Source organism: Aegilops tauschii, chromosome 1, assembly GCF_002575655.3.
Source record: "Aegilops tauschii subsp. strangulata cultivar AL8/78 chromosome 1, Aet v6.0, whole genome shotgun sequence".
Taxonomy (NCBI): Eukaryota; Viridiplantae; Streptophyta; class Magnoliopsida; order Poales; family Poaceae; genus Aegilops; species Aegilops tauschii.
This window is the reverse complement of record NC_053035.3, coordinates 258902160-259046338: the sequence shown is the minus strand read 5'-3', so window position 1 is coordinate 259046338 and position 144179 is coordinate 258902160.

Below are 144179 nucleotides of genomic sequence, written 5' to 3'. Positions count from 1 at the left end.
ATGTCCCACATGTCGGCGACAGGAAGTACAGAATTCATGAAAGGGAGCATTGACGGAGGAGTATACTACTACATAATTCATGAAAGGGAGCGACTTAGTTTTGGAAAAATCTGTTTTTACGGAGTACGTACCCACTAGGGTTTATAGGGCTCATCTAAAAAAATTCGTTTTTCCGTTTGATAAGTCTCAATTCTACTATACTAGTAGTAGTACCATTACATGTTGGATTTCGAGGTGCGTTAGATCACCCGACGCAAGCAGTGTCAAGAGGAAACTAACCAATGCATGTACAAGTTCATGGAAATTTAGTGGTCATTCATGCATTCGTTCTAATTAATGCCTTGGTAAACACAACTTCTTGAGAAAAACGAGTGTACTAATTACTTGTGCAAACTAAGAAATTAATTCGACCACTCACCGTCTACCTTGGTTGGAGAGATTTTGATATTGAGCCATAAACTGGAAAGGAGGGAGTAGTAACTTTTGTCTCGATTACTATTTGTGGCCTTGTATAGATGTAAAATGTATTTTTTTATAGTGGCCTTGTATAAGTAAATGGAGGGAGTACTAACCAAAGTACGTAGTAGGGACGAGGAGTAAACGGAGGGAGTAGTAAAATTTTCTCCTCGTGCTGCGAGCCACCGCGCGCGTGGGCGAGGGAGCAAGCTTCACCTCATCCTGCGAGCCACCGCGCCCGTGGGCGGGGGAGACGGGGTACTAAGCAAGCTTCTCCTCGTTCTGCGAGTTGACGGGACACATCAAAAGTACTCCAGTGTATAGAGCCTTGCCTCTAAGGTAGGCCCCACATGGTTTGCCTCTTTTTTTAATTTAACATAACGCGTCAAGTCGCAATTTGTTTGTTCACCCGTGGTAGACGATCCTCCCTCCACCAAGTGGACAACCAGTACACGTGCCAAATTACCAAGTGGGCTGCCTTTTTCGTACAGAAATGAGCTCCACCGTGTACCCGCGCGGGTGTGGTTGGGAAAGAGACGGGAGTACGTGCGCCGTGCGTGCACCTCTTCTCTTCGTGCACATCCCCCACCTACGTGGGTGTGTGTGAGAGAGATACAAACCTAGACATAATGCGTCGTCCATGCCCATGCCTCCGCCCAGTCCGACCACCAGTCACCACCACGGCCCACTCCTCCTCGCCTTATCTCTCATCTTTCTCCCTCCATTTTTATATACAAGGGGCCACTATCAAAATTACAATTTGCAGATATACAAGGCCACTAACACTAATCGATGCAATATTAATGGTGTTTGCCTCGTGGTACTAGCATAGGAGGACATTAATTATCCCTTGCATGCATGCGGGAGTTTGTAAAAAAATGCATCTTGATGTTCCGTGCAATGCACGGGCATCTTGCTAGTCCATGAAAACAACACATGGCAAAATTCCACGGCGAACGAGGGATTTGAATCTGTTGGGAGGGGTTGTTTGGATCTTGCCCGGGGTAGCCAAAATACAGGCGACTACTTCGCCATGGCTGGCACCGGCTCGAGTTCATCCTAACATTGCCCTCTTCTGTGGAGCCCATGCGGGGTCGACGAAGGTCCTCGCAACAAAAGGATCCGGCAAGACACCTGCTGTGTACGCCGGCGTCGCCTCCGCGGTGGCCTTCATGGGACCCAAGCGGCGGCGGCCTCCCGTGTTCTACTTCTCCTCGATGATGGCGGCGGACGCGGAGGTGCTGGCCACCGACTCGCCGCTCTCCGCGCACCCGGCTTCTGTCGCTGCTTGCATGGCGCGGCCGCCGGCATGGGAGTCTTGGCCACAGAAATGGGAGACGCGGTACGAGGCGGCGGCATGGACGGCAGCAACGATGCCCGTGCGCCGCTCCTTGTCGAGCTGGCCTGGAGCGGCGAGTTGCTGAACCGCGCGCCGGCTTGGGGCGACAACTGGCTCCGTCGGGCGAGGGGAGGGAGGTGGATCAGCGAGCTGCATAGCTCGTATCCGGCGGGCTACCCTGCCGGCTTGGATGCGGAATAAGTACTCTTCGTAAGCCATTGTAAGAGTGGAAAAAATGGTGGAGGAGATAGGGGAGCGGCGGAGGTGTGCGATTCTTGGCCGGCGTTTGGCCTCGTTTAAATAGGAGATTAAATAGACGGCGGACGGGAGGTGCTCGGCCGGCGTTGCGTTTAACGCCGGCCCGGTCATGAACGGACGTGTGTCCAGAGTGGGTTTCTCGGCTTCCACACGGGCGGGTTTCATGGAGGCATTTGAATGCGGCACGGAGGCGTGTTCAGCCGGGCGTGCCGCGAGTGGCGCCCTCGACTCTGACCTAGGACACCGCGCCGTTCTTCCACTGACGTGTGGGCTCTTTGGGTGCATGGCCTGCATGTCAGTGACCCAACGCAGGCAGCGCACAGCAGAGGAACCTTTGGTGGGCCAGGGCGGTCAGAAGCGGGCATTTCATAAACCGATGATTGTTCATTGAGTGAGACGTCATCTTTTTCATGTAGATAAGCCTACTATGTTGATAGCCCGTTCGATACGTTGTGATTCATAAAGACCGCCGCAAACATCAATGTTCTGCTTATCACAGATAAGATTGATTAGTACCCGTAACAATCCATGTCCTTATCAAAGGGTGCATGCACGTACAGGTTGAACGTGTGTCTTGCGTCGTGTGCTGTGTGCATGCAGGCGTGCGAGTGTTGCGTGCGTGCAAGGGTACGTTTCAGTGTTGCATGCATGGGTGCGTACGTGCGTGTGTTCGTGAGTGCATGTGTACGTGTCAGTGTCGCACGCCAGCATGCGTGCGTGTGTAAGTGTCAGTGTTGCACACCTACATGCGTGCGTGTCTTGCGTGCGTGCATGTGTACTTGCGGGGTGAGGCTACACGTCAGTCGACTGACTTTTTCATCTCTGGTCATTAGATTTTCCAGCCGTTGGATACGAAATCAAGGGCCTCCAGTTTATCATCAAACTCCACCCCCGGAGCCGCCAGCCACCACCGGCCGGACCGCCAGCCCCCGCCACCCACGGCCGGCCCGCCCTCCCCGAAACCACTCCCCACCGCCGGCCCTCCGCCGCACCGGCCATACCTCTAGCCCCCTCCCCCCCCCCCCCGCCGAGCTTTTTCTCCGGGGATCCCCACCCCACCACCCAATGAACGCCCCCCAACCGCCGGTGACTGCCAACCAGAGGTCTCACGACTTTGAATACCCACCGACCACTAATTTATTACCATTTCTGTCCTCCATATACGCGCTGACGGGTGGGCCCTATGGTAATGTGCGCTGCTGAGTGTGGACCGTTTGACTGGTCAATTGATCGTGTTATCAACAAATTACGGAGCTGTATGGTGAGCCAGCGACCGTACGATCACCCTAAAATGTACTCCTATTTTATTAACACAGTACAGACTCAAACTACCATTTCTTTCTTTCATATACGGGCTGACAGGTGGGCCCCACGGTTACGCACCCCGATGGTGCAACACTAGTTGCGCCGCGTGGAACGTTTGACTGGTCAATTGATTGTGTCATCAACAAAATACGGAGTTGTACGGGTGAGCCAGTGACCGTATAATCATGATATGTATTTGTTTAACACGGTACAGACGCAAGGGCTCATATATACGCGCAAGCACTCACCGCTATAAGCGCACACACGCGAACCCGACCCCTATGAGCACCTTGGAGAGAGTGGGCCAGCATATATGATCTTAAGATTTTATGAAGTCACCATAGGTGCCTCGTAGTCGAGTGGAACGTCTCCTCCCACTGAACGTACGTCGTCGGAAAATACTGAAATTAACACAAGATAAATGCGAGCACCGGGACTTTAACCTTGGTGGGCTCGAGAAACCACTGTCCTCTAACCATCCAACATCATGTTGGTTAGCACGACAAAATGTATGCGGTGACCGTGATGAGCTTATTCTGAAGTCCAGTGACCATATCGTGCTTTCGCTTCAAATACAATGACCGTAAGTGTCGTCAACAAAATACGGAGCACGCATCAAATGCAAAGTCCGTCAGTGTCATCAACAAAATATGGAGACGTATCGTGAGCTAGATACCGTTGTACTATTGTATATGCTTATTCTCTTAGTGGCCGATTGCGTGTGCGGTGTGGTGGGCACATCATTTCTAGTTGTGGTGGGTCAACATGAAGACTCATGGGTCGGTTCCATCCTGCACCACATATAGGTTGGACCGAGATGTGTTATACGAAGACCCATGTGGAGGACTCGGTGTACAACACGAAGCTACCGGAGTCGCGGAGGACTCTATCCCCACTGGTGATAAGCCGACTATATATGATTTGTAACCCTAGGTCCTTAGTATGTTATACAAGCTTGGGGGCTAGTTCGTCGATAGTATCCACACACACACAATGCCTGGTATTCACGTGTACTTTGTACACACCCCTATCACTAATATACAGTACCAGGAGTAGGCTCTTTCTTCAACTGCAATTGAATTCTAGCATGTGCATGTGTTTATTTCATATTATCGATCCATAGAGTGAGAGCGGTTTGAAATACAGGCAATGGATGCTTTTGCAATTCATATATAAACATTAATTAGTGCACTCCATGTTGTTAGTGTGAAGAACTTTATACATTTGTCACTTGCATGGATACATTCCAAATTGCTAGCTACGAAATAGAATACATGTCGAATTCAACATAAAGGGGGTTTCGAAGATTCGAATTCATAGGAAGTGCATTCATCTATTTGAACCCGAGATAATGGCATTTGTAAATCAGATGTAAAAGGGGGCATCAATATTTGTTGTGAGTTTGAACATGCTATATATATTCATACGCATATCTATCCTTTTTTTTGCAACCAAGGAGATTATATCTGGAACCATGCATGAACTGAGGTAAGTTGCATATTTTTTAATATATACTTGTGTACAATGTATATTCAAATGTACCCCCTCCATTCCAAAATAATCGTAGCTTTAGGATTTTCAAGAGTAAAGATTTGTGAAGTTTGACAAATCCTGAAAGTTCAATTCAAGAGAACCAAAAACGTTAATGCTTCTGCTCCCAAATATTGAACGAAGCGCCAAATAGGCCTTTGGTCAAACGAAACCGCGCGAGACTAATGTTTTGGTGGTAGGAAATTACTATCCTGACTCTGGCCCGTGTAGCCTATCGGCCCAATGTCCAAAGGTCTAAACCGGGGTAGGTTTGTAACTTCACCAAGACGCCAGAGAAGCATTCATACGCCGTGGGCGCCTACCCATGCGCTCGGCCGAAATCTATCCCACCCACATTTGGGACACCTGACATGACTGTCCTACCCCCAACCCGCAATATGTCCGAAATTTTAGATGGGGGGAAAGTTTGTAACTTTCCCCAAATTTCAAACAAGCGCGTCTCAAACCGAAACATTGTTCCCCCTTAGTTCCCCACCTCCCTCCGTTTCCCCATTCATACTCCGTGGGCGCGAAAACGCCCTCTCCACCAGCCGCGAAACCCCAGTCTCCTCCGTCCTCCACCCCATAGCGGCCAATCCTCCGCCGCCCTCCTCCATCACGCCGGAGCCGGTACCCCGACGTCGTCGTCCAACGCAACCGCAACCGCAACGCCCTCAAGGACTTAGCAGCTGAAGCCGAGGCAAAGCTGCCTCTACGACGCCGACGCCGACGTGCGCCATACCAGAACCACTCCGACCACGCCGTCCTGCGCCTCACTGCTGCGGCTCCACTGTCGCAACCGTCCACCCCACCGGAGCTGTTCCCGCTATGCCGTCGTTCACCGCCTCGGATCTGCTTCCCCGCCGCCAACAAACGGCCGCCGCACCACACTCAACAACTTGGTCATGGGTTCGTCCAAGGCTGCACCGTCCTCCACAACTTCTAGTTTCCGGCGAACAACAAGAAGATCGTCGAAAAAACAGAAGGAGGACACATCACTGCCAGCAGAAAGAGGTACTCCTCTTCCCATATTCGTGCAAATCTTGCGTCTCCACTCACACCGTATTCATCCCACAAAAGAAACTAGTTGAGCGCTTCTTACTGCATCTTCTTCGTTATACTAAATGCACAAGGTTTCCTCCCTTTTACTATTTCACCTTTGCTAGAGGTCATTAGCCCGCCTGGATTTCAATTCAGGGTCAGTCGAACCGCAATTAAAAGAAGCAGCACCCGCTTAGGCACGCGGAGCACCTAGTCTGCCGGCTCCCCGGGGAAGCGGGGTGTGGGGCGCAGGAGCTGCTTGCGCCTGATCTGGAGGTCGGCGGGGCTTGAATGGATGGCCGGGGGGGCGGTGCCAAGCACGGCGGTGCGGTGAGGTCGAGGGGAGGGCGCAGGCAGGGGAGGAATACTGGGCCGGTGGTCGCTGGCGTTTCGAGGAAGATCGTCAACACTGACTAGCTGGAGGTAGATGAAGGCGATCTGCCCATTCTTTGTACATCGGACGGTGCAGAAAAAATGGACTGACCTATTTGCTTTCAGTCGATTGTTATTTTCATAGAATCCTGTAGTAATTTAGTGTGCCATGCATGTTGTAGAGCTATCATATGTCTCCCGTCATTTATTTCTCACCGACCTGCTATCTGCTACCTTTACACTGTACTAATTGTGCACACACTTCACTCATACTCACACTATTGTTTTTTTATGCATGGGTATTTCAGACTCTGACGCAGTGTTGATGAATGCAGAAAAGAAAAGATAGAAGTCGCTCCAGTGTAATTCGAAGATAAGCACTAAGCGTTCCAGCGCTCTAACGGGTGCAGTGTCAGCAGTTGGAGACAGTAAACGTAGCTCTGCAGTTGATGATCTCAATTGCCACACACAACCATCCCAGGTGCTTGCTTTAACTTCGCGCTGTCAAATGTGGTTGCATGTTGCATATGGTGTCTAGCTTGTATTGCTTCCAATTTGGTTAAATTGCATCTGCTTACTTTACACATTATACCTTTGATAATGACATGCCTTCCTGTTTTCGATACATACTACATATGTCTATTAACCATGTTCGTACATCAAACTAATGCTCTTTTGTATCCCTCGTCAATCACTTATGATGAGACAGTCACCCAGGTGGGTTACTGTGAGACCCCATACTCGTTTAAAGAGTGCAGTGTCATCCTCCCCACATGATTCTCAAGAAACAGCAAGGCTAAATGAAGATAGTCAACGTAGCTCCCTAGTTGATCACCGCAATTCCCCCACACCACCATCGCAGGTGCTTGCTCTTACTTGGCAGTGTGATATGTGGTTGCATGTTGCATATGGTGTCGTAACTTGTAATGCTTCTAATTACGGTAAATTGCATCTGCTTAGTTAACACATTATACCTGTGAATATGACATGCCTTCCTGTTTTCGGTACATACTACGTCTTTCTATTAACCATGTTCTTACATCAAACTACTTTTCTTGTGTATCCCTCATCAATGCTCCTAATTTGTTAAATTGCATCTCCTTAGCTTACACATTATACATGTGAATATGACACGCCTTCCTGTTTTGGTACATACTACATCTGCCTATCACACCATGTTCTTACATCAAACTACTGTTCTTGTGTATACTGCGTCTATCGCTTATGATGAGACAGTCACGCGCGTTGGTTAATATGAGACGCAATACTCTTATAAAGAATGCAATTTCATCCTCTCCACATGCTTCTCAAGAAACAGCAAGCCTAAATGAAGATATTGAACGTAGCTCTGTACCTGAAGACCACACTTCCCCTACACCACCATCACAGGTGCTTGCTCTAACTTCGCAGTGTGATATGTGGTTGCATGTTGCATACAGTGTCTAGCTTGTAATGCTTCTAATTAGGGTAAATTGCATCTGCTTAGTTTACACACTATACCTGTGAATATGACATGCCTTCCTATTTTTGGTACACACTACATCTATGTGTTAACCTTGTTCTTACATGAAACTACCTCTCTTCTGTATCCTGCATCAATCACTTATGATGAGTCACCTTTATTCGTTGCATATTGCATATTATTTCTAGCATGTTGCCATGTATTGCTTCTAATTTGGTCAAATACATTTGTTAGGGCACCCTTTTAATTTGGCAGAGTGATATTGGTTTCATCTTTCATATGGTTTATAGCTTGCATCGATTCTAACAAGTTCAAGCACCTTGTGCTTAGTTTAAGATTTATACATCATACATGTCAATATGTCACGCCGTCCTGTTTTTCATACATATTCCATCCTCCTATCATGCGGCTGCCTTACATGAAAGTAGTGTTTGTCAGTATCATGCATCAATGAGTTCTGAAGAGCAAATTTTATTCCTTTTTCTTGTGGGTTTGACTTGACAAGGCAAAATCAAGAAAGAGGAAGGAAAAGAGTAAGGAAGGCGATGATGGTGGTCCTCTGCAACAACGTAAACGGATAATCTGTACCGATTCTCCTTGTACTGATAGTGCATTACAAGGTCCAAGTCTCCGCTCCCCTACTCCACCATCCAAGGTGCTTGCTCTAACTTGGCAGTGTGATATCTGGTTGCATGTTGCATATGGTGTCTAGCTCGTATTGCTCCTAATTAGTGTAAACTGCATCTACTTGGCTTACACATGATACATGTGAATATGACACGCTTTCCTGTTTTTGGTACATACTATATCTGTCTATCACACCATGTTCTTACATGAAACTACTCTTCTTGTGTATCCTGCATCAGTCACTTATGATGGGACACCTTTAAGTTGGTAGTGTGATATTGGTTTGCGTCTTGAATATGATTTCTAGCATGTATTGCTTCTAGTTTGATGAACGCCACCTATGACGAGACAGTTTTAACTTGGCAGAGTGATATTGATTGCACCTTCCATATGGTGTCTTGCAGTGTTTCTAATCCCTTTTTCTTATCGGTTTGACTTCACAATGCAAAATCATTACAGCTGAAGGAAATTAGTCCGGCAGTGGATGATGGTGGTCCTTCGGAGCAACTCAAACAGGGGGTCTCTACAGATTCTACTCTGCCATCCTCCCAACAAGATTTGCAAGACAACACAAGGCTGGACAGTCAACGTAGCTGTGTAGATGATGACTCCCCTACTCCACCATCACAGGTGCTTGCTCTAACTTGACACTATTATATGTGGTTGCATGTTGCATATGATGTCTAGCTTGTATTGCTTCTAACTTGAATTGCATCTGCTTACTTTACACATAATGCCTGTGAATATGACACGTGTTCCTGTTTCTAGAACATACATGTACATGATGAGCACATCTCCCCTACTCCACCATCACCGGTGCTTGCTCTTACTTGGAACTATTATACGTGGTTGTGTTTTCCGTATGATGTCTAGTTTGTATTGCTTCTGATTATGTTGAATTGCATCTGCGTAGCTTACAACTTATACCTGCAACGATTACTTACCCATAAGACACGCTATCGTACGTGTGAATATGAAACGCTGTCTTTTTTTGTATATATTCCATCCTCCTATCCTGCGCTTGCCTTACATCAAAGTAGTGTTCGTCTGTATCATGCATCAACCAGTTATGCAGAGCTAATTTTATTCATCTTCTTGTGGTTTTGACTTCATAAGGCAATATCAGAAAATAGGAAGGAAAAGAGTAAGTTAAGGGATGTTGGTGGTCCTCCGCACCGACGCAAACAGAGACTCTCTAGATTTGCCACTGCTACTGCTAATGAAGTTGAAGTACCAAGTCTACATGATGAGTTCATCTCCCGTACTCCACCATCGCATGTGCTTGCTCTAAGTTGATAGTGTGATAATTGGTTTCATGTTGCATATGTTGTCTAGCCTGTATTTCTTCTATTTTGATTAAATTGCACCTGCTGAGTTTATACGTTATACATGTGCATATGACATGGCTTTCTGTGTCTAGAATACATTGCATCTATCTATAATACCATGTTCTTACATCAAAGTACTGCTGTTGTGTATCCCGAATCAGTCACTCATGATTGGACGCTTTTAACATGGCAGTTTGATAGTGGTTGCATCTTGCATTGATTTCTACGTTGTACTGCTTCTAATTTTTCGAATTGCCACTTATGACAAGACACTTTTAACTTGGCAGAGTAATATTGGTTGCATCTTTCATATGGTGTCTAGCTTGCATTACTTCTATTTTCTTGAAAATCCTTCTGCTTAGTTTGCACATCGTAGCTGTGAATATGTCATGCCGTCCTGTTTTTCTTACATATTCCATTCTCATACGGTTGTGTTAGATCAAAGTATTGCTTGTCTGTATCATGCATCAATGAGTCCTGAAGAGTGATTTTATTCTTTTGTGTTGTGGGTACAGCTTGACATGGCGTAGTCAAAAAAGAGCAAGGAAAATAATATAGTAGGGAGTGCTGTTACTCGTCCGGTGAAACGGAAAAGGTTCTGCCGTCGAGATTCTGCTGGTACTTATAGTGCAGTAGAAGGTCCAAGTCCACCGGCTAAATCTACAAACACAGTATCACCTCCTCCACCAGCTGCAGCATCCGCTTCAACTGTACCAGCATCTCAACCAGTTACTCGTTCGTTTGCTCCGAAACTGGCCAGTTCCCAAGCTGCCTTCACACCTAACACTACTTCCGAAGCACTGCTGACACAACAGGACTTGGCAAGATCATATGAACCTCATGAGCATCAACACCAAGACAGTACCTGACCGAGTCAAGTTGCAGTTGCATGCTCCTTTATATGTACTCTCACAGTTTGATGTACACTAACACTTTCCATATTCGTTGTTGAACTAGCACCACGGCGCAAGCGGAAATAGACATCAGGGATAATGCTTAACAGATTAACAAAATCTAAAGGAGGAACAATGGAGATCCATTTTGAGGCAGGTTTAAAAAGGCCACGTGATGCTACAGACTCAGTCAAGTTAGTATCAGAGGCAGCCGTTACCGTTAGGTGTCATGCACGTATCCTCCCAACGTGGATCCAGTACAGGAATGAGAAAGATAATACCCAGTTTAACACCTTCCTTGACCATTTATCCGTAAGTAATGTTATTCATCGCAATTAGTAATATTGTCTTGCTCTGTCCCATACTTTCTAGCTTCCTCCTAATAAGACTCACATTCTTTTTTCAACAGATGAGGTTCAAGTTGGATCCGAAAGATGATGCAACTAGACAAGCATGCACTCATGTTTTTCAGTCTGCTCTGCGACAGTATCGGTACCACCTTAGAAAATCTCACTTTGAAGGCAAGGCTAACAATGAAATCGCCCAAACATCTCCAGTGGAATATATTACAGATGAAGACTGGACAGCCCTCGTTAAACACTAGTCTGATCCAAAGTATCAGGTAGGCTATATGTATTTGATCAGACCACATATTGAACTTGTATTTATGTATGTGCCTTACAAGTGTATCTTCTTCTAGGCTAACTGTTTGAAGAACAAAACCAACCGTTCTAAAGTGAAATTCCAACAGACCACAGGATCTCGTAACTATATTGCACACTGCGAGGCTCTTGTAAATAGCTGCTACTTCCTTCTTCTTTTTGTGCCATATTATCATATCTATATTGACTTGTTCCAAATACAGAGGAAATCCCGTGCGGACCAAAAAGAACCTGAACCGAATGCAGTGCAAATCTTCAAGGATTGCCACACCAGCAAGATGAAGGGCATGAGCACACCAGTTCAAGCCGCTGTTGTAAGTCCTTGGTACTGTGATGTGTTCATTTAACTACTTGGTTTGCAGCCAATGTCAGTTACTCTGTTCACTTTTATTCACTGTTGTCTTAACGTATCATTTCACCTTACATGGTTTAAAAGAGATGAAGGATATTCTTTTGGTCTTGATCTGTAATCTAGTTGTTATGTTCACGTGCGCACACAATGATAAAATAGCCTGTTTGTTTTATATCTGTTTGCCCATGATATGAATGATGTCATACTATGTTCATCCTACTTTAAACCATGTCTCTTTATCCTTAGATGTCAACGAATGTGAGGAAATAGACAATACAGTAGGCATGCTACATGGACATATGTTCCGAAAGTGATTTTATTATGTAGTTGGCACTACAATACATGCTAATGTATTACAGTAGTTCACCAAAATAAGTTATGTATAAACGTTTAACCTACTTTGTTTGTTTTTGTCTCATTAGTAACTTATCTGGTACACTAATCTACAAGTTCAAACTTTCAGGAAGCTATGGAACAAATGATTGAACAGCCACAACCACCTGAAGGTGATGAGGCTACTACAGGCACAATGTCACCTCTTGCTGCAGTGCGTCAGTATCTCTCCACTAACAGTGGAAAAAGCACCTTCCTGCGTAATTCTGGGTTGGTTGTCAAGGTAACCTCGTCCAAATCGCCTACTGAACAAAATCTTCCTGCAAGATAGAGTGATATATCTGTGCTCCAGACACAAGTCCAATCCCTAATGGACGTTGTTTCGGAAACAAGAATAGTGGTTGAGAAATGTCGTCAAGATATGAATGGTTTTGAAACCAGACTATCAGACATTCGCTTCGTTGTTCAAGAGCAATGGCGGAAAAAGGTGGAGATCGTGCTGCTCCATCAGATTCTACAGCCTGAAACATTACCACTCAGGTCAAATGATCCGTGCTTCTATACATCTGATGGTGCTTTTATCTGGAAGGACTGTAAACTTTATGCCAACAGGCCTTTTGTTGTATGGTTGGAATTTATTTTGTTGTGATACAACATTTATGATGCTGCCTCAGGCTGCAGTAATTACGACGCTATTTTTGTATAGTGTAGGTTTATCTTAGTAATGTAATCGGCCGAAAGCTTCTTAGGAGCCCAACAAGCCAACATTCGTCGGGCCCATTCCAATTGGGCTAAAAACGATTACGGGCCAAAATTGGCATGTAGCCCACTAAAAATATCTGGGCCTAAATCAGCATAAGCTTTCATATTTTTCTGGTAGGCCTGTGCCCATAGTGGGCCTTTAACAGGCCTAAACATAATCTGGGCCCTCAGTAAAAATAGGCCGTTTACAGGTGTAAATATCTCGAGCCCATAAAATACATGGGCCTTTAATAGACCGAAAGTGAGATTGGGCCCTGATTGTGCCAAATAACCCACTGGACTTTAACATGACGAAATTCGGATGGGCCGTAAATGCGCCGACCTAATACACGGGCCTTTAACAGGCCGGAACTTTGGTCGGGCTAGATTATCGTCATTTCTATATGGGCCATTAATGGGCCCGATATGACGTTGGGCCACATATGGCCCATGGTTTACGTCCGGCTTTAACAGGCCGAAAATGACAACAGGCCGAAAGTGGCCCAAAGCTATAGTGGGCCTCTAACAGGCCAAATGTCAGACATGGCCGAATATGACCCAAATCCTTCACGGTCGTTTATGGGCCGAAAGTTGTGATGGCCTGTAAATGGGCCCAAATGAAGCCGGACCTTTAACAGGCCGGAAATACACCGGGCCGTAATTCGGCCCAATTACTTAGCGGACTGTTAACGGGCCAGAAGTGACCATGGGCCACGTTGATGACAAGTTTAGGACAGGCCGTTGACGGGCCGATTTGACAAAGAATGTTGGGCCTTTAGCTGGGTCGGCCCATTATGGTCGGCAGAATCTTGTGGGCCTTTAGCTGGCCCGGCCCATTATGGTCCGCAAAATCTTGTGGGCCTTTAGCTGGGCCGGCCCATTATGGTCTGCAAAATCATGTGGGCCTTTAGCTGGGCCGGCCCATTATGGTCCGCTAAATTTTGTGGGCCTTTAGCTGGGCCGGCCCATTATGGTCCGCTAAATCTTATTGGCCTTCGGTTGGGCCAGCCCATTTAATCTTTGTGGGCCACTTTTGGGCCGGTCCACGTGTCAACATATCATAGGCCCATCTCGGCCGTTGGATCCGTCAGCCAATGAGAATTTTACACGTGGAAAATCGGCATTGGTCGTGGCTGTTAACGGGTTATCGGATCCAAAATCCGACCCGATAGCTTAACGGCGTTCCGTTACGGTGGATGCCACGTGTCGGTCACCCTTGACGAAAGCACTTCTGTGACGCGCGATTTATCGTCATGGAAGTGGACACTTCTGTCGGAGTAAATGGCCACGGGTAGCCTAACCGACTGCCCCTGGTTCTTCTGAAAAAAATTATCAGGCCTTCGGGCCTCCAAGCACTCCAAGCATTGGGCCGCCTTCCCTGGCCGGCTACCTCTGAAGCCGACTCCCGGAAGGCGACCCCGCCTCAACAACCTCTCCCCGGGACGACTACGGGGTAGCCGACTCCAAGAAGCCGGCCAAGAAGAACACCGACTCCAAGAAGCAGGCCGAGACCACAACCACCAAAGCTACACCCACATAACGGTGACAAGACGGGGTGTGGCCACAGTGCGGCCCGCTACCCCCGAAGCCCGAGGCGGGCATGGCTACAGGAGGCCGTACGGGACGGCCGTCTCCCGTGCGGCTCGGCACTGTAGCCATGCTAGCCTCAACGTCATCCACGACAGACTCCCGTACGGCCCACGGGCGGCGGGCCGCATCAGCCAGAGGGAGGCGTGAAGGCGGCCCGGCTTTTCCCAGTCGGCCAAGGGCGTAGCCGGCCCCCAGAAGCCGGCTACTCCCTTCCTCGAAGCAGGAGCCCCATTAAGGAGACAAGACGAGGTAAGGCTATAGTGAGAGCCCCCGAGGCGGCCCACTGTAGCCACGCTTACCTCGACAAAGCCCTCGTCATCAGAGGCGAGGCTACAGTAAGTAGCCGCCGACAAGACCGAAAGCGGTGGGGCCGGCCTGTCGACCAAGAAGCCGGCAGCCGGCGGGACCCACCAGTCGGCGGGACCCAACAGCCGGCGGAGAAGCCGGCGAGCGTAGACACTGACGGCTGGGACCAGCGCCCAGTCGGATTACCATTGTACCCCCGGGGGGTAGGCCTATATAAACCCCCCGGGGCACCCATGCAAAGGGTTGGCTTCTAATCATAGACACACACCATAGATAGAGAGAAGTTAGAGCGAGCCTTGTTCTTCTTCTCCCTTGAACCCCAAAACAGCTCTAGGAGCGATTGTAGCTACCTTTCCTGATCTAGTGATCATGCGGAGACCCCGCAGAGTAGGACTAGGGGTGTTATCTCCTCGGAGAGCCCCGAACCTGGGTAAGATCCGCCGGCGTGCATGTCTTCACCTCATCCCGTTTCCAGGCACCGGCGACGTCTTATTGGCACCCACAATGATAAGCCATCCGTTGGCATATGTCGCACCAACCACCCGACATTTGGCGCCCCCCGTGGGGCCTGGTGCACCGTCGTCCGGAGACCTGTTCTGGACGGGAACCCTCTTCCTCCCCCGCGAGCGCAGCCAGCCTGCTGTGCCCGATGGCGTTTGCCTCGACGCGCTGCAAGGCGTCGACGACGCCTGCGCAGCGAGCTGCCTCGCCGATCTGCTCGGAGGGACTCGCATCTCCGACGAGCCTGCGTCCGACACAGGCACGGACTTCCCCGAGAGCCGCCTCGTCAGCCTCCTCGACCAACTTCACGTCTGCAGCGAGCCTGCTGCGGATGTGGAGTCGGTCGGCTCCACCGACCCGATGCTTGTCGACTCCGACACAGCGTCGCTTGACGCCTACCCCTCCGACGTGGTGGTCTTCGACGACCCCCTCCCTCGAGCTGACAGCGGCAGCAGCGCTGTCACCGAAGTGCTGGTCATCAGCCACGTCGCCAACTCGGGCGAGAACGCCCACGACGCCCTGCAAGCGGCGATGCACGACCTCTCCGTCCCCATCCCGGCCGATGCCGACGCCGAGACCCTGGAGGCACGCCGCCTCGCCCTCATCGCGGAGGGCCAGAAGATAGCCTCCATGAGACGCCTCACTGAGGCCCACCAGCGCGAAGTCGACCGCGCCGCCTTCGGTACGCCGCCGCCTAGCGGCCCGAGCCGAGCCGGCTTCGTCCAGAAGCGCGGCGCGGCCGTCGCCAGCATGCTGGGGGCAGATCGCCCCGTCTACGCCACCCCGCTCGAGAATTTGCGAGCCGCCCAGGCGGCCGCAGAAGAGCTCAATAGGCTGGGAGCCGACGAGCTCCCCTACATGACAAGACGGATCCAGCAGCTGATCGACGTGGTTGCAGAACGGCACGAAGCCGGTGCCCGTGCTGATAGTCATCCCCCGCGCCGGGAGCACGCCGCGACGTCCCGCTCGCCGACTGCGAGCGGCGCACGCCAGAAGAAAGACAAGGAGCCGGCTGCTAGCCGCAGCCGGACTCGCATCACCATCGAGCGCGACGCGGAGGGCCGCCCTCGAGCAGTAGAGCACCAAGGGAATCTGCCTCCTCCACCGCCTCGAAGAGAAAGACGCCTCACTCCGCCGCCTATCACACACCCGACTCTTGGCGACCGACTCGGCCGCCGAGAAGGAGTCGGCGAGAACGACGCCCGCCACAGGATCGACCGCCTTGCTCGATCCTTGGCGTTAGAAGAAGAAGACGATGTCGGCCCGCCATGCTTTGGCCCCCGCATCCGCGACGAGCCCTTCCCCAAAGGGTTCTCGCTCCCCAGAGACACGCCCAAGTACAACGGCTCGGTGAAGCCGGAAGATTGGATCATCGACTACTCCACGGCTGTCAGCATAGCCAACGGCAATCGGCGCGTCGCCGTGAAGTACATCCCCCTCATGCTGCAGGGCACGGTGCGCACATGGCTCAACAGCCTCAAGCCCTACAGCATCAACAGTTGGCTGGACTTCACCGAAGTTTTCGTCCGCAACTTCACCAGCACCTACAAGCGGCCTCCCAAGCCGCGCCAGCTCTCCCTCTGCGTCCAAGGGCCTAACGAGTCGACCCGCGACTACCTCACGCGATGGGCCGAGCTCCGCAACTCCTGCGAGGGAGTGCATGAGGTCCAGGACATCGAGTACTTCACCGCCGGGTGCCGAGAGGGCACCCTCCTCAAGCACCGACTCCTCTGCGACGAGCCGGCTACCCTCGACGAGTTGCTGGTCATCGCGGACAAGTACGCCACCGCCGACTCCTCAATGAAAACCGAACTCCGAGTAGACGCCTCGGGGAAGGTGATTGCTCCGGCTCCCAAGACGCCGGCTGGCGACCCCAACCGGCGCCCCTACCAGAACGACCACAAGCGCAAGGGCCCCATGCCGACTTCCTCCAGTCGGCAGGTGGCCACAGTTGAAGACGAGCAGCCCGAAGAATGGCCCGCTCCCAAGAAGAAGGGTGGAAGGCCGGCTTGGCAGCCGTCTTTCTCCTACGAACAAGCTCTCGATGCCCCCTCCAAATTCCACAGCGGCGCGAAGCCGTCCAACCACACAACTCGGAAATGCCACTGGCTCACCCGCATCACCAAGGGCGAGGGGATGCTGCCGCCTCCGCCTCCCGGCCCGTCGCCTCCAGCCCCCCAGCAGCCGGCGGCTCGGCCGGCAGTCGGCGCCATCCAAGACGAATTCCCCGAAGAGCATGCCGCCTACGTCGTCTTCACCAGTCAAGCCGACGACAAGCGCAGCAGACGCCGACAGCACCAAGAAGTGAATGCAGTCGCCACCAGCGCCCCCGAGTTCATGCACTGGTCAGAAAAGCCGATCAGCTGGAGCCAGGCCGACCACCTAGAGGTGATGCCTTCGCCTGGCTCCTATGCAATGGTCTTGGACGTCACCCTCGCGACGGAGAGGCGAGCTGCCAGATTTTCCCGCGTCCTAATAGACGGCGGAAGCAGTATCAACATACTGTACCGCGATACCATGGAGAAGCTGAACATCAAAGCGAAGCAGCTCATGCCGAGCCGCACCGTCTTCCATGGTATCGTCCCCGGCCTGTCTTGCTCCCCAATCGGCAAGATCAAAATGGATGTTCTCTTCGGAGACAAAGATCATTTTCGCCGAGAAGCAATATGGTTTGAGGTAGTGGATTTGGAGAGCCCCTATCATGCACTGCTTGGCCGACCTGCTTTGGCCAAGTTCATGGATGTGCCCCACTACGCCTACCTGAAGATGAAGATGCCGAGCTCGAAGGGGATCATCACGGTAGCCGGCAACTACAAGAAGTCCATCGAGTGCGCCATGGCCAGTAGCCGGCTGGCCGAGTCCCTCGTGGTGGCAGAAGAGAAGAAGATGTTGGAACGGGTTGTGGCCATGGCCGGCAAGCAGCCGGCCTTGTCCCCCAACCCCAAGGATTGTGATGCGCAGGGCTCCTTCCAGCCTGCCAAAGAGATGAAGAAGATACCTCTGGACCCGGAGAACCCGGAGAGGTTCGCTGTCATTGGAGTGAACTTGGACAGTAAATAGGAAGGCGAGCTCGTCGACTTCCTCCGTGAGAATCGAGACATCTTTGCATGGTCCCCAAAGGACATGCCGGGTGTCCCGAAGGATTTCGCCGAGCACAAATTACATGTCCGAGCTGATGCGAAGCCGGTCAAGCAACCCCTCCGCCGACTGTCAGAAGAGAAGCGAAGAATTGTGGGAGAAGAGATAGCCCGGCTCCTTGCCGCTGGCTTTATCATGGAAGTGTTCTTTCCAGAGTGGCTTGCCAACCCAGTTCTGGTTCTGAAGAAGAATAACAAGTGGCGTATGTGTATAGACTACACTAGTTTGAACAAGGCTTGCCCAAAGGATCCGTTTGCTTTGCCGCGGATTGACCAAGTAATAGACTCCACAGCCGGATGCGAGCTGTTAAGTTTTTTGGATGCATACTCAGGGTATCATCAGATCAAGTTGGACCCGGCTGACCGCCTGAAGACTGCCTTCATCACACCCTTTGGAGCTTTCTGCTACCTGACAATGACATTCGGCTTGAGAAATGCCGGTGCCACTTTTCAGCGTTGCATGCAGAAATGCCTCTTGAAACAACTCGGCAGAAATGCCCACGTCTATGTAGACGACATTGTGGTGAAGACAGAGAAGCGCGGTACCTTGCTGGAAGACCTGAAAGAAACATTCGCCAACTTGCGCCGATTCCAAATCAAGCTCAATCCTGAGAAGTGCGTGTTCGGAGTGCCAGCCGGCCAGCTGCTGGGCTTCCTGGTCTCCGAGCGCGGCATCGAATGCAACCCCGTCAAGATCAAGGCCATCGAGAGGATGGAGATTCCCACCAAGCTGCGAGATGTGCAGAAGTTCACTGGCTGCTTAGCCTCCCTGAATCGTTTTATCAGCCGACTAGGAGAAAAGGCTCTCCCCTTGTACCGACTCATGAAGAAGTCCACTCACTTCGAGTGGAACGACCAAGCCGACCAAGCCTTCCATGAGTTGAAGAAAATGCTGACCACTCCGCCTGTCCTGGCTGCGCCGACTGAGAAGGAGCCCATGCTCCTCTACTTCGCCGCGACTAGCCGAGTCGTCAGCACTGTTGTTGTGGTCCAGCGCCCGGAGGAAGGCCGAGCCCAGCTAGTCCAGAGGCCGGTGTACTATCTCAGCAAAGTGCTGTCCAGCTCAAAGCAAAACTACTCGCACTACCAGAAGATGTGCTATGGGGTGTACTTCGCTGCCAAGAAACTGAAGCCCTACTTCCAAGAGCACCCCATCACGGTCGTATGCACTGCCCCGCTTGCCGAGATCATAGGCAGCCGGGATGCATCCGGCCGGGTGGCTAAATGGGCCATTGCGCTGGCACCCTACACAATCTTCTATCAACCCCGCACCGCCATCAAGTCGCAAGCATTGGCCGACTTCCTCGTCGACTGGGCCGAGACCCAGTACCTACCGCCGGCTCCCGACTCTACCCATTGGCGGATGCACTTTGATGGGTCCAAGATGCGCACCGGCTTGGGAGCCGGCATCGTCCTCACCTCTCCCAAAGGCGACAAGCTCAAGTACACGCTGCAGATCCACTTCGCCGCCTCCAACAACGTGGCCGAGTACGAGGCGCTCGTACACGGGCTCCGGCTAGCCAAAGAACTCGGCATACGCCGGATCCTGTGCTACGGCGACTCAGACTTAGTGGTCCAGCAATCGTTTGGCGACTGGGACGCCAAGGACGCGAACATGGCGAGCTATCGATTTCTGGTCCAGCAGATCAGCGGATACTTCGAAGGGTGCGAGTTCCTTCACGTGCCAAGGGCCGACAACGACCAAGCAGATGCCCTAGCACGGATCGGCTCCACCCGACAAGTCATACCGACTGGCGTCCCCTCCAGCGCCTCCTCAAGCCGTCCATCAAGCCGTCTCCAGAGTCGGATTCCATCTTCATACCGCCTGCGCCAGATACAGCCGGATCCGACTGGAGAAATCCCGCAGGTGGCACGGGGACTTCGACAACTGGCCCGGGGACTGCCGTAGTTGCACCCGGCCTGGGGACTTCAGAACCCAGCTCGGGAACTGCAGCAGTCGGCCCGGGGACTGCAACGACACAGGAAGTGGTGGCCGACTCCAATTCAATGCCACCCAACCCACCCACCCGAGTCATGGTGGCCACATTAACAGAAGAAGAAGTCACAGCTCCCTCATGGGCCCAGCCCATCCTCAAGTTCCTAGTCAGCAGAGAGCTGCCGGCTGATGAGATCTCAGCAAGACTATTGCAACGACGAGCCGCAACATATACAATAATCAACAGAGAGCTTGTGAAGCGCAGCGTCACTGGAGTCTTCCAGCGTTGTGTCGAGCCAGAAAAAGGAGTGGCAATTCTCAAAGACATCCACCAAGGCGAATGCGGCCACCACGCAGCCTCAAGATCTCTTGTGGCCAAGGCTTTCCGCCATGGTTTCTTCTGGCCGACTGCCTTGGAGGACGCTAAAGCAATAGTCAAGAGCTGCAGAGGATGCCAAGTTTTTAGTTCCAAGCAACATCTGCCGGCTTCTGCACTCAAGACCATTCCCCTCACTCGGCCTTTTGCCGTCTGGGGACTGGACATGGTGGGCCCTTTCAAGACAGCCCGCGGCGGCTTGACACATCTACTAGTCGCCATGGACAAGTTCACAAAGTGGATCGAAGCAAAACCGATCAAGAAGCTGAACGGGCCGACTGCCGTGACGTTCATCACCGACATCACTACTCGGTACGGCGTGCCGCACAGCATCATCACCGACAACGGCACGAACTTCGCCAAAGGAGCACTGGCACGTTTCTGCGCGACGCAGGGCATCCGACTAGACTTAGCGTCCGTTGCCCACCCGCAGTCAAATGGCCAGGTCGAGCGAGCAAATGGACTCATCCTCTCCGGCATCAAGCCCCGACTGGTTGTACCACTGGAACGATCGGCCGGCTGCTGGCTCGATGAGCTGCCGGCTGTCCTTTGGAGTCTGCGCACTACACCCAACAAGTCAACCGGCTTCACTCCGTTCTTCCTTGTGTACGGTGCCGAGGCCGTCATCCCAACAGACATCGAGTTCGACTCGCCTCGGATCACCATGTACACGGAGGAGGAGGCCAAGGAAGCACGAGAAGACGGCGTCGACCTACTGGAAGAAGGCCGGCTGTTAGCACTCAGCCGGTCCGCCATCTACCAGCAAGGGCTGCATCGCTACTACAACCGCAAGGTCAAGCCAAGATCCTTCCAAGAGGGCGACCTTGTGCTCCGGCTGATCCAGCGAACAGCCGGCCAGCACAAGCTCTCGGCCCCTTGGGAAGGCCCCTTCGTCGTCAGCAAGGCACTCGGCAACGACTCCTACTACTTGATCGACGCGCAAAAACCAAGAGCACGCAAGAGAGACGACTCCGGCAAGGAGTCGGAGCGGCCATGGAACACAAACCTCCTAAGACGATTTTACAGCTGAAAAGCAGTATGTATCACGCTACCCTTTTGTATTAAGTACAAACCAACAGGCCCCCCGAACAGCACTCGGGGACTGCCTTTTATTTATCTATGACTGACGAGTGTCATATCCATGAATGTATTATTACATTTTGAATTCTTGTCCGGCACCGAGTTCGACTAGTCGGCCCGGGGACTGGCCGCCTTGAGCTATATCGAAAGTTTTTCCTAAAGTCAGAAAAGTAGTGCGCCGGCTCCCGAGTCCTCTCTTGTTGAAAGTCGCAGCTCAAAGAACTGACTGTCCGACTAGCAAGAGGCAAGACAGAAAGGACGCCCACACGAAAAATGGCTAAGGAACAACGAACCTATATAGCAAAGAGACGGCCTCCAAACATGCCTGCCGGCTACCAGAACAGCCGGCTGGCCGGCTTCCTGAAAAACTTAGCTTTAGTCCAGCAGAGCTAGAGTACTCCCCCCCCCCAATCGGCCAGGCACTCCCCCGGCTACAGATTGCAGAGCAACTGTTGGACTGGGGAGGCGGCAACCAAGGGAGGGCGGCAAAGGAAACAGCCGAATGATAAAAAGCAAAAGTACAAGGAAAGGCCAAATGCATAAGTTATATATACACATAAAGCCCCCAACAGGCTGGCAACAGACATAAGTTTGAATACACCCAATGGGTGGAATTGTGCAGACTTAACCAAACATTGTTCCAAAAGTAACAAGACAGGAAAACAAAAGACGACAAACTAAGGCGCTGCGTGGAGGCCAAGCTGGTCGGTGAAGGCGGCCTCGCCGGCTGAAGGAGTGGCCGCTTAGCGGGTCTCGGCCTGATCACCACCTACGGCAGGCGACGCACTCGCACGCGACGTAGTGCTGGAGGTGCGGTCAGGCTGAGGCTGGCCGGCTGCTCCACCAGCCGGCTCGGCGTCTTCACCCTCCTCGTCCTCTTCCTCACCCTCGTTGCTGGAGTCGATCTCCTCCGCCGAGTCTTCGCCGTCCGCCGGGTTCAGACCGAACCACTCCTCCGGCTGGGCAACACCGTTGTCGTCCACCTCGGGGGCGAAGACGTTGGTGTCGGTGTAGTCGGCGATTGCCGAAGCCCGCCGGATGATGGCCGGCCGCGCCGGCTCCAGCTCCGTGTCGGCTTGCTGCCGCCAGGTAGCCAGCTGGTCCAGGCTCAGGCCGGGATACCAGGCCTTGACGAACTCCAGCGCCCGCCTGGCACCGGAGCGAGCCGCCGAGGCCTTCCAAGCTTCGAAGCAGCCGACTGCCACCTCCAGCCAGTCGGCAGTCCGACTGGGGGTGCGAGGAACCACTTGGCCGGGCCAGAGGGCGGCCAAAACCTGCGCCCCGGCTCGCTGAAGCCGGCGGAGCAGTTGGTGAGCTGGCTGGATATGGGCCTGGATCGCCAGAAGCTGTTCCTCCAGCGAGCGGCCGGCGGTTGGCGAGATTTCAAAGCCAGCCTGCCTTCGCGCTTGGCGACGGGCCTCGATGGTCTGGTTGGCGGCAGTAGAATAGCCAGGGAAATATTCTGCGCAAGAAAGAAGAAGAAAAGGAGAAAAGAGCACCAAATCAGAAAAAGAGCCAAGGTGGCAGATTGCAAGAAAGGACGAAGAGGTAGGCAGCTTACCGTCAACCAGATCTTCGATCTGGCCATAGCCAGAGACCAGAGTCTGCCTGGCCTCAGCCCAGCCAGCCGCCTCCGTCTCGAACTCGGCCTGGAGAGTGGCTTTGTGGTCCTGCGCAGCCTTCAGTGCTGCCTTGTGGCCTTCCTCCTGGTCGGCCAGCTTCTTGACCAGGCGGTCGCGCTCCTGCACCAAGGCGGCGAGCTCGGCATCCTTGGCACGAAGGGCAGTCTGAGACTCTCCCAGCTGTGCCCTCAGACTGGCGTTGGCCGCTGCAGGGACGGTAGAAAAAGAAAGATCAGTAAGAAGAAGTCGTCAAGGAAGATCCGACCCGACTGCTCAGCAGTCGGCCCGAATCTCGGGGACTACACCCAGTGGGTGCGCTGACGCGCCCCCACATGAGATAAAGAACAAACCACGTACCTCGGCTCTCAGTAAGGTTGGCGGTCTTCTGAGTCAGCTCCCGAGCCTGGGAGTTGAAGGAGGCCGCTCGAAGGTTGTGGTAGTCCTGCAAGATGGACAGAAGACCGAAGTAAGAACAAAGATAGCAAGGGCAAATCCACCAAGAAGTTCCAAGCCGCCTGCTCAGCAGCCGACTCGGAACTCGGGGACTACACCCAGTGGGTGCGCTGACGCGCCCCCACGAAAGAAATCAAGATCAAGAAGAAATCAAGATCAAGAGGAAATCAAGATCTAGAAGAAATCAAGATCAAGAAGAAGCAAGATGGGAATACTAACCCGGATGGCCGCCCGCGTCGCGAGGAACTCGTCGGTGAACTGCCTCAGCGCCGCAGCTTGGCCCTGGAGCCGGGTCCGGACGTCCTGTGCAGCCACGTTCACCACGGCTGTCCCTCCGCCTGGCGTCCACCCCGAGGTAGCGCTAGCCGCCTCCGCATCCCGGGCCGACGAGCTGGAGCCCACGGCCGGCTGCGGCTCCGACGTGGCCTTCTATGGCTCCGACGTGGCCTTCCCCGCGCGCCGGCTCGACGGAATCCGGACCGCCATCTCAGCCCTCGTGGCCGGCTCGCCCCCCGCCGACTGTGCAGGCGGCGGATCAGGCCGGCCGCCTTGAGTCGCCCCAGTTGGCGGGGTCGGCACCGGCGCCCTCTCCAGGATGATGACGTCGTCGCTTCCCCCCAGCCCTGGCTGGTCGCCGCTGGCTCCCTCTGGCGAGGGCTCCATGTCCCCAGGCGCCATGACGCGCAGCGGGGTGACCATCAAAACCTCCCCCGCCGCCGCCGTGGCCGCAGCCTCTGCTTGGGCCCTAGCTGCGGCATCGGCGAGCGCCTTCGCCGCCTCCTCCTCCCGTGCCGCCTGGGCGGCGGCCGCCCTCCGTGACTCCGCCTCCCGCGCCTCTCGCTCCGCCCGCGCCTCCCGCGCATTCCTTTCTGTCGCCTCCTGAAGGTCGGCACGGGGGTCCACGCGGCGGGTGGTGCTCCCAGAGCCCTCGGCAACTCGACAACGGAGCCGGCAGCCGCCCGCTCAAGCGACAACGGAGCTCTGTGTTGGGGAACGTAGTAATTTCAAAAAAATTCCTACGCACACACAAGATCATGGTGATGCATAGCGACGAGAGGGGAGAGTGTTGTCCACGTACCCTCGTAGACCGACAGCGGAAGCGTTATCACAACGCGGTTGATGTAGTCGAACGTCTTCACGATCCGACCGATCAAGTACCGAACGCACGGCACCTCCGAAGTTCTACACACGTTCAGCTCGATGACGTCCCTCGAACTCCGATCCAGCCGAGTGTTGAGGGAGAGTTTCGTCAGCACGACGGCGTGGTGACGATGATGATGTTCCACCGACGCAGGGCTTCGCCTAAGCTTCGCGACGGTATTATCGAGGTGTAATTTGGTGGAGGGGGGCACCGCACACGGCTAAAATATCGTATATCAAGTGTGTTCTTAGGTGCCCCCCTGCCCCCGTATATAAAGGAGCAAGGGGGAGGCCGGCTGCCTATGGGGCGCGCCAAGGAGAGGGGGGGAGTCCTCCTCCTAGTAGGAGTAGGACTCCCCTTTCCTAGTCCTACTAGGAAAAGAAGGGGGGAAGGAAAGAGAGGGAGAGGGAGAGGGAAAGGGGGCTGCGCCCCCTTCTCCTAGTCCAACTAGGACTCCTCTGGGAGGGGGCGCACCACCTCCTGGCTGCTGCCCTCTCTCTCCCCTCAAGGCCCACTAAGGCCCAATACTTCCCCGGGGGGTTCCGGTAACCCTCCGGCACTCCGGTTTAATCCGAAACTTCTCCGGAACACTTCCGGTGTCCGAATATAGTCGTCCAATATATCAATCTTTATGTCTCGACCATTTCGAGACTCCTCGTCATGTCCGTGATCACATCCGGGACTCCGAACAACCTTCGGTACATCAAATCATATAAACTCATAATAAAACTGTCATCGTAACTTTAAGCGTGCGGACCCTTTGGGTTCGAGAACTATGTAGACATGACCGAGACATCTCTCCGGTCAATAACCAATAGCGGGACCTGGATGCCCATATTGGCTCCTACATATTCTACGAAGATCTTTATCGGTCAGACCGCATAACAACATACGTTGTTCCCTTTGTCATCGGTATGTTACTTGCCCGAGATTCGATCGTCGGTATCTCGATACCTAGTTCAATCTCGTTACCGGCAAGTCTCTTTACTCGTTCCGTAATACATCATCCCGTAACTAACTCATTAGTCACAATGCTTGCAAGGCTTATAGTGATGTGCATTACCGAGTGGGCCCAGAGATACCTCTCCGACAATCGGAGTGACAAATCCTAATCTCGAAATACGCCAACCCAACAAGTACCTTTGGAGACACCTGTAGAGCACCTTTATAATCACCCAGTTACGTTGTGACGTTTGGTAGCACACAAAGTGTTCCTCCGGTAAACGGGAGTTGCATAATCTCATAGTCATAGGAACATGTATAAGTCATGAAGAAAGCAATAGCAACATACTAAACGATCGGGTGCTAAGCTAACGTAATGGGTCATGTCAATCACGTCATTCTCCTAATGAGGTGATCCCTTTAATCAAATGACAACTCATGTCTATGGCTAGGAAACATAACCATCTTTGATTAACGAGCTAGTCAAGTAGAGGCATACTAGTGACACTCTGTTTGTCTATGTATTCACACATGTATTATTTTTCCGGTTAATACAATTCTAGCATGAATAATAAACATTTATCATGATATAAGGAAATATATAATACTTTATTATTGCCTCTAGGGCATATTTCCTTCAGTCTCCCACTTGCACTAGAGTCAATAATCTAGTTCACATCGCCATGTGATTTAACATCAATAATTCACATCACCATGTGATTAACACCCATAGTTCACATCTCTATGTGACCAACACTCAAAGGGTTTACTAGAGTCACTAATCTAGTTCACATCGCTATGTGATTAACACCCAAAGAGTACTAAGGTGTGATCATGTTTTGATTGTGAGATAATTTTAGTCAACGGGTCTGTCACATCCAGATCCGTAAGTATTTTGCAAATTTCTATGTCTACAATGCTCTGCACGGAGCTACTCTAGCTAATTGCTCCCACTTTCAATATGTATCTAGACCGAGACTCAGAGTCATCTAGATTTAGTGTCAAAACTTGCATCGACGTAACCCTTTACGATGAACCTTTTGTCACTTCCATAATCGAGAAACATATCCTTATTCCACTAAGGATAATTTTGACTGCTGTCCAGTGATCTACTCCTAGATCACTATTGTACTCCCTTGCCAAAATCAGTGTAGGGTATACAATAGATCTGGTACACAGCATGGCATACTTTATAGAACCTATGGCCAAGGCATAGGGAATGACTTTCATTCTCTTTCTATCTTCTGCCGTGGTCGGGCTTTGAGTCTTACTCAATTTCACACCTTGTAACACAGGCAAGAACTCTTTCTTTGACTGTTCTATTTTGAACTACTTCAAAATCTTGTTAAGGTATGTACTCATTGAAAAAACTTATCAAGCGTTTTTTATCTATCTCTATAGATCTTGATGCCCAATATGTAAGCAGCTTCACCGAGGTCTATCTTTGAAAAACTTCTTTCAAACACTCCTTTATGCTTTGCAGAATAATTCTACATTATTTCTGATCAACAATATGTCCTTCACATATACTTATCAGAAATGCTGTAGTGCTCCCACTCACTTTCTTGTAAATACAGGCTTCACCGCAAGTCTGTATAACACTATATTCTTTGATAAACTTATCAAAGTATATATTCCAACTCCGAGATGCTTGCACCAGTCCATAGATGGATCGGTGGAGCTTGCATATTTTGTTAGCACCTTTAGGATTGACAAAACCTCCTGGTTGCATCATATACAACTCTTCTTTAATAAATCCATTAAGGAATGCAGTTTTGTTTATCCCTTTGCCATATTTCATAAAATGCGGCAATTGCTAACATGATTCGAACAGACTTAAGCATAGATACGAGTGAGAAACTCTCATCGTAGTCAACATCTTGAACTTGTCGAAAACCTTTTGCGACAATTCTAGCTTTGTAGATAGTTACACTACTATCAGCGTCCGTCTTCCTCTTGAAGATCCATTTAATCTCAATGGCTCGCCGATCATTGGGCAAGTCAATCAAAGTCCATACTTTGTTCTCATATATGGATCTTATCTCAGATTTCATGGCCTCAAGCCATTTTGCGGAATCTGGGCTCACCATCGCTTCTTCATAGTTCGTAGGTTCGCCATGGTCTAGTAACATGACCTCCAGAAGAGGATTACTGTACCACTCTGGTGCGGATCTTACTCTGCTTTACCTACGAGGTTTGGTAGTAACTTGATCTGAAGTTACATGATCATCATCATTAACTTCCTCACTAATTGGTGTAGGAGTCACAGGAACAGATTTCTGTGATGAACTACTTTCCAATAAGGGAGCAGGTACAGTTACCTCATCAAGTTCTACTTTCCTCCCACTCACATCTTTCGAGAGAAACTCCTTCTCTAGAAAGGATCCATACTAAGCAACGAATGTCTTGCCTTCGGATCTGTGATAGAAGGTGTACCCAACTGTCTCCTTTGGGTATCCTATGAAGATACATTTCTCCGATTTGGGTTTGAGCTTATCAGGATGAAACTTTTTCACATAAGCATCACAACCCCAAACTTTAAGAAACGACAACTTTGGTTTCTTGCCAAACCACAGTTCATAAGGCGTCGTCTCAACGGATTTTGATGGTGCCCTATTTAACGTGAATGTAGCTGTCTCTAATGCATAACCCCAAAACGATAGTGGTAAATTGGTAAGAGACATCATAGATTGCACTATATCCAATAAAGTACGGTTATGACGTTCGGACACACCATTATGCTGTGGTGTTCCAGGTGGCGTGAGTATTGAAACTATTTCACTTTGTTTTGACTGAAGGCCAAACTCGTAACTCAAATATTTTACCTCTGCGATCATATCGTAGAAACTTTTATTTTCTTGTTACGATGATTCTCCACTTCACTCTGAAATTCTTTGAACTTTTCAAATGTTTCAGACTTGTGTTTCATCAAGCAGATATACCTATATCTGCTCAAATCATCTGTGAAGATCAGAAAATAATGATACCTGCTGCAAGCCTCAATATTCATCGGACCACATACATCTGTATGTATGATTTCCAACAAATCTGTTGCTCTCTCCATAGTTCCGGAGAACGGCGTTTTAGTCATCTTGCCCATGAGGCACGGTTCGCAAGCATCAAGTGATTCATAATCAAGTGATTCCAAGATCCCATCAGTATGGAGTTTCTTCATGCGCTTTACACCAATATGACCTAAACGGCAGTGCCACAAATAAGTTGCACTATCATTATTAACTTTGCATCTTTTGGCTTCAATATTATGAATATGTGTATCACTGAGATCCAACAAACCATTTTCGTTGGTGTGTATGACCATAAAAGGTTTTTATTCATGTAAACAGAACAACAATTGTTCTCTAACTTAAATGAATAACCGTATTGCAATAAACATGATCAAATCATATTCATGCTCAACGCAAACACCAAATAACACTTATTTAGTTTCAACACTAATCCCGAAAGTATAGGGAGTGTGCGATGATGATCATATCAATCTTGGAACTACTTCCAACACACATCGTCACCTCGCCTTTTACTAGTCTCTGTTTATTCTGCAACTCCGTTTTCGAGTTACTACTCTTTAGCAACTGAACCAGTATCAACTACTGAGGGGTTGCTATAAACACTAGTAAGTACACATCAATAACATGTATATCCAATATACCTATGTTCACTTTGCCATCCTTCTTATCCACCAAATACTTGGGGCAGTTCCGCCTCCAGTGACCAGTTCCTTTGCAGTAGAAGCACTTAGTCTCAGGCTTAGGACCAGACTTAGGCTTCTTCACTTGAGCAGCAACTTGCTTGCCGTTCTACTTGAAGTTCCCCTTCTATCCCTTTGCCCTTTTCTTGAAACTAGTGGTCTTGTTAACCATCAACACTTGATGTTTTTCTTGATTTCTACCTTCGTCGATTTCAGCATCACGAAGAGCTTGGGAATTACTTTCGTCATCCCTTGCATACTATAGTTCATCACGAAGTTCTACTAACTTGGTGATGGTGACTAGAGAATTCTGTCAATCACTATTTTATCTGGAAGATTAACTCCCACTTGATTCAAGCGATTGTAGTACCCAGACAATCTGAGCACATGCTCACTAGTTGAGCGATTCTCCTCCATCTTTTAGCTATAGAACTTGTTGGAGACTTCATATCTCTCAACTCGGGTATTTGCTTGAAATATTAACTTCAACTCCTGGAACATCTCATATGGTCCATGACGTTCAAAACGTCTTTGAAGTCCCGATTCTAAGCCGTTAAGCATGGTGCACTAAACTATCAAGTAGTCATCATATTGAGCTAGCCAAACGTTCATAACGTCTGCATCTGCTCCTGCAATAGGTCTGTCACCTAGCGGTGCATCAAGGACATAATTTTTTCTGTGCAGCAATGAGGATAATCCTCAGATCACGGATCCAATCCGCATCTTTGCTACTAACATCTTTCAACATAATTTTTCTCTAGGAACATATCAGAAATAAACAGGGAAGCAACAACGCGAGCTATTGATCTACAACATAATTTGCAAAATACTATCAGGACTAAGTTCATGATAAATTTAAGTTCAATTAATCATATTACTTAAGAACTCCCACTTAGATAGACATCTCACTAATCATCTAAGTGATTACGTGATCCAAAGCAACTAAACCATGTCCGATTAACACGTGAGATGGAGTAGTTTCAATGGTGAACATCGCTATGTTGATCATATCTACTATATGATTCACGCTCGACCTTTCGGTCTCTGTGTTCCGAGGCCATATCTGTACATATGCTAGGCTCATCAAGTTTAACCTGAGTATTCCGCGTGTGCAACTGTTTTGCACCCGTTGTATTTGAACGTAGAGCCTATCACACCCGATTAACACGTGGTGTCTCAGCACGAAGAACTTTCGCAACAGTGCATACTCAGGGAGAACACTTTTGTCTTGAAATTTTAGTGAGAGATCATCTTATAATGCTACCGTCAAACAAAGCAAGATAAGATGCATAAAGGATTAACATCACATGCAATCAATATAAGTGATATGATATGGCCATCATCATCTTGTGCTTGTGATCTCCATCTCCGAAGCACCATCATGATCACCATCGTCACCGGCTCGACACCTTGATCTCCATCGTAGTATCGTTGTCGTCTCGCCAACTTATTGCTTTTACGACTATCGCTACCGTTTAGTGATAAAGTAAAACTATTACATGGCGATAGCATCTCATACAATAAAGCGACAACCATATGGCTCCTGCCAGTTGCCGATAACTCGGTTACAAAACATGATCATCTCATACAACACATTATATCACATCATGTCTTGACCATATCACATCACAACATGGCCTGCAAAAACAAGTTAGACGACCTCTACTTTGTTGTTGCATGTTTTACGTGGCTGCTACGGGCTTAGCAAGAACCGTTCTTACCTACGCATCAAAACCACAACGATAGTTTGTCAAGTTGGTGCTGTTTTAACCTTCGCAAGGACCGGGCGTAGCCACACTCGGTTCAACTAAAGTGAGAGAGACAGACACCCGCCAGTCACCTTTAAGCAACGAGTGCTCCGAACGGTGAAACCAGTCTCGCGTAAGCGTACGCGTAATGTCGGTCCGGGCCGCTTCATCTCACAATACCGCTGAACCAAAGTATGACATGCTGGTAAGAAGTATGACTTATATCGCCCACAACTCACTTGTGTTCTACTCGTGCAAAGCATCAACGCATAAAACCAGGCTCGGATGCCACTGTTGGGGAACGTAGTAATTTCAAAAAAATTCCTACGCACACGCAAGATCATGGTGATGCATAGCGACGAGAGGGGAGAGTGTTGTCCACGTACCCTCGTAGACCGACAGCGGAAGCGTTATCACAACGCGGTTGATGTAGTCGAACGTCTTCACGATCCGACCGATCAAGTACCGAACGCACGGCACCTCCGAAGTTCTACACACGTTCAGCTCGATGACGTCCCTCGAACTCCGATCCAGCCGAGTGTTGAGGGAGAGTTTCGTCAGCACGACGGCGTGGTGACGATGATGATGTTCCACCGACGCAGGGCTTCGCCTAAGCTTCGCGACGGTATTATCGAGGTGTAATTTGGTGGAGGGGGCACCGCACACGGCTAAAATATCGTATATCAAGTGTGTTCTTAGGTGCCCCCCTGCCCCCGTATATAAAGGAGCAAGGGGGAGGCCGGCTGCCTATGGGGCGCGCCAAGGAGAGGGGGGGAGTCCTCCTCCTAGTAGGAGTAGGACTCCCCTTTCCTAGTCCTACTAGGAAAAGAAGGGGGGAAGGAAAGAGAGGGAGAGGGAGAGGGAAAGGGGGCTGCGCCCCCTTCTCCTAGTCCAACTAGGACTCCTCTGGGAGGGGGCGCACCACCTCCTGGCTGCTGCCCTCTCTCTCCCCTCAAGGCCCACTAAGGCCCAATACTTCCCCGGGGGGTTCCGGTAACCCTCCGGCACTCCGGTTTAATCCGAAACTTCTCCGGAACACTTCCGATGTCCGAATATAGTCGTCCAATATATCAATCTTTATGTCTCGACCATTTCGAGACTCCTCGTCATGTCCGTGATCACATCCGGGACTCCGAACAACCTTCGGTACGTCAAATCATATAAACTCATAATAAAACTATCATCGTAACTTTAAGCGTGCGGACCCTTTGGGTTCGAGAACTATGTAGACATGACCGAGACATCTCTCCGGTCAATAACCAATAGCGGGACCTGGATGCCCATATTGGCTCCTACATATTCTACGAAGATCTTTATCGGTCAGACCGCATAACAACATACGTTGTTCCCTTTGTCATCGGTATGTTACTTGCCCGAGATTCGATCGTCGGTATCTCGATACCTAGTTCAATCTCGTTACTGGCAAGTCTCTTTACTCGTTCCGTAATACATCATCCCGTAACTAACTCATTAGTCACAATTCTTGCAAGGCTTATAGTGATGTGCATTACCGAGTGGGCCCAGAGATACCTCTCCGACAATCGGAGTGACAAATCCTAATCTTGAAATACGCCAACCCAACAAGTACCTTTGGAGACACCTGTAGAGCACCTTTATAATCACCCAGTTACATTGTGACGTTTGGTAGCACACAAAGTGTTCCTCCGGTAAACGGGAGTTGCATAATCTCATAGTCATAGGAACATGTATAAGTCATGAAGAAAGCAATAGCAACATACTAAACGATCGGGTGCTAAGCTAACGTAATGGGTCATGTCAATCACGTCATTCTCCTAATGAGGTGATCCCGTTAATCAAATGACAACTCATGTCTATGGCTAGGAAACATAACCATCTTTGATTAACGAGCTAGTCAAGTAGAGGCATACTAGTGACACTCTGTTTGTCTATGTATTCACACATGTATTATTTTTCTGGTTAATACAATTCTAGCATGAATAATAAACATTTATCATGATATAAGGAAATATATAATACTTTATTATTGCCTCTAGGGCATATTTCCTTCACTCTGATCATTTGGAGAAAAAAGACAAGGGTTCAGGAACCACTAGAGAAAAGAAAGAAAAAAGAGTATACGAAAGAAAGTGAACTTACGCCGACACGGTCTGCGGTTGCTTCACTGTCTTGCGGAAGCGAGCCGCCTTTGCGGCCGCCTCCTCCCGCCTGGTGGCAGCCGCCCCACCTCTGGGCTTCTTCGTCCGACTGCCAAACAGACCCTGGGCGGCGCGACGCTTCTGCCTCCGCTCCGAGCAGGCGGTGCAGCAGAGGAGCCCGCGCCACGCCCCGAAGCCGGCTGGCGGCGCGGGACGACCTCGGCTTCGTCGTCGTCCGGCTAGTCATCGAAGGCGACTCCGAGCCCGGAGCCGCCTGCTTCGCCGCCGGCTTGGCCGCCACCCGGTTCGACGTCGTCGTCCATACCGGCCGCCGCCAGGTCGGGGTCCTCCAGATCGTGTTCGGTCCGGTCGGGGATGAATCGACGCTCCGTGTCTGACTCGCCGGCCGGCCGAAGAAGAGGACTCTGTCAAAGAACAAGCCGACTAAGTTAGAGTCGGCCCAGAGGAACTCGGCAGCGAAGAGAGAGAGAGAAAGAGACGAGGAGAACATACCGTAGGCGGTGGGTTGGCTCGGCTATACGGTTCCTTGCCGAACTGCCACTCTTCGGTGAGTTTGCAGTTCGCAAGGTAGTTCACCATATAGGCGACCTCCTCACGCGGCATCTCCTTGGTACACATTCGGCTCGGATCGAGCTGGCTGCTCATCTGACAGATCAGATGAGGCCGGCTCTGGAGCGGAAGAACCCGGCGCGTGACGAACGCGGCCAGAAGGTCGGGCCCCGTCAAGCCCTCTGCCTGGGTCAGCTCCCGCACTCGGGCGACGGCGGCGGACCCGGCCGGCGTCAGAGTCACGACCCGGAAGGACCACTGGGGCCGCCTGCCCTCCGGTGGGCCGGCTACGTAAGCCGACATGTTGATGTAGTCGCCCCGCGAGGCGATGTTCCGCACATAGAAGTATGATTTTTGCCACTTCTTCACCGATTGGATCAGCGTGATGACGGGGAAGGGGTTGTCGGCAACCGATCTCCGCGACGCAATGAAGGCGCCGGTCTGAGCCGGCACGCCCCGCATGCGCGTGCCCAGCTTCGACTGGAAGAACTCCCCCCAGAGCTCGAGCGTGGGGAGGATGCCGAGGTAGCCCTCGCACAGGGTGACGAAGGCGGACAGCAGCACCACCGCGTTTGGGGTGAGATGGTGCGGCTGGAGCTGGTAGAAGTCGAGCCAAGAGCGGAAGAAGGCGCTCACCGGCAGGCCGAAGCCGCGCAAGAAGTGCGAGCGGAAGACCACCCGCTCGCCCTCCCGCGGCTCCGGCGTAATTTCCTTCGCCGGCGCGAGGCGGACCTCCATCTTGTCCGCGCTGGGCAGCCGCCGCGTGTTGCGGAGGAACTAGACGTGGTCGTCGTGGACGTTGGAGCCGTCCCAATCCCCGCCATACTGCTCCGTGGCGGGAGGCATGGCAGAAACAAGCGCGGCGGCGGAGGAATGCGTGGTGGAAGAGCGCGGCGGTGAGGCGCTGTCGCAAGAACGGGAGAGCGAAGAAGACGGTGGAGGTAGGAGGAGCGTGCGAGGGCCTGCCGCCCTCCACCTCCCCCTACTTATAGCTTCGCGAGGCAGGACCGGGGAAGCCGAACGTGGGGGGAGTCGTGGGATTAACTACGCCCACTCCCCCCACGTCTCGCGATTATTGCGCATAAATGCGAGTCGAAACTGCCGCACGGGACGTGCGGGCGGTTTCGGGATACAGAGAATCCGCGCCTGGGCCCGGGCGCGGACGTGGCGGGCCCCCGCCCTGCGGCGACGTCCCGTCGCCCGCGTGGGCTGGCAGGCTTTCTGGCCAAGGGAGGCCACGTGGTTCGCAGACGGCAAGTGGCTGGCCCACGGCCCGGAGCATACGCTAGCAAGCTCCCGCCCTCCGACTCCGGAGTTTTCGACCAAGGCGGAACGCCTAACTAAAGCCGGCTCCCAGCTGCCGACTTGTCAAGATAGGAAGCTGATCGAGCTTCTCAACCCCTACTCCACCTCGAAGCCCAATCAGCTTCGGGGACTACTGTCGGAGTAAATGGCCACGGGTAGCCTAACCGACTGCCCCTGGTTCTTCTGAAAAAAATTATCAGGCCTTCGGGCCTCCAAGCACTCCAAGCATTGGGCCGCCTTCCCTGGCCGGCTACCTCTGAAGCTGACTCCCGGAAGGCGACCCCGCCTCAACAACCTCTCCCCGGGACGACTACGGGGTAGCCGACTCCAAGAAGCCGGCCAAGAAGAACGCCGACTCCAAGAAGTCGGCCGAGACCACAACCACCAAAGCTACACCCACATAACGGTGACAAGACGGGGTGTGGCCACAGTGCGGCCCGCTACCCCCGAAGCCCGAGGCGGGCATGGCTACAGGAGGCCGTACGGGACGGCCGTCTCCCATGCGGCTCGGCACTGTAGCCATGCTAGCCTCAACGTCATCCACGACAGAATCCCGTACGGCCCACGGGCGGCGGGCCCCATCAGCCAGAGGGAGGCGTGAAGGCGGCCCGGCCTTTCCCAGTCGGCCAAGGGCGTAGCCGGCCCCCAGAAGCCGGCTACTCCCTTCCTCGAAGCAGGAGCCCCATTAAGGAGACAAGACGAGGTAAGGCTACAGTGAGAGCCCCCGAGGCGGCCCATTGTAGCCACGCTTACCTCGACAAAGCCGTCGTCATCAGAGGCGAGGCTACAGTAAGCAGCCGCCGACAAGACCCTAAGCGGTGGGGCCGGCCTGTCGACCAAGAAGCCGGCAGCCGGCGGGACCCAACAGCCGGCGGAGAAGCCGGCGAGCGTAGACACTGACGGCTGGGACCAGCGCCCAGTCGGATTACCATTGTACCCCGGGGGGGTAGGCCTATATAAACCCCCCGGGGCACCCATGCAAAGGGTTGGCTTCTAAGCATAGACACACACCATAGATAGAGAGAAGTTAGAGCGAGCCTTGTTCTTCTTCTCCCTTGAACCCCAAAACAGCTCTAGGAGCGATTGTAGCTACCTTTCCTGATCTAGTGATCATGCGGAGACCCCGCAGAGCAGGACTAGGGGTGTTATCTCCTCGGAGAGCCCCGAACCTGGGTAAGATCCGCCGGCGTGCATGTCTTCGCCTCATCCCGTTTCCAGGCACCGGCGACGTCTTATTGGCACCCACAATGATAAGCCATCCGTTGGCATATGTCGCACCAACCACCCGACAACTTCCGTGATGATAATTTTGGCAATGTCATGGAACACTTCTACGACAGCACAGGTATGACTATCTTGATTCTGTCATAAATTTGTCATGGATGTACATGCATGACAGAAAACGCGACCTACTGTGACAAACACGTATCATCACAGAAGTGTAATTTTTTTGTAGTGATGGTACCTGAAAACTCTCTTTCAAGGGATCTTTGCTTCTGTAAACCGACTGGGTGTTTCGATTTGTCACTGAGCGAATTCGTACTTTGAGCTGAATTTGATGTTGATGTCGATTGAATTTCTGGACTAGTGGGGGCACGCTGAGTGCACCCACTGGGTGTAGTCCCCGAGACTATGATGGACTGCGGGCAGTCGATCGTAGTCTTGGATTTTGTATTTCTTCACTCGGTCTGGTCGGGCCATGTTGAGTGGAATTTTGAACCAGTGGGGGCATGCTGAGTGCACCCACTAGGTGTAGTCCCCGAGACCGTGGTCGACTGCTAGCAGTCGACTAGGGTCTGAAGACCCTATTTGTTGATGTCTCTTTCTCTTTCTTTTTTGGACTCGCGCTGGAAAAGACCTTGTCGAGTGTAAACTGAACCAGTGGGGGCACGCTAAGTGCACCCACTGGGTGTAGTCCCCGAGACTACTGTTGGATGTTTGATTCGGCAGTAGTCTTAGAATTTGTTGGCTTTATCCCTTTACCTCTCCGAAATAACCAATCTTTTCCCCAGTCGACTGACCTGTTCTTTGGTTGCAGAAATCTTGTGATCTTGGAGCTCGCTTTGCTGACCTGGAGAAACAGCAGATTCAACTCAACCTTGACCTGGAGTTGGCCAAGACAGAACTGCAGAAAGCCAAGGATGACGCCACTGGTAAGAAAGACTCGTCGACTGGTTTGTCCTTGGTCTGGATTTCATTCTGCTTTTTCTGAATCAAGCTTTATTTCTTTTCAGAGAAACTGAACCAGGCTCTGGCGAAAAAGGATCCAGATCTGGTCTCCGCGCAGAAAAAGGCTGATGAGAAAACCGCTCTGACTGAACAGAAGCTGGCTTCAGTCGGCAAATTGGAGGAAGAAAATGCCAAGCTAAAATCTGCTCTGGACGAAGCCAATAAGGAAGTAACTCGCTTGAAGAAGGACAAGGTTAATCTGAACGAGAAGATGGAAGGCATTGCCCGCAGGAGGAACGATCTGGAGAGTTATCTGTGGAGCCTTGCTAAGAAGTTGTTCGTCAAGCTTGAAGGTATGTTCTTTGTTCCGACTGGTTTGTCCTCGTCGACTCGGCATACAACTATTGACTTACCCTCGGATTGTGCATGCAGAGTTTTGCCGGGACTTTGAGGAGGAGACCGGGCGAATTGAACCAAGCTTGGACCCCATCAACTCTCCTATAGCCGATGAATCTGCCATGAATGTGCTCCGACTGGAATCTCGCATCGACGGCGTCGTTGACTATCTCGCTCGACTGAAGGTCGCAACGTCGCGGATCGACACAGCACCCTGGCCAAGGGCAACGCTCCAGAATGACCTCGAGTCTCTGATGACTCGACTTAACGAGATCCCCGGTCGAGTGCAGGAGTGGAAGAAGTCTTCTGCCCGGTGCGGTGCTGATGTGGCCCTGTCCTTGGTTCGCGTCCATTGCAAGGAAGCTCGAGAAGAAAAGCTGGCAGCAATCAAGGTTGCCAATACCAAGAGGCATGACTTCCAATCTGTCGGATTTCGGGTTCCAGCAAACCCTTGAGGTTCGAACACTGGGGTGCGCGCGGAGATCTCTCCCCTACCGATCTACGTCCGATCCTCTCGTGTGAACTAAGATGGAAACTATGAACAACACAAGGGACACGAGATTTATACTGGTTCGGGCCACCGTTGTGGTATAATACCCTACTCCAGTGTGTGGTGTGGTGGATTGCCTTGGGGGCTGATGTTGAATAGTACAAAGGAAGAATAGCCTCGCGAGAGGTGTTCTTGAGCTGGTGCGATGAGTTCTACTTTGTCCCCAGATGCCTCTACTCTGTGGAGGCTAGCTCTATTTATAGAGGCCCTGGGCCTCTCCCCGAAATAATTGAGCGGGAAGGGCGCCAACAATTGGCCATTTTGAAGGGGAACATCTAGTACAAGTTATCCTGACCAAAGGTGGTCTTCGGCTGCCAAAAGCTCTGGTGGTGACGCCGTCTTGGGCTCCACGGTGACCTCTGTCCGGCTGGTCTTGGTCTCGTTGCACTGGAATGGTAACCTTTGCCTGATGCCTTGGCCTGTGCTTGCCCCCTTTGCACCAAAGGGGAAGCAAGGACTCTGCACAGGACGGCACCCGCCTGGCGCCCGCCTGGTCTTGATCTTCATGGCTTGCATCACTGGATCCTCACGAGGTACCCTTGCATTGATCTCTCCGCCTCCTCGCGAGCCTGCCTAATGAGGCCGCTCCTGAGGAAGATCTCTGTCATCCGCCCCACGAGGCTGGGCTCCTCGCGAGGGTCTTGAGCTTGTGTTGATGAAGATGGGCCGCGCTGGGCCCCCACTTGAGCCACGCCGCAGGCTGCAGGCAGGCAAGTCTAGGGACCCCCGTTCCCAGAACGCCGACAGTAGCCCCCGGGCCGAAGGCGCGCGCGGGCTTGGCTTAGCGAAGAAGCGAAGGGGCAAGCGCGAAGCGCCGTGGGCCCTAACAGCCTGCGGCCTTGGGCGCCGCGTGGCGGTTGATTGGACGTGGGCGTCTGTGCTTCCCACGACACCTCGGCAACTGCACGACTTGACTAGTCCCTGCATGCAGAGATATGGATCATGATTACCTGCGATCGTGGTGCTCGGCGGTTGGTCTTCTCCGGCTATAAGTACGGGGCTGCGTGAGCTCCGCCAGTTCACCCCTTTCTGCTTCTTCCTCCTTCTTCCTTGTCCTTGCTTTCTCTTGCGCCGATGGCACCGATTCGCCGGTTTTCTGCAGAGGAGAAGGGGAAGGCCCCTCGAGAGGGTCCCGGCCCCCTCCCACCGAAGAAGCGGCCAGTCCCCAGCCGCCGGGACGAAGGCGCCTAGCAGAAGGTGTCGAGGCCGTGGTATGAGCGGCCGCCGCCTGGGTTTCCGCTGCCCTTGTATGCCCGCGTCGTGGGCCCTAGGGAGGAGGACGCCGAGCAGCCCCAACAGCGTCGCTGTCGACGTCGGCGAGTCACGGTGGTGCGCGTCGTCCCTCCTGGAGTCCACGCGGAGCGCTCCTCTCGCGAGATTGTGCTCCACGCCGCCATGCCTCCAATGTCGTGGATCCGCCTTCCTCCCTCTTTCGCCTTCGAGATGCAGGGCAGGTCTCTGGAGCTCTGGCTGCAGCACGCCGACTGCAGCACCCCTGCGACTAGAGCGGAGGTCGCGATCACCGCTCCGGGCAAGGTCTTCATGACCCGGGGCTGGGGTGAGATCGCCCGGGTCTGCCGATCGGTGGGTGCCCTCGTGATTCATCTTTAATACGACGGCACCTCCCTAATGTTCTTCAAGGTCTTCGATGCTGAAGGATGCCGGCTGGAGTGCTGCCCTGAGGGAAGCGGCGGGGACGACGAACTGGCGAGGGCCCGGCCCGCCGGTTGGTCTTCCAGCAGCTCCTCAGGCAGCAGCGGAGGGATTGAAGGCTTCAGCGGCTCCCTTGAACTCCTCGCGACCCCGGAGACAAGCGACGACAGCTACGAGCCTCCGAGCTCGCGACGTGCCTGGAGTGGGGCAGCTGCATCGGGCCGCCGACGCCGCTGATCTGGATGGGGTTGGCGCCGGCGTCGGGCGGCCCACTTTTGATGATGGCGTCGCGTGCGGAGGTGCTGGCAATTAACGTTCCTTAGGGTTAGCTCCTTTTGTTCCCTGCGAGGAATTAGAGTAACACCCCGCAGGGTATGTAAGGTGTCTGCCGTGCCTTTTGTAAATATTATATCCTTAATATGAATTGGCGTGAGGTGTCCGTCCTGTCCCGGCTGAGCTCCCCCTTTCTATCCTCACGAGGACTCGGCGCTCTACGCTGACAGGCCCCAGTCCCCAGGCAAGCTTCAGTCGTCGCTGGTATGCCAGGTCGCGATGCCGTGGTCAAGGCCAGGAGGTGAGCGGCCCAAGGTCCGGTGAGAGCCCCCGAGTCGCGATGCTTGGGAGGTCCCCTTTAGCGCTCAAGCAATCCTCGCTGGGCGAGAAAGGAAGGTAGCGTCACCGTGACAGAATTACACAGGGCGGAGATTTAGCGTTGCGTTGGTCTAGCTCTTGTGAGGGCGTGACTTATCTTGTGCGCCTGACGCAGTCCCTCGGAGAAGCGCTAGGCCCGAGAGTCGGTGAACGAGGCACTGCGATGCTGGGCCCTCACGAGCTTCTTTCCCACTCTCCCGCACTTCCTTTAGCATTCTACGTCCTCAGGTCCCGGCCCTCGAGCGAGCTCAGCCGCCACTGGTATGACAGGTCGCGATGCCGTGGGTCAAGGCCAGGGGGTGAGGGCTGGAGAGCCAGTAGGAGCCCATGAGTCGCGATGCTCAGGCGCCCCCCTTTTAACGTGCAAGCGGTCCGTGCCGGAGAGAGGGAGAGAGAGCTCGCAACGCCCCAACGTTGCTCCTGGAGTAGGTCCTGCACACCAATAATGAGGAGAAGCAAGGCTTGTCGTTACGGCTGCCAGCCAACCCTTGGCCACTCTGAGGAAGTCATCGGGGCACTTGAGGGCCTGGTGAGGTGGCGCCTTGCGGGGCTGCCGCGGCCAGAGCTCGACCACTCAGATTTATCGACGTTGCAGGGACGGACCCGTGCGCAAGCGCCGTGCCAGAGCGAGTGGCTCCATAGGTGGGTGTCAATCGAGCAGGCGATTAGGTCGGATATGTTAGGCATAAAGGAGGAAATCCAGCTCAAAATGAACGCAGGTGAAAGCAACCGCCGCCGGGTCGGGCCCAAGTGGCGTGGGGGTGATGCAGCCCGGAGGGTGCCCCCAACAAGGTAAGTAAAGAACATTAACAAAATGGATACATGCCGCGGGGACGGACCCACGCGGCCTGGGAATGGTGCAGCCCTGCGGGCACTCCCAGCTGAAAGTAGAACTCTGAAAGATGTCACCTGACGCCGTTGAAGAAGAAGTGATGATGAGGAAGTGAGCGATGCGCGGTGAAGACGTCGGCCCTCACGAGCCCCCAGGCCTTGGGGCCCCGGGAGGCTCCGTAGGCTCAGGCGGGTCCTCGAGAGCCATCTCCATCTCTGCCAGGACCGCGTGGTGCCTGACCTCCTGAGCCTCCAGAATGCTCCTCAGCAAGCGCCGGTGAGTGGCGGCTGCGTTTGGCAGGCCGAAGGGCATGCGAACGTAGCTGTGAGGTGGCCCCTCACAACGCCCCACGCGCGAAGGCCAGAGGCGCTCTTGAGACGCGGTTCGGTTGAGTCCTGGGACGTCGATGCAGACGCGCAGCCCACCATCCTCGCCTGGATGTGGGGCTGCGGCAGGCAAGCGGCGGCTGCCGCGCATGACTCTTGACTCTTGTAGCTCTTGAGTGTTTCTTGCGATGAACTCCTGAGGGTTTGGTCTTCCTTGCCTTGTACCTTCCTGAGGGAAAAGCACCTGAAAGCGCCCCTCCAAGTGGCGCCCGAGCGCCTCCCTCGCGACCTCTGCAAGGTCGGTGGCTCTCCAAGGAGAAGCCCCCGAGTCTTGCCCGAGGAGGGCACTGGGCATGCTTTCCTATGCGTGAGAGGGTGGCGCTCCCTGATCGAGCGCGGAGCTCGACGCAACACCTCCGGAGGCGCCAGCCCCCTTGTGGCTTGAGCCTGGCGAGGTCTTCTTGTTCTTGAGGGTCGCTTCGAGAGGTGTCCCGCCCCTGTGATCTGGGTCTTCGACTGCTGCAGCTTGGAACGCACGCTCCAGTGAACACACCGCGTCTCTTTCTTCACAAGGAACGGTGATGACTCCACCACTTCCAGGCATCTTGAGGACATTGTAACCATGATGAGTTACTGCCATGAACTTGGCTAAGGCCGGGTACCCGAGGATGGCATTGTACGGTAGGCGAATGTGAGCGACGTCGAAGTCAATGAGCTCGGTGCGGTAGTTGTCGCGCTGTCCGAAGGTGACTGGAAGGCGCACCTGCCCAATCGGAATAGTAGAACCATCGGTGACTCCTGAGAAAGGCTTGGTTGGCTGAAGCTGATCGTATGGCACTTGGAGGTTGTCGAACGTCTCGACGGACAGGACGTTGAGTCCAGCACCGCCATCGATGAGGGTCCTGGTGACCTGCACGTTGCTGATGACTGGGGAGCAGAGCATCGGGAGGACCCCAGCCGTTGCCGCGCACTTGAGCTGATCCGCTGAGACGAACGTGATAGCGCACGCAAACCACCTGAGAGGGCGCGTGGCCTCAGGCTTGGGAAGAACTGCGTTCACCTCGCGAGCAAACTGCTTGAAGATGCGCTGTGAGGCTGGAGCCTGAGCGCCACCCAAGATGCAGGAAATTGTGCGCGGCTCCTGGAAGCCCCCAATCCCATCGTCTTGATGTTGGTCTTCATTCCTCCTTGGCGGTAGCGGCAGAGGCGGGAGGCCTGCATTGCCGTGCGGGCGGTCTTCGCGAGGCTGGTCCCTCCAGCCCCCCTCGCGAGGCTGGTCCTGCTAGCGGTCCTCGCGAGGGTGGTCACGCCATCCCTGGCACGGGCCACGGTCTTCCCATCGTCCTCCACCTCTTCCTCCTCCTCGGCCATAACCCCTGTCATTGCGCTCGGGGCGTCGGCCGATCCGCCCGTCTCGCACGGCTCTGAGCTCTTGACATTCGTTGGTGTTGTGGGTGTGGAGCTCGTGGTACACGCAGTAGCGTTTGCCCTTGGATGACTCAGGTTGATCCCTGCCTCGCTTGGTGTCCGGCTCCGCTGCTAGCACAGCAGCCCCCTTGTGCTTCACGTCTTTGGCCTTGAGCTTCTTCTCTTCTGGGTCGGCTGCCGGGAGCTCGAGAAGGGAGAGGCGCCCTTCCTTGGCCCTGGCGCACTTGGTCGCCAAGTTGAACAGCTCTAGGGATGTGCACAGGTCTTCGTGGATGGCTAGCTCCTCCTTCATCTTGATGTCACGCACGCCGTCGGAGAAAGCTGAGATAATGGCTTCCTCAGTTACCTTGGGGATCTTGAGGCGAGCATAGTTGAAGCGCTGGATGTACTTCTGCAGGGTTTTCCCTGGCTGCTGCTTGATGCGGCGCAGGTCGCTCACGCCCGCGGGCCGGTCGCGAGTGCCCTGGAAGTTGGCGATGAAGCGGGTGCGCATCTCGCTCCAGGAGGAGATCGTGCCGGGGGCCAGGTTCAGGAGCCAGGTGCGGGCACCGTCCTCGAGCGCCATGGGGAACCAATTCACCATGACCTTTTCGTCCCCGTTGGCGGCTACGATGCCTAGCTCGTAGAGCTGCAGGAACTCCGCGGGGTCCGCCGTGCCATCGTAGCGAGGAGGGAGGTCAGGCTTGAACTTGCCCGACCATGTGACGCCGTGCAGCTCGGCGGTGAAGGCGAGGCAGCCCGCTGTGGCCACCGGCGCCCTCGGCTGGTGCCGATCTTGCTCTTGCAGGTCATCCCGCGCCGCTGCTAGGAGCAGCGCGGGGTCTTGGCGTGGAGGCGCTGGGACGCGATCTTGGCGCACCGGCGCTGGGAGCACGCGAGCACCTTCTCGGGGACGTGGGATCTCTTGGCAGCTCCTTTCTTGCTGCGCAGGCGCTGGACGGGGAGGGTCCCGTCCTGGGGCGGCACGCCTTGCAGCCAAGGCGCCTTCTAGGGGAGGAGGTGGCGGTGGCACCTCCTGATCATTGCCTCCTGCGCGGAACAGAGGGCGTGGTAGCGAGGGGGACCGCAAGGGGGAGCCCCCTGCGGCGCTGACGAGCTCGGTGATGCGGGCGAGCCAGTCCTCGTAGAGGTCGTCGACGGGGCGGTAACGGAGAAGCTCCTTTGCCAAGAGCAGTGAGGCGCGCGCATCCATGGGGGTGCGACGGGCGTGGGACGATGAGCCAGCTGGGGTCAGTGACGGGGTGGCAGTGCGGCCATCCCACCGCACCGAAGGATGCTGGGACGAGGCCTGCTGCTCGTTCCCCGCCGGGCCGGTGGCGGCGTTGGCGGCGGGCGACGGGGAACGACGAGGGGGGCCGCCGATGGGCGCCGTCTGGGCGACGCGGGTGGCGAGAGCATCCCGGCGCTCGGCGCAAGCCCGACGAGCGTCAGCCATGGACACGACGGAAGATCACACGCGAACAGCGGAAGAAGGGATTCTGGCGCACCCCTACCTGGCGCGCCAAATGTCGGATTTCGGGTTCCGACAGACCCTTGAGGTTCGAACACTGGGTGCACGCGGAGATCTCTCCCCTACCAATCTACGTCCGATCCTCTCGTGCGAACTAAGATGGAAACTATGAACAACACAAGGGACACGAGATTTATACTGGTTCGGGCCACCGTTGTGGTGTAATACCCTACTCCAGTGTGTGGTGTGGTGGATTGCCTCGGGGGCTGATGTTGAACAGTACAAAGGAAGAACAGCCTCGCGAGAGGTGTTCTTGAGCTGGTGCGATGAGTTCTACTTTGTCCCCAGATGCCTCTACTCTGTGGTGGCTAGCTCTATTTATAGAGGCCCTGGGCCTCTCCCTGAAATAATTGAGCGGGAAGGGCGCCAACAATTGGCCATTTTGAAGGGGAACATCTAGTACAAGTTATCCTGACCAAAGGTGGTCTTCGGCTGCCAAAAGCTCTGGTGGTGACGCCGTCTTGGGCTCCACGGTGACCTCCGTCCGGCCGTCCGACTGGTCTTGGTCTCGTTGCACTGGAATGGTAACCTTTGCATGATGCCTTGGCCTGTGCTTGCCCCCTTTGCACCAAAGGGGAAACAAGGACTCTGCACAGGCCGGCGCCCGCCTGGTCTTGATCGTCATGGCTTGCGTCACTGGATCCTCGCGAGGTACCCTTGCATTGATCTCTCCGCCTCCTCGCGAGCCTGCCTGATGAGGCTGCTCCTGAGGAAGTGCTCTGTCGTCCACCCCGCGAGGCTTGGCTCCTCGCGAGGGTCTTGAGATTGTGTTGATGAAGATGGGCCGCGCTGGGCCCCCACTTGAGCCACGCCACAGGCCGCAGGCAGGCAAGTCTGGGGACCCCCCTTCCCAGAACGCCGACACAATCCTTTATGGAGACTTTCATTGCTGCCACCACTCGGATTGTCGATGGCATTGACCTGGACGAATTCGTCGAGCCAGCCAGCCCTCATCCTGCGGAGTGAACAAACTTTTATGCTCCACCTTAAATTTCCCTCGGAATGCCGAGTGATTTTTGTAATCGTTAAACTCCTTCGGGCCGAACATCCGAGTGCTGGACTTGATTTATTTCAGGATATGCTTGCGACTGCTTTTGGAATTTGTTCTTCGTTTGGAATGACCTTTCTGTTTGAGATGCAACCCTGAGGTGAAGACTTCAATCGACCTGCGCCTCGTCGTCCTTGCGGACGGGGATGGAGCGCACATTGTATTTGTGGTGTAGCTCCGAAGGAGAAGATTGCAGTCGACCTGCACCTCGTCGTCCTTGCGGATAGGGATGGAGCGCACATTGTATTTGTGGCGTAGCTACGAAGGAGAAGGTTGCAGTCGACCTGCACCTCATCGTCCTTGCGGATAGGGATGGAGCGCACATTGTATTTGTGGCGTAGCTCCGAAGGAGAACGTTGTAGTCGACCTGCACCTCGTCGTCCTGGTGGATAGGGATGGAGCGCACATTGTATTTGTGGCATAGCTCCGAAGGAGAAGGTTGCGGTCGACCTGCACCTCGTCATCCTTGCGGATAGGGATGTGTTTCAAACTTAGGCGAGTACTAGACTGCAGCTAAGCCCCCGAGTGGGAGGATTGCTCACCACTCGGTAGGATTTTTTAAACTTAGGCGAGTACTGGACTGCAGCTAAGCCCCCGAGTGGGAGGTTTGCTCACCACTTGGTAGGATTTTTCAAACTTAGGCGAGTACTGGACTGCAGCTAAGCCCCCGAGTGGGTGGTTTGCTCACCACTCGGTAGGATTTTTCAAATTTAGGCGAGTACTGGACTGCAGCTAAGCCCCCGAGTGGGAGGCTTGCTCACCACTCGGTAGGATTTTTCAAACTTAGGCGAGTACTGGACTGCAGCTAAGCCCCTGAGTGGGAGGTTTGCTCACCACTCGGTAGGATTTTTTATACTTAGGCGAGTACTCGACTGCAGCTAAGCCCCCGAGTGGGAGGTTTGCTCACCACTCGATAGGATTTTTTAAACTTAGGCGAGTACTGGACTGCAGCTAAGCCCCCGAGTGGGAGGCTTGCTCACCACTCGGTAGGATTTTTCAAACTTAGGGGAGTACTGGACTGCAGCTAAGCCCCCGAGTGGGAGTTTGCTCACCACTCGGTAGGATTTTTTAAACTTAGGCGAGTACTGGACTGCAGCTAAGCCCCCGACTGGGAGGTTTGCTCACCTCTCGGTAGGATTTTTTAAACTTAGGCGAGTACTGGACTGCAGCTAAGCCCCCGAGTGGGAGGTTTGCTCACCACTCGGTAGGATTTTTCAAACTTAGGCGAGTACTGGACTGCAGCTAAGCCCCCGAGTGGGAGGCTTTCTCACCAATCGGTAGGATTTTTCAAACTTAGGCGAGTACTGGACTGTAGCTAATCCCCCGAGTGGGAGGTTTTCTCACCACTCGGTAGGATTTTTTAAACTTAGGCGAGTACTGGACTGCAGCTAAGCCCCCGAGTGGGAGGTTTGCTCACCACTCGGTAGGATTTTTTAAACTTAGGCGAGTACTGGACTGCAGCTAAGCCCCCGAGTGGGAGGCTTGCTCACCACTCGGTAGGATTTTTCAAACTTAGGCGAGTACTGGACTGCAGCTAAGCCCCCGAGTGGGAGGTTTGCTCACCACTCGGTAGGACTTTTCAAACATAGGCGAAATGGATTCGTGGCTAAGCTCCCGAGTGGGACGCTTGCTCACCACTCGGTATTATTTTTCAAACTTAGGCGAAACAGATTCGCAGCAAAGTCACCCACTGGGGGATTTCAGACACAAACAAAAGCAACAACAATTGTTTAAGAAGACTGTAAAGCTCTCGTCTTTGATAAACATACTACAAAGGTATTTCTTATTACATTTCATCCGAATGAGTACTTAAGTATAAAAGGGGCGGAAGCTCCGCATTCCAAGCCCGTGGCTCGTCTTTCTTATGCTTGACATTGTAAAGATGATATGCTCCGTTGTGGAGAACTCTGGTGATGATGAAGGGACCTTCCCAAGCAGGGGCGAGCTTGTGTGGTTTCTGCTGATCCACTCGAAGAACCAACTCTCCCTGTTGAAAGGCTCGACCCCTCACGTTTCTAGCGTGGAATCGACGCAAGTCTTGCTGATAAATGGTCGACCGTATTAAGGCCATCTCCCTTTCCTCCTCTAGGAGATCGACTGCGTCCTGCCGGGCCTGTTCTGCTTCACCTTCAGAGAAAAGCTCGACTCGGGGTGCATTGTGAAGCAAGTCACTCGGTAGAACAGCTTCGGCTCCATAAACCAAGAAGAATGGAGTTCGGCCATTCGACCGCTTGGGAGTTGTCATCAATCCCCAAAGAACTGATGGAAGTTCGTCAACCCAGGCGCCTGCTGCGTGCTTGAGATCTCGCATCAGTCAGGGTTTCAGTCCTTTGAGAATCAGGCCATTTGCTCTTTCTGCTTGTCCGTTCGACTGGGGATGGGCGACTGAAGCATAGTCGACTCGTGTGCCTTGGGAGGCGCAGAAGGTTCTGAACTCATCAGAATCGAAGTTCGATCCATTGTTAGTGATGATGCTGTGCAGAACCCCATATCTAAACGTTAACTCTCTGATGAAGCTGACAGCAGTACTGGCTTCAAGATTCTTAATGGGTTTGGCTTCAATCCATTTGGTAAACTTGTCGACTGCTACAAGAACATGAGTGAAGCCGCTCCTACCAGTTCTCAGTGCTCCAACCATGTCCAATCCCCAAACGGCAAATGGCCAGACGAGTGTAATGGTCTTCAGGGCTGACGCAGGCTTGTGAGACATATTGGAGTAAAACTGGCAACCTTCACATTTGTCGACTATATCTTTCGCCATTTCATTCGCTCGTGGCCAATAAAACCCAACTCGGTATGCTTTAGCCACAATGGTCCGAGAGGACGCATGGTGACCACAGGTCCCCGAGTGGATATGGTTGAGGACCACTCGACCTTCTTCAGGTGTTATGCATTTCTGGCAGACTCCGGTTACACTTTCCCTAAACAGTTGTCCTCATATCACAGTAAAGGCTTTGGATCGACGGACGATCTGTCGAGCCTCTTCTTCATCCTTTGGAAGTTCCTTCCTAAGGATATATGCAATGTATGGCACTGTCCAGTTGGGAGTGATGACCAAAACCTCCATGATCAGGTCGACCACGGGTGGGACTTCGACTTCAGTCGGATATGTGGCACTCTTAGGCTGCAGGGTCTCTTCTGTGAAAGGATCTTCTTGGACTGACGGCGCGTGAATGTGTTCCAAAAACACATTGCTGGGAATGGCTTCTCTCTTGGAACCTATCTTTGCCAAATCATCGGCTGCTTGATTTTTCAGTCGGGGTATATGATGGAGCTCCAACCCCACAAACTTCTTTTCCAATTTCCTCACCACATTGCAGTAACTAGTCATGGCTGGGCTTCTGACGTCCCACTCCTTCATCACTTGATTGACTACCAAATCTGACTCGCCATAGACCATGAGGCGACGGACGCCGAGTGAGATGGCGATACGTAACCTATACAAGAGTGCTTCATATTCTGCTTCGTTATTGGAGGAATCAAAGTGAATCTGGAGGACATATCTGAGCTTGTCTCCTCGGGGGGGATACCAGTACCACCCCAACACCGGAACCATTCAGCATCTTGGAACCATCAAAGAACATGGTCCAGTGTTCCAAGTGAATTTGAGTCGGCAGTTGCTGTTCGATCCACTCGGCGAGGAAATCTGCTATTGCCTGGGACTTGATAGCTTTCTTTGCCTCAAACTTGATATCCAAGGGAAGCAGTTCAATCGCCCATTTTGCCACTCGACCATTTGCATCTCTGTTGTTCAGAATCTCTGACAATGGAGCGTCGCTGAAGACTGTAATGGAGTGATCAGAGAAGTAATGTGCAACCTTCTTTGTGGTCATATAAATCCCATAAACATGCTTCTGATAATGTGGATATCTTTGCTTTGATGGGGTCAAAACTTCAGAAACGTAATATACTGGGCGCTGAACTTTATAGGCTTTTCCTTCTTCTTCCCGCTCGACCGTAAGTACTGTGCTGACGACTTGTCCAGTGGCTGCAATGTAAAGTAGTAAAGGCTCTTTGCTGATTGGGGCAGCGAGCACCGGCTGGGTGGAAAGTAGGGCTTTTAGCTCTGCAAATGCTGCATCAGCTTCAGGGTCCACTCGAACTTATCTGACTTCTTCATCAATCGGTAGAGAGGCAGTGCCTTTTCGCCGAGTCGAGAAATGAATCGACTTAGGGCGGCCAAACAACCAGTAAGCTTCTGGACATCATGCACACGCACAGGGCGTTTCATCCGGAGTATGGCACCCACTTTCTCTGGGTTAGCGTCGATCCCTCGTTCGGAAACGAGAAAACCGAGTAATTTTCCGCCCGGAACTCCGAATGTGCACTTTGATGGATTAAGTTTGATATCATACCTTCTGAGGTTTGCAAAGGTTTCAGCAAGGTCAGCCAATAGGTCGGAACCTTTACGTGACTTGACCACAATGTCATCCATGTACGCTTCCACATTCCAACTGATTTGAGTGAGTAAACACTTCTGAATCATCCGCATGAATGTGGCTCCAGCGTTCTTCAAACCGAATGGCATAGTGACATAACAGAGACACCCAAATGGGGTGATGAAAGCTGTTTTTATCTCGTCGGGTCCATACAGACGGATCTGATGATACCCCGAATAAGCGTCCAAAAAGGATAAACGCTCACACCCCGTAGTCGAGTCGACTATTTGGTCGATGCGAGGTAGAGGAAAGTGATCTTTTGGGCAGGCCCGATTGATATGCTTGAAGTCGATGCACATGCGAAGTGAGTCGTCCTTCTTAGGGACCATGACAATATTAGCTAGCCACTCGGAGTGGTAAATCTCTCGGATAAACTCAGCTGCTAGAAGCCGAGCCACTTCTTCATCGATTTCCTTTCTCTTCTGCACGGCGGACCGTCGAAGATGTTCTTTGACTGCTTTCACTTTTGGGTCGACTCGCAGACGATGCTCAGCCATCCCCCTGGGAACACCCGACATGTCAGAAGGTTTCCATGCAAAGATGTCCCAGTTCTCACGGAGGAACTGGATGAGCGCTTCTTCCTATTTGGAGTCGAGTGTTGTTGAAATGTGAGTCGGAGCAGCATTCGGATCCGTCGGGTGAATATGAATCGGCTTTGTTTCACCAGACAATTGAAATGTGAATCTGTGGCAGGCTTCTTAGCTCGCAACAAATCACTCGGATCTGCATTCTTTTGATACTCCTGCAATTCTACTACCGCCATCTGTGCATCGGCGATCTTCGAGCCCTTTTGGAAGCACTCTTCTGCTTTCTTTCGATTGCCAGTGATAGTAATCACACCTTTAGGACCAGGCATCTTCAATTTGAGGTACACGTAACATGGTCGAGCCATAAAACATGCGTAAGCTGGCCTGCCTAGAATAGCATGATAAGCACTCTGGAAATCCACAACTTCAAATGTCAACTTTTCTTTGCGGTAATTCTTGGAATCACCGAAAACCACATCAAGGGCGATCTGGCTGAGTGAGTCAGCCTTCTTGACAGGAATAACTCCATGGAAACTCATATTGCTTTCGCTGAGTCTAGACATCGGAATGCCCATCCCTTTCAATGTCTGTGCATACAGAATATTCAGGCCACTGCCACCATCCATCAGAACCTTAGTTACCGAGTGCCTTCGACGACTAGGTCGACCACCAACGCTTGCCTCCCAGGGGTGGCTATGTGTGTCGGGTGATCAGACTGGTCGAATGTAATGGCAGTCTGAGACCATTTCAAATAACTGGGCATCGTCGGAGCGACCATGTTTACTTCTCTATTGATGACTTTTAGTCAACTTTTGGTCTCAACATCAGCAAAAATCATCAGAGTGGAATTGACGTGAGGGTAACCATCATCACTTTCTTTTTTGTCCTCAACTTTGTCCGACTCTTTTTCCTTCTCTTTGGGCTATTTCTCTCGAAACTGCTGGATCAGGAGCCGACACTGTCGAGTGGTATGCTTCGGGTAAATGAGATTACCCTCTTCATCTTTCTTTGTGTGAATGTGGCATGGCAGATCCAACACATCATTTCCGTCTTGATCTTTTACTTTCTTAGGGTTCCATGGCCCCTTGGGCTTCCCCTTGAACTTTCCTTGAGTCACGGCTAAGGCTTCTCCAGGAGCAGCTGGCTCGGCTTTGCGCTTCTGCTTCCGACTGGAGTTCCCTCCTCCGGTTTCGTGGGTGACTGTTTTGTGCTTGCCACTCCGGAGCCAATCCTCCTCTTCACCATTGGCATACTTGGTGGCAATCTCCATCATCCGACTCAGAGACATATCTCCGGTCCGACCGAACTTCAGATTCAACTCTCGATATTTGACACCTTCTTTGAAGGGACAAACTGCTTGGTGATCAGACACATTCTCCACCGTGTGGTGCAACGTGATCCATCTCTGGATATAATCCCTCAAAGTTTCATTTGGCTTCTACACACAAGATTGCAGCTCTGTTAACCCTGCTGGCCATTTGCATGTCCCTTCGAATGTTCTGACAAACACTCGGGCAAGTTCTTCCCAACTATAAATACTGCCAGGTGCTAACTGATTCAACCATGCTCTGGCTGAGCCTTCCAACATCAGAGGAAGGTGCTTCATGGCCACCTCATCATTGCCTCCACCAATCTGCACAGCTACTCGGTAGTCTTCAAGCCAAGTGTCAGGCTTGGACTCACCAGTGAACTTACTGACTCCAGTCGCCAACCTGAAGTTGGGAGGAATCACTGCGGCCCTGATGGCTCTGCTGAAGCACTCTAGTCCTGAAACATGCACTCTGCTGTTGGTCGGAAAATCTCTATCATGGCCTTCTCTGTGAGCTCTGTTTCTGTCGACCAGACCTTGAACGAGAATAGATCTCGCATCAAAGCCCGGCTCCCGGGGGTCGACTGGAATCCTTCGCCCACCACTATGAGGGCGTTTGTCATCATGTTGCCGAGGCACGTATGACCCACTCCTTGGGGGAGGCATGGGCACTCGACGACGATCATCGTGATCGAGTCGGCGATCATACTGCTCACGGTTTCTGTACTGATCTCGCCGGTCTCCACGTCCCTCACGCCTCGGGGGCGATCTTGGGCTATGTGCTGACTGGACTATATCTGCAACAACGGATCTACTATGGATCCTATTCCGCGATTGTGAAACAGCTGTATTCCGTTCTCCCGCTGCCCGGAGTAAAGCCCTGATTTGCATCAAACCTCTGTCGGCCTCTGACTAGGAAGGCTGAATCGACTCCGCTATTCGGGCTACAGCTGTGAGATTCTGAATCGGAGTTTGGTATACCTGAGTTGGAGGCGGAAAAACTTGTCGCCGACTGGATTCAGGAAACCGTTGCCAAGCGCTCATCGAGTGCGTGTTGGAGATTCTCCAGTCGAGTGCGCTCGGCGAAGTTTGCCAGGCGCGCTTCCTCCAAGGCCTGAGCCTCGGGGGTTTCTCCAACGATAGGAGTGTGTAAAGCATCCATATTGCGGCGGCGGAGCTCTTCCCTCTGTTGCGATGAAAGAGGCTTGGGGCGGTATTCATCGTGAACACGCGACGGATCGCCACCACCATCACCGCCGTCACCGCTGGGGAAGCCAGGATGACTGCGCGGTCCATTGACCATCAAGACTTCTGCCGCGGGGTCACTGCTGTCGCATTCGGACGCAGTCTCTGCGGAGCCAGTCGAACAGGCCGTAGAGAGTTTCGTCGGGCTCGATTGCCGTGACTTGGGGGGTGGCCGATTGGCGAGCCACCGCGTGCCTCACCCACCGCTGAAGCCTCGATCGACTGGAACGCTTGCGCCGGCGGGCAACAGGGAGGGAGGACGCCATAGGAGCCGACCGGTACTGAGTCGACGGCTGCCGCAGGAGGACGCCGTGGATGCACGCGCGAAAGTGCATTGCCCCGCGGACGGGGAGCGCCTCGACGTCGAGTGGAGCTTCTTGGAGCCAAGCGGAGTCATCGGCGACGAACACGAGCGCGCCGAGACGGATCTCGCGGCCCTCGGCTAAACCTCCGCCGGAAACCATGTTGATGGAGACCAAAAAAATCGCAACTTCCCCAACAAGTCGCTAAGACACCTGCCCCACGGTGGGCGCCAACTGTCGTGGTTCTAAGTCTGACAGTAGAATGGGGGGTAGGGATGTAGAGGCAAGATCCTAGCTATGGAGGAGTTATACACGCGAGTTTTACGAGTTCAGGCCCTTCTCGGAGGAAGTATCAGCCCTACGTCTCGGAGCCCAGAGGCGGTCGACTGATTTTATGCGTGTGAGTTACAGGGGGTGCGAACCCTTGTCACTGAGGAGGGGGTGACTTATATAGAGTTCACCAGACCCCTCCGGCCCTCAGTTACGTAGGGTTTAAAATACATTAAGATAGGGCGTTACTGGTAATGCCGGGAATAAAGTGACATAATGACCATTAAAGCTACGTAATGACTGACCATTGCAATGCGGAGTGGCTTTAGATTTCCTGGCGGTCGAGTGATAGTCTTCGTGGTCGAGTGATAGTTTGTCGAGTGAACACTTCATAGTCGATTGAAAGATGATTTTCCTTCGAATGCTTCTGTTGATAGAGTGATGTCCTTGGGGAGGGTACCTAGGTCAGGCCTGTGACCCTACCCTAGGTACATGTCCTCGTCAGGCGGGGCCGCCTGCTTCCGCCTCCCACGGCTGGCTGCGCCACAGCGCACGCATCGCCGCCCCACCGTCTCCTAAATCATTAACGCCGACGCCCGAGGCCTCGCCGTCGTCCTCCGCGCGCTTTGGTGCGCTCGCCGCGGCGCCGACCTCTCGCGTTGTCAACATGGTCAACAAACAACAGGAATCGGCAGAAGTACGTGGAGAGGATGACAGTATGGGCCCACCATGTTAGCGTATGGAAAAATAAAATGCTTCCTCCTAGTGTTTTCCTGACATCTGGGACCCACGACATTGTGAACGTATATACTCAATAGACAAGAGAACAGCAAAAGATCGGCTGACATCTGGGACGTAGCTGCTCGAGCAGTATTTTTTCTTTGTTATTATTGAGACACAGCAGGGTATGAACTGGGCTGTGGCCCATCTAGCCCAGGCTTATATTTTATGTTCACCATGTGACCAGCCCAGCTATTTTTTCTTTGTGAAAATGAGCCCAGTTTATTTTTTCTAAAGAATACCCAATCCAGGCCTACTTATTTTTCTATGCCCTGATGGGCTGCAACTCTTTCAAGACACCTGCATATCTGGAAAGTAATATGAAATGGGTGGTAAATATAAAAACAGATGACAAATTGGCAATTACTTTATAATTTCTGAATTTTTTCACATTTTCAGATTCCTATTTTACTCGGCATTAACCTAATTTAAATATATCTTCAAAGTACTTTAAATCTGGCTCGACATTTCGGTATTAAAAATAGTTTGGAACCCACAGAAATATGCGAAATTGGCCCTGGCCAACCAAAAAAACAGACTGCAATAAATTGCATAAGAAGTCGCAATGAGCTATATATAAATTATTAAAAAAAGAGGGAATGGTCTGACTTATGGGCCTATTAAGTTGACGCGTATGCAAGATTTTTTTAGTTATTATATACGTCAACAAACGATTCTAGCAGACGTAACCGTTGGATGTCAATCCAATGGCCGTCGTGTTTCTTCAATCTCTGATCTTCTTGCTCCAGCCGCCAAATCCAGCGCCGGCGGGACCGCCTGCTCCCACCTCCCGTGCAGGCCTCACCGCCCCCTACTACTCCCATCGCTGGCCAGGGCATCCCTCTACTCACCCACACCCCCTGTTATTCTGCGGCGACGGCAGCCTCACACCGCAGCCGAACCAGTGAACGCTCATACTCCTCTCCGCGTGGGCATCCACTGCCGCGTCTTGCACGGCTCCGCGTCGTCCCCTTCCTAGGCCTCACCGTCGTCCACCGCCCTGGTGCTCTCGGCGCGGCGTGATCAATGTGGTCAAGAAATGACTTCCATCGGAAGAGTACTGTCGTGGAGAGGCTGATAGCTGGGTACACGGCAGCCGCAAGGAAGTGCCTCCTTATTACGCGGAAAATAATTATTCCTCCACCTGACAGCAGGGACCCACCGGACGGGCCACCGTATTTGGCAAAAAAATGTTTCCCCCTGACTGCTGGGACCCACCGGACGGGCCACCGTATTTTGCGAAAAAAAGTTCCCCCGCTGTCAGCTCGGACCCACCGGAAGTGCCTCCTTATTACGCACAAAAAAATGAATACTCCCCCTGCTAGTTGGGACCCACCTTGGTGGGAGGCTGACTTGTGGGCCTACTAAGTTGACGGGGACGGAGTGCTCTGTCAACTTAGTCAATATGAACAATTCTAGCTCCAGTGACCGTACAATGTCTATCCAACTGCCGTAGTGCTTCTTCAACCTCTGGTCTTCTTGCTCCAGCCACCCAAAGCAGCGCCGGTCGTGCCGCGTGCTCCTGCCTCCCGTGGCCGGCTGTGATGCCGCGGAGGCCTCACCGCCCCCTACTACTCCCACCGCTGGCCAGGCCATCCCTCTACTCACCCACACACCCTGTTATTCTACGGCGACGGCAGCCTCGCCGAACCAGTGAACCCTCGTACTCCTCTCCGCGTGGGCATCCACTGCCGCGTCTTCCCTGGCTCCGCGTCGTCCCCTTCCTAGGCCTCGCCGTCGTCCACCGCCTTGGTGCTCTCGGCTCGGCGTGGTCAATGTGGTCAACGACCGACTTCCATTGGAAGAGTACTGTACGTGGAGAGGCTGACAGCTAGGTCCAAGGCAGCCGCAAGGAAGTGCCTCCTTATTACGCGAAAAATAGTTATTCCTGCACCTGACAACGGGGACCCACCGGACAGGCCACCGTATTTCGCAAAAAAACGTTTCCCCCCTGACTGCTGGGACCTACCAGCTACATCTTCGCACGCAAGGAACTGCGCCCGGGCAAAAAAAACGATTCACCCCCCTGACTGCTAGGACCCACCAGCTACATCTTCGCACGCAAGGAAGTTCCTGATAGTCGGGACCCACCTGGTCGAAGCGTACGTAGCGTTGTCATTCTGGTCACGAACGTGTACGTACATACTGGTCGATGTAGAGGCGCGCACGTGTCATAGTAGAGGCGTGCACGTAGCATGTACACGCACGTACAGCGGCCAGGGTGCAAGAAAGTAAATACGGTCACGTACGTACATACGGGCGGGGTCTCGAACGCCTACTCGTGCGTACGTACGACCAGGGCTCTTGTACATGGCTGGGTCGGAATGGAGAAACTACGTCGTCGTCGTGTTCATGGGGAGGCAACGGAATGCGTCGTGTTCATCGGGAGGCAACGGAACGCGTGGGAGCTAACCGGCTTGGACGGAACAGCCGATGGAAACGAGGCCTGGCGTACCGCAGAACGCAGGAAACAGCCTTGTGTTCGACTGGCCACGTTCGAAACGGGATCCTGTTCATCGGGAGGGGTCTGGCGTACTGCAAATTGGAGGAAATGAACCTCCTATGGTCGAAACGGGGGTCCTGTTGATCGGTAGGGGTGTGGCGTACCGCAAAACGGAGGAAATGGACTTGTGTTGGAGCGCTACGGTCGAAACGGGGGTCCTGTTCCTCGGGAGGGGTGTGGCGTACCGCAAAACGGGACTCCACGGGATACTTTTCATCACCACCGTTGACCCCCTCCAGCCTCCACGGGCTAGTGTTCATCCACCGTCGACCTCCTCCAGCCTCCACCTGCGACTGTTCATCCACAGGCCCCTGTTCATGCAGCCTCCACCGCGCGCTACTCCACCGACTACTGTTCAACCAACCCTCTCCACGGGCTCCTGCTCAACCACCCTTCCACGGGCTACTGTTCATCCAGCCCTCCACGGGGTGGTCTGTGACACCCCAAAATTTTGACCTTGTTTTTTTTATTTATTAAAATTCTTCCAAGAAATAAAACTTTTCCATTTGTCAAGATTTACCCTTTTGTTTATTTTGGATTTTTACCCCTAGTGGAAAAACCTTCGAAGAGTATTTTTGGACTTATATGCCCTCTTTATAAAACAATTCTTCATTAGGGGATTTATTTGCATAATTATTTCTCAGAGCTTTATTCTTTTAAAAATGATCTTTCAGAAAATTTAGAGCCTGTTTTGCACTGCAACCATCTGGCAAATGCCTTTAAATATTCCACCAAAATTTGGGGATGTCATGTGATGTTTCCACATCACTTTTATGCAAAAATATCTGTTGGCCATTGGAGATTTTTAGCTCTACACCAACTTTTCGAATCTGGTCCAGTGGGCACTTTTGCACTACAACCCATTTAAATATTTCTTTAAAAATTCTTCCAAGTGTTTGGAGATGTCAATGGATGCATACAATTCATCTTCATGCAAAAACCCAGTGATGTTCTTTGAAAAATTTGAGTGAATCACCCTCTTGTTCATTCTGGCCCAATTTGGTGATTTGTACAGCAACTCTATTTTTTTTGCTCCAATGCCCATGACCTTTTTTCTGCTTTTAACCGTTCCTTCAAAACCCTTAAGTCCAGGAGAGTGGGCTCATTGGAGGTTTTTAAGTGCATGCTATAAACCCTTTTTCTTTCTGTCCAAAACTGTGGTTTTGCAAAACTTGCACTAACAAGTTTCTGATTTTGCCCACATGATCTTGCCTTCATCATCCACACCTAAAGAGACCCTGATCTGGAGATTTTGGCCACTCCAAGAGTTGCCTAGATGCTTTTAGCATTCTGTCGAACACCTGGGGTGCACAGTCAATTTTGGACATGTTTTCTAGTTTGCACTGTGATCTTGCTCCAATGACCTAGCAACCATGTCCACTGAACTCCCAGCTATCTTTACCCCTGTCCTGTTCATTGCCAGCTCCACCCTCGCGCTCTACACCGCCCTGACATTTCGTCGAGCAGGTTCCGTGCGTGCGCTGGGCGCACCCAGAGCGCACGTTTTGCACGCGCGCACACTGAGCCGCCGCGCCGCACTGCCACACTCGACGCGACCCGTCCCTGGCCCCTGCTCACCCGCTGAACCGCGCACTAGCTCGCCTACTCTCCACGCCACCCCTGTCGCCCTGCAGCGCCGCTGGCAGAGCTCTTGGCGGCACGCCGGTGTCGGCAGCGAACCTCTGACATGGACGGCGCCGCCCAAGCCACCCCAGCGCGCCAGCTGCCCCCGTGAACAGCCCGGTCTTATCCCGAAGCTCGTCGGCACGCGCTCGTCGCCGCCACGTCGCCCTGCGGCTACAGCACGGCTGTCGCCGGCAATCTTATCCCCAGCGGCCGCGGTCCAACCTCGAGCGCCTATTTAAGGGACCCCCGAGCTCGTGCAAGATCTCAAGCAACCTCATACCTTCCCCCTAGTTCTTCCCTAGCCGTAGATTGACTGGACAGGGCCATCTTCCCCAACTCCGGCCAGTTTAGCCGCCGCTGCGCTCTGGTGCAATACGCCGCAGCCAGCCACTCTCTCGCCCAACCAACGCCACCAGTAGCTTCCCCTGGTCCTTGCGGAGCTGCCCAACTACCCAACCTCGACCGGAGACCACCGGAGCCCAAAAAGCACTTCACCACCGTAGCCCCCTCCGCCGCGGAGCTCGCCGCCGGCGATTTCTTCCACCCCCGTCGACCCAGCGACCACCGAGAGGACCGCCCTGACCTAGCGAGTCCATCCCTGCCCTCAGGTGCCCTCGAAGAGCCGCCGTTCGTCGACGGCGATCGCCGGAGGCCGCCACCGTTCGGGCAGAGAGAGAGAGGAGGGAGGGAAGAACGGTCAAACCTGACCAGTAGGCCCTCTGGACCCACTGTCAGTGACCCGCGCGTCCGTCCCCTCTGATTAAGTGAAAGCGCGGACGTCCTGAGTATGTCTCCTCTACTGCGAAAGCGCATTTCTCCCTAAACGTTTTCTTTTCTGGTTTTATTTAAAAACAGAGATTTGACCAAGCTTTGACTGGCTATAGCTTTTAAAATAAAACTCCAAATGAGTTGATTCTTTTTCCTACCTCTCTCAAATTTCGTCTAGTTTATTTTAAGATTTATTTCAAAAATATTTGAGAATACTTTTTGTACTGTGTTTGAAATATTTGTTATTTGAATATTTCTCAAAATAGGAAAAATGGAGAGAGGGGAAAGCTTTCAAAAAGTGCATCCTTTACATACTCTTGGAGGCAAGCATTTCTGAACTCTGGCATAATATTTTGTTGTGGTGTTCTGATGCGATTTCAACACCATTTGACTTGGAGTATGCGTTAACTTTATGTAACGATACAGTCTCGTGCATGAGTGCGTTTGGAGATATTTTTGTGGTCAGCAATGGATACGCTAGTGTTTGGGATCATCCTCGTGAGCTCCTCATGCATACCCGAAGGAAGCCGGGAAAGTCGTGGTCTTGGGTAGACACGAGCTTGTCCCTAGTTCCTCGTCGAGACGAGTATGTCCGGTATGGCATGGTGAGGCTTGATGAGTGGTGATTTACTCCTTTAATGGTAACATTGTTGGTTATGCTGATCATTCGGAGAATACTTGGACCACCTGAGTCGGTCGTAGGTCGAGTCTTGAACAGTATCTTCCCAAATTGTTTGTACTGCCACTTGTCTCTGTCGCAGACGGGGTATGGTTCAGTAAGTTGTCAACCCCTTACCAAAGCACACACCGTACAGAGAGGCCATTGTGGAAGATACCGGGTGCATCCGGTAGGCATGCCACCTGGTCCGGGGGCATGGGTGTTTCCGGTTGGGACCGAGAGGGGGGGCACCCCTTAGAGCGCGCGTATATAAATTTGATCCCATGCTACGTCGAGGTTGTAGCCTCCCCACTTAGAGTTTGCTTGACGGGTGTCGTGGGTGATTCCAGACACCGGTAAGTTAAGCTGGTGTGTCCAGGTCAGGCGTGTTTTCAATTAAAAGGCCATAGACGGGATTAGTCCTGAAGGACTAAATAAATCCGTTACTCGTGGGTGGAAAGTACACCCTCTGCAGAGGTCATATCCATTTGGATAGCCATGTTCATGAGTAAGGACTTCAGTCTGAGATAGATCATAGTAACGGTATTCGGATGGAGACACGGTTAAGCTAGATCATAGTAACGGTTTTCGGATGGAGACACAGCTAACTGGATCATAGTAACGGTATTCGGGTGGAGGACGAATTAGCTAGAACTCAGTGACGGTCTTCGGATGGAGAAACGGCTAAACTAGATTTTTGTTTATGACCTGTGACATCTGAGGATCATGTTTTATTATTATTGTTATTATGGACTAACCATTTACATTATGTATTTTATTGAGTATCCTTGGGATGGTTCTACCTCCTGGATATTCACTGTGATTATTCTTTTATAAGCCCTTTATGTGGTGTCGCTCAGACGCCCGACTGCGGCATGCTTGTTGTTTATTTATCTTTTATAAGCCCTTTATGTGGTGTCGCTCAGACGCCCGACTGCGGCATGCTTGTTGTTTATTTATCTTTTATAAGCCCTTTATGTGGTGTCGCTCAGACGCCCGACTGCGGCATGCTTGTTGTTTATTTATCTTTTATAAGCCCTTTATGTGGTGTCGCTCAGACGCCCGACTGCGGCATGCTTGTCGTTTATTTATCTCTTATAAGCCCTTTCTGTGATGTCGCTCAGACGCCCGACTGTGGCATTGTTAAGTTATTTGCAACCTTTCGAGGAGTCATTTTAGACACTCGTTCAGTGCATTTCTTTTACCTCCGTATTGCATGTCCATATTTTCTCTGCACACGTGCATCGCAGATTTTCGTTAAATTCATGGCAGACTTATCATCATAAAAATGTTTCGGAGTATGAGTATCTCTTATTATATTATACCCGTGTTCTGAATGTTTGCGAGTACATTCAAACGTACTCACTGGCTTGTCCCTGGCTATTGTCTTGGCCAGATTCCTTGCCTGGAGATAAGCTTTGCGACGACAGCCCCAGAACCTGCATTCTGACGATAGCAGCCTCGCGAAGATAGGAGTTATCCTGGTCAGCTGTTCTTGTGGGAAATGGAGTCCCATAGACGCAGATGTACCTCAAACCGCTTCCGCCATCAACCACTAGAAACCCAGTGTTGTACTCCTAGGCCACCATGGTCTTGTACTACATATTTTTGTACCTTGCTTGGAATTCTTGTATCAAGTTGGTGTCTCATCAGCTAACAGTAATCCTGGGGCTGGTGAGCACAAAGGGTTTTTCTGGGAAATTGATATCCCGAAAATCCGGTCGTGGCAGACTTGGTATCAGAGCCAGGCTGACCATTGGCTAACCCTATCTTAGCCAGGTCAATAAACCTAGGTTAACCAGACCACCAAACTTTAGCCTAACCCCGGTCAAGCTTCCCGTGTAAGATAGCTCCATAGTGACCCGACGCCTTTCGGCGGACGGTGCCCAACCCATCAGCCTAGCCCGTCGATCACGCGCCAGTGACCGACACCCAACCCGTCTCTATCGCAAGCGTGCGGAGGAAGACTCCGTCCCCTTTCCCTGTAAAAAGGGCACGCTAGCCTCAACACAGCACAGCACAGCCTCTTTCCCCAAACCAAGCCGCGATGCCTGGCCCCATTGTTCAAAATGAGACCACAGCAACCAACCTTGGAGGTTTTGTGACCGTGCTCGCAAACCTCACCCGCCGTGCCTATGCGTTAGAGGAGCCTCCTGAATATGTTGTGTACCAGGGGCCCATGTACGGTGAGAGCCGTCAGTACTGGGCCACTGTGCACATCTACGGTAGGGGTCTGTCACCAGAACACCCCTACAGGTTCACCGGAAGGACAACTTCCTTTGAGCCACAAGCCATCCAACTGGCAGCCCGAGATGCTATAGTTCAACTCCGGCACTTGTCGCCCAGAGTTAACTGTCGTTCGTTCTACTACTACCCCAGTCGTGACGGGTATGGTAGGCCGCCCCAGGTTGCCAACAGAGATCACGAGACAGATCCTGCACTGTTGCATCTGGTGTGCTATGTAAGCGCACTAGAGCAACTGTTCGATCAGGTCACCCTCGATCTGATCGCCGCTCGTGGAGAGCTAGTTCGCCGAGCCCCGGCGAGAAGAGAAGCGGAGCCCGACGTCGATAACCCAGTCGTGCTGTTCGGACACCCGATCGACCCCTTGAGGTCTGCGCCAGCCATCAACCAGAGTGCTTTGGTGACCCCAGAAGCGCTTCGTCGCCTTTTGGGAACCCATTCCAACGGGATTGTGGCCAACAACCCCCGCGATGGTCATCACCACTACCCCGACCCTGCAGCCCCTCAACCTCAGCCAGCAAATCCCGACGGTGAGACCCGTGGAGAAGCATCGGCGTCCGCAAGGCCAGCCCACTTAGACATTAACGAAGTAGACTAAGTCGCTCGAGTAGTATCGAGCCTTAGTTTTCCGACGTTTTGTAATGCTGTGTGGTCTTGTATCGCTTTCTTTAAATGTTGTCTGCTTGAGCGCCCCTGTTTTGGAGTGGTAGCTATGCATATGTACGTTAGCGTACAATTGAATTTTTTAAAATTCAGGCGCAGCTACCAAGACCAACCCGAAGGCACCCACAGTAATGCGTCACATTTATGTGATATGTATATCTGTGGCTTTGACCCAAGTACAGGATCGGCAACCAGTCACCTTTCCCCCAGTGGTTAATCCCGCCCCAATGCTATATAAAGGCCACCTCGTGACCTTGCCGAGTACCCCTCGCCTTGTGCACAACACTCACAACCATTCCTTTGCCATGCCGACCCCCAGTATTTATCTGAGAACCCCCGACGCAACCCCGGGCAGTTTTGTCAAATTATTGTGGGACCTTACCTGCAGTACCACGAGTGCCACCCACCCACCCCAGTACGAGTTGCTCAAATCGAGGATCACCCCTTCCACCTCGAAATATTGGGCAGTAGTGCACATCCCTCCCGCATACCCAAACCAAGAGCCAACGGAAGTCTCCTTCGTGGGGAAATCCATGCCGAATCCGCATATGGCCATAGAAGCTGCTGCGTACGAGGCGCTCACTCGTCTTTGATTCACGGTACCCTATGCCAGCGAGCGAGGATATTATTATTTTCCGAGTCGGGCAGCACCCGGAGAAGTGGCATCTTTTCCTGGTGGACGAATTGAGAGAGATCCCGTACTGGCCAACCTCGCCCAGTACGTTATCGCTCAGGAGCGTTTGACTCAGCGAGTAATGGGTTATCTCCAGAGCCTCGCTGATTTAAATCCTCGGATCGCTATTGGCAGACCACTGAGGCCTGACCAGGAAGGGCGCATTCATCGACTGGTCAACCCACTTCCCCCGATAGAAGAGGAATGTGCCCCAGTACCAGAGGCGTTTTCTCAAGACCCTGTCTTTTTGCCGTTTTCTTTGTAAACGTCACCGCTGTATTTTTTTATCCCAGTATCTATCTATGTGTTGTAGCTTGCACGTGTTATCTAAATTTGTGCGATGGATCAGTTTTTCTTTGCTTTAAATTTTGTGAGCAGTTTTGCTGCTGTTAAAATTGTTTAAACCAAATTTTTCGCTCACAGTAAATTTTTTGTAATGAGTTTTCTTTCCCCCGAGTTGCTGCAGGATATATATCTTCGCGACATAGATTTTTATTCGCGCAACACCGTAACGGCAGACTCACAGCTACAACCACTCGACCCCGTGCACTAATTACAAATCCTCGTGCACATTTTTGCGCCTAACTGACCACACTCGAGGGCACCACAGTCTCAGTGAGAGAGATTTGTGAGTGATCATTCGGGCGCAAGCTGCCCCAGCGCACCGACAGCGGTTAGCCCTCGATGCCGCGCCTAATCCATGTGATCGCCGCCGCCGCGAAGAGCTAACACTCGAGCGGCAGCATCACGATGATCATCCAGGATCATCGCGCACAAGAGCACGGATAACCCCAGCAGCACCGCCAATCCTCCACACACCAGGACCACATACTAGTCCGGCATCGCCTCCGCCATTAGAGCCTCGTCTCGAGCTCCTGCTGACAGCAATGGAGGAGAAAGAAGGAGAAGTGGAAGCGAGGCCAGATGTGAGGAAGAAGAGAGGACCACCGCGGTTGTTTTATAGCTCGAGATCGGTGTACGGTGGGCGAGGTCCACCAGCGCCACTCGTCGCTCGACCACCGGTGTTCGGAGGCGAGTCCGCGAGCAGTGCTGACAACGCACTGGCCCGCGAGGTGAGTGCACGCAGCACCGGCAGCTAGCACGCCGCGCACTACCACGGTACGGCCTCGATGCCCTACGAGCTAGGCATCGCCGGTGGAGGAAGCGCGGGAGAGCACGCGAGAGAGAAGAGAGAGCCAGAGGTAGAAGAAGAGGCCGACAGTGGGCCCTGGGTCCACCTGTCAGCCAGAGAGAGCACTGTGCTCTCGGGTGCGACCAGCGTATTTTAGTAATTTAGAATTTATTCTAAAATTACTGTATCCGCGTAGAAATATCTCGTTTCCCTCCAACCATAGATTTTTCCACGCTACGCCAGTGTACCACACTGTGGTTTTACACCACCAATTGCCCTATCACTGTAGCCGCTTTGTTTGTGCACAGTTGAGTGATTTCTTTTGGTAAAAGCAATTAGTTTTGTTCAAGACAGCTTTTAACAAATCTCGAGGACGAGATTTTTCTTAAGGGGGGTAGTGTTGTGACACCCCAAAATTTTGACCTTGTTTTTTTATTTATTAAAATTTTTCCAGGAAATAAAACTTTTCCATTTGTCAAGATTTACCCTTTTGTTTATTTTGGATTTTTACCCCTAGTGGAAAAACCTTCGAAGAGTATTGTTGGACTTATATGCCCTCTTTATAAAACAATTCTTTATCAGGGGATTTATTTGCATAATTATTTCTCAGAACTTTATTCTTTTAAAAATGATCTTTCAGAAAATTTAGAGCCTGTTTTGCACTGCAACCATCTGGCAAATGCCTTTAAATATTCCACCAAAATTTGGGGATGTCATGTGATGTTTCCACATCACTTTTATGCAAAAATATCTGTTGGCCATTGGAGATTTTTAGCTCTACACCAACTTTTCCAATCTGGTCCAGTGGGCACTTTTGCACTACAACCCATTTAAATATTTCTTTAAAAATTCTTCCAAGTGTTTGGAGATGTCAATGGATGCATACAATTCATCTTCATGCAAAAACCCAGTGATGTTCTTTGAAAAATTTGAGTGAATCACCCTCTTGTTCATTCTGGCCCAATTTGGTGATTTGTACAACAACTCTATTTTATTTTGCTCCAATGCCCATGACCTTTTTCCTGCTTTTAACCCTTCCTTCAAAACCCTTAAGTCCAGGAGAGTGGACTCATTGGAGGTTTTTAAGTGCATGCTATAAACCCTTTTTCTTTCTGTCCAAAACTGTGGTTTTGCAAAACTTGCACTAACAAGTTTCTGGTTTTGCCCATATGATCTTGCCTTCATCATCCACACCTAAAGAGACCCTGATCTGGAGATTTTGGCCACTCCAAGAGTTGCCTAGATGCTTTTGGCATTCTGTCGAACACCTGGGGTGCACAGTCAATTTTGGACATGTTTTCTTGTTGCACTGTGATCTTGCTCCAATGACCTAGCAACCATGTCCACTGAACTCCCAGCTATCTTTACCCCTGTCCTGTTCATTGCCAGCTCCACCCTCGCGCTCTACACCGCCCTGACATTTCGTCGAGCAGGTTCCGTGCATGCTCTGGGCGCGCCCAGAGCGCACGTTTTGCACGCGCGCGCACTGAGCCGCCGCGCCGCACTGCCACACTCGACGCGACCCGTCCCTGGCCCCTGCTCACCCGCTGAACCGCGCACTAGCTCGCCCACTCTCCACGCCACCCCTGTCGCCCTGCAGCGCCGCTGGCAGAGCTCTTGGCGGCACGCCCGCGTCGGCAGCGAACCTCTGACATGGACGGCGCCGCCCAAGCCACCCCAGCGCACGAGCTGCCCCCGTGAACAGCCCGGTCTTATCCCGAAGCTCGTCGGCACGCGCTCGTCGCCGCCACGTCGCCCTGCGGCTACAGCACGGCTGTCGCCGGCGATCTTATCCCCAGCCGCCGCGGTCCAACCTCGAGCGCCTATTTAAGGGACCCCCGAGCTCGTGCAAGATCTCAAGCAACCTCATACCTTCCCCCTAGTTCTTCCCTAGCCGTAGATTGACTGGACAGGGCCATCTTCCCCAACTCCGGCCAGTTTAGCCGCCGCTGCGCTCTGGTGCAATACGCCGCAGCCAGCCACTCTCTCGCCCAACCAACACCACCAGTAGCTTCCCCTGGTCCTTGCGGAGCTGCCCAACTACCCAACCTCGATCGGAGACCACCGGAGCCCAAAAACCACTTCACCACCGTAGCCCCCTCCGCTGCGGAGCTCGCCGCCGGCGATTTCTTCCACCCCCGTCGACCCAGCGACCACCGAGAGGACCGCCCCGACCTAGCGAGTCCATCCCTGCCCTCAGGTGCCCTCGAAGAGCCGCCGTTCATCGACGGCGATCGCCGGAGGCCGCCACCGTTCGGGCAGAGAGAGAGAGGAGGGAGGGAAGAACGGTCAAACCTGACCAGTGGGCCCTCTGGACCCACTGTCAGTGACCCGCGCGTCCTTCCCCTCTGATTAAGTGAAAGCGCGGACGTCCTGAGTACGTCTCCTCTACTGCGAAAGCGCATTTCTCCCGAAACGTTTTCTTTTCTGGTTTTATTTAAAAATAGAGATTTGACCAAGCTTTGACTGGCTATAGCTTTTAAAATAAAACTCCAAATGAGTTGATTCTTTTTCCTACCTCTCTCAAATTTCGTCTAGTTTATTTTAAGATTTATTTCAAAAATATTTGAGAATACTTTTTGTACTATGTTTGAAATATTTGTTATTTGAATATTTCTCAAAATAGGAAAAATGGAGAGAGGGGAAAGCTTTCAAAAAGTGCATCCTTTACATACTCTTGGAGGCAAGCATTTCTGAACTCTGGCATAATATTTTTTTGTGGTGTTCTGATGCGATTTCAACACCATTTGACTTGGAGTATGCGTTAACTTTATGTAACGATACAGTCTCGTGCATGAGTGCGTTTGGAGATATTTTTGTGGTCAGCAATGGATACGCTAGTGTTTGGGATCATCCTCGTGAGCTCCTCATGCATACCGGAAGGAAGCCGGGAAAGTCGTGGTCTTGGGTAGACACGAGCTTGTCCCTAGTTCCTCGTCGAGACGAGTATGTCCGGTATGGCATGGTGAGGCTTGATGAGTGGTGATTTACTCCTTTAATGGTAACATTGTTGGTTATGCTGATCATTCGAAGAATACTTGGACCACCTGAGTCGGTCGTAGGTCGAGTCTTGAACAGTATCTTCCCAAATTGTTTGTACTGCCACTTGTATCTGTCGCGGACGGGGTATGGTTCAGTAAGTTGTCAACCCCTTACCAAAGCACACACCATACAGAGAGGCCATGGTGGAAGATACCGGGTGCATCCGGTAGGCATGCCACCTGGTCCGGGGGCATGGGTGTTTCCGGTTGGGACCAAGAGGGGGGGCACCTGTAACGCCCCGGGCACACCCGCCGGTGGTCGTTACTCATGGCGGGATCTAGACTGGCCCCACAGATCAATACTAGTCTTTTCTGCACACTTTGTCCTCACTCGTGCGCACCCGGGAGCAACTTCCCGGTCGGTCACCCATCCTGAAATTACTCCAAGCTGAGCATGCTTAACTTTGGAGTTCTGTCCGAATGGGCTTCCGGAAAAGAAGGAATTCCTTATTGATATGAGTAGTCTATCATCCCTATTAAGCCAGGCTATCACATACACCCCCACTCAGAGGAACCGACGTCCTCGTCGGGCCACAGGAACGTTCCCTCTTGGCACATACGTCTGTGCATTCAGTCCGGTACATGTGCCATGCTGTGTGCCACGATAGGTCACAAACGGCATGAACAACATGACCGCGCACCTGTCCGCAAACATCCATGCAACCGCGAGGGTCGGCTCTGATACCAACTTGTAACGCCCCGGACACACCCGCCGGTGGTCGTTACTCATGGCGGGATCTAGATTGGCCCCACAGATCAATACTAGTCTTTACTGCACACTTTGTCCTCACTCGTGCGCACCCGGGAGCAACTTCCCGGTCGGTCACCCATCCTGAAATTACTCCAAGCTGAGCATGCTTAACTTTGGAGTTCTGTCCGAATGGGCTTCCGGAAAAGAAGGAATTCCTTATTGATATGAGTAGTCTACCATCCCTATTAAGCCAGGCTATCACATGGTCCTATTCATCCAGCCCTCCACAGGGTCCTGTTCATCCAGCCCCAACCGGCTCGATCGATCGGGGTCCTGTTCTACCAGAGGCAACACCACGGGTCCTGTTCATCCACCCTCACCTGGAACTGTTCATCCAACCCCCCCCCCCCCCAGCAACGCTCACTGTTCATCCAGAGGTAGCATCGATCGGCTTCAGTTAGCAGCATGAGCGAAGTAATCGCTCGATCGGGTTCAGTTAACAGCCATCGATCGATTGCTCGGGTTCAGTGACGCGTAGCCTGCAGTGCAATCGCTCGGGTTCAGTTAGAGCCCAACGCCTCGCCTAGGTTCAGTTAGAGCCCAATGCCTCACACCCATGCGCGTGCATGTACGAGAGAAACGCGCATCGCTCGGCCCTGACCACCCACCGTAACCGGGAACACCCCGATATTTTCCTCTTCGTCGATTCTACGACGGTTTTTTCCGTCATGGACGACCCAAAGAATGTCATGCAGCTGCGTCTCTGGCCCGCCCAGGACGAAAAGCCCATTTTTTGTCATGATTTTTTGTCATAGAAGTAGGACCCCACCACATCTATAATGATACCGGGTTTTGTCACAATTATCGTCATAGAAGTGTCATAAGTATGACAAAAAAAATTCGTTCGGCCCAAAATGTCACGGATGTGTCTTTTTTTTAGTGAATCCAGGAGTGGATCACTGGACAGAGGTCAAGAACATCCTGAAATACCTGAAAAGGACTAATGATATGTTTCTCGTTTATGGAGGTGACAAAGAGCTCGTCGTAAACATTTACGTCGATGCAAGCTTTGACACTGATTCGGATGACTCTAAGTCGCAAACCGGGTACATACTTATATTGAATGGTGGAGTTGTCAGTTGGAGCAGTTCTAAGCAGAGCGTCGTGCAGGGATCTATGTGTGAAGCGGAATACATAGCTTCTTCGGAAGCAGAAAATGAAGGAGTCTGGATGAAGGAGTACATATCCAATCTAGGTGTCATACCTAGTGCATAGGGTCCAATGAAAATCTTTTGTGACAATACTGGTGCAATTGCCTTGGCAAAGGAATCCAGATTTCACAAGAGAACCAAGCACATCAAGAGACGCATCAATTCCATCCGCGATCAAGTCAAGGAGGGAGACATAGAGATTTGCAAGATACACACGGATCTAAATGTTATAGACCCGTTGACTAAGCCTCTCTCATGAGCAAAACATGATCAGCACCAAGACTCCATGGGTGTTAGAATCATTACTATGTAATCTAGATTATTGACTCTAGTGCAAGTGGGAGACTGAAGGAAATATGCCCTAGAGGCAATAATAAAGTTGTTATTTATATTTCCTTATGTCATGATAAATGTTTATTATTCATGCTAGAATTGTATTAACCGGAAACTTAGTACATGTGTGAATACATACACAAACAAAGTGTCCCTAGTATGCCTCTACTTGACTAGCTCGTTAATCAAAGATGGTTAAGTTTCCTTGCTATAGACATGAGTTGTCATTTGATGAACGGGATCACATCATTAGAGAATGATGTGATGGACAAGACCCATCTGTTAGCTTAGCACTATGATCGTTTAGTTTATTGCTATTGCTTTCTTCATGATTTATACATGTTCCTATGACCATGAGATTATGCAATTCCCGAATACTGGAGGAACACTTAGTGTGCTATCAAACGTCACAACATAACTAGGTGATTATAAAGATGCTCTACAGGTGTCTCCGATGGTGTTTGTTGATTTGGCATAGATCGAGATTAGGATTTGTCACTCCGATTGTCGGAGCGGTATCTCTGGGCCCTCTCGGTAATGCTCAACACTATAAGCCTTGCAAGCAATGTGACTAATGACTTACTCACGGGATGATGCATTACGGAATGAGTAAAGAGACTTGATGGTAACGAGATTGAACTAGGTATGTGGATACCAATGATTTGTTTTATGAGTTTATGTGATTTGATGACCGAAGGTTGTTTGGTGTCCCGGATGAGTCACGAACGTGACGAGGAGTCTCGAAATGGTCGAGACATAAAGATTGATATATTAAACCATGTTGTTTGGACACGAGAAGTGTTTCGGAGAGTTTCGAATAAAACCGGAGTGCCGGAGGGTTACCGGAACCCCCCCAGGAGGTTAATGGGCCACCATGGGCCTTAGAGGAGAGGGGGCCAACCAGGAGGTGGTGCCCCCCCCAGTCCGAATTGGACAAGGGGTGGGGGTGGCGCCCCCCTCCTTCCTGATAACCCACAAGTATAGGGGGTTAATTGTAGCCTCTTTCGATAAGTAAGAGTGTCGAACCCAACGAGGAGCTAAAGGTAGAACAAATATTCCCTCAAGTTCTATCGACCACTAATACAACTCTACGCACGCTTAACGTTCGCTTTACCTAGAACAAGTATGAAACTAGAAGTACTTTGTAGGTGATTTTGGATAGGTTTGCAAGAATATAAAGAGCACGTAAATCAAAAGGTTGATTAGACAAAGACACAACTAAATTAGTTTTAGTAGAGAGCTTTTTGTCACGAGAAAGTTATCTGTCCCTAGGCAATCGATAACTAGACCGGTAATCACTATTGCAATTTTATTTGAGGGAGAGGCATAAGCTAACATACTTTCTATACTTGGATCATATGCACTTATGATTGGAACTCTAGCAAGCATCCGCAACTACTAAAGATCATTAAGGTAACCCAACCATAGCATTAAAGTATCAAGTCCCCTTTATCCCATACGCAAACAACCTACTTACTCGGGTCTGTGCTTCTGTCACTCACGCCACCCACCATAAGCAAATCATGAACATATTGCAAACCCTACAGCGGGAATCCCTCAACCTTGCGCGACACAGAGAGCACCATAGGACAGCACCAATAATAAAACATGCAACTCAAACCAATCTTGATCATCGAATAACCCATAGGACAAAACGGATCTACTCAAACATCATAGGATAGCCATACATCATTGGGAAATAATATATAGCGTTGAGCACCATGTTTAAGTAGAGATTACAGCGGGTAAGAGAGAGGTTACACCACTGCATAGAGGGGGGAAGAGTTGGTGATGATGACGGTGAAGTTGTTGGTGAAGATTGCGGTGATGATGATGGCCCCCGGTGGCACTCCGGCGCCACCGGAAGCGAGGGAGAGAGAACCCCCCCTCCTCCTTCTTCTTCCTTGACCTCCTCCCTAGATGGGAGAAGGGTTTCCCCTCTGGTCCTTGGTCTCCTTGGCATGGGAGGGGCGAGAGCCCCTCTGAGATTGGATCTGTCTCTGTGTCTCTCTCTGTTTCTGCGTTCTGGTCTGCTGCCCTTTCACCGTTTCTTATATACATGGAGATCCGTAACTCCGATTGGATTGAAACCTTCGCCGAGATTTTTTTCCGAAAATTAGCTTTCTTGTGGCCAAAGTAGAGCAGCAACTGCCTTATGGGGGGCCCATGAGGGTGGTAGGTGCGCCCCCCTGCCTCGTGCGCCCCTCGGGCACCGTCTTGCGTTGATTCTTCCTCCCATATTCTCCAAATATTCCAAAAATATTCTCCGTCCGTTCTTATCCCGTTTGGATTCCGTTTGATATGGGGTTTCTGCGAAACATAAAACATGCAACAAATAGGAACTGGCACTGGGCACTGGATCAATATGTTAGTCCCAAAAATAGTATAAAAAGTTGCCAAAAGTATATGAAAGTTGTATAATATTGGCATGGAACAATCAAAAATTATAGATACGACGGAGACGTATCAGCATCCCCAAGCTTAATACCTGCTCGTCCTTGAGTAGGTAAATGATAAAAAAGATAATTTTTGATGTGGAATGCTACCTACCATAATCTTGATCATGTATCTAATCATGGCATGAATATTAAGACACGAGTGATTCAAAGCAATAGTCTATCTTTTGACATAAAAACAATAATACTTCAAGCCTACTAATAAAGCAATCATGTCTTTTCAAAATAACAAGGCAAAAGAAAGTTATACCTAAAAAATCATATAGTCTGGCTATGCTCCATCTTCACCACACAAAATATTCACATCATGCACAACCCCGATGACAAGACGAGCAATTGGTTCATACTTTTTAACGCGCTTCAGCTTTTTCAACCCTCACGCAATACATGAGCGCAAGCCATGGATATAGCACTATGGGTGGAATAGAATATGATGATGGGGGTTATGTGGAGAAGACAAAAAGGAGAAAGTCTCACATCGACGCGGCTAATCAATGGGCTATGGAGGTGCCCATCAATTGATGTCAATGTGAGGAGTAGGGATTGCCATGCAACGGATGCACTAGAGCTATAAGTATATGAAAGCTCAAACTGAAACTAAGTGGGTGTGCATCCAACTTACTTGCTCATGAAGACCTAGGGCATTTGAGGAAGCCCATCGTTGGAATATACAAGCCAAGTTCTATAATGAAAATTCCCACTAGTATACGAAAGTGATAACTCAAGAGACTCTCTATATGAAGAACATGGTGCTACTTTGAAGCACAAGTGTGGTAAAAGGATAGTAACATTGCCCCTTTTTCTCTCTTTTTTTGCGGGCTTCTTTGGCCCCCTTTTTTATTTAGGCTTCTTTGGCCTCTCCTTTTGGGGGGGGGGCAATGCTCTAATAATGATGATCATCACACTTTTATTTACTTACAACTCAATATTACAACTCGATATCTAGAACAAAGATATGACTCTATATGAATGCCTCCGGCGGTGTACCGGGATGTGCAATGATTTAGCATAGCAATGACATCAATAAACGGACAAGCCATGAAAACATCATGCTAGCTATCTTACGATCATGCAAAGCAATATGAAAATAAATGCTCAAGTCATGTATATGAGGATGATGGAAGTTGCATGGCAATTTATCTCGGAATGGCTATGGAAATGCCATGATAGGAAGGTATGGTGGCTGTTTTGAGGAAGATATAAGGAGGTTTATGTGTGATACAGCATATCATGAGAAGTTTGCACCAACTCTCGAGGTGAGAAAGGGCAATGCACGGTACCGAAGAGGCTAGCAATGATGGAAGGGTGAGAGTGTGTATAATCCATGGACTCACATTAGTCATAAAGAACTCATATACTTATTGCAAAAGCTTATTAGCCCTCAAAGCAAAGTACTACTACGCATGCCCCTAGGGGGATAGATTGGTAGGAAAAGACCATCGCTCGTCCCCGACCGCCACTCATAAGGAAGATAATCAATAAATACCTCATGCTCCAACTTCGTTACATAACGGTTCACCATACGTGCATGCTACAGGAATCACAAACCTCAACACAAGTATTTCTACAATCCACAACTACCCACTAGCATGACTCTAATATCACCATCTTTATATCGCAAAACTATTGCAAGGAATCAAACATATCATATTCAGTGATCTATATGTTTTATGTAGGATTTTATGACTAACCATGTGAATGACCAGTTCCTGTCATCTCTCTAAATAGATATAAGTGAAGCAAGAGAGTTTAATTATTTCTACAAAAGATATGCCCACGCTCTAACAAGTATAAGTGAAGCAAAAGAGCATTCTACAAATGGCGGTTTTCTATGTGAAGAGAAACAGGCAATCCAAACTTCAAATGATATAAGTGAAGCACATGAAGCATTCTATAAAGCCATACTCAAAGAATATAAGTGAAGTGCATAAAGCATTCTATAATTAAACCAAGCACTATATCATACCAGCATGGTGCATGAAATAAAAATGAAAACTAAATGCAAAAGACGCTCCAAGAGTTGCACATATTGCATGAACGAAACGAATCCGAAAACATACCGATACTTGTTGAAGAAAGAGGGGATGCCTTCCGGGGCATCCCCAAGCTTAGATGCTTGAGTATCCTTGAATATTTACTTGGGGTGCCTTGGGCATCCCCAAGCTTGAGCTCTTGCCTCTCCTCCTTTTCCTCATATCGAGACCTTCTCGATCATCGAACACTTCATCCACACAAAACTTCAACAGAAAACTCGGTAAGATCCATTAGTATAATAAAGCAAATCACTACTCTAAGTGCTGTTGCAAACCAATTCATATTTTGTTTTTTCATTGTGTCTACTGTATTATAACTTTTTCATGGCTTAATCCATTGATATAAATCGATAGTTTCATCAAAACAAGCAAACTATGCATCAAAAAACAGAATCTGTCTAAAACAGAACAGTCTGTAAGAATCTGAACATTCACCATACTTCTTATACTTAAAAAATTCTTCAAAAATTATGAAAAATAAAAAATTTGTAAAGAAAGACAGTGCAAAAAGAATCAGAACCGTTTGACGTTCCAGTAAAAAATTAGAAATCGCGCACTACAGCCAAAGTTTCTGTCCTGCACCGTACAAACCAACAAGCACTGTAAACATCCTAAAGGCAAACCTTGGCACATTATTTTTATAATACAATGGAATTGTACAAGGGGATAATTATTTTTGTTGAAAATTTTCGGTAATTAATATTCACAAAGTTTCCATGAGCATGAACAAAGTTCAAGGCTTGCTCCCACTTTAACAATGCTCGTCTTTCTCACTTTCGCTTTTATTTTTGAAAAAAATTTAGGTTCCCCTCTTTATTTTTGTTGTTTTTAAACTATAAGAAAGCACTCAACAGAAATAAATGACTCTCTAAAACTTCTGGGTTGTCTCCCTGGCAGCGCTTTCTTTAAAGCCATTAAGCTAGGCATATAGTGCTCAAGTAGTGAATCCACCCGGATCCCAAGGTATATCAAAGCCAATTTTAATTAGCAATGATTTGGCATTTAGTAGTGAGCACAAGGCAACATATATCAAGCAAAGACGAAGCCTAACTCTCTTCCTATGCATTGGCATGTCATAAAAGAACAATTCATGCACACATAGTAAAGGCCAATGCATAGTATAAACAGTTTCTTGCAATTTTATCATATTGGAAACATAGAGAGGTGGAGATATAGTTCCTCTCTCATAATAATTGCAAGTAGGAGAAGCAAGCACATGCATATCATATCTATCAAAATCATCATGTGCAACGGTAAAAGGCAACCCATCAATATAATCCTTAATAAAAGCAAACTTCTCCAATATAGTGTAGTCGGGAGAATTCAAAAAGATAATAGGACTATCATGCGTGGGTGCAATAGCAACAATTTCATGTTTAACATAAGGAACTATAGCAAGTTCATCTCCATCAGCATAATTCATATTGGCATCATGGCCACAAGCATAGCAAGCATCATCAAAAAGGGATAATTCAAAAGAATCAACGGGATCATAACAATCATCATAGCAATCATCCTTCGGTAAGCACGAAGGGAAATTAAACAATGTATGAGTTGAAGAGTTACTCTCATTAGAAGGTGGGCACGGGTAGCTAATCCTCTCTTCCTCCTTTTGTTCTTCGCTCTCCTCATCATCTTTTTCATCCAATGAGCTCACAGTTTCATCAATTTCTTATTCCATAGATTCCTGCAAAATATTAGTCTCTTCTTGGATAGGGGAGACTTTCTCAATAAATGCATCAATATCGGAATTGAATTCATAATTGGCATAGCAATATTTAAGGATAGCTAAATTTTCAGGTCTATAAACAGCATCATAAAGATTTTCAAACTCTTTGAACATAGATTCCATTTCATAAGCACCCATAAAAGCAACAAATTCTTCTATTTGTTCCACATCATAGTAATCATATATACCTCTAGCATAAGAAGCCAAGGTTTCATTATCATTAAATTCGCATGAAAAGGGAAGGTGTGGAGCCTTCATTCTAGAGCAACAAGTATAATCATATCTCAAGCATAGTTGCCTAGCATACCAATGCAACATATGAATTTGATCCCATAATAGTTTCCCTTTTGAGTCAAGCGATCCCTAAAGTATTCACATTGATCCAACATGTTTCCCATAACATAGTTGAATGGGGTTTTCTCAGGATTATTAAAGTAGTACATAATATCTTTCACATAACGGGCATCGAGGGTTTTAGGAGGTTCCCCATCTCCATGAGTAGCAAGTACACCTAATTTTTTTGGTATTTCGTGTTCCATATCCATAACTAAAGATACAGAACAACTAAGAACAACAAATAAAAATTACTTAGTGATAAAGCAAACAAGCACACACGAGAATATTCACCCCACACTATGACTCCCCGGCAACGGCGCCAGAAAAAGGTCTTGATAACCCAAAAGTATAGGAGATCAATTGTAGCCTCTTTCGATAAGTAAGAGTGTCGAACCCAACTAGGAGCTAAAGGTAGAACAAATATTCCCTCAAGTTCTATCGACCACCGATACAACTCTACGCACGCTTAACGTTCGCTTTACCTAGAACAAGTATGAAACTAGAAGTACTTTGTAGGTGATTTTGGATAGGTTTTCAAGAATATAAAGAGCACGTAAATAAAAAGCAGGGGCTGTTTAGAAAAAGACACAACTAAATTAGTTTTAGTAGAGAGCTTTTTGTCACGAGAAAGTTATTTGTCCCTAGGCAATCGATAACTAGACCGGTAATCACTATTGCAATTTTATTTGAGGGAGAGGCATAAGCTAACATACTTTCTCTACTTGGATCATATGCACTTATGATTGGAACTCTAGCAAGCATCCGCAACTACTAAAGATCATTAAGGTAAAACCCAACCATAGCATTAAAGTATCAAGTCCCCTTTATCCCATACGCAAACAACCTACTTACTCGGGTCTGTGCTTCTGTCACTCACGCCACCCACCATAAGAATCATGAACATATTGCAAACCCTACAGCGGGAATCCCTCACGCTTCCGTGACACGGAGAGCACCATAGGACAGCACCAATAATAAAACACGCATCTCAAACCAATCTTGATTATCAAATAACCCATAGGACAAAACGGATCTACTCAAACATCATAGGATAGCCATACATCATTGGGAAATAATATATAGCGTTGAGCACCATGTTTAAGTAGGGATTACAAAGGGTAAGAGAGAGTTTACACCGCTGCATAGAGGGGGGAAGAGTTGGTGATGATGACGGTGAAGTTGTTGGTGAAGATTGCGGTGATGATGATGGCCCCCCGTGGCACTCCGGCGCCACCAGAAGCGAGGGAGAGAGAACCCCCCTCCTTCTTCTTCTTCCTTGACCTCCTCCCTAGATGGGAGAAGGGTTTCCGCTCTGGTCCTTGGTCTCCATGGCATGGGAGGGGCGAGAGCCCCTCCGAAATTGGATATGTCTCTCTGTCTCTCTCTGTTTCTGCGTTCTAGTCTGCTGCCCTTTCACTGTTTCGTATATATATGGAGATCCGTAACTCCGATTGGATTGAAACCTTTGCCGAGATTTTTTTTTCCAAAAATTAGCTTTCTTGCGGCCAAAGTAGAGCAGCAACCGCCTTACGGGGGCCCACGAGGGGGCAGGCGTCTCGTGGCACCGTCTCGCGTTGATTCTTCCTCCCATATTCTCCAAATATTCCAAAAATATTCTCCGTCCGTTTTTACCCCGTTTGGATTCCGTTGGATATGGGGTTTTTGCGAAACATAAAACATGCAACAAACAGGAACTGGCACTGGGCACTGGATCAATATGTTAGTCCCAAAAATAGTATAAAAAGTTGCCAAAAGTATATGAAAGTTGTATAATATTGGCATGGAACAATCAAAAATTATAGATACGACGGAGACGTATCACTTCCTTCTCTCCCCTTCCTCCTTCCTTCCTCTCCTTGTTGGACTAGGAAAGGGGGGAACCTACTCCTACTAGGAGTAGGATTCCCCTCCTTGGGCGCGCCCCTTGTGGCCGGCCGGCCCCCTCCCCTCATCCTTTATATACGGGGGAGGGGGCACCCCATAGACACACAAGTTGATCTCTTAGCCGTGTGCGCTGCCCCCCTCCACAGTTTTCCACCTCGGTCATATTGTCGTAGTGCTTAGGCGAAGCCCTGTGTCGGTAACTTCATCATCACCGTCACCATGCCGTCGTGCTGACGAAACTCTCCCTCAGCCTCAGCTGGATCTAGAGTTCATGGGACGTCACCGAGCTGAACGTGTGCAGATCGTGGAGGTGTCGTGCGTTTGGTACTTGATCGGTTGGATCGCGAAGACGTTCGACTACATCAACCGCGTTACTAAACGATTCCGCTTTTGGTCTACGAGGGTATGTGGACACACTGTCCCCGCTCGTTGCGATGCTTCTCCTAGATAGATCTTGTGTGATCGTAGGAATTTTTTTGAAATACTACTTTCCCCAACAAATATAACAGCATGGAACAATCAAAAATTATAGATACGTTGGAGATGTATCATATCTCTGGGCCGTCTCAGTAATACACATCGTAAGAAGCCTTGCAAGCGAAGTGACTAATGAGTTAGTTGCGGGATGATGTATTACGGAACGAGTAAAGAGACTTGCTGGTAACGAGATTGAACTAGGTATGAAGATACTGACGATCGAATCTCGGGCAAGTAACATACCGATGACAAAGGGAATAATGTATGTTGTCATTACGGTTCGATCGATAAAGACCTTCGTAGAATATGTAGGAACCAATATGAGCATCCAGGTTCCGCTATTGGTTATTGACCGAAGAGGTGCCTCGGTCTTGTCTACATAGTTCTCGAACCCGTAGGGTCCGCATGCTTAACGTTCGATGACGATTTTGTATTATATGAGTTACGTGATTTGGTGACCGAATGTTGTTCGGAGTCCCGGATGAGATCAAGGACATGATGAGGATTTTAGAAATGGACAAGAGGTAAATATTGATATATAGGACGATAGTATTCGGACATCGGAAGTGTTCCGGAGGGTATCGGGTACATAACGGGTCACCGGAAGGTGTTTAGGGCACCCCCGACAGAGATATGGGCCTAATGGGCCAAGAGGGGAAACACAGCAGCCAGCAGGGGCTGCCGCGCCCCCATATGGGCCACACTAGAGGAGAAAGGGAAGAGGGGTGATACGTCTCCAATGTATCTACTTTTCCAAACACTTTTGCCCTTGTTTTGGACTCTAACTTGCATGATTTGAATGGAACTAACCCGGACTGACGCTGTTTTCAGCAGAACTGCCATGGTGTTATTTTTGTGCAGAAATAAAAGTTCTCGGAATGACCAGAAAATCCACAGAGACACGTTTTGGAATTAATGGAAAATACTGGTGAAAGAAACAGCATCAGGGGGCCCACACCCTGTCTACGAGGGTGCAGGGCGCCCCCTACCTCGTGGGCGCCCTGGGACTTCACCGACCTCAACCCCAACTCCATATATTTGCTTTCGGGGAGAAAAAAAATCAGAGAGAAGGATTCATCGCGTTTTACGATACGGAGCCGCCGCCAAGCCCTAATCTTCCTCGGGAGGGCTGATCTGGAGTCCGTTCGGGGCACCGGAGAGGGGAATCCATCGCCATCGTCATCATCAACATCCTCCATCACCAATTTCATGATGCTCACCGCCGTGCGTGAGTAATCTCATCGTAGGCTTGCTGGACAGTGATGGGTTGGATGAGATTTACCATCTAATCGAGTTAGTTTTGTTAGGGTTTGATCCCTAGTATCGATTATGTTCTAAGATTGATGTTGCTATGACTTTGCTATGCTTAATGCTTGTCACTAGGGCCCGAGTGCCATGATTTCAGATCTGAACCTATTATGTTTTCATGAATATATGTGAGTTCTTGATCCTATCTTGCAAGTCAATAGTCACCTACTATGTGTTATGATCCAGCAACCCCGAAGTGACAATAATCGGGTCCACTCCCGGTGACGACCGTAGTTTGAGGAGTTCATGTATTCACTAAGTGTTAATGCTTTGGTCCGGTACTCTATTAAAAGGAGGCCTTAATATCCCTTAGTTTCCAATAGGACCCCACTGCCACGGGAGGGTAGGATAAAAGATGTCATTCAAGTTCTTTTCCATAAGCATGTATGACTATATTCGGAACACATGCCTACATTACATTGATGAACTGGAGCTAGTTCTGTGTCACCCTATGTTATAACTGTTGCATGAGGAATTGCATCTGACATAAATACACATATCATTGATCCATTGCCTACGAGCTTTTCACATATTGATCTTTGCTTAATTACTTTTCCGTTGCCACTGTTACGATTGCTACAAAAATTACTGCTGTTACTTTTGCCACCGTTAGCGTTACTTCCATACTACTTTGCTACTAAATATTTTGCTGCAGATATTAAGTCTTTCAGGTGTGCTTGAATTGACAACTCAACTGCTAATACTTGAGAATATTCTTTGGCTCCCCTTGTGTTGAATCAATAAATTTGGGTTGAATACTCTACCCTCGAAAACTGTTGTGATCCCCTATACTTGTGGGTTATCAAGACTATTTTATGGCGCCGTTGCCGGGGAGCATAGCTCTATTCTTTGAGTCACTTGGGATTTATATCTGTTGATCACTATGAGGAACTTGAAAGATGAAAGAACCAAGATTTTTCCCTCAACTACGAGGGGAGGTAAGGAACTGCCATCTAGCTCTGCACTTGATTCACCTTCTGTTATGAGTAAATTTGTGACAACTACACCCATTATTGATTCTGATATGTCGCATGTTATTGATGATGCCACTTCTACTATGCATGATGCTTATGATGAAACTACTTCGATGCTTGATAATAATGTGCCATTAGGTGAACTTCTTGATGAACAACTTGCTAGGGTTAGAGAGAATGAAATTATTGAAACAGGTAATATTGATGAAAGTGATGATCAAGATTCTCCCCCTAGATATGAATTGCCTGATGTGCCTGAGGGTTATGTTATGGATGAAGAAACTACTAGAGACCTTTTTGCTTGCAAAGGTAGATACAATCTTAAGAAACTGTTAGCTAAGCTGAAAGAAAAGTCTTTGAATGCTAGAATGAAATATGACCCTGCTTTTGCTACTTCACCTATCTGTATTCCTGATAAGGATTATGATTTCTCTGTCGATCCTGAGTTAATTACTTTGGTTGAATCTGACCCTTTTTATGGCTATGAATCTGAAACTATTGTGGCACATTTTACTAAATTGAATGATATAGCCACCCTATTCACTCATGAGGAAAAATTCGTTACTACTATATCCTTAAGTTATTTCCGTTTTCATTAAAGGGTGATGCTAAAACATGGTTTAATTTTCTTGGTCTTGGTTGTGTGCGTAGTCCCCAGGATATGATTTATTAATTCTCGGCTAAATATTTCCCCGCTCATAAGAAACAAGCTGCCTTAAGGGAAATATATAATTTTGTGCAAAATGAAGAAGAGAGTCTCCCACAAGCTTGGGGAGGCTTCTCCGATTACTTAATGCTTTGCCTGATCATCCTCTCAAGAAAAATGAAATACTTGATATCTTTTATAATGGACTAACTGATGCTTCCAGAGACCACCTGGATAGTTGTGCTGGTTGTGTTTTCAGGGAAAGAACTGTTGAGCAAGCTGAATTGCTATTGAATAATATATTGAGTAGTGATAATGATTGGACACTTCCTAAACCAACTCCTAAGCCAACTCCGAAGAAAAGGGGTATTCTATTTCTCAGTCCTGAAGATATGCAAGAGGCAAAGAAATCTATGAAAGAAAAGGGTATTAAAGCTGAAGGTGTTAAGAATTTACCACCTATTAAAGAAATAAATGGTCTTAATAACCCGACACAGGTAGTAAAGGTAAATTCTCTCTATAGATTTTGATGAAGGTGATATTCCTCGTAATAAGTCTGCTAGGCAATGTTTGGATGACTTTGATAATTTTACTGTTAAACAAGAAAACTTCAATGCTTATGTTAGTACACAATTGAAACGTAATGCTTATATGATGGAACACTTGAGTGATTATATGTCTAGAGTTAAAAGTGACCTTAAACTTATTAGTAAACATGCTTCTATGGTTACCACTCAGGTAGAACAAGTGCTTAAAGCACAAGATGATTTGCTTAATGAATTAAATAATAAGAAAAATGATAATGTTGTTAGAGTTATGACTAGAGGGGGTAAATGACTCAGGAACCTTTGTATCCTGAGGGCCACCCTAAGAGAGTTGAGCAAGATTCTCAGAGAACTAATGTTGATACACCTAGTCCTTCTAAGAAGAAGAAAAAGAAAAATGATAGGACTTTGCATGCTTCTAGTGAACCTATTGTTGACACACCTGCGAATCCAAATGATATTTCTATTTCTGATGCTGAAACACAATCTGGTAAGGAACATGAACCTGGTGATAATGATGATGTTCATGTTGATGCTCAACCTAGCAATAACAACGATGTAGAGATTGAACCTGCTGTTGATCTTGATAACCCACAATCAAAGAATCAACGTTATGATAAGAGAGACTTCGTTGCTAGGAAGCACGGTAAAGAAAGAGTACCATGGGTTCAGAAACCCATGCCTTTTCCTCCTAAACCATCCAAGAAAAAGGATGATGAGGATTTTGAGCGGTTTGCTGAAATGGTTAGACCTATTTTTTGCGTATGCGTTTAACTGATATGCTTAAAATGAATCCTTATGCTAAGTATATGAAAGATATTGTTACAAATAAAAGAAAGATATCGGAAGCTGAAATTTCCACCATGCTTGCCAATTATACTTTTAAAGGTGGAATACCAAAGAAACTAGGAGATCCCGGAGTACCAAGTATACCATGCTCCATTAAAAGAAACTATGATAAAACTGCTTTATGTGATCTTGTTGCCGGTGTTAGTGTTATGCCTCTCTCTTTATATCGTAGACTTGATTTGAATAAGTTGACACCAACTGAAATATCTTTGCAAATGGCCGATAAATTAAATGCTATACCTGCCGGTATTTGTGAGGATGTGCCTGTTGTGGTTGCAAACATTACTATTTTAACGGACCTTGTTATTCTTGATATTCCCGAGGACGATAGTATGTCGATTATCCTTGCTAGACCCTTTTTGAATACTGCAGGGGCTGTTATTGATTGCAACAAAGGCAATGTCACTTTTCATGTTAATGGTAATGAGCATACGGTACACTTTCCGAGGAAACAACCTCAAGTCCATAGTATCAATTCTATCGGAAAAATTTCGACGATTACTATTGGAGGTTTCGAATTCCCTCTTCCTACTCTCAAGAAGAAATATGATATTCTTATTGTTGGGGACATGCATATCCCCATTGAGGTATCCTAGTGTTATTTGAAAATTCTCCGGTTTCATGTTATTCGGAAAGAGTTTGTTAACAAGACTTGATCAACCTTGTCAGTGGATTCCTTTTGATGAGCATGAGATGGATGAAGTTAGAAAGCACAACTCTCTGTACCCTCCTTTTACTTTCTGTTATTTAGATTAAATGAAGCAAAAATAGTTTTTTTGTCTGTTTTCTGAATTATCCTTGCAATAAAAAAATACACCGGAAATAAAAGTTCTCCAAATGTCCTGAAAATGAATTATGATTTTTTGTAGAATATTTAAGAATTTCTGACGCCGAGAACACACAGGGGGCCCCACCATTTGGCCACAAGGGCAGAGGCCGCGCCCACCCCCTGGGGTGCGCCCCCTGCCTCGTGGGCCCCACGTGGACCCCCTCCACTTATTCCAGCACTCACTCACTTCGTCTTCTCATACGTCTCCAACGTATCTATAATTTTTGATTGTTCCATGTGAGGGAGTCCTAGATTGCGGGGTCCTCGGACAGCCGGACTATATACTTTAGCCGGTCTGTTGGACTATGAAGACACAAGATTGAAGACTTCGTCCCGTGTCCGGATGGGACTCTCCTTGGCGTGGAAGGCAAGCTTGGCAATACGGATATGTAGATCTCCTCCCTTGTAACCGACGCTGTGTAACCCTAGCCCCCTCCGGTGTCTATATAAATCGGAGGGTTTAGTCCGTAGGAGAACAACAATCATACCATAGGCTAGCTTCTAGGGTTTAGCCTCTACGATCTCGTGGTAGATCAACTCTTGTAATACTCATATCATCAAGATCAATCTAGGGTATTACCTCCATCGAGAGGGCCCGAACCTGGGTAAACATCGTGTCCCCCGCCTCCTGTTACCATCCGCCTTAGACGCACAGTTCGGGACCCCCTACCCGAGATCCGCCGGTTTTGACACCGACATTGGTGCTTTCATTGAGAGTTCCACTGTGTCGTCATCATAAGGAAGGGATGGCTCGTCTCGTTGTCAAGAACAACATCACCTCTGGGGGAGCCCTGGCTGTAGGCCAAACTCTCCGTCTAGGCGGTTTCGTCATGACCGCTCGTACGGCCACTGCGCTGACGATGACTTCTCGTGTCATCAAAAATAGTCTCCATGTCGGCTCGGAATTAGTCGAGTAGATGGATCTAATGGAGCTCTCTTCCTTGAACGAGCTCTTGGATCGCATCGCTGCCTTGGGAGTCGCTACGGACTATGATCGGATTGGGCTTAAACCCGACCAAAGGGAGATTAACTCTCCGCCGGTCACCCATCAGATAGCGGTGGTGGAGGAGCAACTCAGCGATTCTTCCTCTATCTTGAGGATGAACTATGTCTGGATTCCCGAGCTCTCCGAGCCGGATACCCGTCTACGGGAGGACACGGCCCAAGCCTTGAACCTAGAATCAGGCAGCGGGCCAGACCTAGCAGGCAACATCCCGGAGCCCAAACTTCCAAGATCGGAAACTCCTCCGCCCCTGGGTCTCAGATCGGGTCAGGGTTCGGATCTAAATCTACCCACCCACCCAGATATAAGTGATCTTCCCCACATTAGACAAGAGCCCCAAGAGACAGTACACCACTATTGGGCCAGATTCCTCCTTGTAATGAACAAGGTTAAGGACTATCGCGAGGAAGACGCAATCGCATTCTTTTGCAAAAATTGCACGGACAGGGGAATCCTCAACGCCATAAGTCGCCATGACATAGCACACTTCGCTGACTTGGCAGCCATAGTACGGAAGTACTGCGCGATGGAAAGCGCCTGGAAAACCCAAACAAAATTTTGGGATCCTCCGGCTCTGACAAAACCCCCGTCCGAACTAAAAGGGTGTACTCTCGTAAGTCACCCGATCCAACTACAAAGAAGCAAAAGCCCACCACAGGGCGTGGAACCATATTGGAGGGATGGCTTAATGGGCCATGCAAAATTCACAGCACGGCGGATTCCATGCCAACACACAGCCTTAGAGCATGTTGGGTACTCCGGCAGGTTGCCAAGAGCGGTGAGGATATCCTCATCAACAATACCGCAGAGCACCATCCTATGGAGAACAACAATACAGTGTTGACAGTCTTCGAGACCTTCGCATCAAATAATAGGCGTAAGCGAGCACTCCGCAGCCTCGCCGAAGTCTGCCATGTAGCAGCAATAAATCCATGGAGTAACACGGCTATCACCTTCAATGCCAGTGATGAACGCAAATTCCGAACAGCCCGAGCACCAGCCGCCTTGGTCCTTAGTCCAATTGTGGACGGCTTCTGGCTTACTAAAGTGCTCATGGACGGCGGCAGCGGACTAAACCTCATCTATGAGGAGACCCTTCGAAAAATGGAAATAGACAGAAGCCGCATTGAGCAAAGCAGCACGACCTTCAGAGGAATCATCCCTAGTCAGGAGGCACGATGTGCTGGCAAAATCACACTAGATGTGGTATTCGGCACGCCGGAGAATTATAGGTCCGAAGAAATCACATTCCAAGTGGCCCCGTTCAATAGCGGATACCACGCCCTTCTAGGGCGGGAGGCATTCACGATCTTCCAAGCTATACCCCATTACAGGTACCTGAAGCTCAAAATGCCCGAACCCAATGGAATCGTCACTCTAGCTAGTGATCCGGACATAGCACTCCGCGCCGAAAATAAAATAGCTGCACTGGCCGAGGAATTAACTGCGCTGCGCTCCACAGTGGACAGGGACGACGTGATACTCGACAAAAGATCCAAGTCCACCTCTTTTAAACCAGTGGATGAAATAGTCAAATTCCAAGTCCACCCAACGGACCCTACAAAAAAGCATCCATCGGGGCACAGTTAAACCCCACTGTAGACGCCGCACTACGGGAGTTCTTGCGCAAAAATTGGGACATATTCGCCTGGCATCCTTCAGACATGCCAGGAATCCCACGCAGGCTGGCCGAGCATAGCCTTAACATCCTAAAGGGATTTAAGCTGGTCAAGCAAACTCTTCGGCGCTTCTCTGAGCATAAGCGACAAGCTATGGGAGAGGAACTAGCCAAGTTACTGGAGGTCGGATTCATTCGAGAAATAAAACATCCGGATTGGCTAGCAAACCTGATGATGGTACCAAAGAAGGACAAATCCTGGCGCCTATGTGTCGATTTCAAGGACCTTAACAAGGCTTGCCCAAAGGATACCTTCCCCCTCCCTCGCATCGATCAAATTATCGATGCTACCGCAGGACACGACTCATTGTGTTTCCTCGACGCAAACTCCGGATACCATCAAATTAAGATGGCGGAGTCCGATCAAGCCGCAACAGCATTCATCACTCCATACGGCCTGTTTCAACACCATGCCTTTCGGGCTTAAAAACGCCGGCGCAACCTATCAACTTATGATTCAGACATACTTGGAAAAACAAATTGGCAAAATAGTGGAGGCATATGTAGATGATGTGGTCATTAAAACCAGACACGTCGAATCCTTAATAGATGACTTGAGGCTCACGTTCGACAGTCTCCGAACATACGACATTAAGCTCAATCCGGGAAAATGCATCTTCGGCGTACCCGCCGAAAAGCTCTTAGGCTTCATCGTCTCCAACAGAGGAATCAAAGCAAATCCGGCCAAAATCCGAGCCCTGCCACAGTTGGCCATCCCAACGGACCTCAAGCAAATCCAGAAACTAACTGGATGCGTGGCTGCTTTAAGCTGCTTCATCTCCCGATTAGTAGAAAAGGCACTACCTCTTTATCGCCTCCTGCGACGCACCGAACACTTCGAGTGGACGGACGGGGCCACGGCCGGATTAGAAGAAATAAAATCCGTTTTGGCCACAAACCCAATCCTGGCCGCACCTAATGTCGGCGAACCAATGCTGCTATATATAGCGGCAACACACCAAGTTGTAAGCGCAGTGCTCGTCGTCGAACAAGAGACGGACGGACATAAGTTCCCGCTTCAAAAGCTGGTATACTATGTATCCACGGTCCTCACTCCATGCAAATCACGGTACCCACATTATCAAAAGATAGCATACGCGGTCTTCATGGCATCCCAGAAACTACGACTCTACTTTCAAGAGTGTTCAATTACGGTGGCCTCTGAAGTACCACTCAACGATATAATAAACAACCGCGAGGCCACGGGCCGGATTGCTAAATGGGCTATTGAGCTCCTCCCGTTCGACATAATATACAAACCACGGTGAGCCATTAAGTCACAAGTACTGGCTGATTTCATCGCTGAATGGACAGAAGCCGAACTCCCTAAAGAGTACGGCGCGTACTCCAATTGGATTATCACTACAAAAAAATACACTTCCGTGATGATACGTGTTTGTCACATTAGGTCGCTTTTTTTGTCGTGCATGTACATCCATGACGAATTTGTGACAGAATCAAGATAGTCATACTTGTGCTGTCGTAGAAGTGTTCCATGACATTACCAAAATTATCATCACGGAAGTGTCCACTTCCATGACGATAAATCGCGCGTCACAGAAGTGCTTTCGTCAAGGGTGACCGACACGTGGCATCCACCGTAACGGAACGCCGTTAAGCTATCGGGTCGGGTTTTGGATCTGATAACCCGTTAACAGCCCCGACCAATGGGAAATTTCCACGTGTAAAATTCTTATTGGCCGGACGAAACACGTGTCAGCTCGTCAATGGGTCAGATAGGCGCCTATGATACGTCGACACGTGGCATGGCCCAACAAAGGCCCATTCCTGTGTAAAGGCCGGCTCGTTTGACTTGGTCAAAAGCTGGCGGGCCGGCCCATGGAAAGCCTGTTAACGGCATGTTCGAATATAGCCCATTTACAGCCCGCTAACCCAAGGCCCGTTACGCCCTATCCGAATTAGGCCCAGTAGCGTCATCTGGGCCATCCAATATGATTCCAGCCCGTTTTCACTTCTGGCCCATGTATGGACCATGACGTCTTTCGGCCCATATGAGGCCCTATGTAACTCTTAGCCTACTAACGGCCCGTGGTGAAACTGGCCCGTAATGAACAGTGTATCACTTTACACCCATTAACGGCTCGTGGTGAAACTGGCCCGTGATGAACAGTGTGTCACTTTATACCCATTAACGGCCCGTTATTCCGTTGGGCCGTTTCCAGCCCATGTTATCTTTCGGCCTTCTCAGAGCCCATTTATTCTTGGGCTCATTTCCAGCATTCGTTTACTTACGGCCCGTTACTGTCATTTTCTGCTTGTGGGCCAAATTCAGCCCGTGGTTACAGTCGGCCCGTTTGTGGTCCGTTAATACGTTGGGCCGTTTTCATAGCGTCATAAAATACGGCCTATTAATGATGGCCCATTATGGTCGGCCCATGAACGGACGATTCCAACTCTAGCCCGTTTACGGCCATAATGCGGCCTGTTATTGGCCCATGTTTGGCCATCGATCATACTGCCCGTATAAGGCCCATTGATGATACGGCCCGTAGAAGGCCCATTGTTTATACGGCCCGTAGAAGGCCCACTGTTTCTACGGCCCGTAGAAGGCCCACTGTTTCTACGGCCCGTAGGAGGCCTAGTGTCACTACAGTAAATATTAGCCCATGGTTATTGTGGCCTAGTTTTAAAAAATAGGTTAATGCAGCCACTAGCAAACCGCGGAAAAAGAACTGCAATGACTAGAAGCAAACAAATAAACAAGACAACAAGGAAATAAATAAGCAAGCAACTTACGCTAGGCTATCACGGCTATCACACATATTACATCCACCGGGCATCAAAGTTCGCCACCAGTGCAAATAAACGCGCCGACAAAAGAATATACAAAACTGAGAGCACTTCAGAAGGCACTAGGCCTGGCCAGGTCGCCCCCCCCCCCAAACAGCTGAAGAAGCTGAGTAGACCTCAGTTGTGTCAACGATAGATGCGTCAACACTAGATTTAAGGCATGATGGTGCGCACGACAGTCCTCTGACATCTTCATTTCATCTTTGACTTCAAGTCAGAGCTGAGCTGAAGCAAGCCTTTCCGCTTTAAGTTGAGACTGAAGAAGTCGAACTGATTGAGGCAGCGACTGCACAGAAGTTGTCTCACACCTGCTGGTGAGTAGCTTCAACTCACTGTCTTCATGAAGACAGGACCTTGGGGTCATCTCGCTGTCCTCAAGATGGTTTGGCTCACTATCTTCCCTAAAGTTCTGCCTGGCGTAAGAGATACGAGTCTAAAAGAGAAACAAGGAGACACGTAACAGTTTTCACAATTATATAAGCAAATAAATGGATCTGTTCTGCATAAGGAACATGTTTTTACAACTACAATTTGAAACTAGTAGTTGTCGCAAACATCCAATCAGATGTAAACAGCAAAGCAAGCAGCAGTGGAGGAAATGATGCCTATCCTAATCTATACTAGAACAAATTTTGAAGGCTTGAGAAGGATGAACTTACATTACATGTTAACACGGGCTGGACAAAGCCCTTCTCCATGTTGATGGAAGGATAATTCAATAAATTCCCCAAAGAAAATTCTTTATAAGCATTGCCATTATTCTACATTTTGCAAAGAGTAAATATAGATCAAATAATATTGGAAGAAACAGAGGATAATGAAGCTCAGGTGCAGACTGGTGATACATAATCAAATAGCAATTAATTAAGTACAACGTTACAAGGCAAAAGGGAGAGAGGTACTGACAAGAGCAATGCAGAGCCCATTATTGTTTTGAGATCGTATGATCCTTTTGAGCAAGGAGATTCATCTGAAATTAGTTTTCATACAAGAGAGAAGGTAAGTCACAAGCAGAAATTTAGGAGTTCAAATTTTGAACTGATATCATAGACAGTACCTGACGCTGGGCTCCCAACAGTTCTAATAGGGGTTTTGCCACTGGAGTAGGGGTAAAGTGTGGTATAGTTGGGCCTGTGTTTTCTGTGGCTGCTGATCTATCTGATTTAACAGGTATCACTACCTTTTCCAAATACCTAGTTTGTACTCCTTGAGGATCTGCACTCACCCTCTTCCTTTTGGACATCTATCACAAAAGAACAACATTTGACTGGAAAAACATAGTGTGACGACACATGGAATAGGTATAGAAAATGGATAGGTATGTTATATACTCATATATGATGCTTAAACTAAGCAGATGGTGTAACAAAGTAGAAGTAATGCAAGAGGTCAGAAGCAAAATATGTGCGACCGATACAACTTTGCAAAGTTAGAGCAAGCACCTTGATGGGTGAATAAGATAGGCCATCCTCCACCATGCCAAGTTTGTTAGGCAGTGGATCGTTCCGCAATATTCCTCTCGTGCGCCCATTCTCATATTCATTTTGATAATGTTCAATATCTGACATGCATGAAAACATAAAAACAAGTGAGATTTTCTTTGTAATGCAGAAGTGATTCTAATCCAATACTGCCTCCCCGTAAACCCCTTTGTGCTATCTCTGCAATTCTTTTAAAAGATGCCATGCATGCTGTAATTTGTTGTGTGCATTAATATAATGTGGCCTACTACTCAAAATATGAGAGCTCCGGAAGTGATGACACTTCGCAGATGATAGCTTCAACATATAGTAAAGAAGAACAAGTCGACCTGACCTGACAGATTCAAAATATACTAAGGGAGAACAACTCGACCTGACCAGTCGACCGCAAGAGAAGAGTATCATCTTAAAGAAGAGCAGAAGAGCAAGCAGATTGAAGATATTACAAGTCTTTTAATACAATGTCGGTTGGCCACCCATGATGAACCAGAGCGCACAGAGAAATACTATTCTTTCCGGTCTCTCCATATGTGGCTCACATGCATTTCGAAACTAAAGTAGGAACATTTAGCTAACCAATTAAACATTTATTAGTTTTACTAATATCAGCAATAATATCAGATATGAATTTGTACAACTAAGCTTGTTTAGCTCGATGGGTGGAGCAGTGCTATTACGACACGAACCACATAGGCTGATTGTGGTCATCATAAAATGGGGAAAACATAAGCATGATGAGTACAGTGTTGACCGTGGCAGTGGGATGGCAGATCTGAAGCTGCAAACCACACAAAGGGTAGTTAGCAACCGATGTTTGCTTTGAAATAACAACTAAGATTTGGTATGGACAAGAAAGTATGGTCAACAAGTGACAAAGAAATGCAATTATGCTGTCTCTCTATATGTCGCGACATGCATTTGGAAACTCAAGTGGGACCTTTAGCTAACCAATTAAATGTGTCGGTTAACTAATATCAGTATCATATCACAATCATATTTGAACAACTAAGCTTTCAAATTCTGAGTGTTGTGTTGTTTAGCTTGAAGGGTGGAGTAATGCTAGTACGACAGAAAGCACCTACGCAGATCATAGTAGAGTAGATAAAAGGGGAAAACCCTAAGCATCAAGAGAAAAATCAGGAAAGTGGGACTAGCTGGACCAGTGGGTGGCGCACATGCTTTTCGAAATGAATATAGGAACATTAGGTGACCAATTAAACGTTCTCTGTTTTAGTGATATGAGCATCATATCAGATTCGTATTTCAAAACGTAAGCTTTGGGTTGAGGTCTTGAGGAGCAGTGCTAGCACTACAAAAAAATACACTTCCGTGATGATACGTGTTTGTCACAGTAGGTCATTTTTTTGTCATGCATGTACATCCATGACAAATTTATGACAGAATCAAGATAGTCATACCTGTGTTGTCGTAGAAGTGTTCCATGACATTACCAAAATTATCATCACGGAAGTGTCCACTTCCATGACAATAAATCGCGCGTCACAGAAGTGCTTTCGTCAAGGGTGACCGACATGTGGCATCCACCGTAACGGAACGCCGTTAAGCTATCGGGCGGGTTTTGGATCCGATAACCCGTTAACAACCCCAACCAATGGGGATTTTCCACGTGTAAAATCATCATTGGCTGGAGGAGACACGTGTCAACTCATCCAATGGGCGAGACGCGCCTATGATATGTTGACACGTGGACCGGCCCATCAAGTTTAAATGGGCCGGCCCTACTGAAGGCCCACAAGATTTTGCGGACCATAATGGGCCGGCCCAGCTAAAGGCCCACGAGATTTTGCGGACCATAATGGGCTAGCCCAGCTAAAGGCCCACAGGATTTTGCGGGCCATAATGGGCCGGCCTAGGTAAAGGCCCACAAGATTTTTTTGTGCCATAATGGGCCGGCCTAGGTAAAGCCCACAAGATTCTTGCGGGTCATAATGGGCAGGCCCAGCTAAAGGCCCACGAGATTTCGCCGACATTAATGGGCCGGCCCAGCTGTAGGCCTACAAGATTTTGTGGACCCTAGTAGGCTGGCCCATTAACTGCCTGCCATGTTTTGGGCCAAATGCCGGCCCATATTTGATCCGGTCCATTAATGGCCTGCCACGCTCCGGGCCTAATAGTGGCCCATATGAGATCCGGCCCGTTAAAGGCCTACCACGTTCTGGGCCAAATTACGGCCCAGATCAGGTCCGGCCCTTTAAGAGGCTTTGGGCTCAATTCTGGCCCATATCAGATTCGGCCCGTCAACTGGACACTATGCTTTTGGGCCCACTTGCTAAAGGCCCACTTAGTAATTCGGCCTGATATTAGTTTTGGCCTGTTAAGGGCCCGTTTAACATTTCGGCCCTATATTAATTTCAGCCTGTTAAAAGCCCGTCATATAGTTGGGCCTAACTACGGCCCGGTTTGCATCCGGCCTGCTCGCAGCCGATATCTGATTGGGCCAAACAAGGACCGAGACAATTTTTCGGCCTGTTAAAAGCCCGTGATTTGATTCACACAATCATGGGCCGGGATTCATTTCGGGCTGCTACCGGCCCGTGGGCTGATCGGCACGTTTCAGGCCCAACCTACAGCGTGATTGCATGATGGCCCGATTATGTACCGTAATTTTACGGTTTGGCCGGTTTACTGCGAAGACAGGATATATATATATACAGTAAAATAACTGCAGCATCGTGAATAAGAAAAAACCTATACTATACGATAAAGAAATTACGGCATATTACATCCACTGGGCATCAAAGTTCGCCACTATGATAATAAAGCACAAGCAGACAACAGATTACATACACTGGGCATCAAAGATCGCCACCAGTGCAAATAAACACGCCGACAAAATAATATACAAAACTGATAGCACTTAAATAGTGTTCAAGAAAGGTTAGCCCTGCTGGGGAGCTGCAGCGCAAGCAGCTGAGCAAGATGATGAGACTGCGCTTGTTCAACACTTATATCTTCCTCACTCTGAAAGATAAACAAGCAGACAGATGACAGGTTTTGCACATAAAAGTATCAGTGCTGACAATTCATCACATTTCTTACTGACGAATAAAGTGACACAGTTTAAATTTGCATTAACACAATATGGTATTGTTCAGGTCAAGACATGGCAGGAAATGACATTGTGAAGGAGTTGGCAGCTTCACGACACCACTGGATTACAGATCAAGAACTCATAAGTATCAATGGTTAGTGTGCTGTCAATTTATACCATTTCAGATTGGCAAATAAAGAGACGGTTTAAATAATAGTAGAATGATATGACATTGTTCATATTTAAGACATTGTAGAATATGACATTGTGCTGTAGTGGGTAGGTTCACCACACCACTGGATTACAGATGAAGAACAGAAGCATACATGCAGTGCAAAAGAAGATCACTTGCTCTGTATAGTTTAATTTACATGGTATGAAGAAGGAACTTGGTTGTACAACTGAAAACTTAAATTGAGAAAGGACGAACTTTTGTTTATGAACCACATATAATAAACTTTAAACAAGCAATTTGATGCAAACACCAAAAATAAACAGCTGTTGCAGTCATGCCTAACCAAATATATACAACAAAGTTTGAAGGCTTGAGATGGACAAACTTACATTATTGGTGAAGACAGGCTCTATAAAGGCCTTGTCCATGCTGATGGGGGGGGGCAATTCAAGAAGTTTACCACTGTATCTTCTTCAAAAGCATTGCCTTTATTATACATTTTGTTAAGAGTAAACATAGATGTGATAATATACGAAAAGATGGAGAATATTTAAGATAAGATGAAGAGTGATGCTACATAACCAAGTAGCTATAAATGTAAGTGCAGCGATACAGGCAAAAGGTACAGCCAAGAGCAATGCATAGCTAAACTTCTACAGTACGAACCTTATGGTAAGCGTAAATATAGATCTGATGTGTAGAAAATGGAGGGCAAAGGAAAATAAGCTGTAGAGTGAGGGTACATGAACACCTACCTGTCATTATAAGTACACTGATAAAGGACATCATGTACTTACAAGAACAATGCAGAGCTAAAAAAACATTGGCATTGGATATATTCTACACTAATGTAACCATTCATACAGATCAGATAATTTGGTGCGAACAATTGATAAGCAAGCTATCATGCATACTGCTGTCACATAATGAACCAGGTATGTATGCAAGTACAGTGATACAGGACAACAGGTACTAACAAGAGCAAAGCAGCGGGTAGCATATTTGCGATATCCTGTCGTTCTTGTCAAACCGGAATTCTTCTTCGAGCAGATTTCCTGCAAAAAAGATCCGTAAGGCACATGCGGAAAAGTAGAAGTTCAAATTGTCATGCGATTTCATAGACAGTACCTCATCCTGGGAACGAGACCAGTGCATAACAAGGTTTTTCCATTCAATGTCTTCTAAATTTAGCACAGGAGACTTCACCGGAAATTCGTTTATAGACTTGCCATCAAAGTGCGATTTCCTCAGGTAACACCGATACTGCTGCAATGCTTCCTTGAAAAGCACAAGCAAGATTTGCTCGTCATGACTATCCAGATTGACCCTTGCCTAGTTACAACAATGTAATGTAAATCATTGATGTGTTCAATCAGCAGAAAATAGGAAAATAATAACCATGAATAATAGCACTTACACGTAAGTTGGACAGGAAGCTGTGAAAATGGTGTTTGTCTTCACAATAATCTTCCCATGATGGGAATATATGCACGTAGTCCCTAACAACATTGAAAGCATTGTCTTTTAAACTGGGAATAAATGGAATGGGGTTCCAATATGCAGGAATTGGCCGTCTCTGCAGTTGGGATAGGTCTTCGGCCGGTGGACTTGCTGTACTTTTTGCTGGAGTGGGATTTTTCTGTGGTACAGCTGGTGCTATGGCAAATGAAATCAGTATACCTTTTGCTGGAGTGCAGGTCCTGTGTGGTGGGGCTACTGGTGTGGCCAGTGAAGTATGGGTACAGTCTGCTGGAGTCGGTCCTACGTTTTGTGTCACTGGTTGTACAACCAATATAAGTGGGGTGCTGTCTGATTTCTCCGGCACCACCAGGTTTTTCAAGTACTTTGCTGGTGCTCCTTCAGGTTCGGCAATCACCCTCTTCCTTTTTGATGTCTGATGCACAAGAACAGCATTTGAGTGGAAAAACATGGTACGATGACAGATGGAATATGTATTGATAATGGATGGGCATGGCATCTCGACATATATGATGAGTAAACTAAGCAGATGGCGGTGCAACAAAGTAGAAGAAATGCAAGACAACATATGCAAGATACGCGCAATCAATAAAACCTTGCCAAATTAGAACAGGCACCTTGATGGGTGAATAGGAGAGGCCATCTGCCTTTGACTCCTCGAGGTTAGAATAGTCATTAGGATGATATTCTGAACAAGAATCAACAGGTGGGGAGCGTACGAGTTTCATTGCTTCCAGAATGGCACTCAATGCCTTGGTGCCAATTTTGTAAGTCATTGCAGTGTTCCACAATATTCTTCTGATGCGTGGATTCTGATATTCACTGTAATTGCGTATGATATCTGAGAACCATGAAAATATAAATAGTTGTGAGATTATCTTTGTAATGCAGATGATATTCTAATATAGGGGCGCCCCTGTAAACACTTGTGTGCTATCACTGGATTCTGATGAGAGAGCTCATGTGTGCTGTAATATGGTGCGTGCATTTATATAATCTGGCACAAGTACACAAAAACATAGGCTCCAGAAGTAAGGATAGCTGGCAGATGATAGGTTCATAATATACTGTATAGAGAGTTTATTGCCAAACCATGATAACAAGAGCACACAGCAACTAGGCAGAACATAGTGTACATAACAGGGGTACACCATAACCAGGATATATAAATCGGGAAAGTGGAACTGGCTAGAAATTACGGTGTTGTATTGCCGCTAGTAATTGAAAGCCTATCGATCACGTACAGGACAGCTCTATCAGCTGTTGACTACAGATGTCCCTGCTCTCCTTCCAGACAAGGAACATACTGTGCTTCCCATACAGAACACCGCACGGGCCGCCGGCCGAACCACCGGCCCCACTGCCTGTGTTCCTCCACCACCCCCACCCCCACCCCCGCCCCCACCCGCGTCGAGTTTTCTTCGTTCGACGAGGCCCCACCACCGCCCCCCACAACCACCGTCCCCACCCGAGCCCCTTCGATCGCACCGGCGAACTCCAGCGAGCTCTGAAAAATCGACTGACCCAATTTTGAAATTTAGTCTACTGTGATTTAACTAGTGTGGAATATAAAAGGGGAAAACCATGAGCATTGCGAGTATGGTGTTGAGCGTGCCATGGCGGATCTGAAGGTGCAAACCGGACAAAGGCAACTTCGCAACCAAGATAAGAAATCAGAGTAAAGCAGTGGCGATCTATTTTCTTGCTGTGATAAATAAGTTGAGCAGATACGAAAGAGTACCGCCTCTGGTGCGGCGCCGTGTATGCATCTGCTGAGAATTTGACGGTGCTGCGGTAGCGATGGCTGTCGGCAGCGTGGAAGCAGATCTAGGAGGGTAGACGGTGGCGGCGGGGCGCGGTGGACGAGACGGTCGTAGGAGCGGCGCCGGCAAGGTGGACGACGGCGGGGATGAAGCGAGAGGACGGGATGCAAGGATCCCGGTCCGAAGCCGTGGATGAGAGAGGTCGATCTCTCGTAATGGATGGCGGCGTCGGGGTATCAGCTCCGGCATGGTGGAGGAGGACGGCGGTGGATGGGGTGGCGGACGGTGGCGGACGGAGGAGGGTGGGGTGGAGAGGGTGTTTTGGCGCCCACGGAGTATGAATGGGGAAAAGGGAGGTAGAGAGGAAGGGGGGAACCATGTATTCAGGGCGCGCTTGTCTCAAATGCGAGGAAATTTACAAACTTAGCCCCCGTTTCAAATTTCTACTACATCACAGCAACACTAGTCGGTTCGGGATAGGACGGTAATCTCGCATACACCGAATATTTGCCGACGAGAGTTTGTTTTTGGCGCCCACCGTGTATGAATATGCATCGGGGAGGGAGTCGATTTCGGCCGAGGACACACTGTGTTTTGGCGCCCACCGTGTATGAATCCGGGTGAGAGGCGGTTACGTCACGTTTGGGTGAAATTACAAACCTACCCCTATCGAAACCTATAGAAATCCAGCATATAGGCTTTGCCTGGCAGGGATAGGCAGTAGTGATTTCCATCTCGCAGATTTTGGTTTCGGGCGGTTACTGCGACTTTCCCCGCTTCATTCAAATTTTGCAGAGTGCACGTTTACCGTGCCAACTCAATTCGAATCCCGTTTGTTTTCTATTTTTTTCGGGCGGGATCCATTTTCAATTGGAATTACATTCTATATACATCATTTTTTTATATATACTTTCAAAAGCACAACACCATTTATACATAAATATGGTTTACAAATGGCATGATCTCAGATTCATAAGGTTGTATCCATCAATTTGGATTTTCAAATATTTGAAACCACTTTATGTTGAAATCCAATGTATGCATTCCTCGCTAACTGTCTCCAATTAATGTGTGTTTCATGCGGGTTTTTTTTACTTCTCAAACATGCATAATGTGTTTCACACACGCAACATATAGTGTAATCCCGTTTGGACATTAATTGCATATAAACCATGCATTGTTTGTAATTGAAGAATCTATGGATCACCAATATTGATAAACTATATAACATCACACGTGTGCCCAAATTCAAATGAATATGCATGTTTGATACACCAATTTGCGTTATGATATTATCGATGTCGTGATCTCCAGTTTAAATATTTGAATCCCCTTTAATCCAGATATTCGTCTCATATAGCTATCACTCATGCTTATATAGGACTATCTCTCTGGACCTATACGCGTTCATCGTCTCTCAGGTATCTCTCGTGCTACCTGTATGTCGACAATGATCTTTTATCTTCGTAACACACTGACGGTACTCTCTCCCTCGACCTTCATCACTCTATCTCTCTCTAAGTATATCTCGCTCCCTGCTATGTGTCTCTAACTATGATTCTCCATGTGGAATCTCTTTCTCTCACACAAACACAAAACTTTGTCTCCTGGGGTCTCATTTCTCTCTACTATTCCCATGTGTGCCACTCGCACACCCCTCATAGAGAGATGTATTTCGCTCCTTAGATATGAGAACCTACGACTCTTCCTCTTCAATATCTCTTTCTCACACACAAACACAAACTCTGTCTCCCAGGGTCTCATATTTCTCCATTGTTCTCTTGTATGTCGCTCACACACACCCTCTCTCCCTAGAGATGTCTTGCGTTCCCTCATATGTCTCTCTAGCTATCACTCTCGTTGTGAAATATCTTTCTCTCTCGCAGACACAAAAATCCGTCTCTCTGGATCTCATTTCTCTCTGATATCTGTTTGTATGTGACTCACACGCACCCTCTCTCTATCTCTCTCACACCCACACACATAACCCAGCCTTCTGATCCACTATACTCCTATCTCTAACGCACACTATCTAGCATCTTTATCTTTCTATTTATCTGTTTCTCCATCAACCTTGTTTCTCGCCCTCACTCCTGATTCCTATCACGCACACTACATATGTTTCTCTCTACATGCAGTCAAGTGCCCTCTCACACACATATATAACTTCACCCTTTGAACCACCCGACGGTCATCTCCAACACCCAAACTAGCGGATGTCCCTCTAGCTAGCATCTCCATCTCTGTATATATCTGTAGTTTCTCCGTCAACATTTCTTTCTCGCACAGAGTCTTGCTTCCTATCACCCACACTATATATGTCTCTCCATACATATGCATTTATAGGTTGGTCTCTTTTGCACAATCGTTGTGCCTCACTCCCTCTGATCGCCATAGATGCATGCTCCAGCCCACGCCACTATCTCTTAAAGACAAAAACACATGCTCAATTGTCGGGACTTCTTCCATGCATTCTCACATGCATGCATATTGTCATACCGATCCGTCTCTCCCATGTCGTTGATCTTATGACTTATGTCTTCTTTCTTTTATCTCGATCATGCGCGCGCGCACACACACACATCCCACGTATACATGTATACCTCTCACACATGCACGTTCAAGGTCTCTATGTCTCCTTACGTAGTTAATTACCCTCAATCCTAACGCCACATCAAATCGTTCTCCTCTTTTGTGCACATAACTTCTGCCTGGATGGGTAAAACACACACTCACACTTAACAATCTCCTTCTAGCTACCCCCCAGCCTCTCACTCTTCCCCTATATCCCTGAAACCAATAAGACCATGCATTAGTTTAATTCCCGCCTACATGCACCATCGATATATAGTAGTCTTCCTCGGTGTCTCTCGAACAAACACGTTCTCTCGAAGTCGACTCCTCTCACGCGCACACACCTTCTCTTCCCTCTCTACGGGCCTTTTCTCTCTCGCACCCCATCGTTGGTGGCCTCTGCCATACACATCACCTCTCTATGATGAAAGCCATGGACACTTAAATTACATCCGCCACAGAGGACCCTGCGACACACACACACACGCGCGCGCGCGCACGCACCCCCCCAACACACACACTAAGACTCCATCTCTCTCTCTCTCACACACACACACACACAAACACACACACACGCAAGCACGCACGCCCCCCCCCCCCACACACACACACTAAGACTGCATCTCTCTCCCTCTCTCTCACACACACACAAACTAAGACTCCATCTCTCTCTCTCTCTCTCTCTCTCTCCCACACACACACACCCACACACACACACAACCCACACACACACTAAGACTCCATCTCACACACACATGCTCTAGGCGGAGCATTTGTTCCTACCACCCTTCATCCAACCTTACCCGTATGATGAACAATCACCTTTATTTACTTGCATAACATGGACAAATTCCACTTTACTTTAGTAGTCAGCAAACTTATCATCTGTACCCTTATAAAAATACGAGTTGGTGGTGATGGTGTGCCTGTCATCTTGTAATACAGACCGTATGATCTATATCTGAGGATAGAAAGCAAACTATGATAATTTTACAAAAGATACCCGCACCTCTCTCCACATCATTATCTCCCACAACCTCATTGCTCAGCAATTAAAAAAGGAATAAGTCTCTGGAACAATCTAGCATGCATGGTGGCCGCTGCCGCCTGCCGGCGCCGTCCATCCCCATGCCTCCGCCCATTCCGACTACCAGTCACCACCACGCTCCACTCCTCCTCGCCTTATCTCTTATCTTTCATTTTTTCGATGACATTCTCGAGATACAAGTTTTCCGATAAAATTCTCAAGATATCATTAGTTTTTACACATGGGATTACTCCTGCATGGGTCAATCACAACAGGTGTTCTGTAAAAAAATGCATATTGATGTTCCGTGCAATGCACAAGAATCTTGCTTGTAATTATGTAACGCAAATCACGAGCAGGAAGTGACATTTTTTTGACACAACCACGTTAACATGGCCACGTAAATCACTAGCTAAAGTAAATACCATTATACTTATATCCCGATGCAAAAGGTTGAGTACATGTCCGAAGAGTAGAGTCGCACACACGCACTCTGTCTCTCAGAATCTCTCTCACACACACACACCAGTTACGTGACGCCCACTTAAGCAGACACGTATGTTACAATTTGTGCACCCGCGGGTACACGTGATGCTGCGCATTTATTTAAGCCGGAAGGCGAACCCAAACAGTAGCTGCATTCATTCCCCTCCCGCCGCCTCTTCTCTGGTCGCCGTTGCCCGGTAGCCATGGGCCGGCCGAAGGTAACAACATACGCCATACTCCCGCCGGAGCGGCGCTTTAATATGGAAATTTTAGTGGCCATGCATGCATCTTTTTGTGCTAGCACTCCTATATAAGGGTTGACCGGTCGCTTCCCGCGGACGTGCGCGGGCGGTGGAAGAGGAAGGAGAAGGGAAGAGGGTTGTGGAGTAACGTTTTTTACCACAATTTCCTAGGAAACCGAGTGCAATAATTGAGTAGTTTTGCAAACTACCAGTACTACACCTGAAACGGTTCAAAACCTATACTCCCTTTCCAGCGCGCGCTTCCCGCATGAAACGGTCAGCGTCGCCCTGGAGCGACAGTGCCGCATTAATGCCTGGCCAGAGCGGAGGCGACCTCTCACTGGCGCCGGCTTTGAAGTGGCGCGACGGCCGAGAGAGCGCCGCTTCCCGGTGCACGCGACTGCTCCGCGTCGAGACTGGCCATAGGCCCTGTTTGGATCCATGGGTTAGAGTTAGTTTGAGCTAGTTGGGGCCCAAATAGCCCTAAACTATCCAAGCATGAGGGTTTAAATTGGAGCAAGTTGCACCGAACCCACCAAAAAAAACTATCCCACCCAAGAGGTGCTAACTGGAGATAGTTCTCATTGGGACCACTGAAAAATCACTTTTCTCTCTCCATGAAGTGCATTTATTGTCAATCTAACCCTGTCACCCAAACACCTCTTTGGCTACAGTTAGTTCAGGGTTAGTCATGAGTTAGTCTAACCTCTAGCTAAGTTAGAGTATCAAACAGGAGCAGTATAGGACATGCAAGTTGCTCAAAGCATACAGGCAAATTCGTACATGAAAGGGTTTTTTATTTTTGAAAACGGAACGTGAAAGGAATTTTTTTTAGAATGCTCTTGGCATGTCGCTAACATGTGATAGTTAACCGACCTCAATAGACGGCAGAAACGCCAGCCCGCCGCACTTTGATAGAGACGAGGAGGGAGAAGCGATATAGGCTGCTGGATTACTAGAGATAGGTGTCGCACGGAAGCCAAGAAATATGGTGATAGCATGGGTTAGCCATGTACTAGTATGATGTAACTACACTGGGCTGCCGTGTTTCGTACTCTTCCAGTCCACTGTGGAGATGATTGGTTAATTTCATATCGTTGAATAATATTAAATATTATGAGTGCAGACGCTCCACCACGAGGTTCCTTTGCTCCTTCTCGGTCGTCCGGAATCTATGTTCTTCCACTCTATTTTTTTTACGTGAGCTTTGTTCATCCTTTTGCCAACACGCGAGACATCTAGCATCAAGGTGCACGTGTTATGCAAGGATCGTTCCATCTATATGAAGAACACGTGGGACTGGAACTACGAGACGAACATGTACCCAGGAGTGGACGTACGAACCTGAGTAATGTAGCGCTGTAAGTGAAGTAGAAAGGCACAAATCGTATGAACATGCGTGGCATATAGGGTGTGTTTGGTTGCGTTCTCGTCTCAGCATAGTTGTTCCCTCTTCAGGCATGCTCAACTCAACACCCCTCTTCATGCATGCTCTCTTCATGCATGCTTCTAGTGTATTTGTGCTAAACTAGTGTGGACTCATGCACCCTCCATACACTCTACCAAACACCCAAAAGTAGGTCGAGAAGGGAACTCTTGGGCGGCATTTGTCTCTTACGACGTACTACCACTAAATGTTGTATGTGCAATGCACGGTGATGTTATGGAGTACGTGCCTAAGAACTCTACTACTACTACTATATTAGTTGGAGGCACATATTAACTTTTATATTTGTTTACGTGTATGCCCCGAGACCTTCCAACTAGACATGTCTTTGTCTCCAGGTCACACTTTGTATCGTTCATACCACTAAGTACTACTACATGTGGTCTCCGACCCAGAAGTGGAAGAAGTGGAGATGCTCTACCACGCTGTTTTTTTACGCTGGGCTCTACCACGCTGTTCATGTCCCACTCCTTTCGCTGACGTGTGGGACATCCAGCACGTGCCGTGTTTGGCACCCTTCGTCGTAAGAGTTGAAACACTAGCATTCATCAGAAATAAAAAATAATTATAAATCGGCAGTGATACTATTTTTTTTGCGAACCAATCAGTAGTGATACTATACCTCGATATCGGAAAGAATACTACTCCATTCGCCAACAGGTGGGACGTCGACCATCCTGGTCCACTTGCCATGCACGCAGTACTCCAAGGGAGTCACCTAGGACGTCGCGCCGCAATAACAATGACTAATGAGCCGTCAAATAACAGGCCCACTTCCCACTTTGAAGTTGCTTGGATGAAGAAACCATCATGACTTCGTTGAATTCCGCTTCTTGAAGAAAAACTACTATACCAGCAGTACTGCTAGCTACAGTAGTTAATACAACAAAGGCCTCCTTTCGTTCATAGGATAGGAATATGAAAATCATAGGAAGTGAGATGACATGCATCTCAATTCCTATAGAGAAAGAGATGCCATTTGATGCTTAGGATAGGAATTTTTCCATTTAGTCTAGGCTAATGTACTGGTAATTTGCTCTAAAAACTACAGTAGTAACTAGTAGTACTGGTACATGCTCGTACTCAGACACACACACACACACACACTAACTACTAGTACTACTACTTCTCACATGCTGGCCAGACGCCGTCGTTCTCCTTCCCGGCTTTGTCGGCGACACCCCACCGTGCTTGGATCTCCGCCGACCTCTCCACAGTAGCGCGTGCGTCCTTTTATTTCTTGCGGCGGCGGGCCTCTCTTTTCTTGAGTGCTTTCTGAATTTTCCGCTCCCTCTGTGCGGCTTTGGCCGCCTCTTGCTCTACCGCCCATTCGGCCTTGGCATCTTCAAATTCCTCCCACATAGTTGTGAGGTCGCGAGCGGCGATGAACTCGGCACGGCGGGATGCCATCGCTTCCCTACCATTTTGTGTGTGGTCGTGGGTGGCGAGGAACTCGGCGCGGCGGGATGCCATCGCTGCCTTACGGGTTAGTATGCGGCGCGATGGCATGAACGACGCTTGGTGAGAGCTCTGGGGTGGAGTGGCCGGACAACCGTATAGTGCATTGGTTTGTCAAGAGCTCAAGGACAGATGACGAAGCAAATTTGGATTCCCCTTCAATCCTGGTCATTTATTACCGAGTAAAATGCATTGGCGGTCATCGAACTTGTCTTGATAGCTCACTTTGATCATTGTATACGAGATATGGTGATTATACGGTCACTGGCTCACCGTATAGCTCCGTATTTGTCTGGTTGACCAGTCAAACAGTCTGCATGCGCCTCATCAGCTCGTGTTCTTTATCTATCTACGCGGGCCTACCTGTCAATGGAGAAATAAATACTCCCTCCGTTTCTTTTTACTCCGCATATAAGATTTGGTCAAAGTCAAACTACACAAAGTTTGACCAAATTTATATTAAAAAATTTGCACACCTATAATACTAAAACAATATAGTATGAAAATATGTTTCATGGTGCATCTGATAATATTGATTTCATATTGTAAATGTTTACATTTTTTAATATAAAGTTAGTCAAACTCTACAAAGCTTGACTTTGACCAAACCTTATATGCGGACTAAAAAGAAACGGAGGGAGTACTGTAAAAACCAAAATTATGCTAGAGTCCGGACCGCTTCCGGAGCCCGCTCTCACCGCCCTGGCCCCTCAAGACGCCAGGTGCCCGCCGCATGCATGCATAGCAAGTAGTACTCCTTATGTGGAGGAGGGAGAGGCATTGACAAAGTCAAGGAGTGGGCTCTGCAAGAGCCCGTCTCTACACATGCTCCTAGGTATAAAAAAGTAATTCTAAAAAAAGGCATAAAAACAATTGTGTCTTAAAAAAGAAAGGTAAAAAACATTTGAGAGGAAATAGATAGAGAGAAAGTGAGAAAAAGTTGTAACCTGGGCATTACATGAGGAAGGAGGGAGTGGTGCACATGCCAAGTTCACTGGGCTGCCGTGTTTCACACTCCTCCGTCATAACAGTGGAGACAATAGCTTTCATCAAAAATAAACAATGAATACTCATTGCTCATCCTCTATATCGGAAAGAATACTTTCATTCGCCGACATGTGGGACGTCGACCATCCTGGTCCACCTGCCATGTACAAAATTATCCTGGTCTACCCCAGTCGTATCGCAGGCCCAACCTTTCCCACTGTAAGTTGTTCGGACGAAGGAACCATCATAACTTCGTTGAATTCCGCTTCTTCAAGAAAACTTACTGTACCCGCAATACTTCTACCACACGCGAAGACTGGACGGCACTATACCACGTCATATCACTGAAACCCACTAGGCCAAACTAGCCCGCCTAGGTCATCTATTTTGGAACGGAGGGAGTACGTCTCTGCACTGCTATGATTTTGTGTTGCACGTCATATCACTGAAACCCACTAGGCCAAACTAGCCTGCCTAGGTCATCGATCGCTAAGCCTACAATTTTAGGAGCTAGGGCTATTGGTCGATCGACGAGGGATAAGTATAAGCGTACCACGAGCTCATTAGCCCCAACGTTTCTCTTTGGTGAGTGTTTTGCAAGTACTATAGCTCGCACAGTAGCTAGCCTACTAACACCAAGAATCATCAAACAAGCCCTGCTGATATGATAAATAGTTCAAACTTACATCTAATCATGCCATATATTACATCAAAAGCTGGTGAGGATACATCTGTTTCCATAACTCGGAGAGGGTTCGCATGATTCACTATCAAACAAAAGTAGCAAGATCCGCCCACACAAGACAGTGCACTAGCCCTAAGATGGTTTGATAACACGCATCGTTCTGGTAATTAAACACAGGGCAATGCAAACTACCCTGAAGGATTAGCGCGACCAACTATTTCTTGTCATCGATCTCTCGGGCAATGACCACAGCACGGACAGCGGCATGGGAATCGATTTCTGGGGCGATGTCCGCAGGACTGACCGCGACATCGGAATCGATCTCTGGGGCGATGTCCACAGGATGGACAGCGGCATCGGAATCGATCTCCGGGGCGATGCCAACAGGACGGGCCACGACATCGGAATCATCAAGGACGTCCACCGGCACCTGCACAACCCTAACATATTAGCAAGCACATTGCAAATAATCAAAAACCACAACTATGGTAATAAGCCATTATTTTTTACCTTGTGCAGCTCACCGGGGGATCTCATCCCTCCGGGGGCCATCTCCTCGTCCTTGATGGGGGCCATCACCTTGCCAGGGGAATACTGCTTCTCAACGGCGACTATCTCCTCAAACTCGGTCTTGAGCCTCACATAGGTGGCAATCAGAGTTCCTGGGGTAGGCACGGTGGGCCATTGTTGTTCTTCCAACTTTCTTTGAGGAGTTCGTCCGCCAACGTCCTCAACTCTTGGGCCAGTGCTTGTTTCTTGGAGTTCTTCGTCTCCATGGGTTGGCCCGCCAACATGGTCAACTCGTTGGTCGGTGCTCGCTTCCTGGAGATCGCTGTCTCTAGTGGGTTGTCCACCGGCAACTCTTTGCATAGTGCTCCAGGATCCATCAATGAACTGACAAACAAAAAGCAATCGAAAGGAAACCACAATCGCAATGAAAACGGGAAAAGAATAGGATGTGAGAATCGGTCGGTGCTTGGAATGAAAATATAGCATCATAACTGATTCGCCCACCTTTCCCTTGTTGGTACAGAAGAAAAATGGCATAAGTGAGTAGCCTGGAGTGAGGTTTTCTTCAAGAAAGGGAAGAAAGGTCTTGAACAAGCATTCCAGTGAAACGATGGTTGCTTCGTCCAGTCCAACTTGGAGGCCACCTTACCACTGCTGGTAAAGGTGTGCGTTTTGTGATATGACGGGTCATGACGGCCACACCGGGGTGACAGGTGAGTCTCGACTGTAGCACCTAGCTGTGATTTGGTGGATGGCACGCGGGCCCGGATGCTTTGAAATGTCCCGCATGTAGATAGAGCGGCTAGTCATATACTCCCTCCTTTCTGGTTTATAGGGCTCAATTCAAAAATTTCACCAACCAAGATAGATGGTGAGTGGTGGAATCCTTTTTGTAATTTGCAAAAGCACCCAATTAATGCTCTTGTTTTCTTCAAAAATGTATGTTTACCAATGTATTAATTGCAATGCATGCATGCATAAAGTACATGCATTGGTCAATTTTCTCTTAATACCTGCATGCAATTATTTAATGCACCTTGGAATCTGAACTTGTGATGGGGAACAACCAAATTGAGCCTTATAAAATGAAAAAACTAAGATTTTGAGATAAGCCCTATAAACCAGAAAGGAGGGAGTAGGAGTGCTCAATATTGTGCACCGCGACCAAGGCGGAGAGGAAAACGAGAAAACTACGTAATTAATGCATGAGTTTAATTAGGGTAGTTTTGTAAAGTACGAGATACATTTCTCCAATCGCAAAATGCCATGGTTCATGAGATTTGAGATTTGAGCCCTATAAACCGGAAGGTAGGGAGTACTGCACACGGTGTAGTCTAGTCACTTGTTGAAATCTCTAGAAAGGAAAATACTCCTTTCCGGTTTACAGGGCTATACTACTCCCTCCGTCTAGGTGTGTAAGTCATCTTATGAAAACCAAATACGTAGTCCCAAAACACTTAGGCGCGGTGCATTAACTTCTACCTTGTTTCTTGTTTCTTGACATATCAACCAATAAGAGATGAGAGGTGTGCATGCTTTTAATGACTTGCAATGGCTAGTTCATTGCATGCAATGCTCTTAATTAGCAAATAAACATTGGTCACCCCAGGACGAAACGGTGCTAAGCGCGTGGACCTATGTAGAATAAGTATCAACCAATGGATAATGGAGTTTAAATATTAAACAATAGCAATTTTGTCTCATGCAAGAGCCTGGCTAGTACTCCAAGGAACCGCACCACGCGAGCGTTCGCAACTGCCACGTTCGGGTTGCGCTTGGCTCTTCGCCTCTTCGAGAAGACGAACAATGATGTTGCTCCTACTTCTACAGTATCGAATCCATGTCCGTCCTCGTGTCCGTCCACCTCGTGCGGGAGGGATAGCGTGTAGCGAAAGCTTCTACTTACTGCTCCTGCCTTTGCGTCTATGACAGGTGGGCCCAACAGGTGGTTGGCCCTCCTGTCATGCAGCCAAAGGCAGGTGCAGTTAAGGCACCGGAGCTCAGTCCGCGAGGGAGAGGGCGTTGTAGTAGTCAAATTTCTCGGTCTTGTACGAGTTGATGAAGATAGGGGTTGCTTGCTTGCTAGGGTTGCTTTCTAGGGTTGCTCACTACGTATATATAGGCCGGAGCCTCCGCGCTTGCTTGCTAGGGTTGCTCTATTCACACACTCTCATCCTCTCCAGATCTAAACAAGATAGGGGTAGTAACACTTTCTTTCTCCCTTCAAAAACACTGGCTTTCTATCCTCACCGCTGGTTACAGATCCGGACGTATCCCCCTCCGTCGGTGAAGGGGAGGAGGGGTAGCGTTTAGGCCGTCGTCGACAGCGAGGGAGGAGACCCACTGCCGGCCGCACCGTTATCTCTGGCCGAGCGCCGGCGCGGGAGGTCCTCCGATCCCTTCTTCGTTGCCTATGGGCGGATCCGGCCTCCCGCCGCCCACCTATCCACATCCCGATGACCTTCAGGTATCGTTCGAAACCTCCTTAGCTCTACTTCCCCAGCTCGGTACGTCGTTGTATGTGCATCATTTTCTACCTCTCAGCCCCTCTCGATCGGATGGTCCAACGTCACATATTTTTTTTCTTCTTCTATTGTTAGAGGTAAAGCTACTTCATGGAGTCGAATCTTGTACTACTTGGTTCAAACAAAAAATAAAGTGGGGGTGGGGGAATTTAGTGTGTACATCGGACTTGGTACAAACAGGAAGGAAAGGGGGTGAAAGTAGTACAGACTGGTCATCCAACTGGTCTCTTGGTCGAAAAGGGAAATACAGGGGTAACGCTGTACACAGTGGTATGACCAGGACTAGATTTGCTATCCACACATAGGAGTAGGTGGCTAGAGTGAACAAAAATGGGACCAACCCAGATATGTTTCTTGGGACACAAACTATGAATCACCACTTTATGCCCCTGTTTACGTACATGGTGCTGGACTGCTAGTGCACCCACTGTCCCATGCCCTTATACCAAATATTTAGGCTCCATTCGGAATAAAGGGGTAGAAAACATAGGTCTTGATGAAAATAGAGGAATAGGAAAGGAATGTAGGTATAAAACTATGGAACAGCGAACCGGAGGAAACTCTCAAGAGAATGTGTTCAGATGGACTACGAAATGTACAGATTTGTTTTTTTAGAGTAGCATGCTTGGCAGTATGAGATGCTATTTGTTTATTCAGCTGCACAATGACTACTCTTGTCCTCACCTCACGTACCACACATAGGTTGATTTTTTTATTCCGGCAACACAGCACAGCAACCTGTCTAACGCATGGCAGGGAGCGCCTGCCTCGGGCTTCCGCCCAAAAAATGAGCAGCGCGTGGATGTTTCTAATCCTATGGAATCAGTACTACCAGACCAGCTTTCCTATGAAACACTATTCACCTTTCCCGTGTTCCGAACGGTTGGAAGGGAAAGAATACCGTAGGAATTGTGTTCCTACGAAAATCCTGCACCAAACCTATGAACCGAACGCAGCCTTAGCTGTTCTTAATCTAATGTCCCTGGTAAAAAGGAAGCCATGCCACTGTTATAAGCCATGACAAGTTTAGCCAAATGTTTTTGCCTGTAATTGTTTGAGACTCTGACTATTTCCTCTGTGCCTTTTTGTGCAAACAGGGATATCCAATTGTCCTGGTTGCTGTTGTGACCTTTTGGTGCACTGCGCAAAACTCTTCTTAAAAGAAGTGACTTTTGTGCTGTTTAACTAGAATGTCAGAATGGAACAGTTGGTTCATTTTGGTGGAACTGCACAAAGGGAGATCTGTGTTCCAATCCTCATCATCCATATTGGCGCCATAACCTTCCTTTAGGTAAGAATGATATTTAATGCATGTGTTCATCTCTATTTTCCGACTGCCATGAGAAAATAATGCTGTTTTTTACTAGTACACTTGTACTCCCTCACTGACAAACCAATTCTGAATTAGAAGGCCAATCATGTACTTGGTTTCACCAACTGGTGAGGAGAAAGAGAAACAGAGCATGAAGAGGAAGAAGAAGAAGAAGAAGAATAAACAGTGCCAAGGCGATCTTGCTGAAGCCAGAGGCCGCAGTCGAGGCCATTCAAGGGCTCCGGCAACGACTACCTTACATGTGAGACGATCTTCCAGGGAGCCCTTCCACTTCTGCTGTCTCACTTAATTAATTAGGAGTACTTAAGTACCACTAATTTATTACTGCCTAATTTTCCTGTTGGAGTTAAACAAATCTTTAGTAGAACCCTATGCTGAATCATGTACGTGTGTATGTTTGTCTATGGAGGTGAATCATGTGGTGGAGCAGGGAGGGAATATTATTAGTGTCATGACATAATAGTGCTATTGTTTTGCATGTCAATTTATTTCCATTGGTTCAATGAGGCAATGTTTTGCGTATTGTCCATCATGAATTTGATGCTACTGGTTGAGTAATATGCTAATGTCTTCCTATCCTTTCTCACTAAGCTAATGAAGGTTTCACCTTGTTCCTACTTGTGCAAACAGGGATCATGTTGTGCCAATCATACATTAAATGGAACTACACAAGACAATACAATGAACTGTATCCCAGCCAGTGCTTTAACTCTGCTGGAAGTTCTTGATAATCTTTCGATATAATCTCAGCACTGGTAAACAAGAGTGATTTCAACCATACATTTGAAGTGCACAAAAATATATACTATTGTGTGATTCCAGTGAGTGCTTTATCATCTCTTATGGGACTACATGAATAAGCTTTTTTTCTCAGGTTGGTACGGGCCTAAGGCCTTCATCCATATTAGTTTGTTGTCATCTCTATTTGTATCGTGCTACTGTCATGAGAAACTCCTTTATCTGTGCACGTTAAAGTTTTGCAACCTATGATAAATGGCAATGCTTTGAGTGTTGAGTTGAGCTAATTGGCACTGATTAAATAAACTAATACCTCTCTTTAAGCAAGACTACTATGTTGCTAACTTTACCCGTTAAGATAATGAGGGTGCTTCTATTTGTTAGTGTATGTTTCATAAACTAGTCCCACTATTACAGTAATCTCACTCTCTCAATATATGTGCCAACAGGGATGCTCGATTTTGGTGGAACTTCACAAAAACTTTGGGTGCTTCATTGCCTCGACAGCTTCCGTCCTTTCCTTTCAGTCGCTAAACTCCGCATGCTTTGTTCCTTTGCTGTCAGTCGCTTGGCTTATCTCGGCCTCCAGTCAAAGGAAATAGTAATTGATATGCTACCTGACACAGGTTGGTACTGGTCTTTATCCTGATTATTGTGCCTGTCATATGTATTGGTAATTTGGTATTGTGCTACTGTTTGCCGATTTCATAAAGGAGTAATTTGGAGCCTGAACTCGCAGGCAAATCATTACATCGGGTGATTTCAGTAGAACTGCACAAAATGATCAGATGGACAGGTACTTATGCTGTTGCTATGTACTCCAAAGTTCACTCAGACAAACATCGATGTTGACAAGAAGTGCCTATATTCATTCGAGTATCAACCGGCGTCAACCAATTGTCAAGGCTAAGAGTTCAAAGGACAACATGAAATCCACAAAGCACATAAGAAGAAGATTGAAATCTGTCAGAAAATCAAGAAACTCCGGAGTAATAGCGTTGGATTATATCCAGACGGCTAAGAATCTGGCCGACCCTTTTACGAAAGGGCTATCACGAACGATGTTGTCAAGAAGTGCCTATATTCATTCGAGTATCAACCAGCATCAACCAATTGTCAAACTCCAAGTATTAGGAGAGTGAACGCCAAAAATATTGCTTGGTGCATAGCCCAGAAAAACGTAGTCCAGTCTTTGGTCCCAACTTGTGCATTTTGGTTATCGGCACATGTGGTAGCGAACTATATGGCATGGAGTCGAAAGATTCCAGACAAGTTGGTTGACGCGTATATTCATCTGGCACTTAATCAGTCTGCATGCCAAGGATGCTCCATTTCAGTTGAACTACACAAAAAATTTGGGTGGTTCATTTTCTCAACCGCCTCCTTTCTCGTCTGCAATGTAGAATTTTGGCGAGATACAGGACCAAGATGAGCCAGTAAACTGGTTGGATGAAAGTAGTGGCCAAGTAGCTCAAAGCTCCCTCGGCACGAGGCCACTATTTGAGGATAAACCTACAAGCAAAGTTCAGATTGTCTGTGCTGCCTCTTATGTACTCGAAAGTTTACTCGTACAAGAACTAATTTTAGCAAGAAGTACCTCTGATTGAACACCATTTACCAGTCTGTACCCTAGGTAATTAAAGTTCGTCCATGGATCATATTGGCTGTGATCTCAATCATTTGGATGCATAAACATACTGAATATGTGTATATCTGAATCTTTTTGTAAATTATGTATGAATATTGTCGTGTGATCTATCAATCATTTGGATGCATAGATATGCTGAGCTTGTGTATATATGAATCTTTTGAGTTGTTGATTGTGAATGTTGGCTATGGATATGAACGTGTCTTGTGAACTTGAGTTTGATATGAATGTTTACCTTTTCTGTTGTATTTGTGTGTGAACTTGTTAGTATGCCTACTGTGGGGTATAAAACGCAAGTCTCTTATAAAAGTAATGCCGTGTCCAATTTATGTTTTCCCTTCTAACCACATTATATATATTTATATTATTACTATTATCGTATATTTTATAGAGACTTATATATATATTATAAAAACATCCCAACTTATAAAAGTAAATGTTTAATGGAAGTTGGCAAGGAAAATCCTGGTTGTTTTTGACTCACAGGCAACGAAAATCCTGGTTGTTTTTGACTCACAGGCAAGGAAAATCCTGGTTGTTTTTGACTCACACGCAATGAAAATCCTGGTGATTGCGAAGATTTTAAGGACCAATTTAATAATAACACGCTCATTTTTATTTTGAGCAATAACTCGCTAATTTATTAATTATATATATATATAATGTGCCTCTCCGGTTTATTCTTTGATATTAATTGCTCCTTCTAACATAACATTATACGTATATATAACGAGCCCACCTAATACGTGTATTTCAAGGAAGTGCAAATGGGCTGGGATTTCTTAGAAAATATAAATGGGCCTGATTGGCGCGAAATTATTTGTTCACCCAGCCCAGCAAATGGACTGTACATTCTAGAAAACATGGGTTAAATATATGCCACATTTTTGCAGGCTGACATGTGGGCCAATAGGTCGAAGCCTACGCAGGGCGTTGTCAACTTGGTCAACAAATGATTGTGTCATCCACAGCCATTGGATTTATATCCAACGGCCGGCATGCACCTTCAATCTCTCGTCTTCTTCCTCCAGCATCGCCGGGACCGCCTGGTCCGGCCTCCGGCGGCTAGCGGCTCTGCTTAGCACGCATCGCTGCGAAGCGCTACCCCACCGCCGGCTAGGCTATCCCTCCACCCCTCGACACCTCCTGTTATTCTCCACAGACTACAGCCCCACGCCGCAACAGAACCAGGTATAACCCTTCTCCTCCTCTCAATCTGCGACTCCACTGCCGCGTTTTCCCATCTCCGAGTCGCCCGTCCGGGGCCTCGCCGTCGTCCACCGCCTCGCTGCGTTCGGTGCGGCGTGGTCAACAAACGAGAGTCATCGGAAGAGGACTTTACGTGGAGAGCCTGACGGCTGGGACCCACGAGGTCCATGGTCGCACGCAAGGAAAGTTCCTCCTTATTAAGTTGAAAAAAAATGTTTCCTCCACCTGACAGCTGGGACCCACCGGCTGTATCTTCGCACGGAAGGAAGTGCCTCCTTGTTTTGCGAAAAAAATTATTCATCCCGTTGACAGCTGGGACCCGTCAGATTTGGTGACTGACTTGTGGGCCTACTAAGCGGACGTGTACGCACGGCTTTGTCAACTTAATCAACAAATGATTCTAGCAGCTGGACCGTTGGATGTTAATCCAACAGCCGTGCTCCTTCTTCAACCTCTGTTCTTGCTCCTGTCTCCCGTGGGCGGCACCGCGGCTGTGCTGCCGCGCACCCGAACCAGTGAAGTTTCCCACTCCTCTCCGCGACTCCCCTGCAGCTTAATATATAGTAACGTCTAACTGAGCCAGTTAGTTAGATGCGTACACTTGGTGTAGTAGGATCTTTATTTAGTTTGATGCATACACTTGTTCTTTTTTGGTAGCCCTTTTGTAATGATGGCTGATGTTTGGTTTGGAAGAGAGAGCTGCGTCTTCACTCTTCTGGCCTGCTTACTGCTTCTGTTGCACCCCCAGACCTGGTTGCTGTTGCTGCTGCTATTTTCAATGTACAATCAGTAGTATATTTCGTCTGTTGGTTGAATAAATGTGTTGTTAGAACGACAAACACAATGTTTTGGAAGTCGTTGCACGGTTCGATCCTTTAGTGCCCCGTACCGTACGTAGCGCATACTATTTATCGTACGGAACACATTTTTTTGAAACTCGGAACACATTTTCCACTTGTTGAGAACATGCAGCCCACTGATGAAGGCCCAATAGAGAAGACCATAATTAACTGGAAGGGAGGCTCTCACATGAATCCGGCCCAGGTACATGCTCATGGTCCCCTAAACATAAATAAGTAAATAAATAAATAAAGCTAAATGCTCATGCACCAGTTCATTGGGAAAATAGGTAGCCCAGTATTTCTTTTTGAAGAATACCCAAGCTAGGCCTATTTGTTTTCTCTGAATTACTAGCCTGCAAATCTTTCAAGACGAGGAGGGATGCATTCCGGCCTGGCTTAAGAGTATGGTCAATGTCTGTTAAAAGTAATATCAAAAGGGGTTGAAAATTCCAAAAAAAATATAGCAAATGGGATATAAGTTTCTTTTTTTGTTTTTGTTCTTCACTGATATCTTATACGTATTTCATTGGATTTAACATGACATAGTACTAATTTATTTTTAAATTTGTTTTACTATGGCTATTAATTTTTGGATTAAGAATATTTCGTTCCCCAGCAAAAATTTGCGAATTTTCAAAATTTCCCACATATTTAGTTAATTTTTTGTCCCTGGTACTGAGCAGAAAATGGCCAGCAATTCTAAAAATGGAAAACGGGCTGCAATAAATTCCATATGAATTAGAAAATGAGTAAAAATTATAAAAATAATAGCAAATGGGCTGTACACGCCACAGATTTCGAGGCTGGCTTCTTTACGCAAGGCTTTGTCAGTGAACACACGATTCTAGCAGCAGTTAGTGTTGGATGTCCATCCAACGGCCGACGTGCTTCTTTAATCTCTGATCTTCCTGCTTCAGCCGCCTAAACTAGCACCGGTGGGACTGCCTGCTCCCTCCTCTTGTGGCCCACTGTGATGCTGCACAGGCTTCCCCGGCCCACCCTACTCCCTCCGCTGGCCTGGCCGCACGCAATCAACTGCCTCCTTATTACGCGAAAAAAATGATTCCTCCCACTGACATCTGGGGCGCACCGGTTGGGAGGCTGACCTGTGGGCCTACTAAGTTGACGCGTACGCAGGGCTTGTCAACTTAGTCAACAAACGATTCTAGCAGCACTAACCGTTGGATTTGAATCGAACGGTCCTGCTGCTTCTTCAATCGCTGCTCTTCTTGCACCAGCCGCCCAAACCAGCGCCGGGGAGACCGCCTGCTCCTGCCTCCAGTGGCCGGCTGTGCTGCCGATGAGGCCTCATCGCCCCCTACTACTCCCACTGCTAGCCAGGCCCTGGGGAGACGGTGGCCTCACACCGCAGCCGAACCAGTGAACCCTCGTACTCCTCTCCGCGTGGGCATCCACTGCCGCGTCTTCCCCGGCTCCGCGTCGTCCCCTTCCTAGGCCTCCCCGTCGTCCACCGCCTTGGTGCTCTTGGCGCGGCGTGGTCAACGTGGTCAACGACATTCCATCAGAAGAGTACTGTACGTGGAGAGGCTGACAGCTTGGTCCACGACATTCCAACGGCCGTCGTGCTTCTTCAATCTCTGCTCTTCCTGCTCTAGACACTCAAACAGGCGCTGGCGGGACTGCCTGCTCCCTCCTCCCCGCGGCAGGCTCTGCTGCCGCGCAGGCCTCACCGCCCCACTGTACTCCCATCGCTGGCCTAGCCATCCCTCTACTCACCCACACCTGCTGTTATTCTCCGGCGACGGCAGACGAACCAGTAAACCCTCGTACAGTCGTACTCCCCTCCGCGTGGGAAACAACTGCCGAGTCTTCCCTGCCTCTGTGTCGTTCCCTTCCTAGGCCTCGCCGTCGTCCACCGCCCTGGTGCTCTTGGTGCGGCCTGGTCAACGTGGTCAACGACCGACATGCATCTGAAGTGGACTTTATGTGGAGAGGCCGACAGCTGGGTCCACGGCCGGACGCAAGGAAATGCCTCCTTATTACGCGCAAAATAATGATTCCTCCACCTGACATCAGGGACCCACCGAACGGGCCTCTGTATTTCGCGAAAAAACGTTACCGCCGCTGACAGCTCGGACCCACCAGCTATATCTTCGCACGCAAGGAAGTGCTTCCTTATTACGCACAAAAAAATGAATACCCCCCAGCTAGCTGGGACCCACCTTGGTGGGAGGCTGACTTGTGGGCCTACTAAGTTGATGGGGATGGAGGGCTTTGTCAACTTAGTCAATATGCACGATTCTAGCTCCAGTGACCGTACGATGTCCATCTGACGGCCGTAGTGCTTCTTCAACCTCTGGTCTTCTTGCTCCAGCCGCTCAAACCAGCGCCTCCCGTGGCCGGCTGCGATGCGGCGGAGGCCTCACCGCCCCTACTACTCCCACCGCTGGCCAGGCCATCCCTCTACTCACCCACACCCCCTGTTATTTTGCGGCAACGGCAGCCTCACACCGCAGCGAACCAGTGAACCCTCGTACTCCTCTACGCGTGGGCATCCACTGCCGCGTCTTCCATGGCTCCGCGTCGTCCCCTTCCTAGGCCTCGCCATCGTCCACCGCCCTGGTGTGCTCGGCGCGGCGTGGTCAACGTGGTCAAGGAACGGCTTCCATCGGACGTGGACTGTATGTGGAGAGGCTGACAGCTGGGTCCACGGCCGCAGCAAGGAAGTGCCTCCTTATTACGTGCAAAATAATTATTCCTCCACCTGACAGCGGGGACCCACTGGACGGGCCACCGTATTTCGCCCCCCCTGACTGCTAGGACCCACCAGCTACATCTTCGCAGGCAAGGAAGTGCCTGACAGTCGGGACCCACCTGGTCGAAGTGTACGTAGCGTTGTCATTCTGGTCGCGAACGTGTACGTACATATATACTGGTCGATGTAGAGGTGTGCACGTGTCGTAGTAGAGGCGCGCACGTGTCATAGTAGAGGCGCGCACGTAGCATGTACACGTACGTACAGCGGCCAGGGTGCAAGAAAGAAAATACGGCCACGTATGTGTACATACGGGCGGGGTCTCGAACGCCTACTCGCTCATACGTACGGCCAGGGCTCGTGTACATGGCTGGGTCGGAACGGAGAAATAGCACCGTCATCGTGTTCATGGGGAGGCAATAGAATGCGTGGTCGTGTTCATCGGGAGGGGTTGGACGGAACAGGCGATGGAAACGAGGCCTGGCGTACCGCAGAACGGAGGAAACGGACCTCCTACGGTCGAAACGGGGGTCCTGTTGATTGGGAGGGGTGTGGCGTACCGCAAAACGGAGGAAACGGACCTCCTACGGTCGAAATGGGGGTCCTGTTGATCGGGAGGGGTGTGGCGTACCGCAAAACGGAGGAAACGGACTTGTGTTGGAGCGCTACGGTCGAAACGGGGGTCCTGTTCATCGGGAGGGGTGTGGCGTACCGCAAAACGGGACTCCACGGGATACTGTTCATCTCCACCGTCGACCCCCTCCAGCCTCCACGAGCTACTGTTCATCCACCATCGACCTCCTCCAGCCTCCACGGGCTCCTGTTCATCCAGCCTCCACCGCGCGCTACTCCACCGGCTACTGTTCAACCACCCCTCCACCGTCTACTGTTCATCCAGCCCTCCACACCACGGGGTCCTGTTCAACCACCCCTCCACGGGCACCCCTCCACCATCTACTGTTCATCCTGCCCTCCACGGGGTGGTCCTGTTCATCCATCCCTCCACGGTGTCCTGTTCATCCAGCCCCAACCGGCTCGATCGATCGGGGTCCTGTTCATCCAGAGGCAAGACCACGGGGTCCTGTTCATCCACCCCCACCGGGACCTATTCATCCAACCCCCCCCCCCCCCCCCGCAACAATCACTGTTCATCCAGAGGCAGCATCGATCGGCTTCAGTTAGCAGCAGTAGCGAAGGAATCGCTCGATCGGGTTCAGTTAACAGCCATCGATCGATCGCTCGGGTTCTGTAACGCGTAGCCTGCAGTGCAATTGCTCGGGTTCAGTTAGAGCCCAACGCCTCGCTCGGGTTCAGTTAGAGCCAACGCCTCGCACACACGCGCGTACGTGTATGAGAGAAACGCGCATCGCTCGGCCCCCGACCCCCCACCTTAACCGAGAACTCCCCGAAATTTTCCTAACCCTCGCTTCTACCACGGTTTTTCCCGTCATGGACGGCCCAAAGAATGTCATGCAGCCGCGTCTCCGGCCCGCCCAGGACGAAAAGCCCATTTTCTGTCATGATTTTTTGTCATAGAAGTAGGAGCCCACCAAATCTATGATGATACTGGGTTTTGTCACAATTATCGTCATAGAAGTGTCATATGTATGACAGAAATTTTTTCGTTCGGCCCAAAATTTCACGGATGTGTCTTTTTTTGTAGTGTAGCACGACACGAAGCACCTACGATGATGGTAGTGAATATAAAGGGGGGAAACCATAAGCTTTACGGGTATAGTGCCCGTGCCATGGCGGATCTGAAGGTGCAAACCGGACAAAGCTACTTCGCAACCAATGTTTGCTTTCAACTAGCCACTACGATTTGGTACGGACAAGAAAAGTATAGTAAACAAATTACGATCTATTTTCTGGGTGAGATTAATAACTTAAGCACATATGGAAGAGTACCAGCTCTCTTGCGACGCCGTGTAGGCCTATGCTGATACGTTGAGGGTGCTGCGGGTGCGATAGCTGTCGGCGGCGGGGAAGAAGACTTTAGACGGCAGACGGCCGGGTCGGCGGATATATCCTGTTGCCGTGGACGAGGCGGTCGTAGGAGCGGCAACGGCAAGGTGGACGACGGCGCCGATGAAGTGAGAGGAGGCGATGAAAGGATCCTGGTCCAGCGCCGTGGATGATAGACGTCCATCTCTTGCAGTGGATGACGGGGTAGGGATAGCGGCTCCGGCAAGGTGGAGGATGGGGTGGCGGACGGAGGAGGCTGGCCGCAGTGCGGAGGTTGTCGTGCCGCCGACGGTGTATGAATGGGGAAATGGAGGGGAGGGGGGATCTCAAACTTTGGGACGCGCTTCTCTGAAATGGGGGAAAGTTACGAACTTATCCCCCGTTTAAAATTTCGGACATCGCGTCGGTTGGGGATAGGACGGTAATCTCGCATCACCCAAATATTTGCCGGTAACTATTTCGGGCGAGGAGAGGGTGTTTTGCCGCCCACGGTTGGCGCCCACGGTGTATGAACGGGGCTGACAGGTAGGGCGGTTGTGTCACGTCTGATGGAAGTTACACATCTGCCCCGATTTAAAATATTAGCCTACAACTATTTCGGACGAGGAGAGTTTGTTTTGCCGCCCACCGTGTATGAATGGGGAAATGGAGGAAGAGACACATGTCTTTCGGACGAGCTTGTATCAAATGTGTTTTGCCGCCCACGTTTGGCGCCCACCGTGTCTGAATGGGCTCAGAGGCCGTCGTGTCACGTCTGATTGAAGTTACTAGTCTACCCCTATCGACAACAGTGTAAATCCCGTCGATAAGGATGCCAAGTGTCAGGGGTAGACAGTAATTTCCATCTCGCAAACACTTGCTGCGGGCAGCCCACAAATTATAGTGGGTGTTTAGCCGCTTCGTTCAAAACTTGGGAGAATTAGCATTCACGTTTGCCCCGGGACCTGGCAAACTAAATTCAAATCCAATTTGTATTCGATTACGAATATCCACAGATAATTATACGTTTTGTTATTTATTTCTTCAAAACCACAACAAAGATTTATTCCACCTTTATATATGATTATGATTTAGAAATGCCGTGATCTTCGAATTCAGTAGGTTGGATACACTCTGAGTCAAACAGTTATTTCATCCAATACAATATGCTCACACGAAAAATAGTTCACCTTATGTCAATCATACAAGTACTGAGGATTACCTCGCATAAAAAATTTGGATCATTAGAACACATGGACAACATAGAGGGTCTTGCAACATAATCCATTCAGAGACATGACACAACATGCAAGTACAATAATCTAATGAAAATTTCAACTGGTATCTAAAGAAGAACCGGGATTATCTTGGGCTTCAGATAGCAGAAACAACAGGACCTCCTCCGTCTTCAAATGCAACATTCTTACTTCCTCCAATTCTTGGGTTGCTTGCATAATGTGTGCCGCTAATTCCGTAATTTCCAGCCTCAAGATAAAGATTACCTCATTCATGACAGCCACACCATCTCTTTCTGCCTCTAGTAGAGCCTCAAGCACTATAATATCTGTGCTCAGACTGCTCTCCGGCGGTGTTGCCTCTGAACTGCTACCATCTGGTAACATGGATGGCGCACTGCTTCCACAAATAGATTCTGGGGTTGTACATTGTGTCCTAGTGTGAACGGCATCCTGAAAGGTTTCCGCTGGATATCAGTAAGAGATAGTTATCGTATGATCCAGGCAGTAAGCTTACATGGTAAACGACAGACGAATTATTGCCGAGCATGGCAAACTATATTTAAATGGTTCGAAGCAGCATCAGCCGAAAAGAAATTAAAATGGTAAGATGAAACTAGGGATGTAAGTGGCAAATAAACGAAATCCGCCAGTCCCATCTAGTTAGTTTTTGCTACCTCCCTAGTTCATTTTCCTCAAAAAAACAAAAACTCTTTTGCACTATCATACCACTAGTGGACTTCAATCGGGATTAAACCGGACCCAGTTGACATCCCTAGTTGAAAGGGAGTGTACAACCGCTATATTTAAGTTGCCAAGGCATCTAAGCAGTTGAAATAATTTGAGAAAGCACTTGACAGTGTGGCCTCATATAAACTACGAAGACAGTCTTGTGATGAAGTTGAGAGGGAAAGTTAAGGACTCAAATGAAATAGGCATGCATTTCTTTACGATAGTACAGCAGGCACTGCTGACATATTGACCAACTCAGGTATAGAGTCACAACAAATAAGCATTCGAATCAAGCAATACAGCAAAGCAGACAACTGAACTATTTGTAATTCGGTAGGATTACACGTTGAGGGCACAAGCCAAGAAAGCAGCCCACTCGCATTACATTTCACATGTACTAAAACACACTGGCTTACCATATGTTGCTGTGAAGCCTAGCTGCTGTTGCAATGTTCTTTGAAGATATCGTCAGCAACCCGTGGTTGCAAATCTAGTTGTTGTAGTTTATTCTGCACCATCTATTTAGGTAAAATTAATTTTAATCGCATGCACTAGTCCGAATTGATCATCAATGGTTCATCTAAACTAATGAAAGAAGGGTGTGTGCATACACGACAATACTCCCTCCGATTCTTTTTACTTTGCGTATAACTTTTTCTCAGTTTTCTCGTATTAGTCTGCGCGTTGCCGATTCCTAGCGTTGGTTTCCTTTTGTGCCCCGCCCCATCCGCCTCTGCCCTAATTAATTGGCAAATTAGTCCAGAAAAATTAAACCAGTGCCCTCCTTGGTATGCGGGTCAAGAGTTATGCGCAGAGTAAATAGAATCGGAGGGAGTATATCTGCTTCCCTCTATTTTATGCTTGTTCAAGGTGCCAGCCCCAAAAGAACAAATATTTTGCTTGATGGGGTTGGCAGCTCCATAATTAATAGAAGCATCAAATTAGTCATGCAACTTGGGAAGATCAAGAACACACAAACAAGTAATGAACAGAGGCTCGGAGCAGTGATGTAATAGCTAGCATCAGAAAATGTAGGGTAAAACAAACAAAAAGCAGCGGAACACATGCTAGTTTGCTGATGTGTAATTAAGCATAGAGAACATTAAGCAGTCTGATGGAACCAACAGGTGGCATCAAAACAAAACTAAAGCATATTAACTATATGTGCACTGGTATGTAATTTAGCACATGCAACATGTTCACTGCTAGAAGTATGGCCCTACAGGTGCAAGAAGAATAACGCGTCTCATGAAAAAATGAATGATGCCCTGAAGAAATTCAAAGGTGCGCTGCTTATGCTAGGAAAGTGAACGTAGGCGCCGGCCGTTGGATAATAGTACCTGATTCTCGGCGGCGTATGGGTATCGTTGTCATACTTGATAGCTAAGGATCGTCGATGGTGCTCGTGTTGCGGTTGAGTTTGGGCCAGCTGTCGCCGTCGCTGAAGAGGCTCCGGTGCTACGGTTGCGGCGCCTGTCAACATACAAGAAAGCTCATCTGTGGTAAGTGAACAGTTGCACGATAAAGAGAAAAACCGAAGGAGTACAAATCGAAATAACCTGATGAGGCTGCGGCGTCGGTAAAGCAGGGCCGGTGGAGTTGAATATGGTGTCCGTGGAGTGGGTCCGGTGCAGTGGACGAAGGGTTCGGCGGGCGCGTTGTACAGTGCTTTCGGTGAGGCGGATCTGTTGCGGCGGATGAGGGCTTGTATGAAGGGCCAGCGAAGGGGCGGACGAGGGAGTCAGTGAAGGACCTACGCTGTGGTGGACGAGGGCGCTGGTTAAGCAGATCCGGTGCGGTGGACCATGATGGCGGTCAAGGAGATCTGGAGCGGTGGACAAGCCAGTCGCTGAAGCGGCTCCGGTGAAGTGGTGCGTTGGCAGTTGGAGGTTCCAAGGTGCGGAAGGTAGATCCGGCGGGGTGTGAGGTCCACCGCTGCGGCGGAGGACTAGATTCGGCGGCTTGCCGTGGTTGGGGGGTCGGGGAGGGGAAGGGGAGGGGCTCTGGGGAAGAATGTTGGGGGCAAAGAGGGGAAAACAATGGAGTTACCAAAGCAGCCCTTTTCCGTTCATGTGGTAGGGGTAAAACAGGAATATCGCAGGGCTAAACTTTCGGGCGCGTGATATTTCGATGTGAGCGGGAAGTTTGAAAGCTTTTGGCGCCTAAAATTATAAGTATTCTGCTCTCGTACGGCCGACTATGATGTCATGGCCGACAATTTGTTTGTTTTACACGCAAAAAAAATGTGCAAGTTCTGAAAATCAATGTCTCCAACTCGAAACTTAGATTGTCCATTAAATTCAAATATGGATCATTGAGCTACTACAAGCAAATACCATCATACGGTCCAATTGAAATGAAATTCCAAATGTGTTTATCCTAAATATGATGACAAAAGCAAAAATGTGTATGTGTATGAATAAAGTGGATGATTATAAAGTTTGAACATGCCCGTATGTGTATATCTCTAGGTTTGATATATGAATTTGAAATCACGAAATCCCGGCTTAAAAAATGTACCTCCGTTTAAATGAATTACAAAAGCTAATGATGGAGTCGAATTCCAAAATTCCAATCTTAGGTTTGTAATTCTGGTACATCAAGGTATATCACGCATGTTCAAAAGTATCATTATCTCATAATACAATCTGTGAAACAAATTGATCAACCATGAGTGCACAATGTCTCAATTACGCTAAACTCCCTCAAATATAGACACCTCACTCTTTATCTAAAGTCAACCCCCCCCACCACACACACACAGAGAGAGAGAGAAGTCGTTCTCTCCCCCAAACACCAACACACGAGCACATTAACACCCCTCTCTCTTGTAAAGTCCGGACCCCAACATAGGTCTCTATCACTTTGTCTCTCGGGCATGCACACATCTCTTCCTTCACTCTCTAGGTCTCCCGCTATCTCTCTTACCCAAGCACACACACTATGTAGAGTGTATATTTCCCATACACACAAAACGTCACCCCCAAACGTCTATCTCCCTAGTTATGTGGTTCTCGCGCACTCACCTCACACACCACCCCCACTACAAACAAGCACACTTTGTCTCCTTGTGCACCACTCTCATGTTTCTATCTCTCCCACATGCGGACCCGCCCCAGCTCTTTCCCTGTATACATATATGTCGTGACTCTTTGCATAGCTCCCTAATGTATAATCGTTCTCGATTTCGCACATTGTTCTCTACACCATCTATTCTAGATCTCTCATGAAGCCCCTATCACACACACGATGACTTGCTTCCCTTGCGTCTTCGTTCATAGGCCAATTTCGGACAACATCAACATTGTCTCCCTATCTATACGCCATTTATGGACACATACGACCCCTCTCGCCCCCTCTCTTCCTCTCTCTCTCCGTTCGCTAGCTCTCTCTTTCTCTCGCTCTCACACCCCTCTCCCACACACACACTTGATGTCTCTTCCAAATAGTCTGCTCCCCCCGCCCGCACCCGTGCTATCTCGCTACTACACATGTCACACCATTCCCCCTTCCCTTATACTAGGTTTACATCATCAGTGGTCTCTCTACTCCACATACACTCTCTGTCTCTCACACACAAACGCGTGCACAAACACACACAGACACGCACAAACACCCATTTACCTGGATCCTCATCTCTCCTCATGTCCGCATGTGTATCTCACACACTCACTCTCTAATTATGTATATGTGTCTCCACGTTACACAACACAAAGCCCCATGTACATGTCTCTCTCTATCCTCCACACACATAGACACAAAGAATATGTTATCATTGCCTCAGTCTCTAACATATCACACACGCACTCTCTCTCTCTCTCTCTCTCTCTCTCTCTCTCTCTCTCTCGCAAACACGCTCAACAAGGGTTTCCCCGTGAATAACTTACCGTCTATTCATGAACAGTCGTGGCAGTACGGCAAACATGAGACATGAAAAAGAATAAATCTACACGTGCTTAGACCACCTAGTATGACTACTAGGACTAGAGCAAGCCAAAAAGCGCGCCGCCGTCACCCCCTCCTTGTCGGCGACGGGAAAATCTTTGTTTTACACAGTCGAGAAGTCATTGTGCTAAGGCCCCACATGCCGAGGCGTTGAATAGAATGTAGATGCTAGTTTACGGAAGCAAGTATCGATAATACGTTTGTATCTCCATACTTATATTTCTTCTCTTATAAAAAACAGAGTTGGTGAAGATGGTACGTGTGCCATCTTGCAATATAGACCGTCCGATCTATATCTGACGGATGGAAATTAAACTAAAAGATACCCGCACCCCTCTCCACATTTGCAGACAAGGCCTTCCCTCGTTCATCCTTATCTCCAACAAACCTCATTGTTGAGCAATTAATAAAGGAAGCCTCTGGAACAAACTGGCCTGGTGGCCGCTGCCGGCGTCGTCAATCCCCATGCCTCCGCTCAGTTCGACCACCAACCACCACCACACCCCACTCCTCTTCACCTTATCTCATATTTCTCGAGATATCATTAGTTTTTACACATGGGATTACTCCCGCAAGGGTCAATCACAACAAGTGTTTTATAAAAAAATGCATCTTGATGTTCCGTGCAATGCACGGATCTTGCTAGTACTCCTACACAAGACTAAGTTGGTGATGCTGGTGTGTCTGCCATCCGTCGTTTCTGACCATTAGATCTACATCTAACGATTGTGAGGTAAGTTGTTGCCTTTTCTCACCAACATCCCACTTGTCTATCAATTTGCAGAAAAACCCATAATTGGTATCTTAAAACCAACCACATCCCTCCCTGACCTCACCAAAACAGCCCAAGGAATATATTCTAATTGAAACATAATATATCTCTAGTGACATATGTATATCAAAATTAGAGTGTTTTGTACCAAGTTTGTGAATAAGTATTATTCTAATTATGATTCGTTGCAACGGACATGAACATTGCTAGTATTTCCAACCATGCATTTCTTTTCCTAGTATTCCATAGTTTCGAGTTTTCCATCAAGATATTAGTCACTCATGGTTGATATTTACTTTCAATCATGTACACATATGCACTATGTAACTAGCCTTGCTTATTGGCTTCCAAAGCTTAACTTTCACTCCTACTTACAATATGTAGAGTATTTAACAAAAAAACTACCACTTTCAACCAGCCCTAGGAGGAATCTATTGTACAAAAAATAGCAAAAACATACCCAAAATTTCTTAATCCACGCCAAAAACTACCTAGTACTCCTACCGATTAGGTTCGTTTAAACCCATTTATGACAGGGTTGGCCCACATGTCCGTGCTGACGAGGCAGCTTAAACCAACACATTTTGTTTGACCGTTGACATGAGGGACCCACATCTGACCTTCTATCCTGTTATTCCCCCTCAAATCATTATTTTTCCTGAACATTACTTCAAACAGTACTGATGCGTGTTCGTCGGTGGCGCCGGTGATGAGCGAGTTGGCCGCCGCTCCGCCGGACGGGCCGGACGCCGCGCTGGCCTCCGCACGGGTTGGCAGGCTGGCCTGAGCATGACTCACGAGCGAGCAAGCCGCCGCGCTGGCCTTCGCTCGAGCCAGATGGCTGGCCTTAGCGCGGCGCGCGCGAGCAAGCCGCCGCGCTGCCGTGCCAATCTAGCTAGCAAACCTTGCAGACAAGCAACTGGACGGAGCTATCTTTGCTAGCTAGCGGCCACGAGCGCCAGACGGAGCTGGCATCCGGGCTGCCGCAACATGGGCTCCACACCGCCGGCGGTTTTGACCTCGCCTTCTGCCGGGGGCGGTAGCTGCGTCCCATGGCCGAGGATGACTAGGTGGACGGGCCAGAGGTAGGAGGTCACTCGAGGATTTTTGTTGGTAAGAGCATGTACAATGGTTGATAAGGTAGTCTTATCTTCAGTCTACCACGTATGCAAGTGGTAGTAGTTTCTTGGCATTTTAGTGGTTTCTTGCATTATTAGAGCAAGTACAATAGAGCTGAGTCAGCGGGCTATAAGAAATAAACTACTACTACATGTTGGCTATAAGATGGGCTGTAGATGACATGGCACTGGCTTATAGCCAGCAGCTGGCTATACTATTAACCATGCTCTTAGGGGTTTCTTGTAAGGAACAATGTACGGACTACTAGAGACAAAAGGCGATTCTAGGTTGTGTTGTACTCCAACGAGTACTACTAGTGGTCGCGGGAGTGTATACCTCATTTTGTGGGTTCGATCCCGGCCGAACGCACGACGGCCTTTTTTTTAAATAGTATACTACTACACTTTGCTGTGAGCCAATATTTTACACCGGTAGTTTGAGTTTTGAAGTCAAATGGACGTGCGGCCCCACAATCTGGGTGCACTCGACAGCCTAGCCACGTGAACGGGTTTTCCTTCCCAGCATCCCGTGGCTCGCGTGCTCGCCCTAGCCGCACCTCGCTTGCAGCTTCCAGCTAGTAGCATATTTAAACTAGCGCCTCCCAATTAAGCCCGAGGAGCCGGAAAAGCCTGGCGGGGCATTGGGAATTGTGCAATATGGCTCTGTACGTAAAGTGCTCTACTACTACTCTATAGCTTGTGGCATTGCATGCATGGACTTCACTCCATTATCGGGTCTACTATAAAAGAAATTCCTCTTGACGTGTTTTTTTTAAACGGAGGCAAAAGCTTTGCTTCATCTCATTCATAAAGAAGGAACTACTAACAAAGTTCGACGAGATCCATTACACCTCCACAAATGGAAGCGAAAAGCCTAGTCTCGCTGTATCAAATAACTCAAATGTTCTGCCCCCGCAGTAACCGTCGCTGATAAACAGGCTGCTAGTGTGTGCGTGAGAGGTGCGGCTGAGTAGGCCAGCTACGTGAGAGGAGCGGCTGAATAGAGCACCGAGAGTACCCACTAGGCCACTATGCAGGTGTACTTCCCCTGCATTGATAGTACAGCGATGGTTCTAGAGAACAGTAGTACCCTCCACTTCCAACTGTAGCTCCTTGGCCCTGAGATTCAAGAGTTCAAAACTGGTGCACTATACAAGACTAGACTAGAAGTACAGTACTCCCTCCTTTCCGGTTTATAGGGCTCATCTCAAAATTTTAGTTTTTCCATTTTATAAGGCTCAATTTGGTTGTTTCCCATCACATGTTCAGATTCCAAGGTGCATTAAATCATTCCATGCAAGTATTAAGAGAAAATTGACCAATGAATGTAATTTATGCATGCATGCATTGCAATTAATGTATTGGTAAACATACTTTTTTGAGGAAAACAAGAGCATTAATTGGGTGCTTTTTTGAGGAGTAGTTGAGAAAAGTAGTACTAGTACTGCTACAGTACGAGTACGTACTCCTCCGTCACATAATGTATGACGTTTTTTGACACTAGTTGGCGTGTACAAAAAATGGCAAAAACATACCCAAAATTTCTTAATCCACGCCAAAAACTACTACCTAGTGCCAAAAAATTTCTTACTAGTGCTATTATTTACAGTATAATGCAATCCCATAACGTTCCATAATGCTAGTACTAGTACTCCATGGTACCAAAAACTACTACCTAGTGCCAAAAATTTCTTACTAGTGCTATTATTTAGAGTAGTAAATAATAGCCTCACCCCTTCACTGAGGAACGATCTACAGTTGGAAGGGACGAGGCCCTGCGGTTACTACGCTCTTATCTCCTCCTCGCCAGTTCCCCTCCCCCGAAGAGAAGGCAGTTCGTCGCTGCTCCCATGGATTCGCCAGGCGGTTCTCCTCCTCGTCGGGGCTGGGAGACCTTGGACGACGATTCTCTGGGAGAAATCGCACGCCGCTCCGACGTCCTCACCGCCGCAAGACTCGGTGCTTCCTGCACCAACTTTTTCAAGACGCTGCTTAAACAGGCTTGGGAAAAGGCCATGCTTGTTGGTCTTCCATGCGTCCTCGAGGAGAAGGTTCTTCTATGGGACAATTCTTCAAACAGTCCACCGCTCCCTGGCCATGGTTGCACGTTGACTCCGCTAGAGTTGACGACGTTGAGAGGTAGTCGGATTTTGTCCGATGAGCAGGTCAGTAATGGAGTTTGATCATGTAGTACTTAGTTATTCCATTTCCATCCCGTAATTTCTCCGCTGCCCACCATCTTATATATAGGTCTGGGTCGGTGCCAACGAAGATTGGCTTGCATACCTCCGGCCGGATACCACCATGATTTTGCACAACATCCACAGCAGTGCGGACGTTCTGGTAGACCCCTTCTCCACCATTGGGATCGGCCTTCCGGACTGGCTGGGCAAGAATACGTATGATGATGCCTACATGAGATTGAAGAAGATAGCAATTGCGGACCCGCCGACAAAGCGACGCGGCTACGACGATTACTATCTCATCGCGGTGTTCGACATAAGGATTGCCATCAATGCAGGAGGCAGTAACGGCAGAGGCTGGCGCATGTTGGCGGCGACAGATTTGTACCCCTACACGTTCGAAGACGCCGTGCGCCATCTAGGCCGCATCTTCGCGGTGACAAGCCAGGGGACTTGTTTCATCTGGTTGACATCCTACGGTACGGGAGATTACAAACGGAATGCACAAACCATCATTTGCATCCCTAACGGTACTCCATTATTTTGCAGGGACCAGTCATCCCCCGATCAAAATAAGATTGCCGATCCTGGATGTGCATTTGCATCCGCGATTCGGTCTAACCTGGAACCTTGTAGCTAACTTTGGCATATTGGGATCAACTATCTTAGCAGTCGTTACCCATGGTACCACTGATGTGCAACATGGTCACATAATTTACCACGATCGGACCGTCACCATCTACCCAGGTATTCCATTTTTTAACCCTCTCGCCTTCTCTTTCATTGTTGTACTAGTAGTATACTTTGTAGTACTAGTAGGAGTACTTTTTACCTTGGAGGACGCGTATAGCTAGTGTAACACCCCGCATGTAACTTGCCATATTTGTAACTCCGACTCTTGCCATTTTCGGCTATGTGATATGTTTTTCCCTCCGGTGTCGGGTTTTGTCTTTCGTTTTGTATTTTGTCATGTCATGCATTTTCATATCATGTCATCATGTGCATTGCATTCGCATACGTGTTCGTCTCATGCATCCGAGCATTTTCCCCGTTGTCCGTTTTCCAATCCGGCGCTCCTATCTCCTCCGGTGCACCCCTCTTGTTTTCTTTCGTGTGCGTGTGTCAAACTTTCTCGGAATGGACCGAGGCTTGTCAGGTGGTCTTAATATACCACCCGGAGACTACCGGTCAAGTTTCGTTCCATTCGGAGGTCGTTTGGTACTCCAACGGTTAACCGGGCATCCGCAAAGTCCATTTGAGTGTCCAGCAAAAACCCCCTCCAAAACCAGCCCAAAACCCACCAAACTCTCTTCCATGCTCTAGGTCGTTCGATCACGATCGTGTGGGCGAAAACCGCACCTCATTTGGAGCCTCCTAGCTCCCTCTACCTATATATATGTGGGCATCCCGAATTACAACCGCAGTCCAAACCCTAAAAAAATCCCTCCGCGCCGCCGGACGCGTACGTACCCCGCCGGACACGTCCGCCGCCATGCCCCGTCCAATCCCGTGACGACACGTGGCAAGCCCGCCGTCGCCGCCGCCGAAGCCCGCAGGCCCGACGCCGGCCCCCGCGGCCCGAATCCCGCACCGCCGCCCGAGGCGCCTGCCCGCGCCCGTGGCTCGCCGGCGCGCCCCCGCCGCCGCCTGCCCTCGCCGGCGCCGGCCGGCCCCGCCATCTCCGCCGCCGCGGGCTTCTCCGCCGCCGCCCGTCGCGCCTCCCGAGGCCGCCGCCTCCTCGCCCCTCCCGAGGCCGCCGCCTCCTCGCTCCTCCGGTCGCCTCCTCCTCCGCCTAGCGCCGCCCGCCGCCGGTGCCAAGCCCCGCCGTCGACCCACCTCGCCGGAGCCGAGCCCGAGCTCCTGTAGCCCGGCCAGATCTGGATCGGTAGCCTTCGTTGACTTCTCCCCCGAGCCCCCTTTTTTTTCTCTAAGTCACTAATATTTCTCAGCATCTTGCCATGTTCATAGCTCCGTAACTCCGCGCATGTATCTCCGATTCGCGCGTGTAATATGTCAAATTGTTTGTCTCGTGATGCTCTTCATTTTGTTAAATTGCACCATGTTCATTAGAGGTCATCTTGATGCCCAAATCTTCGTTGGAAGAGGGCTAGTTGCTGTTATTCTCTGGTTCTTATCAGAACTTGGAGATTTGTCATTTTTGTATCATTTATTCTCTGCATCTTTTGAATGAGCTCTACATGTGTTTTGTAGTATGCCATGCCATCTTTCCATTGGTGTAGTCCATGTATTTTTGTGATCTCTGTGGTGACTAGAACAAGCATGCAAAGTAGGCCCCGTAATATTTCTGATTTCAGGGACTTGGTGATTTCTCAAAGTCCTTGTCTGCTGTAATTTTGTTGCCATGTAAACTTGATGCTACAGAGAGATCCATGCATATTTTGGAGATATTCAGTAAGGATGTTTTGTAGCTATAGTTGTAATTGATCCATTCCTGCAATTGTTTGCAATTATAGAGTACCATAGCATGACTCAATCTTGCTCTACTGTTGCTATAAAATATTTCTGGCAGATTCTTAACATAATATGCATTTTGCCAAGCTTATTGTAGTTGATCCATACATGCTATGCTATTGTTCTTGCAATGGTTAGTTTCATAATCATTCCATCTTGCTGTAGGTGTGCTTGGTTTGTAGTGCATTGCTCTGTAGTGAGTGCATCAAGCTCACAAAGAGACCTACATATTAATATTTCTGCCATGCTCTGTTTTCTGCCAAGTCTGAAACCTGATAACGAAACTTGCTATGTTTACATACTTACCATCATATCTTCTGGTCCTTTTTGGCTTATGGTCAGTAAGGGACTTTTGTCATGTGATTTTAGTAGAACACTACCATGCCTTGTTTTGCTATGTTAAGTTCCTGTAGCATGTTGATTTCGTGCTCTGAACATTGCTACCTGATGCTGATTTCTGCCATGTCCAGTTTTTCACAAGTCTGTGAACCTGTAATCTTTTGCACTTTTGCCATGCTTGTTTGAGCTTGATATGTTGTGAACTAGCTGTAGCTCAGTGTTCATATTTTGTCAAGCATCTCCTGTAGTTTACTGTCATGTGCTTTGTTGCTATGTTGGGGTGCTGTAGCATTGTTGCTTGTTGCATTTTAAGTGCTATCTTGCTGTTTATCGCAGATTCGTGTCATTCTTGTTTTGCTTGCCATTTGCAAACCGTGCATCTGATTCCGGTGATCTTTATATCGATTTCGACCGAAATCATCTCATCTTTCCAGTGGCATGCTTGGTTTGCCAAGTTACTGCCATGTTCATCATTTTCCTTCCGGAGCACGCATATGCATCACATATCATATCTTGCATATCATACATGTTTTGCATCATGTTGCTTGTGCATTTCTCGTGGTTGATTGTGGTTCCGTTTGTTTGTGTTCTTGTCTTGGGTAGAGCCGGGAGACGAGTTCGTGAACGAGGAACCTATCAAGTACGCTTACGAGGATCAAGCTTTCGACAACTCTGAGAATCTTGTAGGCAAGATGACCACCCCTCGAAATCACTTCTATCTTTGCTATGCTAGTTGTTCGCTCTATTGCCATGCTCGCTACCTATCACTTGCTATATCATGTCTCCCATTTTAACCATGTCAGCCCTAACCATCCTTTCCTAGCAAACCGTTGTTTGGCTATGTTATCGCTTTTGCTCAGCCCCTCTTATAGCGTTGCTAGTTGCAGGTGAAGTTGAAGTTTGTTCCATGTCGGAACATGGTTTTGATGGGATATCACAATATCTCTTATTTAAATAATGCATCTATATATTTTGGTAAAGGGTGGAAGGCTCGGCCTTATGCCTGGTGTTTTGTTCCACTCTTGCCGCCCTAGTTACTGTTATACCGGGATTATGTTCCTTGAGTTTGCGTTCCTTACGCGGTCGGGTGATTTATGGGACCCCCTTGACAGTTCGCCTTGAATAAAACTCCTCCAGCAAGGCCCAACCTTGGTTTTACCATTTGCGACCTATACCTTTTCCCCCGGGTTTTCTAGAGCCCGAGGGTCATCTTTATTTTAAACCCCCGGGCCAGTGTTCCTCTGAGTGCTGGTCCAAACTAGAGCCCTTTGCAGCGCCACCTTGGGGAAACTCGAGGATTGGTTTTAGTTGTACGGACTGCTCATCCGGTGTGCCCTGAGAACGAGATATGTGCAGCTCCTATCGGGATTTGTCGGCACATTCGGGCGGCTTTGCTGGTCTTGTTTTACCATTGTCGAGATGTCTTGTAAACCGGGATTCCGAGACTGATCGGGTCTTTCCGGAAGAAGGTTTATCCTTCGTTGACCGTGAGAGCTTATGATGGGCTAAGTTGGGACACCCCTGCAGGGTATTATCTTTCGAAAGCCATGCCCGCGGTTATGAGGCAGATGGGAATTTGTTAATGTCCGGTTGTAGATAATTTGTCACTTGACCCAAGTAAAATACATCAACTGCGTGAGTAGCCGTGATGGTCTCTTCTCGGCGGAGTCCGGGAAGTGAACACGGTCTGTGTTATGTATGACGTAAGTAGGTGTTCAGGACCTCTTCTTGGTCATTGCTAGACGACGTCCGTTCCGTTGCTTCTCTTCTCGCTCTCATATGCGCAAGTTAGCCACCATATATGCTTTTGCTGCCGCAGCTCCACCTCACTACTCCTCCTTTTTCCTACAAGCTTAAATAGTCTTGATCTCGCGGGTGTGAGATTGCTGAGTCCCCGTGACTCACAGATTCTACCAAAACAGTTGCAGGTGCCGACGATGCCAGTGCAGATGATGGCGTCGATCTCAAGTGGGAGTTCGACGAGGAACGTGGTCGTTACTATGTGTCTTTTCCTGATGATCAGTAGTGGAGCCCAGTTGGGACGATCGGGGATCTAGCATTTGGGGTTGTCTTATTTTCATCTGGATTTTGACCGTAGTCGATCTATATGACTGTATTTTGGATGATGTATGATAATATTTATGTATTGTGTGAAGTGGCGATTGTAAGCCAACTCTTTATCCCATTCTTGTTCATTACATGGGATTGTGTGAAGATGATCCTTCTTGCGACAAAACCACTATGCGGTTATGCCTCTAAGTCGTGCCTCGACACGTGGGAGATATAGCCGCATCGTGGGCGTTACAGCTAGCCAGACCCTTGAAGACTTGAACCCACTAGCTGCCACCATTTTTTTTCCATGTCTTACTATCTCATCCATGTAGCCAAGAGTGGCTATATATAATAAGCCGGTTATTTTACTTCCTCTATACCGGAGTAGTACTATTTGCTGCACAGTATTACTGACCGCCACATTTGAGCACAACATTATTATGCATGGACCTTGACTATGTACGTCACCATGTGTCCAGATCTGGGATGCCGCGTGTACCAGATGAACGGCGCCGAGTTCGACCCCCGTGATGCTACGTGGGTACCGAGGAACACTCTTGGAGAGTACTCGCTCTTCATTGGGGACAACTACCCCATTGTGAAGCGGATGCCACCTTCCGTGCACGACACGGAAGGCCTGTCGTTCATGAAGCATGGTTGTGTCTTCAGTGCGCACCGCCGGATGAACGACATGCTGGGACACGCTATCCCTGATTTATGCCACTTCAGCTTGGATGAGTCTCCATCGTGTGGAACCGGACTAGAAAGTTGCGGCAATGATTCCCGTTGCCCACCGCTATGGATCGTGCCATCCATGAAGAACACCTGGGACTGGAACCTGGAGGAAGACATGTAGCCCATCTATAACGTGTAAGTGGAGTACGGTAATTGTGAACGGTAGCGCTGTGAATATATGTAGACTAGTCGTGCACAAATTTATCACATGAGTTGGAGATGAACTTGTGTGGCATACTGGCATTTGTCCTTTAGAATTTATTACTAGTAAATATGTTATGTCTACGTGCAACTTGTGTGGTTGTTGCATGGGCTCCAACACGCTCTTTGAGAAAAAAAGGTGGCACAACTTTGGATATACGTGACGTGGCGGCATCATACAGTAGCATCGTTCGCTATAGTTGTACTAGTACACTCCTACTAGGACGACAACTCCTATAAAACCTTGCGCTTGGCTCTTTGCCTCTTCGGGAGGTTCAACAGTTCGTACTCGTGTGAACCTTGCACTTGGCTCTTCGGCTCTTTGGAAGGTCCAACAATGATGATACTACAGTACAATATGCTTCTGGCAATCTGACACCAATTGAACTGGTGCACGTCCACCGCGAGGGCGAGGGCGAGGGAGAGGGAGATGGAGAGGGAGAGGGCGTTGTAGTCAAAACCATCTCCTCGTCCTGCGAACCACCGCGCGCGTGAGCGAGGGAGAGGCGTAGTAAGCAAGCTTCTCCTCGTTCGGCGAGTTGACGGGACACATCAAAGCAGTACTAGTACTAGTAGTAGTAGTCCATACTGCGTCCTTTCTGATTAATATGGCTTAATTTGAAACGAGAAAAATACACTGGCGGTCAACGTATGTAACAGTACGCTCTTTACGGTCACTATATATAGTTTTGCGGCGATTAGGCGATCACTAGCCCATCGTAGAGCACCGTATTGCACCCTACTGACCGGCCACATAGTCGACGTGGCACTTTGTTGACTGGTTAAATTGTCACCTGGTTTCTGGGTCCCACCTGTCAGTTGGCAGAGCAAAGAAATCAGTTAAACAAAACTTTACGCAGGCGCGACACGAGTCCAACCCTTGTGCGCGAACCGCCCTGGCTGTGTATGTGAGTGCATGCACGTGTCCTCCCTCGGTCTTCCAACAAAGAGTGTACTACATGATGTACATCTACACTTCCAATGCATTTAGCCTTTAATCTACTAAATCGATATTGATTGACTAATGCACCAACTTGTGTTGTAGGTATAGGCTACATGTCTATCCTTAATTACAGCATGCAACGTCCTTCATTTAATCTTCTTATCTCAATGGTCGCATGCACACATAAGTCTGCTACTTTTGGGCGTTAATTATGCCCTGGTCAATGTGCAAATCTCTAAATGTACAGTCTTTCACGGACGTAGGGAGTAGGTTGAGCACTTGAGCGTGAGCGTGTGTGTTGCGTCGTGTGTTGTGTGCCGCATGGGTGCGTGAGTGTTGCGTGCGTCCATGTGTACGTGTGAGTGTTGCATGTTGCATGCATGCATGCATGGGGCTTACTCCCTCCCATTGACATGTTCATATTTCAAGCTTCCTCTGTTCCCTCCATATGGTGATACTCCCTCTGTTCCCAAATATAGTACAAAGTTGAGTCATCTATTTTGGAACGGAGGGAGTAGTACGAAGTAAAAGCCTCCCTCTGTTCTCAAATACGGAGTATTTGTCTTTCTACAGATTTCAACAAGTGACTAGGTACGGAGAAAAATGAGTGAAGTGAGCGTAGAGGCATAGGGATACTGTAGAAAGGAAGTCCTTGCGATCCATTTATTCCCCATCTCGGTCAGAGAGAACTATTCAACTAGTCTTCGCAGTGAAGTGACAATACACGCTGCAACAGATGGGACACGTAATTAATAAGCTGAACCAGTGTGTTGGTGTTACTAAATCAGCCTTACCCAGTACTGCCATCATGTTTGCCAGTAGAGCACACTTCTGCAAATACGCCTACACACCTCTGTCCTCCATTAACTGACATATGGGCCCTGTTGTGGTAGACCCACATGTCATCGGTGTAACTATTTACACTCCGAAGGACGGTATATCCTAGTAGTAGTACTAGTAGAATTGAGATTGAATGCACTTTCTTCCCCGTCTTCCACTCTTCTTCCTCCTCTCTTCTTCTTCCTCCTCTCTTCCCCATCGTCGGCCGCACACCATTTACCCCCGCTCACTGATCGCCCGCCCGCGCCATCTTCCTTGGTAGCTCGCGCGTACCATATCCCCCCGCTCACTGCTCGGCCACACGAGGAGAAGCTTCTTCGCTCGCCCGCCCGAATCCACTTCCCCGCTGGCTCGCAGGCACCGAAAACCCCAATGGCAGAACCGACTGACACGCAAAGCCGCGATTGGAATTCCCTCCCCGATGTTCTCTTGGAGCAGATCTGTAGTCGTATGGACCTACTCAGCACCGTCCGTTTGGCCGCATGCTCGGTGTCTTTGTACCGTCTACTCGTCTGCAACCGGCTGGCTCTTTTCAAGACACCCTGGTTGCTGATAACCGATCCTCGCAGGTGGCCCAGACACCGACTTGACGATCCTACGGAGGTTGCCGTGGTGCCCCTCGACATGCTACCACTACCCGTCCACCTGCTCTTCATGCGCGGCCACTACTGGGCGGGCATGAAGGCCAACTGGATCGTCCTCATCCACCAATCCGATAGTCTGTGGCGTCTCGTGGATATCTACACCCAGCGAGAGATCACCCTTCCATCGTTGGATACCGCCGCCATCGAGCCTCGCGGCCCGCCGGACACTCCTGCCTACTACGCACGAGACGCGTCAAGCTTTTGGCTTGACCTCTGTTAGCTGAAAGTTGTAATCTGCGAAGTGCCCACACCATTAGAAGACTACATGGTTTACAAGCTCATTGCCTTGTTCAACATGGGATTAGTCTATCTGGAATCCGGTCACCATACATGGTTATGGCTCATCGTCAATCCTGTTGAGGCAACATTTCTGTCTGATACTATAGTGCACGATGGCATCGTTTACGTGGTCGACGCACAGATTGGCTACCTATACTGGTGGAATCTATCGTCGTGTAATTGTTCTATCTCATCTCATCTTTACCTTATGATACAACTGCCTGTTCATTGTTACAAATTTATAATAGATAGTATGTCTATAACCACATCATTGCTATATGTTCCTCTCATTTCCTAGATTTTTATGACCACACATGTTATTGTTAGAGTTGATATGAGAACAATTGGCATCTAATGATTGTTAGAATAGATATTATGAGCATAACATCATGATTGCTATATGTTACTCCCATTTCCAAGATTTTTATAACAACGCATGTTATTGCGTAGAGTTGATATGGGAACAATAGTAGTAAGTGCTATGGTAGAATATGAGTAGGCTCTGTCATAGCTGTTTTCCTCTCATTGTTACATGATGTTTGAACCATGACATATTGCTAGAATATGAAGGCCATTGGCTTATTTTTTTTAACTTGGGGTATGATTATGACCACGGCATTGCAATTCTCTGTCTATGATATGTGTCATTGTTATAATAATCTTAATTCCACACATACTCTGAACATGATTGTTTATTTTTGTCCTTTTGGTCTCCAATTTGAATTGTTGCAGCAGACGCAAATGCGCTGGCCTTCATGATTCCAGGACCTGGAATCATACCAGCCGATGGGTGGTGGTTTATCGCTCATTCAACTGACGGCGGTCATTTGATGCTCATTCGCACGTACCAAATTGACCAAACCGTTACATCAAACCACATGCAGTACAATGCGTGGGGCGTTCGTGACATTGATGGCTATGGCTGCTTCGTGTTCGAGAAAGATCCCAGCTCCGTTGGGCCAGGCGTATTCAACTGGAGGCGGGTTTACAGCCTCGGCAACCACTCCTTGTTCGTCGGGCTCAATTATCCGATCATCCAACCAATCATCGATCATATCACCGGTGATGATTACTGTGTTATGCAACTTCCATTCGCGAGGGGGGGCTGTGTTTACACATCATACCATGGGTTTCATGAATCACCGTATCCAGAGATTCGTCGACACAACTTGTTGCCAGATAATCTTCAGTGTGTGAAAGGCATCAAGCTTCCATGCGATGGATGGCTTTTGCAAACCCGACATGCGGCGATGTGGTTCATGCCAACAGCAAATATGCACAACTTGATTCGTGCTGATATCTAGACTGAGCCATGTATTCTGCTGCTGTAGCATGACCCTCTTTTGTTGGATATTATGTACTGTTGTTAGTTTGAAGCACTCCTCTGGTTTGAAGGATAGATACCTTCTTGGGATCAAGTGCATCCTAACTCACATGCGTAGGATGTACTGATAATGATGATGGAGATGCTGTGCAGAAGCCATATATATATCAGTTAGGCTTCAAGTGCGTACTTGTTAGTTAAACCTATGTATAAATTGTGACACTAAATACGACTAGTAAGTAGTACAATAGCAATACTAGTATACGTCCGTCAAATTATTCATCATGTCCACACATTGAATTGACGTGACAACACGCTGCGCGTGAGGTGACACAAGAATCCCGGCGGCGTGTTCGGGTATTCTGGACTTCAGATTTGGAGTACCACTTATCTGTCGAAATATTTCATCATTCACTTAAAACAGTCGATTGATCATACATTGAGTACCATATAACTGGAATTACCGATGCAAGTCGAAGAAGGATTGGCCCGTGCTGCCGGCTGGTGTCAAGTTCGATCCCACGGATCAGGAGCTGATCGAGCACCTTGAGGCCAAAGTGAGTGATGACAGCGCGAGATTACAGTCTCTCATCGGTTTGTTCATACCAACCATCGATAGCGAGCACGGCATATGTTACACAAAACCTGAGAAACTTCCAGGTAAGACACCGACCGGCCATCTACTTGCACAAACATATTCCTTTGTTTATAGCTCTATTTTTCTTTTTAGACGCAGACCTGGTGAAGCAATTACAATTTGACAGTTAATAAAAAGTGAAACAAGTGACTGCAACATGCCAAAGATGTTATGAAAATGCCAACTAGGTACACTAAAACCTGTATTCCACAATACTGCAGGTATCACACTGAGTGGCCTATGGAAGCATTTCTGCCGGCGCAATTCCAAGGCGTTCAAAAGGGGCGCGTGGACGCGTCGCAAGGTACACAAGACCGGCAATACCTTGCCGGTGATGGTCAACGGCCGGCAGACGGGCAGCAAAAAAGGTTCTGGTGCTGCACACCAACAAGAACTTCGACCAGCAGAGGACCAACTTGGTGATGCACCAGTACCACCTCAGGGACCTGGAGCAAGAGAAGGAGCGGGAGCTGGTCCTCTGCAAGATTTTCTACCAGACGAACACTAGGGCCAGGAGTAAAAAGATTATAAGTTAGTTTGGTATTGGTAGTTGTACTACCTTGTCGTCCGCAAGTTGGTATTGTTGTTAACGATATTTTGGTATGAACTTGCATTTGCTTCCAACCATCATGCCGAGGGTCGACGTGGATATAAAGCTGAATCATTTGTTTCGAAACGAATTTTCAGGCACCTGATTTTTATTTGATGGGTAGCATAAGCACCCGCCGTTCGAATTCCCAGTTCTCCAATTTTTTCGAAACAAGTGCATGCACTTATTATCACGATAAAAAACAATATCTGTGCTGCATCCCAGTTATCAGTCCGTAATTGCAGAATTCTCTCGTTTATTGAGCACGTATATTGTTTTTTCAGGTCGAGCAAGTTTCAACTGGGCTGTAGATTGCCCAGGGTTGTTTTGTTTTAAACAGGCCCAGCCCATGACGACAACGGGGCACAAAGATCCAGCAGGTATCTACTGGCCTCTGGCCCGCCAGCATTAGTTATATTTTGTCTTACAACATCCGCAGGCAGTTTTTTGTACTGAATCAAACACACAGCCTAGTTCTATTTTCCTCTTGAAACGCATGTCCTACATCCGTTTTCTAAGCTCTACCTATAGTTTTACTAGTTCATATACACGTATCATTATATTGAAAACACATAAAATTCCCTTTTCATATTTACATCCTTATTTTTGTTGTTTTTTCCCACCCAACGCTGATTTTTCTACCACTGGTTTTCCCTTAAACCAACTAAATTGTCCCACGTCTTATTTGCTTACAAAAACAAAACGATTTTTTTGGCAAATCAATAAGTTCTTAAAAAAATGTTCATCATTTCGGGATTACAATAGTTCAGACTCCACCGAAATATGCAAAATAAGGTTGGACTTTTTGACCGTGGTCCTGGGCAGAAAATGGGCTGTAATAAATTACTTAAGAATTAGCAAATGGGCTGCAAATTATAAAAAATAGCAAATGGGCTTTATGTTGTCTGCCACAGATTTGGAGGCTGACTTCTGGGCCTACTAAGTTCATGCGTACACAAGGTTTCTCAAAAAAGAAACTTAGTCAACAATCGACTCTACCAGCGTCAGACCGTTAGATGTCAATCTAACGGCAATCGTGCTTCTTCAGTCTCTGATCCTCCTGCCCCAGCTGCCCAAACCAGCGCCGTCGAAACCGCCTGCTCCCGCCTCCCGTGATCGGCAGTGCTGCCGGGAAGGCCTCAAGGCCCCATCATACCCGCATCCCTGGCCTATCTATCCCTCTACTCACCCACACCTCCTGTTATTTTCCGGCGACAGCAGCCGAACCAGTCAACCCTCGTACTCTCCACCACGTGGGCAGCCACTGCTGTGTCTTCCCCGGCTCCGTGTCCTTCCCTTCGTAGGCCTCGCCGTCGTCCACCGCCCTGGTGCTCTCGGTGCGGCATGGTCAACGATGTCCATCCAACGGCCGTAGTGCTTCTTCAACCTCTGGTCTTCTTGCCCCAGCTGCCCAACGCAGCGCCGGTCGTGCCGCATGCTCCTGCCTCCCGTGGCCGGCTGTGCTGCCGCGGAGGCCTCACCGTCCCCATACTACTCCCACCGCTGGCCAGGCCATCCCTCCACTCACCCACTCCCCCTGTTATTCTGCGGCAACGGCGGCCTCACACCGCAGCCGAACCAGTGAACCCTCGTACTCCTCTCCGCGTGGGCATCCACTGCCGCGTCTTCCCCGGCTCCGTGTCGTCCCCTTCCTAGGCCTCGCCGTCGTCCACCGCCTTGGTGCTCTCGGCGCGGCGTGGTCTACGTGGTTAACGACATTCCATCAGAAGAGTACTGTACGTGGAGAGGCTGACAACTGGGTCCATGGCCACAGCCCAGTTTTTTTGTGATTTGCCAAGTAAGTCGCTTTGTCAGGCCTGTTGGGCCGCAAATCTTTCAAGACGGGGAGAGCTTTCATTCGGCAGGCCGAGAAAATGGCCCATCAGTAATGAGAAATGGCTTGTACATTTTTAAAACACATCAAACTGGCAATTAGTTTCAAATATCTTTTTTTCATTTCGAGATTTGAAATTACATTAATTTTTATGCGTGGAGAATTTGTTGGATTTTATATTGATATACATTTATTTTTAAAATCATTTTGAATGTGAGTCGAAATTTCGGGATTAAAAACAGTTCGGACCGCACCGAAATATGCAAAATTTTGTATAATTTTTTAACTGTGGCCACAATATGGGCTGTAATGCTAACAAAAACAATATGGGCTCCAAAAAAACCTTAATAATTAGCAAATGGGCTGTAAATTATTAGAAATAATGGCAGATGGGCTGTATGCTGTTTTCCACAGATTTGAGGCTTTCCTAAAAAAAGGTTGACGCACAAGCAGTGACTGTTGGATGGCCATCCAACGGCTGTCGTGCTTCTTCAATCTCTGCTCTTCCTGCTCCAGCCGCTCAAACAGGCACCGGCGGGACTGCCTGCTCCCTCCTCCCCGCGGCCAGCTCTGCTGCCGCGCAGGCCTCACCGCCCCACTATACTCCCATCGCTGGCCTAGCCAAAAAAATGTTACCGCCGCTGACAGCTCGGACCCACCAGCTATATCTTGCACGCAAGGAGGTGCCTCCTTATTACGCACAAATAAAATGAATACCCCCATGTTAGCTGGGACCCAGTATAGTGGCAGGCTGACTTGTGGGCCTACTAAGTTGACGGGGATGGAGGGCTTTGTCAACTTAGTCAATATGCACGATTCTAGCTCCAGTGACTGTACGATGTCCATGCAACGGCCGTAGTGCTTCTTCAACCTCTGGTCTTCTTGCTCTAGCCGCCCAAACCAGCGCCGGTCGTGCCTCGTGCTCCTGCCTCCCGTGGCCGGCTGCGATGCGGCGGGGGCCTCACCGCCCCCTACTACTCCCACCGCTGGCCAGGCCATCCCTCTACTCACCCACACCCCCTGTTATTGTGCGGCGACGGCAGCCTCGCACCGCAGCCGAACCAGTGAACCCTCGTACTCCTCTCCGCGCGGGCTTCCACTGCTGCGTCTTCCCCGGCTCCGCGTCGTCCCCTTCCTAGGCCTCACCGTCGTCCAGACCACCGCCCTAGTGCTCACAGCACGGCGTGGTCAACGACCGACTTCCATCGGAAGAGTACTG